The sequence below is a fragment of the Macaca nemestrina genome, chromosome 16 (genome assembly GCF_043159975.1).
Source record: "Macaca nemestrina isolate mMacNem1 chromosome 16, mMacNem.hap1, whole genome shotgun sequence".
In the NCBI taxonomy this organism is placed as follows: domain Eukaryota; kingdom Metazoa; phylum Chordata; class Mammalia; order Primates; family Cercopithecidae; genus Macaca; species Macaca nemestrina.
The window spans coordinates 7,289,551-7,433,729 of record NC_092140.1 but is presented as its reverse complement, the minus strand read 5'-3'; the positions used below and the strand labels follow the sequence as shown (position 1 = coordinate 7,433,729).

The window sequence follows — 144,179 nt, the reverse complement described above, 5'->3', positions numbered from 1 at the left end:
CCTACCAGTCATCCAATCTCTGAGCATAGCACAACCACTCCATTCCAGGAGCTTGTTTGGACAGCTGGGGTGAGCTCATGAGGAAGACACGTCCGTGAGACACTCACCCTCTGTGGAGGAGATGAGTCATGATATGGAAGGGCAGGTGTCGCAAAAAAAACACTGCAAGAACACAGACACGAGAGGGAAGGATTTTTCCAGGGAGTACTAGAAAAGGTTGACAGGGGAGATGAAATCTAAGCTGGACTCTGAAGGATGGGTAGAGGGAAAGGGAAACCAGGAAGAGGGAACAGCATGTGTGAAGCTGTGGGGGAGTAAAGAAGTCTGTGGTCTCTGAGGAGCACTCAGTAAAGACAGGGTCAAACCTCCATCCACACGCTGGCCCCTCTCAAGCCACCATGTCTCACTTCAGTTCAGCAAAGCATACACCTTGCTGCATTTGGCCTTTTGTGTTTAGACAATGTCTGTGACCCCCTGAAATGTGTGCACTGAAAACTACTCCCCAGTGTGGTGGAGTTAGGAGGTGAGACCTTTGGGAGGTGATGAGGGCACGAGGTGAATCCCTCGTGAATGGGGTTAGCGCCGTTATACCAGAGACCTCAGAGAGCTCTCTTGCCCCTTCCACCACACGAGAACATAAAAAGGATGCACTGTCCGTAAACCAGGAAATGACCCTCAACAGCCCCTGAATTTGTGGGTGCCTTGATCTAGGACTTCCCAACCTCCAAACTGTGAGAAATAAATTTCTCTTGTTTCTAAGGCACCCCATTTATGTTATTTTTGTTCCAGCAGCTGATCCGGTTCGGCTGTGTCCCCCGCCCAAATCTCATCTTGAATGCTGGGTCCCATAACCCCCCTGTGTCATGAGAGGGACTCAGTGGAAAGTGACTGGATCATGTGGGCGATTTCCTCCATGCTGTTCTCGTGAGTGAGTTCTCATGAGATCTGATGGCTTTATAAGCATCTAGTATTTGCCCTGCTTGCATTCATTCTCTTTCCTGCCGTCCTGTGGAGAGGCGCCTTCCACCATGACGGTAAGTTTGCTGAGGCCTCCCCAGCTATGCAGAACTTCGAGTCAATTAAACCTCTTTGCTTTATAAATTATCCAGTCTCAAGTATTTCTTCACAGTAGCATGAGAACAGACTAATACAGCAGCCCTAACAAAATGAAGACAGTTTGATCACCACCACTGTCTTTTAGTTTAGTTTTTGTTTTGATAAAACGCTTGCCTATTAGAATTACATACTGAGGTCCCATGGGTGGTGTATGCAGGCCTTAAGCCACAGAGAAAACTTCAATTTTTCTCAGAAAAGACATTTTGCAGGGTTGTAATATGTTATTTATTTTGCTTCCAGATATCAGCGGTGCTCCATGGCTTTCCCACTACTCCTTTATTAAAATCCCATCCCTAACAATTTCACTCCTGCTGGGTGAGTGCCAACACAGGCACTTACCTGGGGTGCCCATTTCGGGTCAGCCTCCTAGGAACTTCTATAATCACAAACGCATAACACAGAGCAGGTGTCTCTTTAGATTACCCAGTATCAGCAAATGCTTTTCTTTTTTTAACTTTAATTTTAGTAAATAAGAGAAGGAAAAAGAACAAATCCATGAAATATAAAAATAATTTCTCAACAGAAAGTATCTTTTCCCTGGAAAATAAACACCAATGGGTTTATTACCAGCCATCCTTCAATTTTGGGTCATTTTGCCACATAAAACATTAAATGATTCCTCCTTTTGAAAACTATTCTTACCATTAACTTAATGTAAAAAAAAAATCTGAAGGATAAAATTAGATTTAGTGATATATAATATTTTTTTTCCCAGTTACTGATAGTTCACATTTAAAAAAAAAATCAAATAAAACTGAAAGTACCCAAACAAGATAATAATGCTCTTAACAGAAAACTAGACTTATGTACAGACATGAAAAGTGATGCAAGGAAGTTGGTAAAGAAGGAGAGAAAGAAGGCAGTTGAAAGTTTCCATTTTGGTTTAAAGTTATTTATAAGATTTATGTGTTCATAAATTAATTATCTTAAACCTGAGGAAACTTATTTAACAGTGGTTATTTCTGGGTGATATGACAGAATTTCACTTTTTTATATTACAGACTTCTATGTTTAAATCTTTGTATATATATTTTAATCTTTTCATAATAAGCACATGCTTCTTTTATAGTTGGAAAAAATCAATAAATAAACAAACACTTTTATCGTCTACCCCTCATAAGTATTGTATGCCTCTCTTATAGGCTGAGACTAGATAAGATTTCTCCAGCACTTTCAAAAGTCATTTCCTAGGCCAGGTGTGGTGGCTCACACCTGTAATCCCAGCACTTTGGGAGGCTGAGGCGGGTGGATCACTTGAGGCCAGGAATTTGAGACCAGCCTGGCTAACATGGTGAAACCCCAACTCTACAAAAAATACAAAAAATAGCCAGATGTGGTGGTGCACACCTGTAGTCCCAGCCACTCGGGAGGTTAAGGCAGAGAATTACTTGAACCCAGGAAGCAGAGATTGCAGTGAGCCGAGATCATGACACTGCACTCCAGCCTTGGTGACAGAGTGAGACCCTGTCTCAAAAAATGAAAATAAAACAAAAATAAGTCATTTTCTTACTAGAAAGGGGCACTTTCCTCTGTCTTGTTCCGATGCTTCCTCCTTCTTAGGTGAAATCTTAATTCCCTTACCCAGCAGTCCCAGTGCTGCTAGACTGAGAGGGGCAGGTGACCCCACAGATGTCCGTGAGCTTTAAAAGTAGCAAAGCACACCCAAACCCAAACCCAAACCTAAGGGATCCTACTAAGCCAGAGCCGGATGGAGGAACTCCGCCTCCTGAAATCAGCCAGGGCCCAGCCTCTGCCTGGAGCAGGTCTCTCACCATAGACACTAACCGGCCAGGCTGCAGGTTTGGCTGCTAAACTTCAATCATTTTTTCCTTAGCTGGGAAAACAAAATAAAATATGTTTCAAGCTTTTCCCTGATAAATAGTTCCTAAACCTTCAGGACCTACTACTATTTGTCTTTCTCAGATTTTTTTTTAAATAAAAATGGTATCTGCTTTATACTGAATTATGTATTTGTTACGAGTTTAACATATAGAATACTCAACGCAGTTTTACAGAACACAGCAGGGCTCTCCTGTGCCTCTCCTGTGCTTTGCATCTGAGTGTGTCTGAGAATCACCAGAGCAACGTCCCTGGTAAAGGACTCGGAGTCTGTCTTCTGAACTCTGCTCTGGTCACAAGGGACACCAGAGCTCTGCGAACAAGCCGCGCTCACCACCTCCTGCTTTTATGCGTGTGGTTCCCTCACCTGGGTTCCTGCTCCTTCTTCCTTCCTCCTCCCTCCAAAGCACCTGAGACCTCACTGAAGGCTCAGTTCAGGCTTCACCTTCTTCGGGACACTCTTCCTGGTCTTCTCCCCAAAAATTCACCACTTTCCCACGACGCTCCCATAGCATCCTACACAGGTTTCTTTTCTTTTTTTCAACTATTCATACCACAGACACTTTTCCTTATGTCTCTCCCTAAATTACAGGTACTATATTCACTTTACCTTTTCCCAACACAGTGCCAGCCACAGTGTTTAATGTGTTCAACAAATGATTACTTGAGTAATTAAGAAACAGGAAAAGGGTTTGCTATGGTTTGAATATTTCTGCCCCCTCCAAGTTTCGTGTTGGGACTCGAACCTCAGTGACAGAGAGTGAACAGGTGAGGCCTTTAGGAGGTGATGAAGTTAAGAGGGCAAAGCCCCAATGAATGGGCTTAGCAGCCTGGTGAAAGAGTAGGAGAGAGCCGACTAGATCTGGCCCTTCTGCCATGTGAGGAACCAGCACAAAGAACCTCACCAGACACCAATGCTGATGCCTTGATCTGGGACTTCCCAGACCCCAGAACTGTAAACAATAATGCCTATTGTTCATAAATTACCCTCTTTCAGGTATTTTGTTAAAGCAGCATAAATGAACTAAGACAATGTTTCACTCTACCCCATCTCTAACCCTAACTCCCGTCCAAACTCAACTCATCCTGTATGTCTCTTAACATGAGTACAGAAAGAAAAGAGCAGGGAGGAAGGAAGGAAGGGAAGAAATGAGGAGAGAGGGAGGGAAAAAGTAAAGGAAGTAAAGTGATCTGCCTGCTTCAGCCTCTCGAAGGTCCAGGATTACAGGCATAAGTCACCACGCCCAGTCCTCTCTGTGCTTTTTTATGTGACCTACATTAAATGATCACTAGAATTTAGTTAGTAGCTTGTACAATGATGTTCCTCACCCCTAACATATTAGCGTCTCATTTTGCAAATATTTGTTGAATAACCATCATTTGCCAAGCAAAATAAGCCAGATAATTTGCTCACTGAGTATTTTCTATCTTACTTCTTGTGTTTTTTATGTATGTCCATTTTTCTGGATTGGAATATAAATTTCTTCAGAGCAGAAGCCTTATTTTTAAAACAATGAGCAAAATATTGGGTAGGCCTTAGCCTCATAGATCCCACAGTTTGATGGGGTTAACTGACATTGATTAGCAGTCACACATATGTATTTATAAGCCATGATCATTGCCATGAATATATATATGTGTGTGTGTGTGTATGTATATATGAATATGTATTGTGCATGTGTGTGTGTATATATATATAGAGAGAGAGAGTCAGAGAGAGAGAGAGAGAGAGAGAGAGAGATGGAGCCTCACTCTTGTTGCCCAGGCTGGAGTGCAATGGCACAATTTCAGCTCACTGCAACCTCTGCCTCCTGAGTTCAAATGATTCTCCTGTCTCAGCCTCCCAAGTAGCTGAGATTACAGGTGCCTGCCACCACACCTGGCTAATTTTTTTGTATTTTTAGTAGAGACAGGGTTTCACCATGTTGGCCAGACTGGTTTCAAACTCCTGACCTCAGGTGATCCGCCTACCTCGGCCTCCCAAAATGCTGAGATTACAGGTGTGAGCCACTGCGCCCAGCCAAATAAATTTTAAAATACACATAAGAGGAGGTATTGACCTGGTCTTGGAGGATTAAGAAGGTTTCCCTGTTGATCAAAAACCATGACAAACATGTTGAGCAATCTAACCTGAAGGATGAAATGGAGTTAGCCAGGCCAGGGGGCTGGGGTGAGAGCTGGGGTTCTGAGCATCTGGAGCAGGAGGAACACCAGGCTACAAAGCTTTTGGGACAGTGGGTTCCCAGACATGGTCCATTGGGTCAGTGTGCCTGAGGAGCAAAAACAAAGGGAGGGAGACGAGGCCAGAGAAGAAGACAGAGGCAGGTGATTGGGAGCCCTTCTGGCCGTACTTAGGAGATAAGGAAGCCACAGAGGGCTCCTGGCATGAGAGTGGCTTGATCAGATGCGAGTGCCGAACAGCTCTCTGGTCACAGAGTAAGGATACAAAGAAGGCAAAATATGTGCAAGGACACCAGGTAGGAGTCCACAGCACCTGTGTAGGCGACAGAGAATGACGGCATGGAACATCACAGTGGCAATGGGGAAGGGAGAACGAAACTGCTGAGGGACTTGTTTAGAAGCTAAAATCATGAGGATTTGATGATAAATTGGATATGGGGAAATGGGGGAGAAGAGCATGAGGGTGGCTGCGACTTCTGGATTGTAGGATGAACAATTCACTATTCACTTGTGTAATACACTGAGATGAGAAGCTGTTTTTTAGACATATTGAATTTGAGGAGTCTTCAAGACAGCCAAGCAGAATGTAAGTGTCCCTCATATTAACACCAGGAATGTAGAAGAGGCAAGTCTTCCATTCCAGCTTTGGAAAACAGACTCTTAGACCAGGAAGGATTTGAGAAGAGAAAAATGCCTTTTTTTTTTTTTTTTTTAAATGCTCCCCACTGGAGCTATTAAAAGGAATAGTAATTAAAAGTATTTAATAACATTAAAAGCAATGGCAAAACCAAAATTACTTTTGCACCAACCTAACGAAGCCCACTTTAGCCTTGCCTCTGTAAAACTTTTCTTTATGGGATATGCTACAGACACCACGAGTGTCAACTGCCAGAGCGAGTTGCCGTGAAGATCCACGATGCTGAAAGCAGCAGAGCTGGTTAAGGCCCCACTATTCAATCCTGTGTTTTTCATTTAATAGCTCATTTATTTGTATATGTGTAAGTACTCTCTTGTTATACTACAGTTTTCAATTTTGCTTCTTATGGTTTTTATGTATGTCCACTTTTCCTGATTGGGATCTAAGTTTCTTAAGGGCAGGAGCCTTCTTTTTCATCCACTTATTCCCCCACAAGACCTAGGAAAATGACCTACTAACAGGCTCTCAGTGAAGATCACTTGAGCCAGTGGCGGTATCATTAGCTAAATTGACTGACCATCCTGGAGAGAGACATGAGAGCAGTTTCTGGACGTTGTTCCTATGCTGAAATCAGCAGGTCTGCATGTGTCCTTTACAACTCTGCAGAGGGAAATGTTTATGCACTGGGTCAGTCTTTTATTCAACCAACAAGCATTACACACCATCGGGAGCAAGACACCAAAGGGGAAGCAAAGGTGCTTTCTCTCCTGGGCGTGGCCTGCGAGCACCAGGGGCCAGCTGGCAGTCACTGGGGCCCCTCTGGGGTGCTGGGTTGGCCTGGCGATTCTCTCTTTCCAAAACAGATATAAGCCACTGACTTAGTCTGTCTGGGCTGCTATAACAAAATGCTATAGACTGGGTGACTCGTAAACAACAGGAGTGTATTTCTCACCATTCTGGAGGCTGGGGTGTCTGAGCTCACCGCACCAGCAGACTCAGTGTCTGCTGAGAGCCTCTTCCTCAGGGACAGCTGTCTTCTCACTCTAAGCGCACAGGGTGGAAGGGGTGAGAGGTCTCTGTTGTGTCACTTTTACAAAGGCACTAATCTCATTCTTGATGACTCCACCCCCAAGACCTGATCCCCTTTCAAAGGCCTCGCCTCCTGATACTGTCACCTTGGGGATGAGGATGGCAACATGTGAATTTGGGGGAACACAAACACACCTGCCACATCCTCTGCTCAGCTAGATGGCTTGCGGAAAGGCATGCATCTCCCCCTACATCACCCATGGTTGCATGATCTGATGTGTTTTCCAAAGCCAGAATGGCTTGGCTCGGCTGCACTCCCAAGTGTGAGCATCAGAGATGTTTCAACTATTTAGAGTAACCACTTCAGAGGAGAGAGCTGGCGTAAAAGTTGAGACAGACGGGAGGTTTCTTGTCCAACATTGCTGGCGAAACAAAGAGAAGCACGCGCCCCTCCCTGTTCCCCAGGGCTCTGAGACACTCCACATCCATTTCATCATTTCTCCGCGACGGCCTCCAGAGCACCCTCGCTGCCATCAGGGCGGTAGGAAGATCCAGATCCCCTGTGGGGCAGGAGGGGGTCTGGGGATAGGGGCTCCATGGGAGGCCATCCTGGGCCCTACTGCCAACTGTCCGGGAGAAATCCCTCCCCAGTAGCTGGGTAGCGCCCTCCAGGTCTACCAGATGCCCAACTGTAGCGCACACTTCCGCCCTGAAATCGGGGCCTGATCCTGCAGAGCCTCTGCTCCCACCAGGACCCTTCCCTGACCGCAGACCCTGAGCACAGGGATGAGTTCCTTTGTGCTCCATTGTCTCAACCCTGCCACAGAGAAGGAGGTTCTGCCCAATGCCAGGAGGCTACTGGGGAAATAACGCGAAGCTCTCCAATTCCTTCCAAGTGTAGAAGCATTTTGTAGTCTCTAATCATTTTAATGGTCGTTAATAGTTTTTAAAAGTCACTTAGGAAGTAGTGGTTTACCAGAATCTCTGAACTTGGGATAATTATGGATTAATTAAGCTATCCTGGCCTAGACACCGGGGCATCAAGGTCAGACACAACTGAAGTGCCAGCTTACTCTGTCAGCTTGCTTTTCAAGGTGTAAGAATTGTGTTGCAATAGACTACAGGACTTGACTTCGCAGTGATGAAACAGCCATGCCTCTCTTTCATCAGCTTAACAATTTTTCTTTCATGCTGGATAGTTGTTAAAATCAAAGTCTGTGCTGGCCCAGGAATGTTTCATTCTTCTCATATGTGTATTGTTATTTTTATACTTTTGATTATTTTCTTAATCTACTTTCCAGGCTTACTTATTTTATCAGCTGAAAGGCTGGAAAATGTCCTTATGACTAAATACTTTGCTGTTTATTATTTTACTTATTTTTTTAGCCAAACCCTATGATAACATTCTAATTTGATAATGTTCCATTAAACACATTAATAGGAGATGGAAAAGTATGACAATTAAGGAATGTTTTAGCAATTTTTAGTAAAATACATCCTCTAACATAGAAACATTATATTTAGCATTTTGGAGCTTCAATTAACCTGTAACAAATGATTTGCATTAATAAGCTGTAGGTATATTTATGTGCACATTTTGAGAAGTATAAACTAGAGGCAATATCATATGAATAATGTCCTGGATTAGTAGTACGAAAATAAAAACTCATGTGTGTAATTCTAACACTCTCGTAACAATTAGCAAATCATTTAGCTTGCCTTCATTTCTCCATAAGATGCATAGTGGAAATTATGTTAATACACTATAATAATGTTACCACGAAGAACTAAGAACAGCAGAAGGTACCCCATAAATCCTGCAAAAAGGAGTGCTCAGTTAGAGCTTAGGACTTAAATACATTTTACATACAAATAAAACCAATTTACCTGCCATTTCTAATTTTTAAGATATAGTTAATAATCAAATTTGATCTCATTATAAGTATATGATGTAATAAATTTCTCCCCAAGAATGAAGACACAAATATTAGAACTTAGGCTATTTTTTTTTTCTTTGTTTTGAGAGGGAGTGTCACTCTGCTGCCCAGGCTGGAGTGCAGTGGCACGATCTCGGCACACTTGCAACCTCCGCCTACCAGGTTCAAGCGATTCTCCTGCCTCAGCCTCCTGAGTAGCTGTGACTATAGGTGTGTGCCACCAAACACGGTTAATTTTTGTATTTTTAGTAGAGATGGGGTTTTACTACGTTGGCCAGACTGGTCTTGAACTCCTGACCCCAAGTGATCTGCCCACTTTGGCCTCCCAAAGTTCTGGGATTACAGACGCGAGCCACCATGCCCAGCCACCTGTTATATTTTTTTATGGCCAAAACTGCAACAAAAAAGAGGAATTCAAAATAATTACTTGCAAGTGATATTTATCTGTTTAAAGAAATCTTAGTATGAAAATAACCATGCTAAGCCCTCTTTAATATTTTGACCCCACTGAAGTCAGAATTCCTTTTGTAAATTCGCACTTCCTTCCCATTTTTGTTAGCAGCTAAAACTTCCGTGGTACTCAAGTTTTACATTTAATTTTTAGAAAGTAGCTATGGAAGCAATCAACATCTGCGCTGGCATCTGAAAATAAATGTTGAGAAAAATGGGGAAAACAATAAGATTAATATTTGCATAATCAGTCTAAATTAACCACAGGTACAAATGTCTAAATTAAAGTAGCAAAAATTTGAAACTAGATGTATGTATGCGTTAGAAAGCTGAACATTTCTGTGTTTCAGGCGTAATTTTTCTAAAGTTTTTTCCAAATAATTAGAAAAGGAAACAAATCCTTATTAACTATACATATACATATATTTAAATTTAGTCACCATCTATTTCTCAGGTGGTATTGTGAAACTGTTATCTTCCACTACAAAAATGTATTGTGAGCAGAGCTTAAAGAAATATTATTGTTTAATATAATACCAACTGTTATAATAATTTCACTTTGCTTTGGGGGTTGGCCTTGCTTCTCTTACTACTTTGCTCAGCGTATTAAAATATACTGAAAAGGGCAAAGCTATGGAAGCAGTAAAAAAGGTCAGTGGTTGCCAGGGGTTAGTGGAGAGGGTGGGCTGAATCAGCAGAGCACAGAGGATTTTTAGGGCAGTGAAACTACTCTGTGTGACACTGCAGGTGTAATGGTGGATATGTGTTACTATGCACTGTCCACGCCCGTATGAAATACACCAAGAGTGAACCCTCATGGAAGCTACGGACTCTGAGTGATGCTGATGTGGCAGTGCAGGTTTACCCACTGCAGTAAACGAACCACTCTGTCGGGGAGGTTGTTAGTAGGGGCTGTGCATGTGCAGGGGGGAGAGGAAATATGGAAAATCTCTGTGCCTCTTGCTCAATTTGACTGTGAACCGACAACTACTCTCTGAGAAGTCTAATTTTAAAAACTTTTTAGAATATTATGTGCATTATATAAGTTAAAATCTTCACAGATCAACCTTTTAGTCTATATTTCTATTTTATGAAGGACTTGAATGCACCTAACAGCCTGAGAACAGCTGGAAATTTGCTTTTCCTCATGTCTTTCTCTGCTGAACATTTCCAAAAAGTTCTCTTTTTTGAAGCCAGACATCTTGATATACTGAATTTTTCCAAGTTCCGTTGTTCCTGCTGACCACACTCTCCTTCTCCATGGACTTGTTTTGCCACGTTCTGCTATGGAAGGGGTTTGCCCTATCCATACCCGATGTGCAGGTTTCTCCTTAACCTATTTTTTTCTCTTACTTCCCTCTCACTGTTTCTACTCACCACCATCTTACATTCACAGGAGAGGGTCAAGCAAAGAGAAACAGGATGCACAAAATGCCTGGAGTGTGCTTAGCATCCACTGAGAGTATATTTGTTGAATGAATGAATGAATGAATGAAAAAACAAAGTAATATTTTATTTAATTTACACCCAGGCTTCAACTTCACAGTTATTCCTGTATGCAGCTTGTAGGTAAGATTATGAATGAAGGAAAAGCAGGCTTCCTGTCTCCAGCCCTCCCGGGTGCTTTTTGGGGTGTAGACACTCACGCCAGTCTCTGCCTCTCTTGCCCCATGGCCTTCCCCTGGCATTTTCGTCTCCTTCTCTGACTTTGCAGACCAGTCATATTGGATGAGGATCACCCTAATAACCTCACCCTGACTTGATCATCTCTGCAAAGACCCTATTTCCAAATGAGGTCACATTCCCAGGTAGTGGGAGTTAGGACTTGAACATATCTATTTGAAGGACACAACTCAACCCATAATACAAACCTTCCAGACTGGAAGTGCCCCGTGCCTCCAAACTACACCTGAACAAGGGTGACAGCAAAAATGGCAGTGGCAGCAGTAGCAATAAAGTACACTTAAACAAAAAAAATGCCCAGTGATGATTTGGAACAGCTTAATGTTTCTTTATTCTAGAAGTGCTCATTCTGAACAAGCTGACAATAAATACTGAGAAAGGAAAAGAAATCTCTACATGTTGACCTTATGAAAGTCAACAAATTACTTTTGTGTAAGTTTTCAATGCCTAACTTCAGCTGGTCGTTGCAGAGGAGATAATGTAATATGATTTCATATACAAATTTTGGAAAATTCTTGGTTTTGCCCAATCATGTGAAACCTTTTGGTGAACTGACAGGGTTTTGCAGGAGCAAGACAGGAGGTGTTTAGGGTGTATACCTGTCATTCTGCACGGTGAGCTGCATGGGCCAGCCTCTAACCTACCTGTGATCGGGGTCAGCTTGGTAAGTTCTTGCTGGTTCCCGGAATGCATGCAGAGCAATGCTCTAATTCCTCACCACTGGACTCACAAGTCCAAGGTTAAGGAGCAAGTTTAGGCAAATAGGTAAGATGGCTTTAAGTATGTCATCCTGCAGGCTTGGAGTAAATGTCATTACCTAGGCTCTCATTCAAAACACAGGCATTCATATTTTATAGCTTTCGATGGCATCGTCATTTATTTGTGGGGTTTGGGGGTGGTTTTTGAGACAAGGTCTTACCCTGTCACCTGGGCTGGAGTGCAGTGGCATGTCACGATCATGGCTTACGGGAGCCTCGAACTCCTGGGCTCAAGCAATTCTCCCACTCAGCCACTTGAGTAGCAGGGATTCCAGGCACACGCCATCATGCCCATCTAATTTTTAATTTTTTGTAGAGATGGGGCCATCCTATAGTTGCCCAGGCTGGTCTCGAACTCCTGGGCGCAAATGATTCTCCCGCTCAGCTTCCCAAAGTGTTGGGATTACAGGCAGAAGCCACTGTTCCCAGCTGGCATATTTATAAGTTGAGAACATAGACAGAAAAAAACAGCATCTGAAAAGGAAGATCTCACCCACCCTCTCTGCTCCGCCCGGCAGTCATGGCACACCTCGTAGATGCCGTTCTCGACGCCTCTGCTGGCCCTCCAGCACTATACTGAAGGTGAAATCTGTCCACCACCAGTTGGCTTTTTAGCCATACAAAAATTTAGGGAGAAAACATTTTCTGTCCTTTTAAAAAAGTATAAACAAAATTCGGCAGGTTTTTTTTTTTTTTTTAAAAAGGTGTGAGTCTTAAAGACTGAGAGCATCATAATTCTAATTTCTAATGAGGCAGTTCAGTCCTGCATCTCCGAGGCCCTCAAGCCCACTCTGAGCCTGGGAGAGGCCATTGCCTGGCTGGTGTTCCATGTGATTAGGGTGGCATGATTGAGGAATGCTGGCCTAAGTTCCATTTTAAAGTTCTAGGATTCTGTGCTGTTGCATGGAGCTTAGGTGATAAATGGAGCCCAAGAGTTGTGTGATAATCAAAGACAGATAAAGGATACACATATGTAAGGTGAAGTGTCAGGGGTGGGGAGTTTTGGGGGGGTAGTAAATACCAGATCACTACTTCAAAGTTGCAATATCTTCTTGTCCCCATGAGCTAATCATAAATGCCAGTAGATTTTAAAGTTTTTTATTTTGTTTTTATTCATTTTCTCTGCTTAAGGAGAGCACAGGCCAATTACTTTGTGAGAGAACAGTAGTTCTCCATCCATTTAATTCATTCATTTATTGATGCATATTTATGGATTGACTAATTACAACAGGCTGCCAAAGCTCGAGGCAGAGAGGAAGAGACAGGAGCAGTGTCGTGGTGTGCACATCCTGCAGGCTTCTACACCTGCAATCCCAGGACTTGGGTAGGCCAAGGCAGGTGGATCACTTGAGTCTAGGAGTTCAAGACTAGCCTGGGCAACACGGCGAGAGCCCGTTTTGACAAAAAATACGATACTTAGTCAGGTGTGGTGGCCTGTGCCTGTAGTCCCAGCTACTCGGGAGGCTGAGGCAAGAGGAGGATCACTTGAGCCCTGGGGAGGTCAAAGCTGCAGTGAGCTGAGATCCAGCCACTACACCGCAGCCTAGGCAACAGAACACTTAATTTTTTTTTTTTTATAAAAGGAAGGAGAAATGTCACTAACCATCGGATTTAGCAACACAAAGGATAGAAAATGTTTGAGAAGTTTTAGTGTGAAGGGACACAAAGACAGCTGAGTCTTATCACAGGAGAACAAAGGAAGAGCCAGGCACCCATGCCCAACCCAGGAGTTTGGTGGGATGCTCTGAAGAAGGTTAGGTCTAAAATCACTGGAAACCTGGAGGGATTTTCATGACCTGTTAAGGACCACACACTTTAGCCTCTAAACAGTGGAGACCCTAGCAAGAATGCTTGCTGTGGATGGATGTTGTCATTAAATTCTATGGTTACCAGAGGTGTATGGAATGGAGCAGCAGTCGAGACAAGAGATGGTGACACCTGGCCGGGCATGGTAGCTCACACCTGTAATCCCAGCATGCTAGGAGGCCGAGGTGAGTGGATCACTTAAGGCCAGGAGTTTGAGACCAGCCTGGCCAACATGGCAAAACCCCATCTCTACTAAAAACACAAAAGTTAGCCAGGCACAGTGGCACGCAGGAAGTGGACACCATGACACTGCTTCTGTCTCTTCCTCTCTGCTTCTAGCCTTGGCCGCCTGTTCTAATTAGCCAATCCATAGCTGTAGTCCCAACTACTCCGGAGGCTGAGGCAGGAGAATCGCTCGCACTCAGGAGGTGGAGGTTGCAGTGAGCTGAGATCGTGCCACTACACTTCAGCCTGGGCAGCAGAGTGAGACTCTGTCTCCAGAAAAAAAACAAGGAAAAACAAAAGGTGATGAGAGCCTGAAGGACACAGAGCTGGAAACATATTTTAGGAAGTAAGATTATCCTGTATTTGCCCTAAGGTAGGAATAAGAGAGAACAAGTCACTAGTTTGAGAGACTGACCAGAAGGAGAGAATACAAAACATAGAGCTAGTTTTGTTCATTTCGCTTTGCTCTTTGTTGGTTGGGTTGGAAAACTGATGAAGTGAATTTTTGCCTTCTTGAATTTGAGGTGTCTGTGCAATGGTTAGATGAAGATGCTTTGCGAGGTGAGATATGGACATCTGAAGTTGTGGAGAGACAGCTTGGCTCAGTCATCGGCTTGCACGCTGTGCGTGGCGCCATGGGATCAATGGCATCATTGAGAAAAGCAGTGCAGCAAGGACACAGCCCCGGAGACTTCCAGAGTCTCAGAGATTCACAGGGAGGTTTTGGATGCTCGAGATGCAAACTGTGTGGATTGAAAGTTTACTTAATGCAGACAGCCCTTGCTGGTTGATAGCAAAGGTAAACATGGGGAAAATTATTTTGGATGTGCCAACAGCTCACATTTCGAACTCTTTTTTTTCCCTCCATACGTGCGCCAACATGTGAAGGAAGCGTCTTTATTATAGTCTTTTTCCCTCTTGTTTTCTTGCTGTGAGTCTTAAGTTACTACCTGCAGGAGTTCCAACAGTAAAGTCAAAGCCAAAAGGTTCAGAAGCCAGCTCTAATGGGTTGATGGGCTGCTAAGAACCATCTATGAGGCTTAGGGAAGTGGATCATCAGGTGACACTCAGTGTGCGTTGCAGAACTAAGAGCAGGCAATGGATTGAAAGCACAAACAGATTTATCAGAGACAGTGTTGCTGACTAACCTCAATATAGAGGGAAAATGTGGATTTTTATTAAAGTGGTGAGTAGCACATAAGCCTTCATTCTTATCCTGCTGCCTCCCTTAGGCTACCTATAAAACCATATTGAGAAACTGTATTTTTCAAAATCATGAGGTGATTTCTTGGCATGACTCCCAGAATTTTCCTGACCCATGTGCTTGGTGAGGGGGCTGGGATAGGGGCATAATTTACATGTTTGGAAGTGTGACGGGCATAAAAGGATTGAAATCGTTTCCTCCCTTGGGCCATGGACAGATACATCTGACAACTCTGGATGTTTTTCCCTTCAGTCCCCAAGAGTAGCTTTGAATTTTGGGGTAAACTCCGTGCAAAGTGAGGATGAAATCCGGGTGACTCTGAGCGATGAAACGAGGGAATGTTGCTTCCCAGCCCTGACCAGGGGTTGAAACTAAAGTTTCAGGCAGTGGGGAAAAAGGGAGGGGTTACGTTCTAGACAATGAATATGAGTGAGTTCACTGATGACACCCAGGTGAAAGACTGAAATCTGTGGCAAAAAAATGAGGCTGACCACTTTAAAAACTTCAGGTGGAGGAGGCAGCACAAAAAAACACGATTACAAAAACATGTGAAACATCTGCTAATCTAATTCTTTGCTTTGTGTGTTTAAGAAAAACTACAGAAAAGCACAGAAAATAACAAAACAAACACCTGTGCAGCTACTACCCAGAATCTACAAATGCCAACATTCTGTTGTATTTAATTCTGTTTAAAGAAAAATGAGAAAACATTTTTAAGAAAGTGAACTACCTTTCTTTTTCCTGTCTCCAGCCTGGCGCTCATAAACCACTATCATGGGAATTTGATGTATGTATTTCCCAACCACGTTACACACACACACACAAATTATCTACTGTGGCTTTTAAAAATGGACTTATATATAATATTGGATTGCACTATATAATTCTGCATCCTGCTGTTTGGGGTTCACAGTACCTTTTTGATGTCTATTCATGGTAATACATGTGTATCCCATTCATTTCAATTATCATGTTCCCATCTCAGCTTTACTGTATGAAGGTACAATATATAGTTACCGCATTTAAACTGTTGTACATCACTTAAATTCCATGATATCAATATATTACAGCTTTTCATTCACTCACAGCACTGCTATGAATACCCTTGCTCATGTTTCTTGCTGCTCACCCCCATGAATGTGTCTAGGATACATGCCTCGAAGTAGAAATGCATATCTGAAATTTTCACATTCACCAGTTTTCTCCCTAAAGATGTTGAACCAATCTATTTTCCCAACATAATACATCAGTGTTTTTTGGAGGTCCCTAACAAGAAGAGAGTTGGCTATTCAGTTGGCCAAGGCTTATGGATACCTGACAATTTAGACCAGCATTTTAATGAATGATGGGAAAGCCTTACAGAGAACAGAAGACTTTGTGGCTGACTGGATTACTGTTGGCCAATACTCTGGTGGCCCTGCAGGGCCCTTCTTGTGGTAACCCTCACTGTGGGACAATTGCACATTTCTGACCCTGCATGCTTTTGCCAGCAACACAGCAATAGAAAGTGATGTGTGTCATTTCTGAACAGAGGTTTTAGGAGCCAGCCTGTGGCTCACCCTATCTGTCTATTTCCTCTACCCACCACTTTTCCAGAAAAAGATAACTTCTGTGATGGAGATCCCAGAGTGAAGGCCACAGGGAGCAGGGATTCGGTCAATCCAGAAGGAACATAAAGTAGGAATGAAACAGGAACTTTTGGCTGGGCACGGTGGCTCACGGCTCTAAACCCAGCACTTTGGGAGGCCAAGGTGGGTGGATCCCTTGGGGTCAGGAGTTCGAGACGAGTCAGGGCGACATAGCGAGACCCCTAGCTCTACTAAATATACAAAAATTAGCTGGGCATGGTGGTGTGCACCGGAAGTTTCAGCTACTTGGGGGGCTGACGTGGGAGGATCACTTGAGCCCAGGAGGCAGAAGTTGCAGTGAGGCAAGATGGAGCTACTGCACTCCAGCCTGGGCGGCAGAGCAAGACTCTGTCTCAAAAATTAAAAAAAAAGAGAAAAACCTTTGTAGTGGAATCCACATAAATGGTGTGGCCATTTGTTGTTGGAGAATTACCTAACCTATCCTGATATAGACACCTCCATACTGGAGAGAGCCAGGAATGGTAGCAGCTGCAGAGAAATTAAAGGAATGACTGAGTACATGCTGTGCGCTAAGGAACATGTTTTTAGGGCTGCACTAGTACTGTTTGAGGGTGAGACTGAAATGCTGTGTTTTATTCATTTACAGCTATGTTATCAGAAATTTAGATGTTTCATAATTCCCTATAATTGCTATATGTAACAGAGGAAAGCAGGAAAAACCCAAACTTTTACATCGAGGGAAATAAAAATAAGTAGTCTGCACACTTGAAAAACTTTTTTTAAAAAAATTTTTTGTCTTAACACCTGGGATTTCAGAGACGTTGAACAGTTCTATCATCCCTGAATCTCACAACATATTTTGTTGTGTTCAATTTTGGTGGGTGGGGAGCAATTAAAAAAAAAAGATTTTATAATTTAGTATTTTACTTACTATCATTTTAAAAAGGTCAAAACACCTGAGGAGCTTTTTAAATATATAGATCCTCCGTCCTGAATGAGCACCTTTAGGGACGAGGTCTAGAAGCTGTATGAATTTGTACATACTGTGATGTGTGGTCAGATTTAGGCATTACTGAATGTTCATATCTATGGGTATGACATTTTCAATTGCATGTTTTTTGGAAAAGAATTGTTTTCTAACTCTGTCATTCTTAATTTTTAGTTTTAAAATATCTTTCATTTATGAAATAGTGAAAATGGTAAATAGCAATAGTAAGGATATTTTAAATCACTTCTTTTAATGCTGTACTTGGCAAAATAAAGAACTGGAAATCCTAAAAAATATAAATATAATAAAATAAAAAATGATCAAGATGTACATCTTGGAAAGTAATGTAATTTTTACTAGGACATTCAAAATGTGAAAAAATTACAAAGTCTATTTTTTCAGAGTTATGAGTTCTGGTTCTATAGAGTGGAAAAAGATAAGCTACAAAGGGCATGAGAACGAAGGCACAGTGTTTTCTGGAACTCCAATCAGGTATCATTAAGCAATAGATACTGTTAGGCCTTTATAATATGCTAGTTCTAGTTTTGTGTAAAGGGAGAGACTCAAAGAAATATAAGCCACAATTTCTGTCTTCCCAGACCTCAAAACACATGGGCCAATTGTATGTAAACATACAGAAAAACATCCAGTGGTACCGATAAAAACCACAGGACTGGGGCAGATGAAGAGAGTTCAAAAGAAGGAGGAGGCCCCAGGCTGCCAGAGACTTCCATTGCCCTTGCCCAAGGTCAAACGACCAGCAAATGGCAGAGCTCAGATTGGACCTTGTGCTCTGGGGACTCAAAAGCACAGCTCTGTAGTTTAGAGATTGCGAACTGGTGGTCCAGGAGTTGGATCCAGCCCACAGACAGGTCTTTGCTGTCATTGTTTAGGTCTGCACAGTTTCATAAACTTGAGGCAGCATTTAATAACTTGGAACATTCATGTGAAAACCCACACGTCTGGCAACTCTAAGCAACCCCTTCCCGCAGGCCAGAGTGCACTGGTGGTTCGCATAGAGGGCGTATGGACTCCCCATCCACCCATTCCTACTGCTCCCATGAGGAATGCATGGGCAGCCACTATACCCCCCCTCAGATCCCCCCTGTCTGCCCCAGTGTCCCCATTCTCTGATCATTCATCATAAAGGTGTTATGCAGATGTGATCTGGCCTGGTCTGGCTCCTGTAAGAAGCTCCCCATCCTCTCCACCTTTTCTTACCCCCCACCAGGAGACAAACTATGGTTTACATCAAAGAGATACCTCTGGGTGCCTAGCATTGAAAGATTTAGTTCCCAAACTGTCAAATGTCACCTACATCGCACCTGGTTCCTGGTTCCATTTCCTCAACCTCCTCTGCTACTGCTGTCTCAGTCTAATCTCTGTTTATACCTTTCCTTGTCATTCCAATTTGATGCATGATCTACCTTCTCTTAGTCTGTGACCTCAGCTCTCCTCCTGCCTCTGGCTTTCATCTCTCTCTTCTCTTTGATAAAACAAACAATCTTCCTGTCCACACCTAGCCTGGTCCACTGGCGCCCTGGACCCATCCTCCCATCGGCCACCCCACAGCCAGAAGCCTCACAGGCAGGAGCTAGCATAGCCCAGTTTGTTGCCAAGTTTATTGCTATTTAAGTATTTTATTTATGTATTGGTTTAGTTTGTCTCTTTTTAATTACTTCTTGAAACAAATATTTAGAAGAAATGCCCAGGTATAATAAAATAGTTAAAATAGGAAAACAGGAAAAGCAAGGTAAGAATCACGAATAATTGTACTAAAAACTAAGGTTAGACCGTAGTTGTTGTTACAATGGCCCTTTCAACAGCTCCGAGCTTCAAGCAACCATGGTGAAAACCACAATGGAAAGAGTGGAGTGACTATGAGTTAATAGAGGTTATATGACCTAATTCTCATATAAAAGAAGCATATCTGTCCATTTGAAGAAGAGAGAACTCTGCTATTAAACTCTACAAAAAAAAAAAAAAAAAGGACTTACTGAGGAAATAATTTTTTACAACAACGAACTATTTCTCTGAGTATCAAAGATAAACAAAGCCGACTTTTCCCTCAAAGGAGAATCTTAAACCAGTAAGAACGGAACATTTTATGAAAGAAAAAGATGCATTCCGCCTTTCAGTTTACAATTACTCTCCGGTACTGTCAACATCGGCTTGGCTGGAATGTCCCCTTCATGGGAATGAACAGGAATCTTGACCCTTTCTGTTGTCTTTGACATGATCTAATTTCACTGAATGCTACTATAACTTGCTAGCTTTAATTACCACTTAGCACCTGAAAATTGATACTTTGAAGGCCACTAAGAAGAGCTTTCTAAGGGCGCTCTAAAGCGACACTATCTTTCTTGACAGGTCCATTGTGTGAAATAGACTCATCATTTCATTACTCCTGGACATCAAATTGTTGGGAGCCGAAGCTCATTCCGCTCTCAGCGTGTCCCAGCCTGACAGCTCCTTTACAATGTTTTTGAAATTCCATTATCTCCAGTAACCTCTCTGACCTGCCCTTTGCGTGGATGGCATCTTCCCTCAGGGGCGGGGGATGGTGGCTACCTTCAACCTTTCCCTTTTAGGGGCTGCTGAAAGCTATTCTTTTAGAAGTCAAATGAGAGTTGGAAGCCAACAAGTCATGCGTGGAGAACTTCTTTTAACTTTCCCTTAAATTATCTTAGTAGACAAACCCAGCTGCCTCAGTAAATGATTCATTGAAAAGGTAGAAATTACAACCAAAGTGTTTTCCTTGACCTGGGAAGTGATCGGAATAGGATCGTAAGTGAAAATGCCAGATTTGCAGTGGACTCAGGCACATGCCAACCTCCTGGCATTGCAACAAATGCCAGGCCTCTCTTGCCAAAGTGAAGCTGGGGGTTCGCATGTCCCTGGTTCACCAATGTGGGCCACAGCCCTTGGCTGATAACATTGTCAGAAGCACCAGCCATTCCAAGGAGACGACTGAGAGCCTTGGGTGATGAGGGCGCCTTTCAATTAGCACTTTGCTCTGCCGAGCCAGCCGGCCAGCGCGCCAGCTGGCAGAGAGCAGATCGTCGGCAACCTCAGCCCGGGCAGCACAGCCAACTCTGTGAAAAAGAGACTGCAGTTAACACTGGCAAGTAACAAAAACAAATTAGAGAGGGGAAGTGGGAGACGGGTGGTGTGGGGGGCCCTGGTGGGGCCAGCCATCCCTAAAACTCCTGCCTCCAAAGACAGGGGACTGTGGCAGGAGCATATGAGAAGTTCAGGAGTTCAGACCTGACCCTTCTATACCAGTTGGAAGCTCACCGTCCTGTGTCTCCATCTTCGCTACGGTTGTCTCAACCTTTCCTGTAAATCTATGTCTGAAATAATCATGTTGACTTTTTTGTAGTTTGGGATAGAAGACAAAATATATTTTAGACTAAAAAGTGTAGGTGAGTTGTTTTTAAAAAAGAAAAAAGCTCTAACAACTATTGACATGATTCTTAGCAGTCTTCCTTTCATGTGTTGCCTGGGAGACACCACCTCGCACTTCGAAAGCTCCCCCTTTCTTTAGAAAACTGCCGCCTGTGTGAATGGCACTTTTGCGGCTTTATTAACGCACAATGGAGGAGGCAGGTCATCCTCACAATTCCATAGAGAGAAACACCAGCTTCTTGCAGGTGTGTGGGCAAGATTCACAGGTGTTTCTGGAAATCTAATCTGGGCACAGGGATTTGTCCTCATCAGCACATGAAAGACGTCGACGCCTTCCTTGAAATCTGCCTGCAAGGAACAGTTCAGCCCTTGCTTGGCACCAGCCATGGTGAGGGCAGGGCCACAACACGAGATTCCCTTGCTGTCGAGAAATTACCTTGATAGCAACTGCTGCTGTTCATAACAGCATGGAAGCCGGCCCCGGCGTTGCACACACAGAGCTGGTGAAAGCCTCCATTACCTCTCCCAGTGACTCCTGCAGACACACGGCACCCGGGGAGAGGGGAGGTGATGGGGTAATAATTGGGAGTGATAAGGAGCTGCTAGGAGGCACGGCGAGGGCTTGTCCTGTGTCGACTCTGACAGCAATCAAAGCCAGGCCTTGGTTCCCCAGCTCTCCATTTTACTAACAGTCTGAAGAATACAAAGCGAAAAGCAAAAGATGCCAAGAGCAGCACTGCTTTTGAAGGTGAAGGCGCACTCTCCAACCTGTTTCTCTCGGTAAGTGAAGATAGGAGCAGCAGAGTCTACGAATGAATAGGGATTTCTCTTCTCTTTTGGAAACCCTGAGCACGCCAAAAATGAATTTCGGTGTGTTGGTTGGTTTGACTTCTAGTTTTGTTTTGATCATTTGAAGGGAAGAGCGGGGAGATCATAGCTGGGCCTTGGGAGATACAGGGAAATTCCGAGGAGAAGGTTCCAGGGGGAAGATGAAGTTCAATTTTGAAAAGTGCCTTTTATACCAGGCCTCCAGAATTACTAGGTGCTTTATTCGGGTCTAAATAAAATATTTTCGACTACAACTGTAGCAATAAAAAGAAACAGAAAATCCCCATGCTGTGTTACCCCTGTTAATGTTACTTATGTTTTTAGATTATTTAATCTCATAAGCATGAGAAAGAAAAAGCGCTGAAATGCAGGGGGCGCCGATTTGGTTTATTCCTTACTCCGTTTTCTGTTTCTTTTTGTTTTTGTTCTGAGTCAGGGTCTGACTCTCACCCAGGCTGCAGTGCAGTGGCACAATCTCAGCTCACTGCAACTTCCGCTTCCCAGGTTCGAATAATTCTCCTACCTCAGCCTACCTAGTAGCTGGGACCACAGGCGCATGCCACAATGCCTGGCTAATTTTTGTGTTTGTAGTAGAGACAAGGTTTCACCATGTTGGTCAGGCTAGTCTGGAACTCCTGACCTCAGGTGATCCTCCCGCCTCAGCCTCCCAGAGTGTGGGGATGGTTTATTCTCTACGCTTTATGCCCAATTTTTTTTATTTGAAGAAACTCAAAAACACTTTTTGCTTTGAATATATCAAAGCGAAAAAGAAAAGAAATAATCAGTGCATTATCTTTACCAGCATCCTAATTCTGTTTCCTAATTCTAGAGAAAATCTTTTTATGGAAAAGTAAAACTTCTAGTTATGGCAGTGCCGGCTGCAGTGTCGCCTCCGTTTCGCCTTGTGCTCTGGCCCCAAATGTTTCACCTCTCCTGGGATTCACAGCCAAGCCAGCCCCTACAAGGTCTCTAAGAGTTAGTGAGGTTCCTTTTCTGCTTTCCATTCCTTCTTGACCTGTATCTCCTGTTTCCTAAGGCCTGTGCTCACCCTCACTGGTTAGGGACAGTAACGTAGCGTGTGGTTAGGTCCATTTGTGGAAACACCCACACAAGTTTTTAAACAGATTAGATCCCATTGGATTTCTGCTGCTCATTCAACCCTGTGTATGTTGCGTCTAAATAACACAAAATAAAACCGTTGAGATATATTGAGTACTCAGCATGTGCCAAGCACCTCGGAGCATGGTCTCATGTGTGCCTCACGACAGCTCTGTGAGCGGTACTCTTATGATCGAAGAGAAAACTGAGGCTCATGGAAGTAAAGGAACTCAGCTCTGGTTACAGCGGGCAGAGGGCAGAGCTAGGATGACAGCAGTCGGCCTGACTCCAGAGCCTCTTTTCTGAACCAAAACAATGCATCCAAGCCATTGTTAATATCACAGCTCTTTTTTTTTTTTTTTTTGGTGGAGTCTTGCTCTGTCACCCAAGCTGGAGTGCAATCGTGCAGCGGCATGATCTCGGCTCACTGCAACCTCCGTCTCCCGGGTTCAAGCAATTCTCCTGCCTCAGCCTCCTGAGTAGCTAGGATTACAGGCGCATGCCACCACGCCCGGCTAATTTTTGTACTTTTAGTAGAGATGGGGTTTCACCTTGTTGACCAGGCTGGTCTTGAACTCCTGACCTCAAGTGATTCACCCGCCTTGGCCTCCCAAAGTGCTGGGATTACAGGCGTGAGCCGCCAGGCCCAGCCAGTATCACAGCTCTGAATTTGAAAATTGGAATGTTTGACTCCCGTAAGTCCATCAGCAACATCAATGAATGCTGCTTTCTAGCGAAACTCCCCTTGTAATCATCCCACTATTCCACAAGATGCAGGGGGCCACACTGTTCTTTCAATAAAGGTATAACATGAATGCCCCTTGGTCACCAACAGAAAATGCAAATGTCCCCACAACACGTTGCGGTTGTGACAAATGCCTTAAAATGTCATTGGTGTGAGTACTATGGACTTCTGAATTGTACTAGACCTTGTTACTTAAAGAGTTAATCAAGAGGCACACGTAGGACTAGATCACAATTACTTCAATATTTTGATAACTGTATTTCAAGATATTTGGTTTCCTTTGATAGCTATTTCAATATAACTGGTTTCCTTGGTGCCCGATGTATTTATGTTATGGATTTAAAAATATTATTGTTAGAAGGGGCCCACAGGCTTCACCAGACTGCTAAAGAGGTTCTTGGCACAGAGATTGTTTAAGAACTTTTATGCTGCCTCTGTTGCATGCAAACATCATGCCTCCTCAGCTGTGAAGCGATTTTCTTTAAAATGGGCATTTCTCCTTCACGAAGGAGAGTTGGTTTCACAGATGAGGCATACCCTTCATGCTGGGAGGGTGCGGCCCGCAGGATCTGGAGGCCCCAGCCGCCTTTCTAATCGGTTTGGTTTCACCCAGGACGGCAGCCCCACCCAGTCTCTGAGTCAGCTGTGCACAAAGCAGTCGGAATTGACAAGGTAAAGAACGCCTGACTCCTCTTTACAAACCCCAGGCTCCATTTAAACTCTGGATTCCGCGTGCGTTTCTCCTTATCTAACTCCGCCCAGTGGGTTCTCAGGCGCTGACTCCCTCATCCTGCAGTTTCAATCCCTGCCTTGACTCACCTTCCTGGGCCTGCCTCTCCCCTCCAGAGTGCCTGTTCCTGCCTGCTCCGTGACTAAGCTGATCTCTCTAGGAATGACCTGTGTGCTGATCAAGCCGACACATCTCTTTGCTTCCCGACGTCCTGATATGGCAGCAAAGGGTGGTAGAATGAAGTCATTCCTGCAGAAAAAGCTGCGAGATGAAATAAAGATGCAGTGGCTGATAGGAAAGCGCTTATGTTCCCAGTGGAGGAAAATGCTAAATCTCAATCAGAGATTGGAAGAAATAACGATGTGGTCTTTTTACTTTTGTTCTTGCTTTTGTGTGTAGTTTTGCTTCTTTTTTTTCTTTTTTTTTAATCTATCTGGGTTTGCAAATCTCTGAATAATATCCACAGAGTCATTGGGGATTCCAGGTTCCAAACCCTGCCATGTGTGATGGTAAAAGTGGCTCACATTTCCCAGGTCCTCCTAAGCTGCGGGTGAAACTCCTAGTTACACTCATGACTGGAATTTCCCTAACCGGTCTACCTCCCTTTTAAGCACCTTTAAATTCCCCCTTAATCAGTGTAAATGTTCTCCAGGAAGGTCTTGCATGTGTTCAACAAATTCCTCTTGACTACAAGGAGGTGGCCACCACATTTCTCCTCTGCTGCTCCAGCTAACTGGGTATTGTCCAGCTTCCGGTTCGCAGGAGTGACCCAGTGTCCTCTGAGGTCCCCACCCTAGGGACATGCCTACCAAGGGCCAAGCCACTGTGGCTGTGGCCTGAAGTTAGCCCCCAGCATGGAAAGCTGGGCCGAGCCACGCTTTTTGAAGGACACAGGCCCGGCTTGTGGTAGCACGCGGAAATGTTTTCTGAATTGAAATCGTGTGCTCGCACCGCACGACGGAGACTGCAGTGAGACTGCTCTTCAATGTGTACCTTTCCTCCATTTCAGTACCTTGCTCAGGCCTCTGATGGCTGCATGTGAGGGCTGAGGGCCAGGCCAGAGGGCGGAGTAGCCAGCAGCTTGTGTGCCCTCGTTCCTTCGTCAGGTCTCCCTGCTGATCCTGGCATCTGGCTGATAAGCCTTGTCTCTGTCTGGTTTTCCCACAGTCCTTTCCCAGGAAACCTCTTAGGAAAGTCTGCATTCACAGCCTCAGGCACTGGGACGCTGGTTTGGGGCGGGCTGACCACCTGGTCCTCCAGCAGCCCTGGGCGGTCATGAATCCTGCGGGGCTGGAGTTGAGGCACAGGCCCAGACCCCATCTCCCCCTCCGGGCTGAGAGAAGCTGCCCCATCCTGGAGTGAGTTTCCTGCGCCTGCTGCTAGAAGTCCAGTCCAACAGAACAGAGCCGGCCAGAGCCTGTGTGAAGGTCTTCACGGCAGAAACGGAACTTGTAGTTTCTCTAAAATAAGTGTTTGCCAATATTATTTTTATTGGCATTTTGTACCCATAATAAATTATTTGGAACTGTTGTCAGTTGTAACTCAGTAAGGATTATTAAGACAAACCCCATGGGAGCTGCTAATTTGCTCTTACGCATTGAAATGGCAATTTTTTATTTTATTTTCTTTGAGACGGAGTCTGGCTCTTGTGGCCCAGGCTGGAGTGCAGTGGTGTGATCTCAGCTCACTGCAACCTCCACCTCCTGGGGACAAGCAATTCTCCTGCCTTAGTCTCCTGAGTAGCTGGGATTACAGGCACCTGCCACCGCACCCGGGTAATGTTTGTATTTTTAGTAGAGACAGGGTTTCACCATGTTGGCCAGGCTGATCTCCAACTGGCGGCCTCAGGAGATCTGTCTGCCTCAGCCTCCCAAAGTGCTGGGATTACGGTGGCTCACGCCTGGCCTGGAATTGCAATTTTGATTCGCTACCCTGAACGGAGAAGTGAGAGGGAGCAAATGCTATCATCCTTGGTTATGACTTTTTTAAAATTAAATAATTGTTAAAAAAAATAAAACTATGTTTACCATTCACTGAATCTGCTGTATGTAAATGCATCAACAATAAGAAATGTAACAAAAGCAAACAATCTTATTTCAGACAGTGCTGTTTTAAGCAGTTTACTTATATACAACCATATAACTGTCATGATGGCACGAGGAGATTGATACTATTAGTTTCCCCATTTTGCAGATGAGGAAACTGAGGCACAGACCTAGAAACTTGAACTCCTTCTGAGGCAAGATTTTAAGAACTATAATCCTATGGATACAAGAATGTCTTCTCGCTTGTTAACTGCGTCAATTGCCTTAACACCCATAGTACACTGAACTCCTTTTGAGGATCTTAAAATTCCGCTGCCAGTGTTATTCGTTCACATTACGGATTTTGACCTATGGGAACTTGAGGAAAGTAGTGAAATAAATGTAATGAGGCAGGTTGTTTTTAAAACTGGAGGAGAACAAAAAAGTATACAAAACATCAGATTACATCACATATGATAATAGTAAATTTTTCATGAGACTTTTGCTTTAGTTGTGTGTGGTGTGTGCGGTGTGTGTGGTGTGTGCGGTGTGTGTGTGTGTGTGCACGTAGGTTCATGCTAGGTAACCGTGTAACGTAGCTGGGTTGCAGTCTAAAGGATTTGACAAACACCGTCCCCTGCCTGTGCATGGTCCAGGGCAGGGCTGTGAGGGTTTGAGCACTTGCTGAGTGAACTGAGCCTCTCTGCGAATGTGAAACTGGTTCCTTATCCTTATCTGAGCTAAGGTATCATACCACTTTGGCTCTGCCGCACAACGACAGCTGTGAGTTTCTTTCATGGTGCGAGGGAAAAATTGCATATTATCTTCATGGCATGAGCTAAGCACAGACCCCGAGAAATGGAGCCCCTCCCTCCGCATGACTCACTTGTGATGCTAATCGCAGAGGAGCCATGGCAAGGATTCCTTGTCCTCCCTCCCTCCGACTGCCCCTCCTGAGGGGACCTGCAGTGGCATTTCTTCTAGGGTAGCGACTTTCACCCACCTGGCAACTTGCTAGAAGCTGGTGGATGTTATTCCAGGAGTGTCAGCCCTAGTGGAGGCCCCCCGCCGCTCCCTGGGTTCTAATTATGGCTATCCTTGCCTACCTCCTCTGAGACGTGAAAACCACTTTGTGATTGACTAAGCCATCTTCATTCTTGTATTTTTCATGCTTCTGACTTAGTAGCCAGCATAGTCACAGCTCATTGCATATTTGTTGAATTTGTGGGGTTTTGCTTTTGAAGTGTGCAAGAATTTTGAGACATAATCTGAATGAACCATTAGAAAAGCAACATTATTAGCTGAACATTGTGGCATGCTCCTGTAATCCCAGCTACTCGGGAGGCTGAGGCAGGAGTATCCTTGAGTCCAGGAGTTTGAGGCTAGCCTGGGCAACATAGTAAGACCCCCATCTCTAAAACCAATGCATAAATAAAGTATTTAACAACTTCTTCAGAGAAACGTACAAAAAGTAAGTACTTGACATATAGCATGTTTTGAGATTCGCTGCATGCATAGATCTATGCTAGGAAAGATAAAGCAATCCTCAAGAAGACAGAACTCCCGGCCTGTTAGGCTGTGTTGTTTCAGCCTGATGTTGTCATCTGACCCTTGTACTCAGAAACTTCTCAGGCTGTCTGGACCCAGCAGCAGCACAGCCTGTCTCCAATCCTAAACCTTTGTGGGAATAGCTTCATGACTGTGAGTCTTTGTTACCTGTTTATCATAAAATTCGGAAATCTGAATCATTGGCAGAAAATGTTTGAGGAAACTGCTGGCTGTTGTTAGGTTGAGAGATATGAAAGAGTTAGAGAGTTCTACTCTCGGCCATGGTTCCACTTACTGTTTCCCGTTCTCTCTAAGAATGTAATGCTGCCACAGGACAAACCTAAGGATGGAGTGACATATTTTTCTTTGCCATTTCACATGTCCTCTCAAACTTTCTACATGTCCTTATTATTGCCTTCATCATAATAACTGCTTACGTTTAATTAGTCAACACATTACCGTGCTCTGAGAATGGGCTGTGCACTGTGAAAATCTTTCGGGTTTATGATCTCCTCTGATTCCTAGGAGCCCTTGTGATGTATGTACTCCTCTCTCCATTTTGCAGCAAGAACATTCAGGACTGCAAAGTTTATGAGATATGCTCAAGGTCACAAACAATTAAATTACAGGTCTGAAATGCAAATCAAGTATCCTCTGCTATTCTAGGTGACCGCCCAAGTCCTGGGGAGGCACCCGTCAGCCCAGGACACAGAAACGACCTCGCCATTCCAGTTTGCATTCTCAGCCTCAGGCACTGGGACTTCAGCATTTTTGTACCATAATATAGCTAATGTTTTGTTGTTTTGTTTGTTTGTTTCTTTGTTTTTTGAGATGGAGTCTCGCTCTGTTGCCCGTGCTGGAATGCAGTGGTGTGACATTGGTTCACTGCAACCTCCACCTCCCAGGTTCAAGCAATTCTCCTCTCTCCACCTCCTGAGTAGCTGGGATTACAAGTGTGCACAACCGTGCCCCTCTAATTTTTTGTGTTTTTAGCAGAGATGGGATTTCACTATGTTGGCCAGGCTGGTCTCAAACTCCTGGCCTCAAGTGATCTGCCTGCCTTGGTCTCCCAAAGTCCTGGTATTACAGGCATGAACCACCGCACCTGGCCACAATACAGCTAATGTTTTAATCTGCCCAGATAACATAATCTCTTGATCCAGTGTTAGAGGAAAATGTTCCAAAAATAGATAGAATCGTGACTTTTGTACAGATATAACAATGAACACATAATAAAGATTTTGCTTAACTCATTAATGAGAAAATGGTAAGATGCAACAACCAGTTTCAAGAAGAATACAAAGGACAGACGCAATTTTGCATCAGGAATAAAAAACGAATGTGCAGAGGAAGGAAACCAGCTTCCTCCCCGGTTGGGGAGACTAGTCCATTGAATGCTTGCGTCTACCAGGCAGAATTTATTTTTCATGTCTTCAGACAACATTTTGCATTGCTGTTGGTTATCTATAAATTATAGAGTCATAGAATAGTTCAAAGGCATGGAAAGCTGGGAGCCAGACAACCCAGAATGGCGTACTCTCCACCAGGTGTCTGCAAATCTGGCCCCCACCTGCTTCTGTGAGTAAATTTTTATTGGAACACTCCCATTTGTTTACTTATGGTCCATGGCTGCCTCCTGTCACTACAACAGAACCAAGTAGTCACAGCCGAGGACCACATGGCACACACGCCTAATATCTTTACTATCTGGCCCTTTTCAGGTGAAGTTTGCCAACTCCTGCTTTATATAATGAATGGCTTTCCACTGAAGCACGCAGTTTTCCTTATACCACCTAAAACACATGGCTTTGTATGCTATGCAAAGCAGGTGGCAAGGATTCTAACAATTTCTTTAAGAGCAATCATTGATTAAGGGAGATATTTAGTGTGTTTTGTTTTGCTGGGGCTGCCATAATGAGGCATCATCAACTGCGTGGTTTAAACAGTGGAAATGTATTTTTTCACAGTACATGAGGCTAGAAGTCTAAGATCAAGGTGTCAGCAGGGTTGGGTTCATCCGAAGACTGTGAGGGAAGAAGCTGTTCCAGGCCTCTCTCGTTGGCCTGTAGACGGCCGCCTTCTCCCCATGCCTTCACACCATCTTTCCTCTATACGTGCCTACGCCCTGACCTCCTGTTCTCATAAGAACATCAGTCATATTGGATTAGGATCCCCTCCAGTGACTTCATTTTCACTGATTACCTTGGTAAAGTCCCTCTCTCCAAATAGTCATTAGAGGTACTGGGGATCGGGACTTGAACACATGAACTTTGGGTGGCACGTGCAGCCCCTCACTTTTGGTGAGAGGGTAATCTGTGTGTCCACTAAAGACACTGTGAAGACGGTCCGATTCTCTTCCACCCCTGAGAATGACGCTACTGACGCTCTGCCAGAAGCAGATTCAGCAACACCCCATTAATTCTGGAACTTCCCGATGGCTACGTGTGAATGCCTCTGCTCTTGCCCTCCTCTGCATTTGGAAAAGTCCTGCTCTCCAGCAGCAACTGGCACATGTAGAATCCTGACACAGGGACGGGAGCCTTCGCAGGGAGACATTCTGTGTATGCTTTCAATATAGCTACCATATATTTTACCAATATACCATATATTTTGTCTTATTGTATAAAGCAGGTATAAACCAGGAAAAACTTGGTCTCCTTTTAGGTCTGAATCAGTAGCATTTTAGTATGGAGTATATATTGGTGCTGACTTAAATAATAAAGGCAGGAAAGTCAGGTGCAAAGAATGTTCTGTCCTTACTCTGGGAAAAAAAATGCAGATGGATTTCCTCTTCCCTTAGAGACATCCAAAGATGCTGTACAATGTGGCTTCCTCTTACCCATGGGAATACCTTCCAAGGCTCCCTGTGGATGCCTGAAACCACAGATAATGCTAAACCCTGTATACACTATGTTTTTTCTGTATGTTCACGCCTATGACAAAGTTTAATGTATAAATTAGGCACAGTAAGAGATTAACAAAATAATAAAATAGAATAATTATAACGATATACTGCCGTAAAAGTTAAGTGAATGTGGTCTCTCTTTCTGAAAATATCTTGTTGTATATTACTCACCCTTCTCCTTGTGATGGTGTGAGAATGATACGATGCCCGTGTGATTAGATGAAATGAGGTGAATGATGCAGGCATTGTGACATGAATAAACAATTCCAGAAATAAGCATGCATATGTTCTAAATGGCGCCGATCTTAGCAGCATGATAGAGGCTGGTGCGGTCTGCATTCAGCCTGGATTGCCATTAGCCACTCAGTAGCTGCCTTGGTTCTCAGATCAAGCATTGAGGTATCACGGTGCTGTGTTCAAGTAACCTTTACTTTAGGTCGTAATGGCCCCAGAGCACAAGTGTAGTGAGGTAGTAGTTTCGGAACTTAGTTGACTGAGGGTAACTGAAACTGAGGAAAACAATAAGGAGGGACCACTGTATACATAATGTAATGTTGACATTAATGTTTGCATGCCTATTAAAAGAAGTGTATTTAAAAAAAGAAATCAGCAACTTGGGATTATTTGTGGTCAAGAATAAAATCTAGGGCCGGGCACGATGGCTCACTCCTGTAATCCCAGCACTTTGGGAGGCCGAGGTAGGTGGATCACCCCAGGTCAGGAGTTCAAGACCAGCCTAACCAATATTATGAAACCACGTCTCCACTAAAAATACAAAAATTAACCCAGTGTGGTGGTGCGCGACTGTAGTCTCAGCTGCTAGGGAGGCTGAGGCAGGAGAATCGCTTGAACCCAGGAGGTGGAGGTTGCAGTGAGCTGAGATGGAGCCATTGCACTCCAGCCTGGGTGACAGAGCAAGACTCCATCTCAAAACAAACAAACAAACAAACAAACAAACAAACAAAAAAACCTATCACAAAGCCAAGTCTTGAGGTCAGCTATTTGAAATACAGAGACACTATTCACAGATCGTTACTGAGTGCCTATTATCTTCTAGTCCGTTTTGCGCATGTTGTTCTCACTAATCTCACGGCAGCTTTCAAGGTGGGTGTTAGTAGACCTCTTTTCACTGATGAAAAAACTGAGGTTCCAGGAGGTGAAGTATCTTCCTCAAGAACTCGTAGCTAACAAGCAGCAGCATGGGGTTCCCATGGAGCCCATCTGCAGTGGAAACGCACCCGCAGCTGTCTTTTGGGAATGTGCGAGGATGACGCTGCATGTTTGAAAGAACCCCCTTCTATATCAGATACGCCACGATTTGGACTCAGCAGGAAGGCCTCCGCTGGCCGATTTTGCATGGTGCGGGATGAAGGAGGAGGTGCAGATGAGCATCATTGCCCTGAGTTGCCTGCCACTGGATTCCTAGCACAGGGGGAGAGATCTCTGGCGGGCCGAGCCTTCTCCTCCTTGCAATATGATCTTTTCTAATGTGTTTTTATAATGCTCTGTGGGGCCTCCTGTAGCTCAGATCCACGGAGCGCAAGCCCTGCGAGCTATTTCCTTGTATGTGGAAATTGGCAAAAAGAAAGGAAAAGAGCCCGAAAGAAAACAAACGGACTCCATTTTCTCTCTTCTTGGTTGTGACCGCTAGCTATTGATTGCCTGTGTTTGCTGAAGTAATTAGAAACCTCACCCAGCTTCTCAATTCCTATAAGAAAAAAATGAGAATGTTCATGATGTGGAAAAAGAGGAAGGAAGAAAAGAAAAACAAATTATGCTTATCCTTACTGTTCTAGGGAACCACAGCCAAAGCCAGGCCTGCATCTGGACAGCAAAGGCATAGTTTGAACGTTGCAGAGAAGCTTTCATTGCCAAGAAAATATTTCTGTATTGACTTGCTATGAGCTGACATTTTATTGGGAAAAACAAGAAAAACAGGGGCATTATCTTCAGAAGGCCTGAGTTAAATAAACCATATGTTTCCTGAGCAAGGCCTTCTAACCTTTAGAAACTGTTCATCAGATTAGACAGTTGAAATTTGGGGGTGGAGGAGCTGGGATACTAAGCAGGGAGACCAGTGGATGTGGTTCATGCCAACACAAACTCTGTAGCTGGGAGATGAGATGAGGGAGGAGGAGCCAGGAGGAACCCAAGGATCTCAGAAGGCCTCAGGACACAGGGCCTGGGCAGTTTGGGAGGAAGAATGAAGCAGAGGCACGTTCAACTCATTCAAAAAGAACCCCACCATTTCTCTAAGGGCTGATCCTTTTGCCCGTCTTTCTGTTCGAAGCCTCCGATTGTTGGCTCCATCTCTATTTTTGGACCATCTGTATTATGTGCGGACAAGCAAGGCCCAGACAGGCACTGATGAGGCGTAGAGGGAGTAGGTGTTGTTTCGTAAAAGGATTCGCTGGAGGATCAGTCAAGTCTTACCCTAGACAGAGTGGGCAACCTCCTATGTAGTATGGTCGATGGGGTTTGAGATTTCAGCTCGAGTTCTAGATCTAAGTTATTGTCCAAGAATAAAAAAAGTAGGTATGTACAAACACACACATCTCCTTATCCTCATCCTGTCTTCATATCTGATCACTAACATTATGTTAGACGGTTTAAGTCCTGTAATTGAAGAGATTGAGCCTTGTTTATTAAAAAGAAAAGAAGAACACCTGGAGCTGTTTTCCACGTTCATACACCAGCAATCTTCTATGCTGGCCGGGAAAAAGATTCTTAGGACTCACCAGCCCTCTGGAATCTGAATCTCTGGCTTCGGGTACAGGAAGTTCTATTTTAAAACAGGGCATCAAAGTTTACAGAACTTCTTTAGTAGGCTGTCATAACTCTCAAAACAATCACTTATTTCCCTAAAATTGTAATTTTAAAAATAAACAGGCCGGGCGCGGTGGCTCAAGCCTGTAATCCCTGCACTTTGGGAGGCCGAGGTGGGCGGATCACGAGGTCAGGAGATTGAGACCATCCTGGCTAACACCGTGAAACCCCATCTCTACTAAAAGATACAAAAAACTAGCGGGGCGTGGTGGCGGGCACCTGTAGTCCCAGCTACTCAGGAGGCTGAGGTAGGAGAATGGTGTGAACCCGGGGGGCAGAGCTTGCAGTGAGCCGAGATCGCGCCACTGCACTCCAGCCTGGGGCACAGAGCAAGACTCCGTCTCAAAAAATAATAATAATAATAAAAAAAAATTTATTATTCTGAAAAGATTATGTTTCTCTTAGAAAACTAAGATTACTACAGTGGGCTGTGATTGCTATTTTCATAGCAGCTCTATCTTAGGTGCTTTTTATGTTTCCTGCAAAGCTTCTGGCACAATTTTAGATAAATGGGGAGACACTTGGGGAGATAGTGAATATTTGGCAAAATAAATGAAGCACGTGCCTTTCCATTTCTCTGTATAACTCTTAACATATCCTCTTACTGGCTCAAAAAGGAGAAAGAAGTAACAAATTATATCAAATTCATGAGAGAATTACTGCCTAAATCTCATTAGGTGAAATTTCTATTTGATCTGGAATACTCGGTTTTGTTTGTGCTAGCAACATAGCTGACTGCAATTACATGGCTTACACTTAGGCGTCTTCTCTATTAGAAGCAAAAATACAAGTCTCTCTACATCATGTTTCCAGGTCCACAGCTCAAGATCACATGCTCTGGTCACACTAGCAGGTATCAAGTCCTGTTTTAGTAGCAAATACACAAATGAAAGAACTCTTATGCATCCACAGCTATGAAACAAAAGAAGTCTAAGCTCTTACAAGGGGGTCTTCAGATTATTTGACATAAATGTATGTATTAGATTTATTTCTAATTTCCACAGCTGGCATATGTAATGTTTCAACAGTTGTTACTTAAAACAGAGATAGTACTTTAAATATAGTAATACACAAACAAATTAAAGGCTCCTTTTAGTACTAATCTGTTTCATCCTATTAGCCTCCTCTAGGTTGTAAAGCATATCACAGAGTAAAAATGTAAACAAACCAGAGAAGAGAAGAAATGGAGTGGGACACAAATTATGTATTTAAACCAGAAGTGAAAGAGGAAGGAAATTGGAAGGCAATCTGGCAGTATCTATCAAAATTTCAAAAGGGTATTTCCTTTCATACAGCAGTCTCGCCACAAGGAATTTAGGTGAAGGATGTATTTGGAAAAGTACCTTGAGATGTCAGGTGTGTGTGAGACTAGCTGGGCTTATGCTGTGGTAACAAATGGTTCCCCAAATCTTCCGGCTTAGCATGTTCGTTTTATTTATTATGCAAACAGCACAGTACCCCAGGTCAGCAGGAGGCTCTACTCCACAAAGTCACTCAGGGACCTAGGCTGACCAAGCTTCTCTCATCTTTGAGCTGTGCCTTCTAGAACTTGTGGTATCTATAGTCACTATAGCAGGAAAGGAGGAACACATGAAGATCCAGCACCTGTTCTTTTATGTCACCACATCATTCTAGCTACAGCCTATTGCCCTCAACCTATGTGCAAGTGAGGCTGGGAGAAATAGTGGAGCACCTCAATTATCTGATGAGCCCTCCTGTCTCTCCACAAACCAAAATATGTTCATGAAGCAGTATGCAGAAGAGCTTAAAAACCATATTTTGCCTGTAGATGATGGACAAAATACACAGGCATATTATGTGACTTTTTTTTTTTTAAAAGCAGATCTGAATGTGCTGATGAGGAATGGTCTCCAAGACATATTACTTACCAAAAATACATGGCATAAACCAGTATTTGTGATGCAATCTCTATACCGATCCTTTAGAAACAGTATTTATATGCAAGTGTGTGCATATATCGTTTTTCTGAACAGATAGGCAAGACTGATTATGTCAGTGCTTACTTTGAGGGATGGAGGAGGGGATGGGAAAGGAAACATAATTTTTAATCAGATAAAGTCATAGTGTTATTTTTATCCACTTTTTTTTTTTTTTTTTTTTTTTTTTGAGGCAGAGTCTCTCTCTGTCGCCCAGGCTGGGGTGCAGTGGTGCAATCTCGGCTCACTACAAGCTCCGCCTCCTGGGTTCCCACCATTCTCTTGCCTCAGCCTTCCAAGTAGCTGGGACTACAGGCGCCCGCCACCACGCCTGGCTAATTTTTTGTATTTTTAGTAGGGACGGAGTTTCACCATGTTAGCCAGGATGGTCTCGATCTCCTGACCTTGTGATCCGCCCGCCTCGGCCTCCCAAAGTGCTGGGATTACAGGCTTGAGCCACTGCACCCGGCCTTTTATCAACATTTTTTTAAAAAGCTAAAAAGATAAATTTAATAGATTAGATAGTAGATTGTATTATGAAATGCTTGTACATTTTCTCAGGAATGATAATGGCATTGTGGTTATACAAGAGGGTTTCATCTTCTGAGATGCTGAAATGTGGGAAGAAAGTATTGTGAGATCTGAAAATTCTTCAGCCAAAGAATGTGTGTACACGGATGTGTCCACATCCGTATACACATATACACACATACTGATGTACACAGAAACACACACACAGAGCGCACACGTAGGTACCAAGTGCTGATTATTGACTCTATATAGAAGATAGCTGGGAGTTCATTGTTCTTTCAACTTTTCTGTGTATCTGAAAATTTCCAAAGTAAAATACTAGGAAAAATAAAAAGAACCAAAGGGAGAAAAAGCACATTACCTGCAAACAGAAAGTGCCACAGGTCTCCAGTCTCCCTACTTTAGGGCTCTGCAGAGTTCGTAGGTAGACATACTTGCATGTCAGATATCAGATATTGATATCCGAAACCAAGAAACATCACAGAACAGGCGGGTGCCGATGGTCTGCAGTAGAAAAGTTTTCCAAAAGGATTTCTGTTTGCTGCTATAAAAAGCTGGGGTGACCTTATAAAGCATTGCCAGACTCTTTAAACTGCCTAACCACTGTCGTAATCATAGTACCTGCTTGGCTGGCCGTGCTGGTTAAAAAATTCTATTGCCATATTTCAAACACTTTTCTGGAATCTGTTCTTAAAGTTAGCGTAATTGAGAATCAAAAACAGTGCACGGGATGAAAAGCCATGTGGCTTTAATCCATGTTCTCGTGGTCCCTGAGGTGGCGGTGACTCAGGGAGAGAGCATGTCCCAGCAGGCCATCTTTAGCAGGTGAGGACTTGGTATGCCACCTTTCCGATGGACAGCTACCTCTCCCCTGTAGTTGACATCCGCAGCACACAAGGCTTTAAGGGCCACACTCGTTGTGTTCCACACAAATGTTAATGCCGCCCACTTTTTCAGCAACTGTTTGCAGTAAAAAAAACCCAGTCCCTGCAGCGTGGCCTCAGTGGGAGGTTCAGAGACCGAACTATCAAGGTATATTTTCCACTGTTTAGCAAAGTACCTGACAGTTTCGGAAATGGAGAATAGTGCTTTCCACCATGCTTAAGGAGACTTTTTTTTTTTTTTTAATAAGTCCACGTGTGACTGCTACACAGAATACGAACTTCTGACACAGGCACTCCTGGAAAATGTTTTTCATCTTTTCCTGACACCCAGCCAACCATGTGGAGGAATAAACTGGTGTAAGTTGAAGTGTAATTCATGCAGTCATTATTTTTATCTGAAATATTTAAGGGAATTGGTAGGAGACCCTTATCTTTTCTCTCCCCTTTTACAAAGAGGGAAGTTAAGAGGCAGGGCCCTGGGTTTATGCAGGAGGAGCCCTGTGTCTGCTGGTCTGAAATGCTTATGCTGCACGTAGCTTGTAGGTCGCTTTGGCAAACACCCCAGATACTCAGACTTCCTTTTTTTTTCATACTGTTTTTGGGTCCAGTACTAACTACTGTCAGCAGACATAAAGTTCTCTGCAATTCTTTCCTCAGAATGAGCTACCAGAAAACTACCAATTATAGCCAAGAAACAGTCTTTCAAACACACATACACGTTGTAATGTGGGCTGGAAACCAATTGGAAACTTTTTGATTTGCCCTTTAAGGCTGGAGGCAGGCACTTGAGGCAAACTCCTAAGATATCTTGAAGAACAGAACAGCGATTCTAAATTTAGCATCCTAACCAGCCAGTCGGCATATATGTAATGAAAGATTTAGAAGAAAAGAAATTGAACTCCCAGTAACAGAAGATATAGGTGGATGAAAAGACAGCTACAAATAGACAAACACCTTCCTAAAACAATGCCCCAGGAATTCAGACCTAGAGCGGCTGTAAGCCTTCTTCCCTTCTCGCCTGCATCCAAGATGCCTAATTGCTATTCATGAGGTTTTAAAATTGCTAACTGGACTGTGAGTTCCCTCATAGGAGGAATCCTGTCCTTTGCGTTATAATCTCTAATATTTAGCACACTGCCTGGTAGAGAGTAAGTGCTAAATAAATGATGTTATACGAGTGGACAAATAAATTAATATGTGTGTGTGTGTGTTCATTATATGAAGCTTCTAGACTTATCAATAAGCAAGAATCTGCTTAGGTGTCTCAGGCCTGTCTAATAAAATGATGCTAGCTGAGGATGACTGAAACCAGTGCTGGCTCTGCCTCTCCCCCATGACTCCCTACTAACCTGTGTGTTCGCTGCTGGAAACAGATGAGATTTTTGGATTTGTTGTGTTTTATGAGCTACACTTCAACATTAGATGCATGTGATTGAGCTAAGTCTTAGGAAGTCTCAATGAGTATCCAAGGGAGTCCACATTACAGATGGTTGGCCTACGTCAAGGACCAGCTATGTGATTTGCCTTGGGTCACATGAAGAAACAGCAGTTCGAGACAGAGGTGCCCCAGATTCCACAGGTTCTATGCTTTCTCAGTATGTAAGGGAATCTAAGGTATACTAAGTTATTCATGTAAAACAAAAAAAGTTGGAGTTATGTGTATAGAAACCTCTCTCACATCTTTTTTTGTCATCTTGAACATCACGCAGGTCACTCAGTTGATGAAGAACTAGGAGATCAAATACTTCTAGATCCACTGGGAGATACAGTAAGCTGTGAGCTCTACCTGGAGCATTTTTTTTCCCACTTGATGAATCCTAGAGCTAGAAATTAATTTCTACTACTTTTTTTCTTCCTTTAATGTTGTGTTAATGAAGGCACTGCACAAAAATGATATAGCTGAAGAGCATTCTCGGAGTGTTCAATGTAAGATTCTAGTTAATTTTAAGCAATTTGCTTTGAGGAAATTTATCTCCCCTACTGTTCTTGGATGTTTTAAGATAAGAGTCATCATGCCTTTTAAAATACCACACACACACACACACACACACACACACACACACACACACACACACACACACACGTAATCTCTTTATTAAGCATGAATGGCACTTAGTTAAGAAATAATAGCTCTGTTATCAACTAAAAGATGTTTTTCAATTCTACAGTTCTCTGTCACAGACTATGGAATTAGAGGTGTAAATAATAAAGGAGGGATAAGGATGTGCTCCAAATACCAGCATGAAAAATATTCAACAGGAAGTTAAATTAATCTCGAGTCTACAAGGAAGACAAAGTTAAGTTGGGCTAAGTTAACTGGTGGAAGGGGACCCCGTGACCACCCGACACGTTGCCTGGTTCGTGGTGGGTCTTTATCAGACATTCACGTAGAAGGGTGTAGCAAATGTGCTCGGACCCTGCCTGCAGTGACCTGAAAATGTTTTTAAATAGAGATCAACGATTCCACTTAACAATTAGAGGGAAGGGCTGGCAACACCAGCTCAATCCGTATGAATACACTGCTGGTTCTGAAGTCTTTTTGGATTTTGATTGTAGGGATGGGTGAAGAGCCGCAGAGCCCTGGGCCCCGGGCAGCGGGTTCTTGTTGGAGGCAGTGGGTAGATGGGCATGCGCAGCTAAAAGACAAGGTGGGGCCGTCTGGGCACCACCTCCGCAGACTTCAGAGCTGTGTCTGCAGCACCCTAGCACACAGAGAAGCTTGCATGGAGATACTTTCGTACAGATGAAAATGGTGATGGCTTTTTGCTGCGAATCCTGCAGAAAGCCAAAAGCGACCTTCGGTGTCTTAGAGTCCATCCCTTTCACTTTACAGGTGAGGCTGCTGAGGCACAGAACATAAAAGGATCTGCTGAAGGTCACAGCATGAGTCAGTAGCAGAAATACAGCTAGAAGCCAGGTGCCTCATTCATCCATTTAACACATTTGTTAACTATCCACAACTGGCCAGAAACTGTGCCGCTATAATTAGTATTATTTTCCTTGTGCAGTATGCCTGTGTACCTGGTGTATACCTGGAGGCTTCTTGAGGGGGTTGGTTGTTTTTAAAAATATGGTTGACTTCATATGAAAATTGTTTTAAAGAGATTCCACTAATCAAGTTATCAAAGTATACACATCTTAAGCTGCATGTATCGTTAGCTTTTGGGACACATCTAAAAATGGGTTAACCTACCTGGTTTGCTGTATTTTATTACAAATAAATGCAGCATTTTAGTACCCCCCTCAAATCACTGATGAATGATTCTCTACCTGGAATAATGAATCAGACTGGGAAATACTCTTTTCCATTAAACACTGAAAATTTGCCTTCAAGTAAGTGTATAGTGTAAATATCACAAACAAAATTCAACAATCCATCCAAAGTAAAAACCAAAGCAGTAGCAAATCCAGGCTAGTGTCCTTGGTACTGCAGTAGCTACTGTGTCTCCTGAGCCACCTGAGACCTATTTGCTACCCAATCAAAAAGTAGAGTAATGGTCCTTTTTTTTTAACCTACATGAGGAAAGTGAGTTTTACTACTCTGGAGTTTTCTTTTCCTTTTGCTAATTCTTCTCTGGGTTGGGTTCAGAGACTGACACTAAGCTGGACAGTAGTTACCCAGGAAGGAATACTTTATTTTTTCTCATTTCCATTGCGAACCTTTATCCCAGGGTTTGAATGGCCATCTGCTTTGCCAAAAAGGGAGTTGATAACAAGAGAGCTGGCTGCTGGCTGAGGGACACCTGCCTGTGCAGAGCAGTAATGTGCTCACAGCAGGCTGGGCTCACCTTTCAGACAGAACAAAGGGCATCTGGTTATACGCCTTCTGCAGGGAGCTTCTGCATGTGGTTCCTTCTTCCCAGGTGAAAAGAACAAGTGGACAAATCTTGTTTCGTAGCTGAGCTTGGCTTACTCAGAAAACGTGGTCTAAAAACAAGGTCCAAACCATGACATTGAGTACTTGGTAATTTATATTGTAATAGGGACCACAAAGTAAAGGTTGAAAATGCATTACTTCACTTTGGTTCTTTTCTTTTGCCCAGACTAATCAGAAATGACCTTGGTACATAGGTTCGAGGGGTCAGCTTGGCCATAAAATTGCATCCATAAACTTGGATCTGCAACTGAAGGCAGATGGGTGCAGCAGGATAAAATCCGGGAATAGATGAAACTATGTTTCTAGCATCCACGAAAACCCTGGGTCTCTGGGGATTTTTGTTGCTGTTGATGAAGGGAGGCATTTATTTAACAAACATTTCTCTAGTACAAGTACTATGCTAAGCTGTGTAGATCCCTGTGTCCAAACCAGCCTTTCATCATCACCTGGGGACTTCTGAAACATACGGCTTCTTCCACTGACTGGGCTGTGGTCTGGGGCCAGTCAGTCAGACCTGGGAACTCTTCTGGCTTACTTCCTGACTCCAGGGGCCTTTCCCTGTCCTCCCTACCTACCATGTCTCACTCCTATGGCGGGGATTAACCAGAGATACTGTAAAGATCTTAGCACTTAGATCTCAAGGGTGGTGAAGTTCTCTGCTATGGGTGCGACTCTTGGCTGTTTAAAAAGCTACCCAGGAAGTATAATGATCAGTCTTAATACCCAAGACTACAAGATGTCTGAAAAATAATCACACCACTCAGCGTACATAGTTACCTTCCCCAGGAAGGTGACCACTTAGTGTGTTTTAAACTCACAGCTGGCCTCTGGCTTGCCTTCAACCAGTATCACAAAATGTGCTTTCATCCATGTTTTTACAAAAACATTTGACTTTTTCCTTCTCCCTAGGATTATTCTGTTAAGAAAAATGAAGCGATAGACAGCTGCTTTGCTTCTGTGGAAACTAGATCAATTTGGAATTAAGTGTAAGATAAGAGTACACTTCCCTCTTTTCCCTGAGACAGCTAACTTTGTAGGTAACTATTCTGACTGTGTGATTCAGGCGCCACTAGAGAGATTTTCTGTTGAGGATTACTAGGATTTTATACAATTTTATATTGTTTTTGAAATGTGAGTTCATGGTTTTATGGGGAATAATGAGCTCACGGCTCTTAGCAAAATTAGTATTTGTGTTATGTGCACATCCCGATTTGAAAAGTGGGCACACAGTCTCCATGGACAGAAGTCTCCGGATTACTGTAATTTTGGGGGAAATAGAGTAAAGGAAGGCAAATTAAAATAACAAACAAAAAAGAAAGAAAAATGAAAAGAAAAGAAGAGAAGTACTTTGAAGGCACTTTTTCCATAGGAAAAAAATATTTTATTTTTTTAAGAACAAATTCAGTTTGAAACAGATGTGGAATGTGACTTCACGGATTTCATTTTCGGGGGCTAACTGCAATGTGAAACTAAAGCAGATTTAAAACCTATGACAGGCTATTAAAATAAAACAAAGAAAGAAAAAAATATTTATAACTCAAGCATAATACTGTGTTACTTACAAATTGGACAACGAAATTTTAAATAAATATTCATGGTACATAATTACGGCACAAATATGCAGCAATTTGGCAACCTTTTATACCATTTTTTCCTCATTACAGTGCAAAGGGGAATGACACTGCCGTTAAACAAGCTGTAGCTAAATACATTGCAAAATTCAGATTTTATACAAAACATCTTGCTTAGACTTTATAAAAAACCAACATTGCTCTATGTACACAATCTGGGTAAGAAAAGCCATTTCTGTCTTGTTTTCATGTGTATTTTTATTAAAAAGGTGAATAAGGCTACTGTAACACCCCAAATCCATAGACAGTAAAATCTGAACCTATTTACAGCATCTTCACTTAAACATGATGGTGCAAATTCCAAAGTCGGGTGACAGGGACGATCATACAAGCAAGGCATTTACAGTAACTTTCCAAAGCTAAACCAACTTCAAATAAAGGGACAGTTGGTAGATTGTCATATTCTGCACCAGACACAAAACAGACGCACAGAACACTTTTCAATTGGTTGCAGGGAACTCTTTTATCAATTCATCTGATTTTTCACAGTTTAGTATAGAACCAAAACGTAGCCAACTGATGATACATAACATTTGATTTCATTAAAATCAGACTATTTCCCATTTTTCCCCTTCTTGCCCCTCTCCCCCATCCTAAAAGTAACTTCTGATGGCTTACAAGAAACTCTTGTACGAATGCACAGAAAGGAGAGGTTGGGGTGATGGAAAGAATTACATATGTACTGTGGCTGGTTACCACGGCAACCTTCCACAGAAATATGATATAGATATATATAATATATATTGTAGATATATATTATACATATATGTACACATGTATACCACACACCCACTCACACATACACACACGCACTTTGGACCAACATCATTTCCAGGTTCAGGAAATAGGGGATCATAATTTCCGTGACAACTCATTTTTGCAGGTACTCACTGGAGGTCTGAGAACCTTCAAATGCTGTCGCTACATTTTTTTCCCTTCCAATTCAGAAAGCAAAGTGTTACCATAGTAACAGGACTATGTTAAAGATGTCTATTTTGCATAGCACATAAAAAGTAGGTTTCCTGTTTACTCTTCTTGTTTCCCAGAAGGGAGGGGGTGCGGGGGAGAACAGGAGCAGGGAGCCAGAGCTAAATTGTCACCTGAAGCCCCCGGTGTGACCTGCTGGATTCTAGAGAACACTTCAGCCCACCAGGCAAGGGAAAACCCAACGCAGAAAATAAATGCCGGAACATCTTGTCATTGTTAAATGTATGATGCAGTCACATCGACTTCCTGGTGTGTGGGGCTTGTACTTCCTAGTCTACGGTTCCGTGAGATGCCTTCGGAGGACTTGGTTATTTTTGTATTTGCTCTCATTATTGTTCTTTTTGGAATGATGTTGTTTTTCCCAGAAGTAACTGTCCAATTTGTTTTTTTAAGCACTGAGCATTGGGACCACTTAATTACCACAAATGAATTTCACATCTTCCGGTGTGTACTGTGTGCAACCTTAAAATATATATTAGTAAAAATCTTTCATTTTATATCCCTTGTGTTCTATAGACCTATTATAAATACACCCTATCTTCCTTCTCCCCCTGGACATCATCATTTATTTCCGTCTTAAGGACCCTAAGAGGTTTGCCGTATGTGCTTCACCTTGACACAGAGCACCTGGCGCTGCAGCCTCCATCAGTACCGGCCCTGCAGCCCTGGCACCCAGACAGCACCGCCATAAACCAAAGTGTCGTAAGGCTCAATCCGGAGGGGAAGGGGGGCCCTGGGGGAAGGGGGATCTGACCTACCTTGTATAGATGAGAATTCTTTAATAACGACAATGATGATGGAATTACAGCCTGTTTGACCTTTGGCTTTTCAACTTTTAGGTCAGATTTGGCTCTCTGCTATTCTCCTAAATGCTTTCCCTGTGTTTAATAAAATGTGATAAGTATAGCAGCTGAGTCTGCTTAAAAAATCATCCAAAGCAGACCGACTCTCCTACAGCTCGGAGCTGTGTATCTTATTGCCAGTACCACAACAGTCCTGCCCGAATATATCATCAGCGGCCTACTTTCTCCCTTCCCTCCAAGCCTGTTCCTTTCCCAACAATACCCGTCTTTGTTCCCCAGAATGAAGAGGGGCTTTTCTTCCTGCACTTCGCTATCTGATAACAGCGAGCGCCTCCCCGTACACTGGAATCCACTGTGTGTGCTGTCGTGTCTCCTACTTGCCTCTTAAATCTCAGCAAAACCAAAGTGCTGTGCTACCTAATTGCTTTTTTCTTTTTTCCTTTCCAACTTTCTGTTTCAGAGGCAGCAGCAGTGAGCTGCAATTGCAGCCAGCCCTTTCCCCAGCCCCATCCGCTTCTACCAACTCCTAGCCTTCCTCGCAGACAGCCTAGCATCTGGCTAAAGGGCACCTTGTTAGCAAACACAATTTCTATGAACGGATTTACCCATGGACTGAAGCTGTTGTTGCCAACGGCTGGAGGAGGGGACTCCAGACACGAGTGTTCCATTAGTGATACAGATGTGGAGTGGAGGTCTCAGGTGAGGTGCTGCAGAGCCCTGGGTAACAGAACGAGTGAGAGACAGTGAGGACTAAACGCTAGAGATCTTTGCAAACCTTAACTAGCCCGAGGTCCGTGTGACAAGTCCGGTATGCACTGCGGGGGGAGACGCACCCCAGGCAGAAGCCGGCCCTTCCAGGCGTGGCGTCCTGGGGCACCTGCCAGGATGCTCACAGCCCTCTCGTCCACAAACCACCGTCTTCTCTTGGCTTCCGCAGAGGCCTGAGTGACCGCAGCACATGGCTTTGGGGAGGAGACGTGGGACGTGGCACAGCAGTCCGAATGGGGCCTTCTGCACAGTCTTCCAGCCTCCAGGGAGCGTGCGTGTTCACCAAGGCCGAGTGCTACAAGACTAGGTAAGCTGTCCAGCGCGACGGGCTCTTCCGAAGAGTGTCCCTCTCCCCCGGTGCTGTGCTTCAGTCAGTTCTCCAGCACGCGGGCTCTCAAACCCTCAAGGGAGGCATCGGGACAGTAGGTGTCCTCTGGGAAAGCACAGGTACCGCCAGGGCCCCTCTCAGACCTTGTAGTATATGTTCGCCGGGCTCTGCGGGGGCATCTCCTGGACGATGTACACCGGGTGCCCGTAGTCCCCGCTGACCTTCTCGTAGTGAGGGCAGAAGACGCTGTCCGCAGTCCTTAGCGGGATGATAATGTCACTGGGCTCCGAGCCGTTGTTGTTGCCGCTGCGCTTGGGCGTGGCCAGCGTGCTGAGCGACAGCGTGGTCGTGTGCTGCGGCGAGTGCTTCCTGTGTCTCCTCCGGTACTTCAGCAAGAGGACCACCAGCGTGATGATGATGACGATGAAGATGATGCATCCTGAAGCAATCCCTGCGAATAAGGCCACTTCGGAACCGAGGATGTTGTTCCCCGAATGTCCGGCGCTGTTGCCGTCTGTGCTAGAACCTGCAGACGCGGGGAGAGAAAAGGTCAGAGATGGTTACTGCTGTCCCGGTGCTGATGGACTGCTTTTATGACCCTTAAAAATGTGACAAATAAGCCAGGCTTATTGCTAACTAGAAGCTGGACTTTGCCTCGCCAATACCCCGTCTACGAGCTCTAGGGGGGACTTTCCTACCCTCCCAAGCCACAGGGTTTCCTTTGTATCATTATCCAGCAAGAGCACAGACTGTCGGTGCCAGCCAGCCCTTGATCTTGCTTCATCTTCTAACCCGTGTTAACCAGCCTGGGGCAGCGGCAGCGAAGAAAAAGGGAAGTGGCCAATTCTCCAGGTCAGCGGTGAGCGCTCATGTGGTATTGCTCTTCCGCCTCCTTTGAGAAAGGGTGTTTCATGCGAACCTTCAAAGGTCCTGCCTTCTAAAGAAGAGCCCGGCCTCCTGGCAGAACAGCTCGGGAACGCGGAAGGAGTGAGGGGGCCTGGGAAAATGTTCGGCTCGTAACTCGTCTGTATTATTTGATTTACACTTAAAATATATTTGGAAGGCAGCAGAAACTCTCACACTGAACAGACTGCCAGCCCAAATGGTAAGCACTAAAAAATTGCCTGGCATCATTATATTATCCATTTATCAGTTTGTCACAAGAATTTGACACATCTTGTCATTGAAAGTTAGAAATAACAACTTCCCTCCTTGACTCTTGGAAAGAGATGGCATATTGCTGCAGATGATAAAGTCGCACAACTACCAACCAAGCACACAGATCCCTAATACAAAACTGCTGATGTCTGCTCAACAGCTGCTCTATCAAACATTCATTAGCATGGCAACAAATACAGAGCTATTTGTTCCAAGACTGTTAAGAAAATGAAGGTCAATGACGGACAATTTTATCTGGTATTCTACGCTTCTGTCAGGGACCTGTTTAATATTTTCTTTTACATGGCAAATGTGAAACAAAATAACGATAACCACCTGAAAAAATACTATTATGCAATATTTAAAAATGTTAGCATTTAAAATTTAGAAGAGGATCAATTAGGCCCTCTGTGGATTAGATATAATTAGAGGAGGGATTAGCACATTAATTACATATACATTAATATCAGCTTTAAGCTGGCATTGACAACCAGCTTGATAAAATGTCAGCCAATGAAACCTCTGGCCTGACACAGTAGTTCTAATAACTGGCACTTACAGCTCATGAATTCTACTCTTTTGAATGTATGACTTTCATTGGAATGAGTTATTTTGTTCTTATTGAGTGTAATTAATAATGACTCACTGACAGCAAAGATTCCTGATCACTGTAACTACCAGCTAATCCTAACTGGTTAGAAGTCCTTAGACTCTGCTCTACCTTTTAAGATACTACTGAGAATGTGGGCCCCTCCATACACACAGATCATGCTGTTATACCTGGATTTGGTTTTACAAAGGGACTTGTTGTCGAACTTCTTCCGTTTGTACCAGCTTCTAGTTCTGGACGTCTTGTTGGATCTTTATTCCTGGTTGATCCAGCAGAACTTGCAGCTACATGAAAAACAAATGATTAATTACGGCACAGACATCTGACAATATCTAGCTTTAGGAGTTGCATATATATTTCAACAGGCATGAATAGCAATGAACATAAGAGTGTTTATGCAAAGTACTGTGAAATACAAGAATATAATTTTTCTTTTAAAACAAAATGGTTATACTAGTTATTTCAGAGGTTTAGATCGTGAGGCCATCTGTGGAAACTATAGGGATTCTTGCATTTGGCAGGCAAAGCATTGCAGATGACATTTCAATTTAACTGAGCAAGTTGATTGACTACTATACCAATTTTTAATTAGAAGAATTATTTCTTTCTGTGCAATAGGTTATCTACACTGGAAAAGTCACAATGAACAAAACTCTTCTGTAGTCAAGATTCAGAAATGAGCAAAACTGCACAAGCTTTTAGTTTTCATTCTGGATATTTTGATTTTGAACCAAAGTGTTCTGCTTTTTAAAAAGAAATATCTATCTATCTATCTATCTATCTATCTATCTATCTATCTATCTGTCTGTCTGTCTGTCTGTCTGTCTATGGCAATAGACATTCTACCTTGCTGACCTCAACTCTTAGAGAGATCTCCAATAAAAGCTTAGTACATTGACTTGAGGAAATCTGCCAGTGGCTCAAAGTGCAGAAGGGTTTGCTTTGAAAACTAAAGAGAAGAGCGAATGAAGGTGGGCGTCAGCAACACTAGCACCACACTAGCTGGGGGCTACACCAGGTCACAGTGGCGTCATGAAGCAGCAGATGGTCTTTACCTTGTCCAACTTTCATGAGGATCTTCATGGCTCTTGTCTGGCACACCCCTCCCTCCTGGTTATCCAGGCCCTCCAAAGACCCATTTGATGTAGCTGATTAAAAATAAAATGGACAAAACAAAAAAATAAAGAAAAATCAGGAAATCAATAAGCCAAGTTTACATGAACATGAAATGTCTGAAAACAATTTGAAAAATAAGAATTCACTCTTAGTCACAAGTTTTCTGAAAGTATGGGGATGCTGAAAGCCAAAAAGAAAAAGAAAAAGAAATAAAGAGAAATGGATATTGGAAACACTGCCGCATGTATGCTATCTGACTCCAAATTTATTTAGGCACTTTCTCCTTCCTTCACAAATGACTGATTTAATGTTAGTCTATAAATAAAAGGGATAGCATCTTTCAAAAAGTCTATGGACTCTTTTGGGGCCAAACTCAGAAGAGCAAAATAGTTAATGCAGCCATTTCCAAACGTGGTAATCATCCCCCCACACCTGCTTCCTCCACTGCAGATTTCCTGCTTCAAGAACAATTAGCTTGACGCTCTGTTTGTCAAGCATCCAAGTTCTGTAAACACTAGACCAGGAGCCTCCCACAACCCTTGTCTTCTTTCTTCAGCCTTATACATGCTTAAGAAGTATACCAGAATTCAGGTCTTCAAAATCTCCCTTTTCCTCCATCATTTTGTAAATCAGAAGAACACACGTGTTATTACTGCCAATGTCAACCTCAGTCAACCTCTTCAACCAAACTACGTGTTGCAGGAAAACTCTGGCTGAATAGAGGGTTCGCACACATGCCCACCACTCATTCTGGGTCCGGTGCAGCCCTAAGAGAAAGTGGGGACTTTTATCAGCCACTTGCTGGTGTTCACCAACTCCACCTCGGCAGTAAGGAGTGGAAGGAAGGACAGAATCATTTTACCATTTTCAGCATTTTCTTTTTCAACAGCCTATGCTCTATTTAAACACATCCTTGTTCTGTCTCTTTAGACCAGCGAGGTCTCTGAATAGCTTTGTAACTCAAGCTGTACAGAGATAGGCTGCCAGGTACTTTAATGAGACACAGGCTTTGAATTACAGTTCAGGTTCCAGGAGAGAAAAGAAGGTGGAGAGCGCTAGACGTTTTCATTCCCCTAAAGTTCAAGGGGCAAGGAGCAAAAGTGTTTCATATACATTTCTGCAATTTAAATCCATTTTCTACCTGATTATCGAAGTCTTGTCTTGTAACATTCTACTTTGCAAGGGACTGAAAAAAGGATTGTTTTTCTGGTAAAAATAAATCCCAAAGACATTCTTCTAGTGGGATCGTTTGTTTTCCAGATAGTGGGTCAGCAAACAAGTTCTGTATGCATTTATAGGAGAAATAGGCATTCCATGGAAATTATATTAACTACAAAACTAAGGCACTTATTTACTTGTCTTCTGGTCTTGAACTACTTTTACTTTCACTGTTTTCCTCAAAACAAAGGCTGCCCCTTCTGTGCAGACATGTCACTGTGCTTCTCTGAGTGCTTGCTTAAACTTTACAGTCTCACAGTCGCATCTCATTCTTCTGTAACTGTGGATAAATTTTTGCTGGGAAACTGAGCAATAATTGCCATAATAATAATGGTCTTGGAAGGGTAGTAAGAAGCAGACGGTATCTGTTTGTAGATACAAACATTGTAGACTATTAAGAAACTGCTCAGCAGACAGCTTGAAAAAAATACCTAAAAATTTTGTACACTTCTGTGAATCTAAAAAAGGTCTTTTTTTCAGTTCTTTTTTTTTCTTTTTAATTATTTAATGTGACTATTAAAAATTTTTTTTATTGTACTTTAAGTTCTAGGGTACATGTGCACAATGTGCAGGTTTGTTACATATGTATACATGTGCCATGCTGGTATGCTGCACCTGTTAACTCATCATTTACATTAGGTGTATCTCCTAATGCTAGCCCTCCCCCGTCCCCCACCCCATGGCAGGCCCTGGTGTGTGATTTTTTTTCAGTTCTTCATTCTGCTCTTTCCCTTTTCCCTCCTCCAAATATGTGCCTAAATTTCAAAGTATCCTTTCCTCCCAAAGGCTTCAAACTGTGAGTTTCTATGAGCAGACCCTATTTCTGGACCATTTCAGAGCAGTGCCATATCTTCAATTAATTGTTGAGAATTTTCCTGTTTGATTTTTCTAACAAATTAGGATGTGTCTGCATATACAGAAAAGTGAAAAGCTGATGTCTGTATTTGGCTGATAGTTTAAAATGTTTGGTTTACTTAATTCAAGTGGAATCCCAATGTTTTTAAATGCACATGCACATAAATGAACCTACATGCAAAAGTGCACTCAAACTCAAACTCAAATGACTTACTTTTTGTTGCTGAAAGTTTCAACACTAAGCTGAAAAATGACATAATGAGATCTGAAGGGCAGTGCACAGAAAGAAAGGGGAGGAATATACATTTATTTATTTTAATCTTAAGGGGAAAAGACAGTCAAAGATTCAGATCCAAAAGAAAAACAATTAAATGAATACCATGAAGAGAAAGACATGCACAGTAGAGCAGAGTTAATTGTAAATAGAATTGAGAACTGCATCTGCACAGGGAGAAACTACTGATGACTTCTACTTCGTCAAACTGCAAGCACAAGAGGTGAACATTATTTGACTTTTTTTCTTTTAATTTCTAGGTCAGTGCCTTTTCTGAATATCAATGCTTTTGTGTGGAGCTCCCTAGGTCTACCCAAAATGCTGTCTTGACAACCACAAATGTAAAATCTCTAGAGTATTAAAATTCAATTGGAATCTATAATTTAACATCCACAGACTATAAGACAGTAGGAGGAAGGCTATGTTGCATAAGAATGAAACCGCTTTGCACCTTTAAGAGTGAAAACTTTTTTATTTCTTGGTTTAAAAAAAAGTGTGGGGGGAAGAGGGAAACTTTCAAGTCTTAGAGTTGGATAAGGAAAAATCTACAGATGCTGCTTTTGTAGGTTCTTCTGAAGCCCCAGGCTACTGCTTGTTTGGGGGAGGGTGCTTGCAGGGTGGTGAGCAGAAGTGGGCTGAACAGTCTGAGCCAGGACAGTTTTTCAGCTATATTCAGGATTTTACTTCTTTTCCTTTTAAGTCAACTTGTGACTTGCAAAGGTTACTGAAAGATATTGAAAAATTCACTACTAACATTAAATTAACATCCCAAATGCTTGGTTGCTTATAAAGGGGCACTGAAAATACTGTTACACGTTCCACCAGGGAAGATTTTTGCCATAAGTTAGAAATGATCTAAGTTGTCATGAATAACCCTGTTTTAATCCAGTTAGTACGTGGGTACTAACTGAAACTCCAGGAGGTAAACTTTACAAGTATAACATAATTCAAAACGACTTCAGTCTATTTTATACTTGATGTAAGTATAACTTCCCATAGTGAAAATCACCTTTCTTCTCCCCTGCTACATCCTCATCACGGAATGTAATTCTTATGCCAAGCTTCCAAACCCCTCTCCTTGAACAGTGACACAGCTTAAAAAAAAGTCTCCTAACCCAATTGTACCTCCTTCCTGGCAGCGAACTCTGAAATAAAACCACAAGATTAATATTCTGATTTCTCCTGCAATAGTCACCAAGAAGCTTTGAAAGGCTTAGTGGCTGATTTTGAAAAACAACAAGAAAATGCTAATGCTTGGAAATAAAAAAAAAAAATCTATTTCCATTTCAGGAGACAATTTTGCAATTATTTTCATTGTTCATTTGAATGTACTAGGAATTTTTAACTTAGAGAAAGAGTGAAAATAAATTGTTAGTTCATTATACTTAAGTTTTTCTTTGTATCTTTCTATCAGCATGATCTAATGCAGCCACAATCATAGTATTGCTAAATAGATGAAATCACATTTAATCATTCAGAGACAGAAAAAGTAACACTGTTACAACTAAGCTTTTAGTGCCCAGATATTTTTCCCCCCTTGGCTCAGTAGACTTTATACATTTAAAAATTACTAGAAAAGTTTCTCTATCCAGTTGGAAAATAGGCTTAATAAAGATACATGGGCATTTTACAGCCTGCTTTTAAAAGCTTTTGCTTCAGCAGTCTAATTGCATGTAGTAAGTATACAGAAGTCACTACATTGTTCCCCCCAGGGCCTAATTTCCAGTGGGCAGAGATTACTGCTCAGCCATAAAAGTTCCCTGTGTTCACGTCGTCTAAAAGTTCCCTGAGTTCACATTGTCTAAAAGTTCCCTGAGTTCACATCGTCTAAGTTCAGGAGCACATCTGAAACCACACAGCCGCCATCTGCGGTTTGCCATCTATTTGCACCTACAGTTCTTAGTCACTGGGAAGAGTATACTGGTTATCTGAGTAGGAAAAAAAAGAGAACCAGTGAGTAACTATAAAGCAGACTCGAAGGGCAAGAATATTTCTGGCTGTGCTGTTCAGCCCATCCCCGCAAAGAGGAAGTAGTACTCCATTTTCACATGTCTTCATCTGATGTTCACTGCTCCGCTCCCAGGAGGCTAAGCTCCAGCCCCACATCTTGGCTGTGTTTAGTCCACCACATTGCTAAGCGTGTGCTAATCAGATGGGCAGTCAAACTTCTGGATTTGTGCCGATACATGGGTCTCACTGGCACAGAGATTCGAAACAGGGGAAGCACAAAAAAATCCTACAGAATAATGGTATCACAGTTCTTACGGAAACAATGAAGCACGAAGAAATATAAACCCTACGGAGGGTATTTCAAATTATTTAAAAATGTACTGTATTTGTATAGGGCCGGGATGGAGTAGAGGGCTGATGGACACTTGAAAGCAAGTACTTGTATCAACTCCATTGAAGAAGTCCACCAGAGAGACATAATAAGCATCCAGGGTCATGAAAACCACAGTCGTAAGAATAAAAATGTTGCCCTTACATACAGCTGTACTGGACACAACTCACTCTCATGTGACCACGAAACAAGCAGCATTTTATGAACATTCTCTGTCAGTATCTATGGGAGCTATTCTTTTCCAGCATGTTCTCACATGCTAGCCTTGCTAATTTGGATTTCTTAGGCTAGTCTTCCTACACATCAGTTTCTGTAAGCTCGACATAGACTTCTGAAGATCGGAAGACTGTTATCTTGGCAAACTGAGGAACTAAAAAAAGCATAATCCAGTAACAACATGGAAAGCAAAGCCGTGACTTTAAAATAAACATAAACACAACAATATACCAAACTACATTACTGTTTTCTTCTACCACAGGGATATCAAATCTGAGTGTCCAAAAAAAAAAAAAAAAAAAAGGTAAGTTGAAAAATAAGAAGGTTGATAAAAAAAAAAAAATTAATGTGAATATACAACCCAGGAAGCTAAGATTTACCTACTTAACACCCTGACATCAATTCAAACTATGTACTCTAGAAACAAGAATTCAATTTCTGAAACTCAAATTAATGTAGTTGAATGCCTTGAGTTTCACAGTTATCTTTTAAGATGCTAACTTAGAAGAAAAGTTCTAAACATGGAAATGATAATGTTCACTGAATGCCAAAAATAAATGACTGTTTCTTTAAAGTTAATTAATAAAATCTTCTGAAACAGAAACATCTATTTAATTTGCCAAAAGGAAAAAGACAATTTTATTCATTTTTTTCTAACTTCTTCCTTTTATGTGTTTTTCACTGTGGCTTTAAAATGAGAAAAATGAGAAATATAATCATGTCTTTCCAAGGGCCTCATTATTTTTGTTTAGCTTAATATATTTAACAAATTCAGCATTACTTCAAATCACATAGCCCTTCATCATGTAATACCAAATTTGCCTTATCTTAGAGCAAAAGTTTTATGTGGTATACTTCCCTAAATGGCCTCACTTGAAGAAAGAAAAACACAGAAGAATTTATTTTCAAAAAGAAAATTATATTTAGCAAAGTTAATTTAAACAAAACAAGCTCTCTACTTGATGAGACCGTTCTCACTGACATTTGATTAACTCTTTCTTTTGCATGCAGGGAGCCACAGCTAAAACACTGTATAAACTATCAGTGATTGTAGGATGTGTGAGGTTCTCACCCGTGAAAACATTGTTCAATATGATAGGAAGAATCACTTGAATTAATACCATATTGCTATGGTTGTGTTTTGAAAATTTAAAGCAGTAAATCATGCATTAAGAAGTAATAACTGGCTTAGCTTCAGCGACTTTTCTATGCAACACAATTAATTAGTTTTCTGCACTAAACAGAATAATTTGGAAAAAGTAGATTCTAAAATTGAGTCACAATTTAGACCTCCCCTCCTGTTTGCCAGCATTGAAATATAACTGAAGATGCTATCAAGTACAAATGGATGCTCTTAAAGAAAATGGTACAGTCTTATTTCCTTACTTTCAAATATTCATGATGAACAATAACAGGATATTCTACCCAGAGCTCAGAAATAAGAGTGTTAAAAATGGAACAACTTTGAAGCAGTTTGGTAAGTTGTTTTTGTTTACATGTGCACTTAAAAGGTTTTGATGACATATATTACTTAATTACTTCTACTTGGGAAGAGAAAGGATACCAGCATACAGAACTGAGTTTGCAGGTGCCATCATGCTATGTGAGGCTTGGACACTGAGGGAGGAGGTCAATCTACTGAGAGTACAGTCACAAAATAAAGCAATAAACACCATATCTAGAACAGGAGAAATTATATCACAGCTTTCGCATAAAGCCTTTTAACCATTAAAAACCGTACGAATGTCAAGTAACACTCAGTGAAGACATTCAGGGCCATAGGTATCTTTGACAATACAGACCTGGAAAGCTACTGGCTACAGACACTCAGAGTGAAAAGGTGGAAGAGCAGAAAGCAGTGATGGCAGGTGCACATGTGTGCATGTCCACGTGTGTGCGTGCAAGCACGTGTACACATAGGGGGTACAGATCAAGAAAACATACCCTCCAGGCTCAGTGATGTACACTGACACTTTTCTGAGAAAGACCAGACAGTACTGGCAATAAACGTCACTTCCCCCAACCCTTGACTTTTTTTTGTTTTGCTAGAGACATGTCTAACCACATAAGATTATTTATGGAGTTGTTTCCCCTCAAAATATTGCTTGGAACACCTTGGTGTCTTGGTTTTTAATAAATTATGTTGAGGAAAAACATCACTTTCTAAGTCTAAGATCTTATTGTTAAAAGTTATGACGATTTACGCAGGTGGAATCTCTCAGTTAAGAAAAAAATTTCAAAATAAAAAACGAAAAAAAAAAGGCTTTTCTTCTAGTATAATTTAAGGGACTGTTTCTTATTGCCACAGTAATTCAGAAAAACTTAACATAGTGGGAACATAAGAGTCAATGGTAAAGAATAAATAACTTCACATAGAAGAGCCAGCCTTAGACACACCTGAACATGTGTCTTGAGCTAGGGAATCTGGGGATGGCCAATGTGGAGAGTCATTCCTTGTCTAGGAGGCACATCTGAGCCCTCAGCCCATCCTGTGGAACATGGGCTGTACAGGGACTCGAGGTCCTAAGTTCTGGATTAAATGAAGGTTGCCAGGTGGAAGTCATTAGTGGGATGGTTTTAAGTGGAAATGCTATAGATAACTACAAGCTGTTTGCAAGCAGTTGCAGTTTTCCTGCCCAGCTCACTGCCACAGGGCCATGTGGATATCCTGTCCAGCTCATTGCCACTGGACTCTCTCTCTCGCCTGGGTACAAGCCCCCAGTAAAACCCCATGTCTTGAAAAAAAAAAAAAAAAAAAGTCAGCTTTAATATGCTTAATATGGGCCAAAATCTACTAAGACAGAGGAATTGTGTTTTAAAAATAGGTGGCCAGATGACCACTTCAATAGTAATGACTAAGCTCACATTTTTAAAGAAAAGAATAATGCAAGAGTTCTAAAGATAAAAACATAATTCCCTATTGTCTATATTAGCTATACTTAAGCATCAGATTTTTTTTTTTTTTGAGACGGAGTCTCACTCTGTCGCCCAGGCTGGAGTGCAGTGGCCGGATCTCAGCTCACTGCAAGCTCCGCCTCCCGGGTTTACGCCATTCTCCTGCCTCAGCCTCCCAAGTAGCTGGGACTACAGGCGCCCGCCACCTCGCCCGGCAAGTTTTTTGTATTCTTTTTAGTAGAGATGGGGTTTCACCGTGTTAGCCAGGATGGTCTCGATCTCCTGACCTCGTGATCCGCCCGTCTCGGCCTCCCAAAGTGCTGGGATTACAGGCTTGAGCCACCGCGCCCGGCCAAGCATCGGATTTTTAAAAATGAAACTTCCCAGAGAAGGGATAGTGATAATATCTAATGAAAATATTTGTGACCACGAAGAAGCATGTGTTTGAGTGAATTATTTCCAGCACATAATCCAGTGCCTACTCTCAGGATTTTGACAGTCTCGACCCTTAAAATTTCCTTGCCAAAATACGAAAAGGTCGAGCTAGGAAAGGGTCAGAGTAAAAAGCTCACGGTGGGGAGGGTGCACATCCCACAACCCTCTAGCTCATTGTACTGTCACTAATTGCATGCAATGATATTAATGACCCAGTAATTGCAAGACGAGTGGCACTGAAGTGGAAAACACCCATCGGAGGCAGAGTTCATCTCTAGGCGGTGGGACTTCACCAGCGACCGAATTAATGTCTGCTGACAGTTTAGAATATAACACTGCCGAGGAGAAAACGCACCACTCTCATGGCATCACAGCTTAGATGGACATGTTGTTTGCTTGGACCATTTCGAGACCAGCAGTAATCCCAATCAGGTGCCCCTGTCTAAATTTGCCCTACACATGAACCTTATTCCGTCCAGGGGACATGTTCTATACTCTAAGAATCCAGAGCAATTTCCCATGTTTGCTTCATCTCCTGTTTAACATCAGGAACAACAAAACGGGCTACTTCACCAATGCAAAAAGCCCCTTGCGAAGAAGAACTGTCACCCAGCCTGGCTCCGCTGTAATGAGATCAATTACCCTCCAGCCTGAGGGTCTGCCAATCCATCGGTCCGTCTATCCAGCCAGCCAGCCAGTCAGCGAAACTGTTGCACTTGTAATTGGCTAAGGCAATTTGAAGTCTCATACCACCTCTACTTGTATGTTTGAGAGATTTTTATTTTTAATAACTATATTATGTAGCAATTTTCTACTGAGGGGCTCAAAGTACTTGCTAACACAAAAACACAAAACAGTATAGACTTACTGAAAAAATGGAATTAAGAGTATGTCTTAAAAAAAAAGAAAATTCATAAGAGCTAACAAATTGCCATCATAACCACCTTTTCCCCATGGCCTTCCTTTCCTAGTAACCTATAGGATTTTTAGTTGAACTTTGGGGGCAGATGATTGCAAGCTGGTTATATGTTACACAATATATGACAAAGCATCAGTACCAAAATGTCTGACACAAGCAGCGAGTCCATCCTTTATAGTTCATGAGCTTCTCTGCTGTTGCTGTGCATGCAACATGTGTGTACATATAGTCCGCTGTCTCTGCATATGTGTTATGTATGCTTGCATACTATCTTTACTATTGCTACATGTGCACTTAGATGTTTGGACCCAGGAGGCACTGCTGTAAACTAAGAATGCTGGCCTAAGGGTCCAGCGACCCTGGATTGAGTTTTGTTTCTGACATTTGATGGCCAACGGAATTGTACTAAGCTACTCACACTCTCTAAGTTTCAGCTTTCTCACAGTGATAAAAATTGCTCTAAGACCTGTGTCTCTAGACTTCAAAGTGAGACAAGAGTATGTGAAGGCCACAACACTTCCCTAAGTGATCAAACACCCAGCCTGAGATTTTTGAAACTTCAGGAACAAATGTGACTCTTAAGAACTCTATATTTGTTTGTCTGTGCGTCTTGGCTATTTTCGTGTTTTATTTTGCTTTAAAGTTTTATCTTCTGGATGAATGTTTAAAGGTTACTAAAAAAGAAGCCTGTCCTCTTTCATACTTGTACTAGGTCTCCAGTATTGTCCAATTATTTATAAATCCCAGTGAATCTTGAAAAAGCCATAAACGCAGGTGCCAAAGATACCAAGATATATTTTATGAAATAATGAAGGCAGTTTTATTCTGAGCCATTCCTAAATAATTCTTGCTGTCATGATGGCTTAGGTGATGTCATGTAATGTGAACAGAGTCTCCATCCACAACAGCTTCTTCTTACACACTGAGCCATATGGGACCGACATTCCCATGGTCATGACTCCATCATACCTGAGAGCCAGAAGTTTCTCAGTGCAATCTCAAGTTAAGCAGAAGCTGAGACTTTAATCCCTAAGTGTAAAGAATTTATCTTTATTCATATTAAATTCAATAAGGAGCCTCACTGAAACACACTGAGAAAACCTTTAATACAGCCAGAAAAGGAGTTCACATGATGTTAAGAAATAACAGAAACAACGCTTCTAATTATCAGACTAATGGACTGATCTACTTTCCCGGCTAGCCTCAGTGATAACGCAACCCTGACACATTTTCTTCTCTGGAAGACGATTTATACCACATTAGGATGCTGCTAAAATTATCAATAAAGATACACTCCTTTCTTTGTATAACAGGGAACTGAGAAAAAGTCCTGGCAAGGCTGGTGACATGGAAATTGGGAAAAATGATTGTATGTATCTGAAGACTCCTCCTCTGTCTGTCTCTTTTGGGTCTTACAAAGGATCTGCTAACAAGCTTGGGCAATTCCACGAACAAAAAGATACATAAATGCATGTTTCTTGGTAAAGGAAGCTCAAGGACAAAAGAGCTTTTATAACACTCAAAGAAGACAGAGAGAAGATCTTATAATTAAGTTATGCAGCATGACTGAAACGTGCAAACTCTCTGGAGTTCCATTTTATGGATGGACGTCAAATCAGCCAAGCTTTTGGGGCCCATCCTCTCCAGCCTGCAGCCGAGCACAGTTCTGCCTCTAGCCTGCAGCCTCATACTTCCTCCCCTGCTCCAAAGTTAACTCTTAGTTATATGCATTTGGTGTCAAGGGTGGAAGTAATAAGCATGTTATATATCCCACTCCATCTGGAGTCCCATCAACCCTGTGAAGCAGGTGCTGTCATTATTCCTACTTTACAGATGAAGAGACTGAGGCAGAGGGGGGTTAAGTTACTTGTCAAAGGGCACTCAGGAACTCGGGGTTTCCAGATCCCAGACTCTCAACCTAAGATGTTGATCTGTTTCTCTTGGAGAGGGGGAGGGTGGTGGTGGTGCTGTATCCCTCAAGAACCCAAATGCACAGTCTCTGGCAACATTCTGATGAATATCCTATTACAAAGATGACAGCTATAGGTTAAAAATAAAAATTTGTTTAAATGCTTGAACTCAGCCATTATGCGCAAGGTATGAAACATAAATCCTCACCCCTCAGTCAGAGGACCCAAATGACAGGCTGATGTTGTTGTATCACCAAATGGGATTACATTTAATGATGGAAATGTGGCTTTTGCTACATTTATAGTACATAAATAATTCATCAAATAAAGCACATAATCGCTTTACACAGCCCACACATCATTCTGTATTCTAAAAGAAATCTATATGTTAAGAGGACATTTGAAAGCTCCCGTAACTATCTTGCTAAAGAACAGTGCATTCAGTACATTTCAGTGCTACTTGCCAAACCTACACCCCAGAAATAAGTAAATCAAAAGCAGAGAAGAAAACAAATATATGCTCAACAACATAAGCAAGACTCTAAAGTTCCTCTGTTTTGATTCTTTAAGAATATTGTTTCATTATATTTGTGCAAGCATTTTACTTTGTGATTTTGCTTAGAAGTGGAGTACATGTCCAAAAAAAAAAGCAAAGCTGTTTGTGGAGCCTTCCAATTTTACATGCTCTTTATTAAAAAAAAAAAAAAAAAAGCTATAGACAACTGAACCAATGAGGGCCCTAAGAAATGGCAGCTTCTCCAGACTCGTTCAGTGTTTCTTAAGGAAGACTTTGCCAAGGCATGGAGAGTGAGGGAGGCCTCCAAGAGGATGCCATGAATGCCACAGGGTGGATCTCACAGAACCACCTTTAATCAAACAGTCCTTAGAAAAGATGACTTATGGACTATGCCACAAGATGTGTCTTAGCTATGGATTTGCAGCAAAATAATGCAAAAGCCACATGAAGCTAAATTGGGAGGTGCTTCTTTAATACCGTTTTCTTTGTCTAACAGCTCTGCCGTAGCTACTGTTCACTTGAAAAGTATGAACACAATGGCATTCATTTTTCATCCATCTCTGACTCACATGATTTTGGTAGTGTGACGAAAACCTCTTTGTGGGTTATTTTGCAAGGTTTTATGTGAAGGTAGAACCACCAGCCCACAGAACCTTCGTGAGGACAGCTGTTGCAAAGGGCCAACACACCAAACCTGCTGACTCATTCAGCTTTGGGTGTCACCTCTGAAAAGAAACTAAACCAGGCACAGAAAGTGCTGCAAAGAAAACTCTATGGATAAAGGCTACAAACACAAGAAGGCTTTCCCAGTAAGAACTGGAGCATTTAGTAAGTCTAAGACACAGCTTCCCTTGAAAATGGGCAATTTCAAAACAGTTATTTCATGAACATTAAAAAAAACTTTAAAGACAATAATAAAAATAACTACAGGTTATATAAATTAGCTACTCTGTTTTTAAGGCAATCAAAGATCTGAACATAATAAAGAAAAGGTCTATAATATCTCCATCTTTGCATCACTTGAAGATTAGGAGATCTCGTTATGCAAATTAGGCCCAGGGCTAATTACTGAAATAGGTCACTTGAAAATGTCAATTCTAAACAGGAATAAACACCCATATACAGATGCTCCTTGACTTAGGTGGGGCTATGTCTTGATACTTGATAAGCACAAGGTAAGCTGAAAAATATCATTAAATCGAAAATACACTTAATACTCCAATAAACCCATCAGAAAGTTGAAAAATTTAAGTGGAACCATTGTAAGTTGGTGACCCTTCGTATATAATTTTGCCACAAGTTAAAAAGCAAATAACCATCTATGAGAAGAATGAATGAGGACGCATATCAGTTTGCCACATCATCTCCTAAGGGGACTTAGTGAATACTTAGTGTTTAAAAATACAGTTCAAATTAAAAATTCATATTCATGTCTGAAAGTCACAAGTATGATGACTATATTTTAAAGCAGGTAGCACCACAAATCAAATGAAATGTTTTTAAAGAATTTACAGAGGATCCTGTCCATTTGAAACCACATTAACAAGTGATCCTATATTGGATTTGTATGCCCAGCCCTAAGATGGCTTGAAACTGGAGGAGACCGCCACCATTAGCCAGAACAATGACAATACTAAAAGTGTTTTTAGAGAAATAAATTAAAGTGCAAAGAAATAAAGTGACTTTCTCATTAAGCTCAGGAAGCAGGACTAGCAAGTAGGACTCTAGGTTCCTGGTTGAATTTTTCGAAATGCTGTTCATGTAGGGGGTACTCCACAGTGCAAGTCAGTCCCTCTGGACTGCTCCTCATTGGTGGAAGAAAGTCAAGCACTCCTCCAAAGCATCAGATCTCTTTTTCCTCTCCATGGAAAGAAACCAGCACACGAAAACATGATATTTATTGTAACACTGCTGGTTGTGAAGGCGCTTACCAACTAGACACTCAGATTTGGGGTTAAACCCATTGTAGCATTTATTAAAGCAACTCAAATGCCAATATTACGTACTGTCTCAAAGTGAACCAACGATTTGAAGTGTTAAAAATATACATGTAAATTTTAATACTTTCCGTCATGCTACCTAGCACTATTTATAAATGTACTGATATAAAAATTACTAACTTCAAACACTTTCCTTCTCAAAAAAGCCAGTACAGAGCTTGACTGTGTGTATGTGTGTGCATTTGTCTGATACGCAAAGTAGTGACTTTTTAAAATCCATTAATTGTTTTGGTGTCTTGGAACTTTTGCAGAAGCAATACAAAGTCAATATTAATTTCTAAAACTATTTTAACATTTGTTCTCGGCATTTCCCATTTCCTTTCTAGGGAAATTTGTAGATCAATGAGCTTTGCTGTAGGGTGGGTGAGAAACTGGCTTCTATATTTTCCCAAGTATCTGAAACGCCTTCCTCTGCCTACGCCATCGTGGAAGTCTTTCAAGTCTGCTGAAAGTCTAAACTGGACTTCCTGGCAAACTTCTGAGCCCTGAGCCCTGAGTCCTTCACCCAGCCCTTATGACGGTCCCCCAAAGCAACATCCAAATAGCCTCTTGTAGTTTCAAAGTTGAGACCCTCAATTCCATATTAAGAAAGATTCATTTATCCCAGGCTACTATATGCTTTTGCATGGTAAATCCTAACTCTAAGGAGAGCTCTGATGGCCAGAGGAGCTCAGTAACTGTGATGAACCTGTTAGTGCGGTATGAAGAGTTTCCAAAACAAGAAAATAATAGATGCTATTAATGTGTAGATTAATATTAGAAAATAAACTGTGCTTCTAAATACAAATCTCTCATGTATTAATTAAAAGCAATTACTAAATGCTCACTACATTAAGCAAAGAGATGTTGGTAAACAATTCTTTATTTGCATATCTTGTATATTATTTCACACTAAAGGTTAAACTCTTAATGTTTACTAAAATTCCACTTGCGCCCAATGGGAACTTAGAATTTGCAAAGCATTCTTCACGAAGTCATAAGCTAAAGGAAGGGGAGAGACTCGGGGTCTGTTGGCATATCAGTGGACTTGGGCTGCATCCACGCCTTAGGGACATGCATTCACTGCCCTAGGGCATCTCATCTTTAGTGTGTCCACTATTCCCGTACCACTACCTTCTTTCTCCCGCCCCACCCAGGGGCATTAACCTCCTTAATAAATGCATCTGATCAGTTTCAGTTCCCTGTAAATGTTATGCTAAACAGTAGTTTTCGCTGAAAAAGTCTTACTTTAAAAGTCTCTACTAAGGCCAGGTGCGGTGGCTCACGCCTGGAATCCCAGCACTTTGGGAGGCTGAGGCAGGAGGATCACGAGGTTAAGAGATCCAGACGATCCTAGCCAACATGGTGAAACCCTGTCTCGACTAAAAATACAAAAATTAGCTGGGCGTGGTGGTGCATGCCTGTAGTCCCAGCTACTCGGGAGGCTGAGGCAGGAGAATCACTTGAACCTGGGAGGTGGAGGTTGCAATGAGCTGAGATCACGCCACTGCACTCCAGCCTGGCGATAGAGAGAGACTCCATCTCAAAAAAAAAAAAAAAAAAAAATCTTCACTAATATAAACACATTGCTAGACTTCCAAAAGCTTAAAGTTTCCATTTATTTTACCTGGTAACTATTTCACATTTTCAAAGATTTCCCTATTATTCTGCATACTTGACTACCCCATCTACCTGTTTCATTTCAGAATGCTTTTATTTTATAATAATTATTCCTCACTAAGTATATACTCTCTTTTGTTGTTGTTGTTACTAATTCTCGGTAAGCTACTCTACGTGTCAAGTTGGCTTTAAAAATAGGTTTTCATTCTGTGCTTTAAAGTGTAGCTCTTGAGCTGGGTGCAGTGCTACACGCCTGTAGTCCCAGCTACTTGGAGGCTGAGGTGGGAGGATCACTTGAGCCCTGGAGTTCAAGGCTACAGTGAGCTGTGATCATGCCACTGCACTCCAGCCTCCGCAACAAAGCTAGACGCCGTCTCTAAAAAAGTAAAATAACAATAAAGTGCAGCTCATAGGTTGAGACGCAAGAGTTTCAGTTCAATCACCAAGATTCTCCTACCTAAAGTTTTAGAGTCCACCTTGGAGCAAATAATAAACCAGTGGCAGACAGCAGTTCCCTAATAAACTGAAGTCTATGGTAACCAAGCCATTGGAAAAGTCAACCCAATTATGAGTGTAATTTTAAACCAAATTAATTAAGAAAAAAGACTTCATTGCTTGAATGATGCAAACAGCTGTCTGAGTCGCCTAGACTTTAACAAAACCTGGGGCCCTGGGAATGACGCTGACGAGAGATCTGCACATAGTAGGCGTGGGCTCGAAATGTGCTCATCAGCTGACTTCACGTCCTCACGAGTTAGCCTCAAATATGACCCAAAGGATACATACCATCTCTTCCTGAAACAGCGTGTCAAATTACATATATCTACGCAAAAAACAGTAATTCACGGAGAAAACCAAGTTTTGTCTTTTTCTTCTGAATCTGGTTTTAATGTGACCTTCGCCTGTCATCCCCATCTTTCTAATTTATGAGCTCCATCTTCTCTAGACTGATAACTTCTTGAGGAAAGCATGCTATTTTACCACCTTTCACTGCTGAATCCCTAGCCCTTAAGCACAGTTTCTGGCACAGAATAAATATGAAATGAATGAGTGAATGAGTGAATGAATGGATGGATGGGTGAAGAGAAAACGCAATGCACAAGATTTACCTATCAAAATCCACCAATGGTCCTTAAAAATGGTTTTTTCAGTAGAGATGCTGAATATATTCATATTACACATTTATTTCAATACTATTAAGAATTCTAGTGTTTTTTTTTTTCTCTCTCTTTGGGTATGTATACTTAATGAATACTGCTAGCACAGGGTCCCAAATTCAATGAAGGTTTGAAAAAAAAAAAGGGGGGGGCACAATTTTTCAGCAAAGATTCTCACCAAATTATTTGCCACAATAATTTTAAGGAGACAAAAAATTGATACAAACCTATATAGCTTATCTTAATTTCTATAAAATAAATGAATAAAATTATACTTACATATAATGTAATAATCTTTGTTCTTCTGAAATTCTAGACCCCAGAGGTTAGGGCTGAATTCTTGAAACTTGATGGTGAATTTGATATCTTGGTCTGGTTTGGCACAGTTGAGGAGAGGGGTATTTTCCTTCTTAATAGTGCATCTGTCTGCTTGGTCTTTATCAACCATATAAACTTTATAATATTCATACTGGCCAACAGTTTTAGAGTCCACTTTGGGGCAAATAATATCCAATTTGTCTCCTATCTGTGGGTATAGTACCAGTCCTTGTCCAGGTAGAAATCTAAAAGCATAAGAAAAAAATGCCAATGAGTTGATAAAAAATTAACAGTACTAATGACAGTTACAAGACAGCCAGGCAATGCTGATAATTCCATACTACATATTTTCAGATTCATGCTTTTATGTATCAAAAGTCTCTTCCTTCAGATCAATATGGGATGAATGTATACTGGAATTAAGCTTTGAAAGGAAAAGGAAAGACAGAAAGAAACCACTTTCCTTACTCTAAGCCACAGGACCAGGCTACCTGCTGACATTTCTTTATCACCCCCTCGCTCGTAATATTTCAGTACTCCTTTGTGTAACCTGACAATAACTTTTCCTCCATGGCGAGTCAGATCATCCCACATGTTTGTTATTTTTTAACCACTGGCAGCTTCAGTTTATTGGGCATGCCACAGACAGATCTCATCAATTGGAGGGAACAGTGGATCCACTAATACTTTGTTGTCCTGTTAGTTTCCATTTGCTGTTGATGTTAATTAACAGACAAGTTTCATCAAGAATGTTTCAAATTACTTATCATAATTAGTCACTGATCAAACAATGGGTTTTTTATTACACTGAACAAAAGAAATGTCTTACAAATGCATAAAAGATAACCAGAAATAATTAGTTGTAGTATTGATTCAGCTGCAAAATGAAGAGTCCTCTACTTGCAAGGACAACAACTACTGTCCCTGCTCTAGAAATCTTTTTTTTTCTTCCCTTGAGACGTATTTGCTCCAATTAATTCTCAGAAGCAAATCTTTAGAACTAAGACTACTGATACAATATTCCCTTAATGCTTATAAGCTAAAAGCCTCCTTCCTCCCTATCCTCTTTCTTGCTAGCCATGCTCCTGAATGATCTTTCTTAATGGGGAGTTTCTCTGAAAATCTGAAACAAGAACTTCCTAATGAACATCCTTCTACAAGTGCTAACACTAACAACACACTTAGAAATCCCAGCTCGTTCGTAAGCAGCCAAGCCTGCAGGCTCATTAAAATATTAAAGCCTGAGAACAAAGAATCGCCTCTGAATCCTTCCAATTCAACCCTTTTCTTTAACCAGAGACACCCACCAGCCATGATGACTACAGGGTCATAATTCACTAAGAGATAAAGCAAGGATGATAGGGCACCCCCAATTTCAAACCCATACCAAGGGAATAGCTTATGATTTATGCTAATGAATGGTATTAATTTTCTGAAAAATGCATGAGTGTGGTTATGAAGCAGCACAAACATAACAGAAATCATATTATGGATTCATATTAAAAACCTGCACTCTTTATTGGCAGGAAAAATGTATGTGGCTGTTACCTCTTTCTTGGGAATGTGTTACTGTACAACTCCCAAAAGAGAAGGATGGTCCCCTTTTTTTTAACTGAGCTCCTTTAGCAAGGACATAGGACATTTATTCATTCAAAAAAAAATCTTTCTGTGAAACAGAATTAAAAATGAATTTTTATAACAATGATATATTTAAAACAACCATGTGTGTACTGTTGAGAATTCTCTAGAACTTTTGACAAATGCAGATCACAGGGAGCCTCTCTGTGGTATCCCCTCAACCTTGTGAATGCCAATGTGTTCTCTCTAGACAATTTAATCATTTTTATGGACAAAACACAATTCAGTTTCTCAAGTAACAGACTCAATCAGAATGTCTGTGGATGAGGCTAATTTCTTTATCTCCCCCAGCCCCTCCAACATACACACAGTAATTCTGATGGGCTGCTGAGGTTAAAAAACTCAGGCAAGATGCTGGGCAGCAGGTACAAACTAAATTCCATAAACATTAAATTGATCATCTTCCTGACACTTCCTTTTTCTCCTGTCTTATTCCTTGACCTTTTTAGGACATCTTTAAGGTTTACAAACACCGGGAGTCAATTCCTGCCTAGGGTTTCTCATACCACTCCAAACATTTTCTATCCTAGATCTGCTCCTTTTGTAGCCTGCACAGACAGCACTATATAAGGGTTAGCTACTATTAGAGGAAGTATTCCTAAATTACAAGCCCCGGGGGCTTCCCAGGCTTCAGAGATCAGGATCCTTACCAAGCCAGATGTACCCATTTCCTCAACCATTCATTCAGCTCTTTTAAGAAAAAGCATTACACCCCCTTCCAAGCTGTACATCTCTGCAAATCTTAAAACTCTCCCACGTTACACCCTATGTCTCAAGTTTGGCTCACTAAGCTCTTTCTTCATTCAAAATGCTCCCAAGATCCTGTTTCCTTCATGAGGATTTTTTTTTCCTACTTAACTAAAGATTCACAGGAGGTTTCCTTCCAGGCCACGCAAGTCACTCCTCTTGACTCTCATCACTCACTGTCTCAGCGACAGCTCTTGCTGGTGCTGATGTGGTGAGGTTGGAAACACGGGATGCAGGGGTTGATGTGGCTTTGGGGATCTTCGTGTTTGAGGCCATATTTTCAGAAGGCATAAGTCACATAAAAATTGAATGAGCCTTTTAATTCATTTTACAAACACTCCAGGCCTTTCTTGATGTAAAGTTTTCGTTCAGGGTGTACTGTCCAACTTTGTGAAAAATCTCTAATGGTCAGTGAAGGCAACCCAGGGGGATGCTTATCAAAATGGAAATGTGGCGGGGAGGCTCACATTTCAATATGCATATGTGATATGCTCGTAAAAAGTAAATCCTGACAAAACTCACTATTCCTGATGATTCCAAACGCATTAATTCACCTTTCGGAACACATTGTGGCAAAACATGAGGCAAGAATTTGATCCTCGGCTCTTCAAAAGAATTATTTCTAGAGCTCATTAAAACAATGATGGCTCCTTTAATTAAATCAATACAAAAGGGCCCAATACTTGAGTGCTTTAGCAGCTTTTACTTCTTAAGCATATACATAAACAGCCATAGCACACAGTCACTTTAATTGATGAGATTATGGCTTCTCAGTGGACAGAGTGCAGTTGAGCTGAGAGCCTGAACTACAGCTCTCCTGGCCATGTGTTGGATATGTGCAGTCTGCATTATTAGACTCTGCCTCCCGGGAACTCTTACACTTCCTAAAGCACCATGGCAGCAGACAACAGTACTGTGAGTATAACAACTCAAGTAACCTATTTTGTGCCAGACGTTGTGAGTGACAGCAAAGTAGAGATCGCTGATCATTTGGAATTTATAGTCTAGCTCCCCGAGGGCAGGCAAGTCCCACATGTGACTAATTCAATATTCAATGCCCAAGGGGCTGACACAGAGTAGATGCTCAATAAAGAATGTATTAGTTGAACAAAAAATAGGAATGAACAAATAGAAGCTAACATTTATACAAACTGAAGTCGAATTAAGTACCACCATTTGCAGGTCACAGACATGATGGGAATTCTGAAGACAGAACCACTGAGTCGGGACAGGATATCCTGAGGAGGAGAGACCGGATTTCCGCAGATGCCCTCCCAGGCACACTGGTGTTTCTGGAGAGCAAGGAGCCCTGCAAATGGAGTTTCTGACCCTTTCTCTCTGAAAAAAGTTGTAAGTATTGGCAGTCTTCTACAATCCCTCTCTACTTAAAATGCAAGGCAATCAGCCACCTCCAGAACCACTAATAATACAAACACAGCTGCTTTGGAGCACTTGCTTTTGGCTCAGCCCCGTCCAAAGCCCCATATATCTCATGTTCTTCATTTCAGCACAACACATGGACCTAACCCACAAAACAGGTGAAGACACACTGGTGCCCAATGAGCATGACAGGAAAAGCCCCCTTTCTCTGCACACTTTTTGGTTTTGACTGCAGCACATTCAACTATAACTCTGGCTTTGGGAAACACATTTTTCCCCCCCGAATCAAGCTGTTCATAGATAAGCCATGAAGTTAAGGGAAATCAAGAGAAAGCCAATACACATGCACATGTGAGCGTCACATGGAGAGCCAGGGAAAGTCCAGCTCCACACCAAGCACACATCAGTGGTTCCTGAAGGGAAGAGGCTCCTTCCAAGGCAGTCATCTGAGACCATGGCTCAGATATGCAACTCTTCCCCAGGAGGCCAGGAACCAAAAGGTGAGGAAGAAACACACCAGCCACGTGGCATTTGTGTTTTACATTTAATATTACATATGGACTCCAGACAATTATGCAAATAGCAGAATATATATGAAAAGCAAATAGGGTGAGTTTCCTAACACTATCATTTTTTTAATGGAAAACAATTGAGTTCCATAGGTTATAATCAGGTCAGTAAACAGAGTTCCTATTTTTGAAGTGATGGGGTTTATATTTGGACTCTGTTACTTTTAGATTGCTTAGACACATTAATAAATCAAACTACATAGCACATCTATCTATGCCCTAAATATTTTGTAATATTCAACAATACACGTCTCCTATGCTAACTCTGAAAGTGTTAAAAAGAATTATGATGATGACAACTGGCTAATTTTAAATTACTAAACTGACTTGACATTATGGATGCCAAATACAGATTTCTTTCTGTGTGTTCAGACAATGGTTCATTTTGTAACCAAAAACAGTAGAAGGAAACTGCCACAGTTACAACCCATACCGCATTGGGGGAGGCTGTTCTCATCAAACTTCGCCCAGACAGAAAGTGGTTAGAGAGTGGTGTCATTTAATAAAGTCTGCTGATTTTAAGCTCAAATAAAAAGCAAAGACCACCAAGAGTGATTCATGTCCCACAGAGGAGAGAGAACTGAGTCAGACCAGTTCCGTCTCTGAGCAAAGTCAGAGCAGCCTCTCTACTGTCTTTCTGGGAGGGGAAGGCTGCCTCTTCCTTTCCATCAAGAGAACCTCCAGGTTCAGGGCTGCTTCCCAGGCCGTGGCGTGTGGCTTGGTGCATTCTCACTGGAGGGCCTCCCTGGGAACCATGGGAAGCTGCTCTAAGGGTGAGGCATACTGAGTGGAAATAGGCAACTCCAACGGTTTTTCCCAGTGAATCAGTCCTAAGCAAGACAATAGATGCCCTGCCTTGGAATCAGATATAGAGACAATATAATGTGGAAAAAACTGGAAACACTCAAGTAGGGCTTCCAAACTTAACATGCCTATGGTGAAATGATCTGATATTGGAATCTACTTTCCCTCTTGGATTACCTATTGAACTTAATCCAAGCTTTTTCAAGTTTTTCAGCAATTTAGACTCTAATACTTCTACATGGATACTTTGGCTAAGTCTAATAATCTCAATTAGACATAAATATTTAGTAATCTAAACTGGATCTCTATAATTTAGACATTTCAACTTCACAGTCATAATTGTAAAAACTTTAAAAAATAGTCATTATGTTGCCAGGCGTGGTGGCTCACGCCTATGATCCCAGCACTTTGGGAGGCTGAGGCGGGTGGATCATGAGGTCAGGAGTTCAAGATCAGCCTGGCCAAGATGGTTAAACCTCATCTCTACCAAAAATACAAAACTTAGCTGGGCATGGTGGCGGGCACCTGTAATCCTAGCTACTCAGAGGCTGAGACAGAGAACTGCTTGAATTCCGGAGGCGGAGGTTGCAGTGAGCCGAGATCACACTACTGTACTCCAGCCTGGGTGACAGAGCAAGACTCCATCTCCAAAAAAAAAAAAAAGTCATTATGCAACACAATATTCTTTAATATTAATAGACTGGAACATAGCATAATTAATGAAGACAGCAGAAAGTTTTAACCTACACTATGAGCACATGCTTGTTTCAAACACGGGCCTAATACACTGAAAACATAAACCAGTCACTTAAGAGTTCAGAGGTCATGTCATGTGATTTTCATTCACAGACCAGACCATGGCACACTGGGATGTCAAGTCTGGACTTTTCTGCTGACCGGTATTGCATTATCAGGTCTCACAGGGTGCCTGGGAAAAGGATGGAGGCAGTGGTCTATTTCTGCACTTTGCCCAATATAATAGGAGGATCCGTGGGAAGCCAGCAGTGGAGAAGTTTATGAAGAGCTGTGTAGTGAACCTGAAATTGCACTCCCTGCTCCCCCTCCCACCCACAGCTACTCCACTTTCCCTGCTTCTTTCTTCCTGTGACCATACTACATGCACCTTAGCACAAACATCTGATGCCTTCTTACAAGTTTTCTCAAGGTTGGCCAAAGAGTGTAGATTAACCGAGAAGAAAACCCATATCGCTGGGGGCCCACCCGATGCTGGTGTAGTCTCTGAAAATACAAGTGAAATGTGTGAACATATACCTGTTGGCTCTCCTGAGGGACGCGACAGATCCACGGAGGGAAACCATGGAAGAAGATGCCAAAGTTTCCAAACAAGGATGAGTTAATATGTTAGTAACTGACACAAGAATACTCAGCTGACACCGAATAAAGAGATCAGAACAAAAAGATACAAACGGCAACTACAAGTTTCTATGTCCAGACAGATAACTAGGCCAGGTAAACCCAAATCGACACAGACATGATGACAGTGCTTGGAAATGCTGTGGGAAAGCTTCTATTTAAAAAGCGTCAGATTCGATCCAGAGCCACTTCTACCTAATATTACACATGTAAAAATCTATTTAAATATTTAATATTTATGTGTAATTATGGCAGTTATCATGCACTTGAGAAACAGGGCCATGCTACTCATGTAACAGGACAAGGGGAGTCCTGACATGGATGCTGGAGCACGCACGTGCACGTGGAATAAATGTGTGGGGGGAGGAGGCCCACACATAAAGCTCTTCTACCTCTGGAGCAAACTGCCAAGTAGGGCGAGATTCGTAAGTCAATTCGCATTACTCTCCACAAAGAATTAATTTTATTTTTCTTTTCATTTAAAAATTATATCATTAGTGTTTATGGTCATTGTAAGCAGATGGCTGATTTCAGTTGAAAATATACACATCAGTAATACATGGTATGTTGTTCTGTTTCTTTTGCTGACTGCACGGAGACAACCATAAACAAATGGTCACACACACCGCCTTTACCTGAGAACACTTTGGGCTACTGAATGGTGGACTTCGAATGATTTTTAGCTTTCTGTGTTTTCTTTGCAATAAATAGTCAGTGCTTTTGTGATAATATTAAAACATAATTTTTTAATGTAGTTTCAGAAAAACTGTACTATCTTTCATAACTGACTTTAAAAATAAGCATTTGAAATATTTAATGCCTATAGACTTAAACTTTTGATGCAATTCCCTAGCAAGCAGATAAATAAAATGATCCTAGTTAAGTTGTGACCTATTTAATACATAAATCTCTGAGTCCACAGAAACTGCAGTAACAAACTTGTTTACTCAAATAAGTGAAAAATAGGGAATATATACAATTTATGCTTAATCATTGAACTGTACAAACATTTCAAAGATTCTAAATCCCAGCTTTACAAAGAGGCTCGGCCTAGCAGCTACCAACCAAAAGTCAGTAATATCACAGGTTTATTTTATTCCCAAGCCAGTGTTCTGTATTAAGTTCACTTCAGATTTACCCCATTTTGGAAAACATGTATTTTCCATAAAAGGCTTTAATTTTTAATTAAACGCCAAAGCCCGCAGTGCAGAAGAGAAGTCAGAGTGCAAACTGGTTCGTCTGCAATTCCGAACGCGGACGAGCAGTCTGCAGTTCTGCTGTAATTGGCTGGTGTTTCCAGTCACCTCCTGACAAAGGATGCACGCTGCTCTGGATAAGCCCAAACCCTTGACCCTTCACCCCACCATGTACTTTGGGCCTGCCATGTCTATATGGAGCTAGAAGAGCATTAACACCAAAGACCAAGGCTCCTTTCCGAAGTGCTCGGTGCACTTGGGGATACGAATACTCCCAAAGAAGGACTTTGCATCATGAGCGTGTGAATTTGATGGCACACTTCATCACCAGGCAGGATCTTCAGTCTTGCATGACTTCCATTTAATGCTAGATTGCTGCAACAGCTTAATAAGATATTCTCTCAATGCTCCAAACATAAGAGTTTTGTTATAAAATGAATAAATAAAGGCAGGGCCTAAGAAAGACACAGGCAGTAATAAGAAATACTCGGAAAATGTTTTTTTCCTTTTTTGTGGATAGCACTTTACTGCCCCCTTTTGCACTTTAACATCAGAACAAGTTTCTACACAGACTTATTCTGAAATCAGAGAAATACTGGGGTGTAGCGATAGGGTGTCAGGTTTATACAGAATTAGGTTACCAGATACCACGGCTTAGAGTAAAAAGTAATTACCTTAAAACTTCCAGCGAGTGCACCACTATCTTCTCAGTGGCTTTAAACCTCCAAGAAATAAGGTAGTAATTGGAGGTTTTAATTGACATTTTCTGCTTTAATTTGAATGTATATGTGTGTTGGAACAATTGCCTGTTTTCACAGGTACCCCTTCTTTCACACTTTCCTAAAACAAATATCATCTGCAACATGAACCTGATTTATTCAAGGAAAAGAAAAGGGGTCTAAGAGCAGGCTATACAATTTGGAACCATTAAAGTGTTATAAATCTGAGAGCAAAGACTAGGTGGGTAGGGGTGGGGGTACAATTCACACCAATGACAAGCAACATCTTTTCAAGAAAAAGAAAGATGAGAAGCACAGAAATTCAAACACACAGTGAGCCGATAGGCACACAAACCAGTTTAGCAACTCTTCAAGGTGAGGTGTGTTTGTGCCTCTTCAGCATGCATACCTTTGAAAAAAAGCAATTAAACTACAGTCTAAAGGAAAGTTTCATTTGTCAAACTTGAATCTGCAATAACAGAGCTAGAGGGTCCCCAGTTCCTGGCCCAAAGACCTCAACCTGCATTTGATAGAGGTGCGTGTGATGCTGTGTATCCTTTTATTTAAACACAATCCATTTTCCTCTGTCAGTCTACAATTAGCATATGAGTCAAAATAATATTAAATTTCATAGGCCACAGTGCTGCACAAAACTGACTCCTTTTGATGTTAATCTTGTTTTTTATTTGTGATATAATGCTCAAAATCCTGGTGGCTAAAGTTAATTTTATTTTAAAATGCTCCAAGACAGTATTCTCACAGTTTAAGCTTTTTTTTTTTCTTCAGTAAAATAATAGAAATATTTATTTAATTTTTATCTGTGCCATGATTTTCACTGTCATAAAAGCCTCCAATTCACAGAGGGACATACCTGTATGTAACAGGCAGAGGCTGAAATATCATCTACTTTTGTATTAATCATCTAGAAGTCTAACTTTAAGTGTGTGATCCCCAAATATCATTGTTGTCTTTTCAAAAGTTAAGAGACTAGTTAATAATCTTGGCCATGAAATTAAAGACAAAACTCAACCACCTATCTCAAAATAAAAATGCAGGTCTTTATTTACCACACACACACACACACACACACACACCCCCCAAAAAAACCAGCCCATGAATTTTGCAGCTAGATAAGAAAAAATATGGAGATCTGAAGAGTAAGGCTGGGATGCTATGTACAGTGGGCAAGTGAGAAGGGGTGTGATCTCACAAATGCCACATTTCATCCTATTGGCTTGACCATGCTGGCTCCATTACTAAAAGGAGGATTTCATAACCCTCAGAGACAAGATGCACTGCAGGCTTCTTTCCCAAGTGTAATTTGTGTGCACCTGTACGGTCTTGTTCCAAACCACGCTTTTAGCAAGAGTCTATAAAGGAAGGTGGAACTCCTGTTATTTATAGGTGAGGCACCAGAAAGAAAAATGGTTTTCATAGAGAAAGAAATTCAAAGGGCATTTCCAGCTGGTTCTCTGTTCAAATCCATTTGCTCATTTACCTGAGTGGGAAAAATCGCGGAGATGAAAGGCTCACGTAAATCATCTAGGGAATGCCTTGGCATTAAAAAAACGCAAAGAAATTGAATTAAGATACAGTGAAAAGCACAACAATATGACAATCTAAAGTTAGGGAAAGCATATCTTTTGTTTTAACCCTCTGCCCATCCCTTTCCTTCCTACCATCACATTTTTTTTTAACTACAAAGAATTTTGCCTATTGACAAAAATGATTCACCCATGTATTATTAAAGGGAAACTTCTCCCTTTTGGTGGGGCCAACAGCCCAGCAAGGGGCTGCCATTCCTGCTCCTCCAGGATTGAGTCTGTCTTGTTTACCATGCGACCCTCCCTCTGACCCCCAACCAGGTACCTCGCATAAACAGGGAGCTCAATAGGTGTCTGTGTAATTAAAGAATGAACAAATTAATAAGGCATAAGATGAGATAACACTCTCCAAGTTCTCTCTTGCTATAAGAGATTCACCTTGCCAGTCAGGCGTAATCAGCCTAGTAACACAGTTTACAAGGCTGTGTGCAATTGCTTTACAAGCAGGCTGCCTCATATATACCTCCTTCCTGGGCTTCAGAGGAGGGTCAGGGCTAGGTCTGCTGTGGGCGTATGACAGGAGACATTTTCCTGCACGTCTCAGGGCTTTGCCACAGCCCGTGGAGTTAGGGAAGAAAAGGAAGAAAAACAAAGCACGCTACAAAACAGCCAGGTCTGTAGTGCTAACATCAAAAGGGGGCAAAATCAGACTCGGTTCCTGACTTCCATACGGATCATCCCCACAACTGTGCAACTCAGGAAAACAGAAACAGCACTCCACTGTAACTTTGTGAACGACCCATTTATTTCCTGCTTAGTCACCACATCCAGCCTGGAATTACCTTGACCAAAACCCAAAAACACCCCAGAAGTTAAATACTATAAGTGATTCAAACAAGCAGCTACTGAGAACGGCATGAAAGTAATTGGACAAGGAGGAGGAAGGAGGATGTGCTGGGGGCCCTGAGTTCTAAAAGGCATGAAGATTTGGTTGCTGGAGACCTCTGGCCGGCGGCTGCGTGGTCTCCAGGTAAGCAGATGCTAAGCATGGTGAAAATGCAAACCAAGGGGCACCACTTGGAGTCAAGAGAACCCCAGGCCCACCAATATTCACCGCCTGGCTTCCTTAAACAAATGGCTCCAAACTTGCAGAACATCAAAAGCCAGATGGGCTGTACTGAATGAATCCACAGGCAAGAAGCCAGAATCCCAGTTTGCTGTAGAAATAAGCCTGGACTTGATTTGAGTCTTCTCAGCTCTGACAAGCTGGAAGCTGGCACAAATCCCAAAATCCAAAATAAAATGGCATTTAATTGTGACTAGACTCTAAAAAAGATGTCATACTATCTCCTTAGCTTGACACACACTCAGCATCTCACCAAATGGATCTCCCCTCAAAAATCTGACCTCTTTTTCTCCCAACAAGGAACAATCGAATGTTTCAATTTTTAAAAGGAAAATGTTACCAGTCAAAGGAATAATACTCAGTATATGCATGACTATTATATATTGTAATAACTCTCCAGTCATCCTTTAAATGGGCTGATCATTATTTTGTTTCCATTGGGTATAATCTTATTATACCCAAGATTTGACATAAACTTATTATATCAAAGATTCAAAGGTTCCATTTAAAACTACATGACTATCATAAGAACGTGACTATAAATCAAAATGGATAATGACAGAATTAAAACAATTATACCACAAACTTTTTGATCCATCATGTATGCACTGTTTTAAGCAAATGCATGCTTAATTTAGTTATATGACAAAGACTACTCCATGCACCAAAATAAGCAGGAGGCAGAGGATTAAAAGAGGGACGCTGGCCCCAGACTAGCTGGGTTTAAATCCACTTATTAGTTCAATATGACTTTGGCTAAGTTAATTAACCAATTTGGCCACAGTCTCCCCATTGGTATTATGGATACAATAAAAGTACTTCCCTCACACAGTTACCATGAAGGTTTTAGGGGTATTTGTCAGGCAGTTAGAACAGCAGCTGGCACATAGTGAGTGCTATACACAAAACGCTGTTAATAAAACAACGTCCACCAGTTAGGCAGTTTTCTAAATATCATGTAAGATCCATGTAAAAAATACAACACTGCCTATCCCTCCAGGTTGAATTAATGTATTCCTTCAACAACCCAACTGTTCACCGTACTCTCTACTAGAATACACAAAATGAATTCAAAGAGCCTCCGCTCAGTCCACAGTTGCACAGTGGCATGAGAAAGTCCAGGGTTAAAAGTGTTTTAAGAAAGCACCAAAAGTAGGAAAGCAGAGGAGAGAGAACTTAATTTAGCAGGACAAAAGAAAAACAAAGGGTGTCTCACGTAGCAGAAAGTCATAAGGAATGAGTAGAAGTTTGGCAGATAAACAAAATAAATTAACATCAAGGAGTTCAAGGTGAAAGTATTATGCTATAGTCTTTATTAACAGAGTATTTTAATTTTTTCCTTGTATGCAAAGGCAAATTGAACCATGGCCAGGCACACAGTACACATTCAACTGACTTTTATTAATAACAACTGGTGTTTTATTGATTGGTTCACTGTGCCAATCACGGAGCTTAGCTCTTTAAATACACTAAATGTTGACCAAAATTGTGTTACTCTTTTATTCAGCACTATTATATTATTGTCCCTATTTTAGAGATGCGACAACTGAGAGACACTAAGGCTACTGCTCCTAAAGCTACACAGCTAATAAATGGCTAAACTGGGATTGGACTCACACAGCCCAACTCTAAAGCATGTGCCCTTAATTAAACTACAATGGCACTTGCCCTACTGTCTTTGCGAAACTGAATAGTCTCACCTATCTATGATCATACTTATTTTGAAAAGCAGTAGGTACTGATAATTCTCACATGAAAAGGTAGCTGAAATCAGTGGTTTAGCTGTTCTTGTGAGGCATCTGTCTTGAGCAATGGCCTGATGTAGGGAATCCTGGGGCATGTTCACAGGTGGACGTGATAGACACACACTGCCCTGGGCTGAAATACTGTTCCTTTGGCTTGCTTACTATTTTCTTTATTTCAGCTGTCTACTGTGACTTTGCTTAGAGATACCCACAGTATTTCAAGACTCAAGCTCCTCCTCCCCTGGGCTGTTTCCAGACCCCTCCAGGGGCAAATGCCATTCCCTTCTTCTGTGTCCCCACCTTGCACCAGGCACCTACCTCTAAATATGCTTGCTCCCACCTGGGTTTCTCTCTACTGGACTTAGACTTTAAATCTCGAGGGTACAGGTCATTCTGCCTTGTATTGTTAGAGCCAAGTAACAGGCCTAACACTGAATAGTTGCTTGTTGAATTAACAACAAATTCTCCACCATCAACGGTTTAGATTCCTGTTGCTCCCCCAACAAGGCAGGGACCACAGATTTCTTCAGAGATTCCCAAACAGCTTTCATGTTGAGTTGTTTTCCCAGAAAGGCTGGTGTAGGGCGACGGTTCTCAGTGTGGCCTTGAGGCAGCAGTTGGCCAGCATCACCTGGGAGCTTGTTAAACATGTCCATCTTCAAGCTCCACCCCAGACCTCAGGAATCAGGAACTCTGGGGATGGGGCCCAGAAGCCCGTGTTTTCTCAAGCCCTGCAGGGGATTCTGGTGCCCTAAAGTTCAAGAGCCAGGGACCTCTGAGCAGTCCCATGGACTCAGGTCCCATCCACGTCTCGTAGCAGAAGGATGACAGTTAAGACAGGGTAAGCTGCCATCAACATAAATCTGGGTTGTCTATCCATTCCACTAAAGCTTACTGAATGCCAATGCTGGACAGAAGTAGGGACTGATGAAATGAAGGAGGTGTGTCCCTGACTTTTAGGACAGGCAGAGTGGTGAAGACTTGCCCATCAATCATGAGGTACCGTGTAAATGGTTTTTTCTAAGTACATCAAAGTACAAAGCGCTACGGATTACGAAGAAAAGACTTAAAGAGATCACTCTTCATCTATGTCAGAAAGAGACAGAACATGTCTAGGAGAAATCATGAACTTTACTGGATAGTCCATTATAATAATGATTCATTTTCCCATAGAAAGGGCGGATTCAAGGCCTATCAGAACTCGCTTTTTAAAAAAAATATAAAATGTACCTCGAATATATTTCTGGTAGATAAGTAAAAGATGACATTTTCTAACTTCTTCTGCAACTAGGTACATTCTCAGCTGGTCTTGAACATGATCTGCCCTGCCCCACTCACTCATTAGACAATTCTGATTCTGGGCAAATATTTTAGGGCCATGGTAAGTCCAGGTAAAGGTGTGGAAAGAGCAATGATTGTAATTCACCAGCTATAACCTTAGGCTGGAAGAGATCAACTGAGAAACACTTCTTGCTCTGAAGGTCGGAAATTCTTTGCCATGCACACAGGTTAGGTGCCCCGCAGGGAGCGTGGATTGGGAACAACAGTAGAATGGGCAGACAATACGGAGTTGCGCCCACCCCACTTAAACACACATACACCCCTGCCAAAAATGCTAAAGCATTACAGGCTTTCCTCAAACACAAACATGTTGACTCTACTGGTTTCAAAAGTCTGGGTAGCACTCATAATTATTCTGGGGTGATATGAGAGTGGTATACACGGAAAACATGGGTGAGGCCGCAGTGGCAATGGGTATGTACGTGGGTAGCAAGTATGGGAAGACAGATACAAATACTGTAATTAAAATTGGATGCAACAGGATTTAAATTGAGAAAATATACTAGTAATATAAACAATTATAATATATAAAAACAATAAAATAATAATATAAATAAATTAATAAAGTATGGCAGAACAGCAGTGGTTCATTCACGGGGCTCTAACTGTATGCCCCCCACAGAGCAGTTTGAACGCTTACCTACTCGGGGGTTAGAGAATGAAAAGAGCACACTATTAATACTCCACTACTACCTACTTTTTCTTCCTATTTTGTTTAGAGAATTACTAAGGGCAGAAACAACTTGTTTAATGGAGCTTTCCCTTGCTATGTTTTCTTATTTGAAATCAGCAAGTATGTATGTACCTACCAGCCACAGAATGTTTTGGACTAGAATTACATATTTGAATTTATACATGAAAGGAAAACATGTTAATAGTCTAGAGCCACTGCTGATCTCTGCTGGAATAACAGAAATAGGTTTGCCTGGCATTCGATGTGCATGGAAAGCATTTTATAACCGGTCACCTACTCTTTTCACTGATTTGCTAGATCTTCCTTCCTTATCTCTAATACTTCTGAAATATCTTCTCACAGGTAGACTGCAAAGCTAAATGTTGGATGAAGGTTAGTAAATAAATGGCAGGGCTTTCTTGAATGATTGCTTTAATCACTTTAACCCTGTTTCTGATAGAAAGCTGGAGGCCAGGGCAATTCAGCTTTTTCTTTTGTCATTTGCCTGCCATAAATATGCACCAGTCTGCGTTTGAAAAGCTGAAGGAGGCGGCAAGCTTGCTGGACATTTATCATGCTCTGTTCCCTGTTAACAAGCAAATACTTTAGTTGAATGGGCCATTAGCAATCATTGTCAAGTGTAGAATGCAAGGTGCTTGGATGTGACCAGCTTGTAAATTAGGGGGTATCCCTTCTCTGATGAAGCTAGACAAATGAAATGGATCTATTAATACAGGTTGCTGAATTAAGTCAGAAAAAGAAGCTAAAGTAACAGGCACTGGATATGGCCAGCCTATATGCAATACTTTAAAAATGTTTTCAGTCTATGAGAGCTACATAGTAGTGGCTATAGTAATTCCCATAGTAATGAGAAAAACAGGCAACAAAGGCAATATATCTACAGCCCCAAACAGATGCTCAAGTCAGTTGAGAATTTGGAGCAAAATCAGTGAAATGGGTCTAAAATATAATATTTACTATTTAATGACCATTTTCGTCAGACACTTAGAGAATCCAAGAGTCTAGAAGGGCCCTATGTTGCTGTTAAAAACAAAAACAAAAACAAAAACACAACAAAAAACAACAGCACTGAATTCCCCTCTGTAAAACACACCAAGACGCACTCCATCAAGAAAGACACTCAGGGTGTTTGCAGCCTTTGGCATTTTCAATGTCTTGAGAGTTCAGACTCTCCCAAAGAAGTGCCAAGACTTTTCTATGATGCCAAATAGGAGGCAATCGAGCAAGTATTTCCTTCTGGCTTGACCCAATTGCGGATGTCACTCTGCATGGAACCCAATCGTGGTTTCAATGACTTATTTTGTTTCATGGCTGAAATGGAGAGTATGGAAGGCAAAAACAAAAGTCTAGCTTATTTACAAGGTTGTTCAGGACAACAACAGCACAGAGATTTTTTTTGTTTTTGACTTTAAAGCTGGGCAGCATTAACATTTTTATAATCCTGTAGTTTACGGTAATGTAGCCTACCCCATTCAACTCAAAGTTTAAGACTCACATTTATGTGTAAAATTACATGTAGGTAGAGCCCACTGCTTCTGGCATCTTGGATTACTATTCATTTGAATGAAAACTTAATTCCCCCCTCCCCTTTTAAAAACTGTATTATATCTTTTTTTCCAGGGTGGGAAAGACAAAACTCCCAGAAGAGCTCTGCGGCTGAGGGAGAGGGACAATGCGTCCTGTTTACCTTTGCTTCTCCCATGCAGCGGGCGAGGGAGCTGGGCCTGAAAAGATGGCTGAAATCAAAAGGTCTCTGTTTTCTTTTCAGATAACCCCAGCCCTACCTATCCCCTCTGGTCTCTGTTCCTTCCCAGCATGTCCCTGCCTGAAGCCCAAATAGATTAAGGCAACGACCGCGAAGTGCAGTTAATCCTACAGAACGGCTGCCGCTGTTAGGCCAGGAGTTAAAAAGGAAAATCTCCCAGGCCCTAACAACTGCAGTGATCTGAAGTTTTAATCAGCCTCGATCTCAATCTATAAAAAAGGCTGTCAATGAAATCTACCTTTGCCATATTATCCACCACCAATGAGCAAGAACTGAGCAGCTTTTCTTTACCGCCTCAGCCATCCCAGACCACAAGTAGAGCTTTCATACTTCCTAATCCCAGTTTCCAAGTCTGTGTGGTTCTCACATAATGCCCAACAGCCTGGAGGCAAGGGCCTTCGTCCCGCACCCTTTTCAGAGACGTGTCATTTCTAACATCAAGCTAATCTATATGTTGCCATGGCTTCACCCTTTATCTGCCTTTACATCTTATGAACTGCATGGATTTACCACATTATTTTTATCTGAAAGACAGAAAATGGTGGTTTTATTGCCATACAATCAGATTACTGCTGCTAGTTTCTCTATGCCTTTTTACCATACTTCAATCAAAAGGGATCAGTTTCTTTATACTCTGCCCTTGATTTACATCACATCTGTAAAGACCTAGTCTGAGTTGTAATCCCCTTATTAACTATGACCAGGGTTGATTTGCCTAAAAATAAAAGCAAATTGTGTCAGACCCTTTCACTTTGTTTTTGATTCGGAACTACAAAATGGATTACTAAAGAAATCTTCAGAGTTCACACGGCCAGTATGGTGCTGAATTTAAAATGGGAGTTAAACAAGTTAAACAGGGGAGGCATGTCGACGGCTTCCACCTTCCATCATGGGAGAAGGGCTGAATTACTTATGTCTTTGTATTCTTTGGCTTTATAGAGACAATGAAGCCACAGGAGTTTTTCCAAGCTGTTCGGAACATGTCCCATTTGCTATCCTTCCTTCTTTGCTGTTCTTATATTCCTCCCCCAGCCTCTTTCTAATTCCCCCCTTAAAAAGAAGGGGGGAGCTCTTCCCTGAAAGAGCTAATTCCTGACTAGAAGCTTATAGTTCTATGGGTTCTGTATATTTTAATCAAAATATTTTAAACAGTTGAGCACTCCTCTTTAAGGCTCTACTCCGCTACACAAAGGGTGAGCTCATAAGCAAATCTATGTAGATGTATATTAAGTGACCTGAAAAACAGGTTCTTTATGTCAGCAGCAAAGGCAGGCAGAGATTAGGCTGATAGGAGGACCAGTTTAATCATCTTCCTTAGAAGAGCACTTCTTTTTTGTCTAATTTGCAATTAAGCATTTTAAGAATGAAGGTTTCATAAAATGTTAAAGAAATACCTTTCCTAAAAATTTCTGTATTAGGGTCTACAATCTGTATTTCCTTTTTCCCTGCCACTCCCATTCCTATGACGCATTACTGCAGTCACGCTGGGATCTAATAGTTTCCCATTAGGTGAACGCACTCTAAAACGTCGCCCGGAGTTTGGTGTCACACTGAAGCTCTCGGGAGCTACCTGGAAGATTTCAGTGGAAGGAAAGACACCAAAGATTTAGTTGCTCCAGTCACTTGTTCATCTGAAGGCAATTATCTCACTGATCCACCAACTGAAGGATGTACCTCAGTAAGTTTACAGACAAGAGGTTTTAATATAAATCTACCAATTGTTCTTCAGCTGACTCTACATGGAGAAACCATTCAAACGCGTAGTTTTTAGCTGGTCTTCAGGTCAATGGCTAATTCACCTGTCCACATACTTTAGCTTAAGTCAGAAGCCTTTGGAAATGTTGGAGTCATTTGCATTTCTTTGCATCAGTAGGACAAGCGTCAACAGCTTATGCTTTGTAAAAGATTTAGAACCGAGTGCTTAACAAATCATCTTAACCTCTAGCTTCTGTTTCTGAGGCTTGAAGCTGTAATTGTTGAGGTTAAGATGTGCAGTCCCTAGACACATGATTCTCAAATAAATTCTCATCTGAAAACAAGGCTACCAAGCATGTTGTGAGGTGTCGTTTTTGCTTGGTCTTTGTGCTCTGCCTGGCTCAGTTGTCCTGTAGAACGACGACAGTCCATTACCTACAGTTTATCATCCTGACAAAATGTGAGGAATGTGGATGTGAAAGCACTAACAATTCCACCCCTGGTGCTTTGAGCTTTTTTCTCTCTATATTAAAACCGACAAGATTAACCCAAACGCAAACTGTGGAGCATAGTTCAAGGGGCTATTCAATCAGTGCTGAATGTGCATTTGTTTACCTACAAAAATAAGAATTTCAGACACAATGGAAGGCAGGCTGGCTTATATATGTTATTGAATGGACTGTTTAAACAGCACTATCCATTGTAGTTTATTTTATCAATCTCTGACAGGTCTGTATTTATTCAGAGCCTGATTGTGGTGAAGCCCATGTATTATACGTTATCTGGATATTAGCCAGCCATTCTTTTGTATCAAGTCATTCTATGTACCAGTATTACATAGAGAAAAAATTACATGGGAAAAGCCACATGCTATGTTAACTAACTAGTATGTAATGCATAGGGAATGGCAACCCCAGACGTAAGGCATGAGTACTCGAAATTCTCAACAAAGTCAGTGTAATGCATTGAAGAACACCATACCAATACAGATTTGCTCACATTAAAATTAAATTAATTTTTGTTTGAAAAAGAGCCTACTACTTTACTTAGGCCAAAATTTTTTCCCTCTTGGAAAAAAAATGTTTCACTGAAGTGTTAGTTAAAAATGGAAGCTAGGCATTACTGTTCTCTGAATTAAAAAAAAAAAACAAAAAACAAAAAACAAACAAAAACTTTAAACAACCAAAATGGCTACAACAGACCCAACTCTACCAGAACATATCAAAGCAATGTGAATAACCTAACAGGGCAGCTACTGTTTCAGCACGCAGGACATCTTTCCATTATTACATACAGTCAGCGGCGGGCCAGCCAACAATGTGATTAAAGTAGTTACGGAGACGCTGAATTTACAAAGGGTTTTCTGGACCCTGTATCCAAACAGCTGCTGCATGCTCCCTGTGTCGACCACCTGCTAAAAAAGCTGACCTCTGAATGAAACAAATCTAATTACTGATGGCGGCTTCATTACAAATGAATTGTTCCACAGTTCATAGGAACTGATGTGAAACTTCAATGCATTTGATTACCTTCCTGCCACATCATATTTACCAACTGAAACTTTCCCCCGGAAATAAATATAAAACTTCCCCAAGGAAAGCGACCCCCTGGCATCAGGGCGTTGTATGCATTCTCAAAAACTCAGAGAGGGCTCTTTCCTATGGCTCCTACAGGAAGAAATCTTTCTGATCTCTGGAGCTAGCATTCAGCTGCAAAGGAGACCTTTTCCAGGGACACATTATCCAGTCATCCAGGCAGGCCGTTATCAGGAGAATTTTAAAAGAAATGCTGCCTGTGGAGGACAAGACAGCAGCAGCAACCTCAGCCGCGCAAACGGCAGGCTTCCCGAAACGCAGGGGCCTCGCAGGTCTGGACATAGCTGGGAAAGACAGACTCACCCTCATCATCAGAATGCGGGGGGGGGGGGGGGGGGGAGGTAAATACCTGTCACCTCCCCCCGGGACCCCCCACCTCAACACATTACAAAAAGAAGTTATTAATGTCGAAACCTTAGGTTGAAATAACTATTGTTCTACCTTTCTTTTTCTCTCAACTAGGTATTTCTAATCCTCCTACCGGATACACACAAACTAATAGTTAATAATAACGCAAAGATAAAGATACACACACACTGAACTAAACGCTGAAGAGGCTAACGGAATTTTTTCAACTAGATTTAAGCAGAAATATTAAATCCTTATAGAAAAAAAAAATCAGCCCTAAAGAGAGCCGGTCAGTGAAAGTGCAGAGTGGCTGGAGCAGGCTGCCTGGGGGAGGGGCGAGGCCCGGCGCTGCGCGATTCCGCATGGAAGAGTGACCTCTGGAGGCACCGGGCGGACAGCTGCGCCGCGGGCTCCCCGCGGCCGCCTCGCCCGCCCGCCCGCCCGCCCGCCTGCCTCCCCCGGACTCCGGGGCCCGCTGCAGCACGAGGTCCTAGCCCGGCTCCTTCCGGCACCACCTGGCGCCTCCCGAGCCGGCATCGATGCAAAGATGCCGCCGCCAGTACTTCATCAGAAAATACAATAATTTACATTAAAAATACAATCCATGCAAGAGCAGACTACATAGAAGGAGACTGAGCTAAGTAACTTCTCCGAATGAGCGGTGTTGAAAGTGCCTTCTAGCATCATACAAACATTTGTTTAAACCGATTTGTAACCGACGTTTTTGCCCTTTCCGTAAAGGGATACTTGGTTAACATGTTAGTGAATTTGAAATTTGACACTTTTAAGAGAACGGACACACTCCTTTAATTAAGACGTGATTTCTAAATCAATCCCCCATTTCTTTTCTCCTAAAACCAGGCCCAACTTGCTCAACTTCAATTAGGTCATTGATTTTACTTCTGATCTCAAACGTTTTCTCCAGAAACCAGCTAATGTCTGCATACTTCTTCTCCAAGTTTCCCGAGACCACAATTCCATGATTCTGTAAAACATGTTTTGGCTGTGATTCGAAATCAGGGGATATACAGTACTGAATGGCCAAATGACTACGAGTTATGACCACACAGATTTAGGGATGGATGGCATTTTCTAAATTCTGAATGCACTCTGGTGGCCCAAACTGAAAGTTACTCTCCACAAGGCCTGGCTCGCTCCCGGCTGTAGCGTCCGATAAGAGCGAGTCTGATCCTAAGGATCCCATTCCTACCAGGGTCCCAAGGGAGAAGGCTTCAGGAGCAGTGTCGACTGGGCAGGGCCCTAAGCTTTTATAGAAAGTGCATTACAATCAGGTCGGCTATCGAGACCGCATACTCCGGGGCTACCGGCTTAAGAACGAAGCGGGAGGCCGAGGCGCGGCGGGCCCTCAGGGAGAAGCCTAAGGCCCGTCTCCCGGGCGCGGAGAAAAGGGCTCGCCGCCCGAGTTCTCCTGCGAAGCAGGCGAGCTCCCCGCGCACCCTCGGGCTGGCGGCGCGGTGCCAAGGTGCACCGGCTCCAGCGCTCTGCGGGCAGCGTAGCGACCCCAGGCTCCCCTCTCCAGCACGCGCTCCGCTGCCCGCGTCCTGCCACCCCGGTCGCCCGCGGGCCCCGGACCCCGCCGCCCGCGCTCCCGGTTAATGCAGCATCTCCGCCTCTCTCCAGAGCCCGCCAGTCCCTGCGCGCCGGCCAGCCTAGACTGTGGCCATGTCCTTCGTCCTCGAAAACAACAGAGGGTCAGGTATCGCCATCTGATACCTTCCCGGACGTGTCACCGGAGCCGATAGGAGCTTTTAGCGCCCGGGAGCGCTCGGGGGAGGAAAGGCGAGGAGACCGTCCCTTCCAGGGGCGCTCGGGTTGGAAAGGCGAGCGAGGAGTCTCCACCTAGTGAAATGGGACGGGGGTTGGGGGTGGGGGACGGGGAACCGAGGTTCCAGAAACAGGCTCCGAGGCCCCGCGGACTGACCCCTCCTCCAGCCTGGACGGCGCGGCGGACCCCGGGGTGAGGACCTAGGGGGATCGCGGACGCCACTTACTTGGAGTTCGAGGAATTCCAATAGATAGGCTCTAAAACTATCGATTTGGAAATCGCAGTTCTGCATAAAACCATCAAAACTCCCCAGCAGTACTTCCACACGGAGTCCCTCCTCACAGCCATGGCGAAGCCACTCCCAGCTCCACGCACTCCGGGCCAAGAAGGGACGGACGGGACGCAGGCTGGGACCCCCAATCCTCCAGGGCAGACTGGCGGGGAAGAGAGCAGGCGCCCGCAAGCAGCTCCGGGGCGCGCTGCGCAGCTCCAGCGGTCGCCGGGCCAGGTGCGCTCGCCCTCCAGGGCCCTCAGGGCGCGGGGCGGGAGCGCACGCGCGGGGCGCGGTGGCGCGGCAGACTTGGGGTTCCGGGGCGCCGCGCCAGACGCAGCTCGGACGGCCGACTCCCGTGTGGCTCCAGGGTGCCGGGCCGGCCGCGGCGAGCGGGTGGGCGCGGGGCGGGTGCGGGCTGGGACACAAAGACCCGGAGCAGAGACTACCGGCGCGAACGACGGGCGCTGCGCCCCGAGCAGGGTCGCCTGTGATTATAGATCCAGTGCAGCGGGCAGCGGCCCGAGTGCGCGGGCGCCGCGTCGGCGCGGTTCCATGTCCCGGAGCACGGAGCGGAGTAGGACGCCTCCGGGCGCGCAGGAGCCTCCTCAGTCCGCGCGGCTCCCGGCCCCCAAGGCAGGCAGGAGGGAGCTCGGTCCCCGCCGCGGACTCCGGACGTGCGCGGGCCTTTGTGTGCGGGGAGGGCGCCGGGACCCGCTGCGTGCGCAGCTCCTCACTTCGGCCGGCGCCGCGGTCCCCGCCGAGGAGAGTCAGCGCGGCCGGCGCGCTGTCAGAGCGCTATAAACGCGGGGCCCCGCCCCGCCGCGCGAAGCCCATTGGCCCGCGGCTCAGGAGCCGTGCGCTGGTTGGGCGACCGGTCCGTCCGTCCGCCATCTCCGCCCGACATTGGGCGCCATGAGGCGGGGCTCGGGCTGACAGGTGAGCCCCGCCCCCGGCTCCCGCGGGCGGCGGTAGCGGAGCAGACGCCAGGCAGGAGAAGCGCTCCGCGCGTGCACAGGGCGCCCCCGGGGCGGCAAGAGGCCTCCTGGGCGCTGTGCAGACGGAAACAGCAACGGCAGAGTAGCGGGCCACCTGTCCCCGCGCCCGGGTGCGCCTTCCCCCTCGGCGGAATCAGTGGGCGCGGCTTTACCTCGCGCGGTGCGGAAGGCAACGGGCTCCGCTCGGCGCCTACCCTCCGCAGATGCGGCGCTGCCCCGCATGCAGGACTTGCACTCCGTGCACACCCTTAGAGCTCCCGGCTTCTGCGCGCTTCTCCCAACGCCTCTCGGCGAGGGCTTCCCACTTGATTTTGGTACCAATCGCCTACAGCTCCTCTTCAGTCAGTGGGGCCGGGAATTGCAAGACGATTCCCGCGACGCGGCGCCGGAATTGGCAGCTCTAATCAGGGCCCGAGCGTCGTCGCCTCCCGCCTTCTCTGCGGGCGTCTCCCTTCCCTCCGGGCGCCCCTGGAGCTTTCCCCGCGTGTCGCCGGCACAGGCACGACCGCAGGGACCGTTTCACTAGACCCTAGGAGACACGCGGGCTTCCCAAAGTGACCAGAGATTTAGAGAGTGTGAGATGGAAAAGTCAAGGCATGTGCTTCTCACACGGCGTCTGCAAGACCCCAGAGCAGAGCTGGCAGGAACAACTCACTACTTTCTCGGTCGAGCGCCGGTGCCGACGCTCGTCCGTGACTTCCACGGAGCCACAGCGCCCACTAGCGGCCAGCTTTGCTTCTCCGCATCTCGAAAGCTCCGCGGTGCTCCGACCGGATCCAGTATCCTGCAGCATCTAATCAAGTCACAGTTCTAAGGAAAGTCTCTTTGTATGTCCAACAGTAGGAAGAACACGGTAGAAATAAGGCACAGCGCAAATGTACGATTCAGTGTGAAAAATTAAAATATACTGTATGCCCACTTTTTTTTTAAATTTAATGTCGTCCACCCCAGGATTTATGTTTCAAACACAAACTGGGCAGTAATTCTACAAATTATGTATTTTTAAAACAAATTATCCACTACGCTAAATTTAAAACAGAAAATGCATATGGTAAAAACCCCTTGTTTTCTTTCACTCTTCTTTGTAACAATTTCTGAAGATTTTTATGGTACGTTGCTTTTAAGTATCTGTTTTTAAACATTAGTCTAAGTTAACGTGTACATCTCAACTGGAGTGGTAAAAGCTTGTGAAGACTAGTTTAAGATCGAAAACACATTAAGGCATAGGAAGTACTGAATACACTTACTCTTCCAAACAGATCTTTGAGAGCAGAAAACTTTCATAATTTATTTTAATTTTAAATAAGCCTTCAAACTGAGAAAATACATATTTTAAAAAGGCTCCACCACGGTATGCCGATTTGAACAGCGGATTCCCAGGAAGCACCAAAAACCCAGGAAGGAGTAGGCACTATGAATCCTAACTTGAAAAGGATGAGAAAGGGCTAGTTTCTAATATGCTAAAATATCATTTAAGGAACTCATTTAAATGGAACATAAAGTTAGCTTAAATGATCTTTTAAAAGAACACTGGTGTACTCAGTACCTTTTGACAAACTTATATTGTGAAATTTAAATTGTGACCTCTTACCTCACTACATCCTCCTCTCCAAGTAAACTAGAGTAAATACAGGAAATTTGCATTGTCTGAAAATACGACAGCTTCCAAAAATAACATTTTCAGTAAATCGGATAGTCTCACATCCAAAGCGTTTTACCTTGGGACAAATGTAAATATACATTTTTAAATCGTTTCCTTTTCAAAACAAAGTGCGTATTTGACTGAAAAGGAATCCTACACACACAAAAATCTATGGTATAAAGTGTGAGAATACACAGCTTAGTTTCAGTCAACAGAGATTCAAATGCAGACGACGTGAAAACCATCAGCAGTAGCAACTCACTTCCAAGATGTCGACATTCTACTATTTAATGGTGATTTTGGTAGTTAAAAGCATCACCTCAAAGCCATTTGTATCTACTATTGTATAACATGCCAGGCAAAAAGTAGGTCATACTGGCATACACAAGACAAAGTAGAATTTCCAAAGCATGCCAAACCAAGAACCAATCACATCAGTGTCATATCTCTTGGTATTTGGACTTCATTTTACAATTAAATTATTAGGAAAACTTGGTAAAGAAAATTTTTTTATTCACCATACTTTGAATCATGATCAATGTATTTCGAGAAATCTATACTTTTAGCAGATGTATTTAAACCCTCATCAAATGAGATTTTATTTCAACAGAGGAAGTTACTTCACTGTGTTCTACAGTTAGCAAGTTTTGAAGGCCGGGCACGGTGGCTCACGCCTGTAAACCCAGCACTTTTGGAGGCCGAGGCGGGCAGATCACGTCGGGAAATCGAGATCATCCTGGCTAACGCGGTGAAACCCCGTCTCTACTGAAAATACAAAAAATTAGCCGGGCATGTGGCGGGCGCCTGTAGTCCCAGCTACTCGGGAGGCTGAGACAGAATGGCGTGAACCCGGGAGGCGGAGCTTGCAATGAGCTGAGTTCGCGCCACAGAACTCCAGCCTGGGCGACAGAGTGGGGCTCGGTCTCAAAAAGTAGTTTTGAAAAGTCAAATAAATAAGGATTTGGGAATTTCAAAGAATACCGTAGTGAGTTATAAAGGTTAACACAAAGCTGAATAAATGTAGAATGAGATGACAAATAATCAGAGCTTAAAAAGAGTGGAATCCCCCACCTCCAACAAAAAATGCATCTAAGTAGTTATGTTCCTACCCCTTTGAATTTCTAGGCATGTTTTTGTCTTTAGAACTTATGGTGGTTTCTTGTATATTCCTTATACAGTATTCCATCATTTCTAGGACGTATTTCAAAAGATGTAACAGAACTTCTACAAAAACAAAAGCTTATCTAACATTACACAAAAATAAATTTGATATGTGTTGACTAAGTGTTGTCCAAGCCATAAATTTTCTTTTTTTCTTTTTTTTTGAGAAGGAGTCTTGCTCTGTCTCCCAGGCTGGAGTGCAGTGGCGCGATCTCAGCTCACTGCAAGCTCCGCCTCCCGGGTTCCCGCCATTCTCCTGGCTCAGCCTCCCGAGTAGCTGGGACTACAGGCGCCTGCCACCACGCCCGGCTAGTTTTTTTTTTTTTTTTTTTTTTTTTTGTATTTTTTAGTAGCGACGGGGTTTCACCGTGTTAGCCAGGATGGTCTCGATCTCCTGACCTCGTGATCCGCCCGTCTCGGCCTCCCAAAGTGCTGGGATTACAGGCTTGAGCCACCGCGCCCGGCCAAGCCATAAATTTTCTACGTAGCTTGTAAGCCTCTCGCAAAATCATACCCTTTGTTTCCTGGCATTGTATGCTGTTTATTTCATACAAGTCACTGACGTTTTCAGCGCTCTTTAGCAAATCACATTTCCCCCTATTTATCCTTGAGGGAAAGATCTGACAGGAGAAAATAACACTCTTTCTTAACATCAACTTTGCTGGCCGGGCGCGGTGGCTCACGCTTGTAATCCCAGCACTTTGGAAGGCCGAGGCGGGTGGATCACGAGGTCAGGAGATGGAGACCATCCTGGCTAACAGGGTGAAACCCCGTTTCTACTAAAAAATACAAACTAGCCGGGTGCAGTGACGGGGGCCATAGTCGCAGCTACTCGGGAGGCTGTGGCAGGAGAATGGCGGAACCCGGGAGGCGGAGCTTGCAGTGAGCTGAGTGAGACCTCGCCACTGCACTCCAGCCTGGGAGACAGAGTGAAACTGTCTCCAAAAAAAAAAAAAAAAAAAAAAAAAAAAAAAAAAAATCAACTTTGCTAAACACCCTTCTCCCATCTGCTTCTGAAATTCAGACTGTTAAAAGACTGAAACATTTTATATTAGAGTCTATTTGTTCAGCAGGAAAAATATTACATTAGGCTCTTGGTCAAAAGAGAATCATTCTTCTCTCTGGGAAGTTTAGAGAAAACTCATACCTTATAGACTATCACATATTCCCTATGGAAGAAAACTACTGTACTTTCCACTAGTATCCTTTTTTTTTTTTTTTTTTTTTTTTTTTTTGAGACGGAGTCTCGCTCTGTCACCCAGGCTGGAGTGTAGTGGCCGGATCTCGGCTCACTGCAAGCTCCGCCTCCCGGGTTTACGCCATTCTCCTGGCTCAGCCTCCTGAGTAGCTGGGACTACAGGCGCCCACCACCTCACCCGGCTATTTTTTTGTATTTTTTAGTAGAGACAGGGTATCCATTTTAATCTGAAGCTCAACCTCTCATTTCTTTTACAGCATTATTAATGTAAAAACAGCATACATGGAAATACGAATGGCTCCAACAAGCATGCACATGTGGCATGAAACTTCATCTCTTTATTTGCAAACCAAGTGTGGAGGACCAAACTCCACTCCTCATTCCAAGCTGGATTAAGAGGTGTGGTGGACATAAACGAAGGATAATGGTTAGCTAGCTGTGCACTCTCTTGATTGCATGATTAATTCTAATATTTAACCTCTCTAAAAAGGATTTTTCAGACTGATTTGATATAAACACACATGAAAATTTTAAAGTTAAATACTCTTATAAGGAAAACTTCTGACAACAATCATTAACAGATCTCCTCTTTTGGGTCCATAAAATCATTTTTTTTTTTTTTCCTCCTCTTTATACTACTTAACAAGTTATTACAGCTACAACAGTACTTAAAACCAACTGCAATAATGTATTATTTTGTTAACTCTTTTTTCTACTTGTCACTTCTTTAATCCAAAGTGAAAAGCTAGAAAATGACAATCATCCAAATGGTAAACAAACCCATTTTATTCTAACCCTAATAAGCCTAGGTTTGGTAATCAACAGTTTTCGCAATCTTAGAAATCACACTCCATTAAAAACATACACTTTTGGCCGGGCGCGATGGCTCACACCTGTAATCCCAGCACTTTGGGAGGTCGAGGTGGGTGGATCACGAGGTCAGGAGATTGAGACCATCCTGGCCAACACAGTGAAACCCCCTCTCTAGTAAAAATACAGAAATTAGCCAGGTGTGCTGGCGGGTGCCTATAATCCCAGCTACTCAGGAGGCTGAGGCAGGAGAATCGCTTGAACCTGGGAGGTGGGAGGTTGCACTGAAACGAGACTGCACCATTGCACTCCAGCCTGGGCAACAGAGCAAGACACCATCTTGGCGGGGCCGGGGGGGGGGGGGGAGCGGAAATAAAACAAAACAAATACACTTTTATAACATTGATGCAAAAACAGTGATGAAACAGCTGGATCACTGGAGTTGTTACTATTCTCTAATGTACTGGCTCTTTAGAGGTAGAGCAAAAAATAAAAAGTATAAAAATAGAACTGTCCCAATATCCTCTGATCAACCACTGGAGGTTCAGAAAAAGATAAATCTTCAAGTATGACATCCAATGAAGTTTTAATTTCTAAACTCAATAATGACTTAGGTATAAAAACACTTATCATTCCATTTGCGGAACACTTACATAGATGTAAAAGCAACCATTCTGATTTGTATTACTTTGTAAAATCAGAAGAAAGTTCCAAGGAAATACTTAATGGAGGAAGAAGCTAGTTATTTCTCTCTCCCACACAAACCCCTTAATTAGGTCTTCTGTATCCCCCACTTCCACTGTTTCCCAGCACTAAATCAGTTACTGTAGAACCAATACTGGATGGGTGGATGGATGGATGGAAGAAAGGATGGATGGATGGATGGATGGACAGATACACAGACATATTAGGTAATACAATCCACTCATCTTAAGCATATCTACAAAGTGAACAGTGTAGTTTATCAGCAAATGCAAATCTTCTAGATTACTGCACATTTTTCCATCATCACGGACAACGTTAAAAGCCAAAACCAACACAAGAGTAAACAAAAAACATTACAGATAACAAAGATAGTGAAAGAATCAAGACCACTGTTAAATGGCAATTCAACAAATCAAAAAAGTAGGGCCTATTGCCTGGGCTTCCACACTGATTCTAGACTTCTAGGTTGAGGCCTTTTTTTTACTTCAGCAGTCCCTTGAAGTCCTCTGATTAATAACACTAGTACTTGTTCACAAGGCTCTCCTGGAAGGGGAGAGCCTCAAAAATTAAGATAGCCTGTCTTCAGTATTTCTCATGGCCATTAATACAACAAAACAGATGAATGGTTTTGGGTGTAAAGATGCAGAAAATTGAGACAACTGAAAACAGACGCACTAACGGATAGAAATAGCTTTTGAGAAATGTCAGTGAAGTGACAGGCTCCTCATTATAAAATGAGGCATTGGAAATGACATGTAAAGTCTAATAAGCCAGGATTCTGTGCTTACTATACTTAGACAATTGAAAAAATACAAACCACTGAAAATTCTTAAGATACTGCTAAATCTAGGACAAGTGGTGATACAAAAAAAAAAAAAAAAAAAAAAAAAAAAAAAGGCTATGGACACATACCAGCACAGTAAATGAATACGGAGATTACTGGGGATAGAAATAGTCTGATTTGCTGCATCTTCATAAGGGTAACTGAAGTAGGTAAAAATCTCATACTACAAACCCCTTCCCCAACTTAAAGCATTAAAGAGTCCTCACACCAAGCTAATTTAAAGGTTTAGTTTATACAATTGATAATTCTGCAAACCACAATATGTCAATAACTACATACTGTAATAAAAATAAACAAAGTCAGTTAATTCTATAATGCATTAAGAATAACCTAAAAAAACAAATTGTGAATAAAGGCATATTTAATAAATTAGGGAACATCTTAACTGCTAACAGACTGGGGGAAATTTTTAAGTTTTCTATGTACATAAAGGCAGTGGGAACAAATGAAAAAAACAAATTACTACATTGTTGCAGCACATTAAAGACTGGATGGTGTGTATTAACAATTACATCCTCTTTCCTATAGCCTGGCAGAGAATAGTTACCAAGCACAGGAACAATTTCAACATCTCATCTGAGTCTCCAACAGCAAGCAGATACTGCAGTATGTCATTAAGCAACTTACTGTCATTTCACACCATATGTGGCAGTAAGAAACTTAAAAAAAAAATTAAAAGGCACGCATAAGCTGATTTCAAATATTTTAAGTCCAGGCCACTCTCTTTAGATACAATGTTTTGAACACTTGTATAGAACAGTTTTTAAATAAACATTTCCAAAAACTTGAATACAGAACTTAGGAACCATGAATCTGCACCAAAAAAAGTTACATTGGAGGAAAAAAAAAAAAAAAAAAAAAAAATCATGAAATAATTAACAGCTAACCTATATTTAGAGATAAAAGTGTTTTTAGGCAACCTATATTCTTTAAGAAAATAAAATGGTTGATTTTAGAGTAGGTAGCATGTTTACTAAAAGTTCTCACTATAGTTCATGCCTATTTAAAATTCTACCTTTAAAGATCTTTAAACTGATTTTATATTGTTCCTTACCACAATTAGACTCATTGAAGAGCTCAAAACTAAAGCAATAGCATTTTTTCTTAGCATGCACACACAAAATAATCTACCATTTAGTCATCTCATTAACTTAGGTTTTCAAATTTTAAGAATAATCAAACTGTCTCAAAAATATTGGGCAACATTTTCTCTACTTGATGACATGTTTATGCATCTCAGGTAGCATTTCAGATCAATATCCTTTTCTTGAATGTTTTATGCCAGTATACTTAAACATATGTAAGAGTAAATGAGGCAGATTCTAGTGTAAAAAATGAAAGCCATCCATAAGATTCCACATGCAAAAACAAAACAAAACAAAAAAACTTCATAAAGTTCGAATGTGTTTGTCCTAAAAATAAACGTGCAAGTACACTACACAATGAAAATGACTTGACCATCTTAGCCTTTTTTTGACAGTATAAAGCTAAGTTCTTTCTGATGGCCCACTCTAAAATGATCTCAGATTCCATAATTTAAAAGCATTTTTCTAGCCTTTATTAAGTATAATTTGTGATAATACTTATATCCTAAAACAGAGGCACAGGTTTGAGAATTTAAATCTTCTGGGTGTTGTCAGTCTTTCTTAAAGGTAACACTGATGCCATTTGCTCTATCAGCATAAAGTTGATATTTGTAAAAATAGCCATTAAATACTAATTCACAAGTATATTAGATGTACATATAAACCCTATGTTAAAAGCATAAACAAGAGGAAATATAGTTCTAAGACTTCTAAATGGTTGACCATCAAAAAGTGAACCACCCTCTTTTAGACTTAACATAACTTTAAAAAAAATTGCTTCAACATATGAATTTAAGACTTTACTTTATTCAGCAAAATCATTTATTTACACAATGGGGAATGCTGGTTTGAGTTTGTCAATGAAATAAAAACAAACTGAACAGAGACCAATACTGAACTGTATATGTACTTTGTATCAGAGTTGACCAACTGTTTCCTTACCTGTATCAGGAACATCAAGAGCAACAGTATCACAAGGACACTGGTTTAACAATACACCACATAGGTCCAGTAATACCCTGGGAATTTCCCAATGCAATCACCAACTTTTTCTTTTTTTATAAATATATAAAAAAACAAAAAGTCAGCAAAACCAGCATTATGATGTAGCAGAGTATAACTCTGAAGTCAGTGGGGTCAGTAAAAGCCTTATCAGACCATCCGTAGTTTTACAATGTGATCTGCTCTTCCTCAGACCACTAATATAGAATCCAAACAGGTGAAAAATATGTCACTCTTTAGAAGACAACAATGATCTGATAAGGATTTGACTTAGTGAAAGGAAAGAGAAAAAAAAAAAAAAAAAAGGGAATTGCAGAGCATAGCCCCTATTAGAACAAGCTAAATTTCCAGATTTTACAAATTAAAAAAACGAAAACAAAAACAAAAACAAAAAACCACTTCAACATGAAGCTACCATACGAAGTTTTTCCATTTTTCTTTGTAAAAAGTTCAGAGTTTGCAATTTAATCCTGGGTTTTTAATGAGAAGGACAGTTTTGGCCTGGACTTCCCCTTGCCCAGGATAATTTTTTGTTCTTCTTTTTGTTGACGTTGCCGTTCTTGTTCTAGTTTCATCCTTTCCTCATGAATCTTTCTTTGTTCTTCAACAATTCTCAACTGTTCTTCGGCCTGAAAGTTAAAAGTAAACATTAATTATAGAAATGTATTAAAAATTATCATATGTACCCCCACAACAGGTGTATCTGTTATGTATCTACAAAAAAAATTTTAATGCAAATGTAAAAAAAAGGGGTAAAAACAAGGACTTTCTATGAATTCTATGCCTTCTCAAAATTTTAGTTATGAGGTGACAACTTACACACAATGGTATGTGTCATAAAATCTGACTAAGGTCATAGAGTTTAAGTGGTAGAGAAAAAAGAATTAAAAGAGAACCCTTTATTAATTATATCTACATTTTCTTTCATTTTTAATGAAAACAAATGAACAAATTATGGAAAAGCACTTATACATTTGGGAAATAGAAATTAATTTCCACAAATCACATGTTGATATCATGACAGATTTTGTTCTATACCTATTTTTATCTCTAACTTCAGTCTACCAGATTAATAGATTGTTACTTATAAACCAAGGCACAGATTTACTCAAAGAGCAGGTTATCTACCAATTACCATATTTATAGTTAGAAGGACATACATACACACAAAAAAAACAAAAACACAGGAAAAAATCTCCACTTGGGGTTTTTGTTTGTGTGGTCAAATCATGCTGAAAAAAAAAGGGACTATATTATAGTATCAGTAGACAACCAAGAAACACCACAGACCCAATTACCTGAAGAAAAATATTAGAAAACCTTCTGACCTAACTATAAAGTACTATCGAACTTCAAAGGGACACTGGTATAACTGATTCCACTCCTGCAGTGCCTTCAACTCCTTCCATGTCAAGCGACTTCTTTCCTGCATTCTTCTACAGATTCCCCTATTTACCGAAGTCAGGCCCTTCTCACGCTTCCTAGATAGATACCATACACACATCTTCAATTCTCAACCAAGCACAATTTTAATCCCCTCCCCAAGGGGGCATTAGGCAATGCATGGAGATGATTCTGGCTGCCACAACTGGGAATGGCTCCTGGCATCCAGCAGGTAGAAGACTGGGACAATGCTACACATCCTATAATGGAGAAGACAGCTCCCACAACCAAGAATGATCTAATCAGTGCCAAAGTTGAGAAAGCATGTTCTAACTCTGGAGTTTTTAGTATCAGTTATCATGATTTATCGTTTTTCCCTTCTTTCTGTGTTCACTGCATCCTTTGAGCTGCCTACCTATTCCCCCCATCCAAAGTCAAACTTTAGATCATTGCTTCCATCTCCATTATTCTACTAAAATTATCTTCTGTATGGTCAAAATCTATTAAATTCAGTGACTTTTCTCTTTATTTAAATAAATTATTTTGTTCACTTAATTCCTTTAAAAATGTTCTCTTTCGATACATTCTCTAATGCCACACACTAAGGTTTTCCACACAATCACTTCTTTTGTCTCCAATGATAATTTTTTTTTTTTTTTAAATAAAGTGTAATGTGACTGGATTATAGGCTTTATGGCAAAGGAAGATGGAAAAGGTAACAGGACTCCGCTATGCAACACAAAATGTTTAAATTTTATCTTAAGTAGCAAAAAGAGAAGAACACAAAGAAGTTTAGACAGCAATGTGGCATAGACTAAAAAGACAAGTGTTGGAACAAATCAACAGCAGTCAAGTAAGGTCAGAGATAACAAAGATCAGAATTACAAGCAGTGAGAGAATCTGGCAAGTGACCAAGGTGGAAAATCCACAGAGAGCTAAAATGCATCTTTAAAACACAGCTCTCTAAAACCATTTTCCTATGCTACATTTATACCTAGCTACTGGACACATCCACCCGGGAGACCTAGGACTTGCTTCAAAATTCAACACGTTTAAGATTTAAATTCTTCCACTTTATCCTTAACATAAATCTGCCCTTTACATTTTCTCTTCTGCCACTCAAATTCTGTAGCTTTGTTTCATCTCTTCCTTCTTCAGTCAAGTTTATTAATTCTTGTTTTATATTCTCTGACTAGAGTTTATTTTCATTTCTTTTGCCAGCATGCCAGTTTAGGGCCACATATCTTTTGTGCATCTAAAATGGCGCCCGTTTCCAGTGTGTCCTTCAACCCATCCTACACGGTACTGCCAGACTCACCTTTCTAGACCATTGCTCGCTCACTCGTGTCCTCAAATTTCCAATGATATCCACTGTCCATGGCATACATCTTAACTTCCTAAAGTATGATGTTTCTCTAAGACTTAAGATTTTCTATAACCTGGCTCCAGCTTTGTTTCTACTCCTCTTCTAAATTCTCCTTTCTATCTTGTTCCCCCGTCTTTTGCTCATGCCATTCTTTCCTTCTATGGAAATCCTACCTGTACATCAGAATCTATTTCAAATAGCCACTCTCTTCCTTAGGCTGTCACTGATATTACAACACAAAGAATTACCTGCTTCCAGACATCATTAGTGAATTCATATGCCAATCACTTTATCCAGTTTTCATAAATCATCACAAATTTGGGATAAGAGCTTAGTGTGTGCAACTGAATCAAGATGTAATAAGGGCTCTTTGCATGCGTGCATGTGCCTAAGAAACATTTTATCAATATAATTACTCAGGTTCACTTTCTTCTAAGGTTCTAACTCAACCCTAGAAAAGCAGACTAGAGTCCTGGAGAGTGAGGGTACACAAAGCAGAACATCACAACTTTAATCCGTAAGAGAAATCTAATGAACATTACAAATATACCATTTTTTACCCTATAAGACAGAAATTCAAAGTGTGACAACACATTGCTGTGGTTTCAATGTCACCCAAGTTCACTGCTAGAATTAATGGGCATTGTTAACAGTATTAAGATGTGGGGCATTTAAGCAGTAATTAGGCCATGAGGGGTTCATCCTCATGAATGGATTAATTCTGTTATCACCCGAATGGGGTGTGGGTTGGTTACTGTGGGAATGGGCTCCTGATAAAAACATTAGTCTGGCTACCACTTTTCTCTCTCTCTAGGGCCTTCTCTGTCTAGCTTGCTCTCTATGTGATGCTTTCCACCATGGGAAGACCTCACAGGATGCCTGTGCCATGTTCTTAGGGTTCCCAGCTTCCAGAACCCTGAGCCAAGTATTTTTATAAATTACCCTGTTACAGCAGCAAAAACTGGACCAACACACATATGCTACCATATAAACAGCACTCTGACACTATCAAAATTACATCTTCATAATACTTTATGCCGCCAAGTACATTTTCTGGAATTTACATTATATACTTGTACAACAATGTGCCAGTTTTACACCCATGCGAAACTGATATATTTACAGGGTTACATATTACAACACAGTTTATAGAAAGAATGGGAAAAACCCCAAATATCCACCAATATGGGGTACATTAGAGAAATTACTAAAGATACATAAAGCAGAATATTGTATAGCTGTTAAAAACAAATAAGAGAGGAAAAAAGGAGGCCCCTATGTTCTGCAATGGAAAAATCTCCAAGTTACACTGTTAAATGAAAAAAATAAGTTCCATGTATACATGCTACCTTTGTGCAATAAAAGGAGAACTAAAATATTATGCATTTGTATCTGCCTGAATATGCGTTTACAGACATTCTGAAAAGATTTTAAAAACTCATAACTGAGTACACCTTTTGGAGATGGGGTTGGGAATGTGGGGATTGGGTTGGGTGGAAAGTAAAGGGACTTCACTGTTTCTCTTCCTAAAAAAATAAAATTTGAACCATGTGATCGTTTTGCCTAATTAAAAACAAGATTTTTAAAGTGAAGCAACTTCCTTCAGAGAAAATACTAATTCTGCACTTTAGATTGGGTAAAGAATCAAGTTTCTTCATTTAGGTCTACAAATACAGAAGGCAAAAGTGTGTATGTACGTACGTACAGAGGAGGTGATTTTCTCTGGGACTACGACTCAACAATGTTAATCACCAGTGCTAGGCATACAGTGCCTACTAGAAGTATTTAATGTAATTATTTAAAAATGAGGTGAATATACTATCTATACACAAACATTGGTATTTTGTTCTACTATGGCTTTAAACTAAGCATAAATCTTAATTACACTTTGACAAAAACAGAAAAGACTATTCAAACACAAACAGTCCTCTCTCATTTTAATACAGCCTCTCAAGTGAAAAAGCTGGTGTCCTGTTCATCCACCATCTGTAAGCGTGGTATGACCTTATACCTTATTTGCTAGGTTATGTTCCTAAATCCTACCCTCTCTCTGCAGTAACTTTTTCTTTTCTGATGACTTTACTTACCAGAGAATACAACCATTGCTCCTCTTCCCGCTTGTTTCACATTTATGCACAAGAAAGCAGTATTTGCATTGGGGGGTTGGGGATGGATATATTTATACAGATGAATAATACTAAGCAACTCACTCACAAGGATTATGTAGTGGAAAGCTTGGAGGCCAAGGAGAAAGCTAACATCCACAATACCAGAACCATTACACTGGGGCAGACTCTCCTAGCCATTATGCCAATAACCCTGTTCAATATCACAAAGGTGGCTTTCAACCTTGTACCCCAAGCTAAAGAGTGACTGGTGAGAAGAAATACACAAAAATAAAATGTTCCATTATAGTTAAAAGGCCTACTTACCCCTCCCAGTAACCTATGCCCTATTTATTTATTTATTTTTTTAGACAGTCTTGTTCTTGTTGCCAAGGCTGGAGTGCAACGGCACGATCTCGGCTCACTGCAACCTCTGCCTCCCGGGTTCAAGTGATTCTCCTGCCTCAGCCTCAGGAGTAGCTGGGACTACAGGCACGTGCCACCACGCCCAGCTAATTTGTTTGTATTTTAGTAGAGACTTTGTTTGTATTTTAGCAGAGACGGAGTTTCATCTTGTTAGCCAGGATGATCTAGATCTCCTGACCTCGTGATCCACCCGCCTTGGACTCCCAAATTGTTAGGATTACAGGCATAAGCCATCGCGCCTGGCCTCTGCCCTACCGTCTTTATCCAGAGGATCTACTGATTTTATAAAGATTACTTTTATAAGCATTCTCCGTCTTAAACTGTCTATAAATTTAATCAAGGTAGTCCTTAGCAACATTCCCTGTAGCAGAGATATTGAAATCTATTCTCCATTTGAAATATACATAACTTTATAAAATTTTAAAAATCCAAACATATATTTGTTATCAAGAGTGATTATAGAAATGGACGAAAAACAGCACAATTAGAAACTATGTCACTCTTCAGAAATGTGATTTCTACATTTTAAACCTTCCAAGATAAATAGCCTGATCCACTCTCCACTCTGCCATTTCTAATTTTAATTCCTTTATTCATCTTCCCTTCCATATAACTTTTTAAATGTATATCCCACTTTAGATAACCAATGAATAAAAATGAAAAAAATATATTTGATACGATTAGTTCTGACACTTAGTAAACTACGTCAGTAAATTTTTCTAAGGTATTCCATGTACGACGTTAAATAACAGAAGGGTGAAACACGAGGATCCCATCCATTCCTGTGACAACATATTTATTCTCATGCTTACCTCCTCAGGGTTTCTAATATGACAAACCATCATTATGGGATATCATTAGCTACCATCTAAATTCATATCACCACCTACTCCCTTTACCCCTTTTTATTCTTAATTCCCCTCTTGTGACATTTATAACAAATCATTTTTGAAACTTCAACCTTAGATAATATCTCCATGGATTCCACGTTACCTGAAGTGAAGACAACTGTTTCAAAAGGAGGAAGTGATTGAGGTTGAGCTTGGTATGCAATATTATGTACAAAAAGCACTGCCTGAGCGCTCTGGAGAGACCACTGCATAATTTTGCCAAGGAAAATCTGATGCCTTCGGGATTTTCTTTATACTTTCTGTTCTAAAATTTGACAAATAAAGGTATTATCTAGATGTGGCTCTTTTCATGTTCTGTATCCTACATTCTCTCTTTTCACCAGTTCTTCTGTCTTAGTCATTCACTATTTTGTGCACTAAGTATTCCTTAAATGCCTGGGGATACCTGGCATGAGTTTATTAGGAATGATTACATCAGGAGGGTCTTTTCTGGTTCCTACAACAGACGTCCCCCCTGCGTCTCCACTTTTTCATACCTCTTCACTCACCAAGTTTATCAGTTCTCTCTTACAGTTTCTAAGAACTGCTACTTTGGTGATTCAAGGCCCCATCTTTTGAATGGCCTTCAGTGACTTCGTGTTTCCAGTTTGTGTCCTACAAACCCATCCTTCACAATGTCAATACACTCACTCATGTCCAGAAATTTATTTTTAAAATTACTGTCTCAAATACATTAACATAAGGTCTTCAACCAGCTTTTTATATTATCATGAAAAAACCTCTCGCTCTCCGAAAATCCTTATCTGACTTATCCGAAACTTCACTTCAAATTAAAATGTTTGACATTTACATTTGGTGGCTTATTTTTCCTAAGTATTGTGCCATTTCAACTTACAGAAATGATCACTCTACTACAAGATACCCTATTCTTTTTCCAACTGTGTTAATTTCCTGTGGCCACTGTGACAAATTGCAACTGGATGAAATCTATTATGGAGGCAAGAAGTCCAAAATCAGTATCACTGGAACAAAAATCAAAGTGTTGGCAGGGATACACTTCCACCACAGAGTCTAGGGGAGAATACGTTCCTTGCCTCTTCCAGCTTCTGGTGGCTGCCAAGGTTTCTTGGTATGTGGACACTTAACTCCAAGGTCAATATCCTCAAATCTCTGTGTTTGTCTTCACATCATTTTTCCTATGTGCGTGGATTCTGTCAGGAGTCTAAACACCTTCCTTCATTATGTCATGTGTCTTTTTCAGTCCCAGTTGGCAGTTTCTGCTGAAACAACATTCTCAGAAACTTTGGAGGTCCCCTACAAGTCACATCATTAAACATGGTTCTCCACAGATATTTCCTGGATAATCTCATCTATTTCTGGCTTTTACTTAGATAGTACGGGAACCTATGAGTTACATGCATAGTTTCTTCAACAAACAAAAGGTTGTCTAGCAATACCCTTGGCCTTCTTTCCAGAGCCAGTTTTTCTAACAGTGAACATCTTTTGCCATCTGAATAGCCTGAGATTTTCTCAACATCAAGTGCTGGTGGTTCTTTCTATACTTATCAGTTCATTCTTCAATTTAGCTCTTCTTGCCACTTTACTATAAACAGGAAGAAACCAGGCTACACCTTCAACACTTCCTTAGAATTCTTCTCAGCTAAATACGAAAAAGTTTTAAGTTCTGCCTCACACACAACTGTAGGACACAATTCACCCAAGCTTTCTATTACTTAGAGAAAGGATCTCTTTCCCTGCAGTTTATAGTATGTTCCTAATTTGCTTCTGAGCCCTAACCAGAAACACCTTTAAAATCCGTATTTTTGCCAACAGTCTTTAAAGGCAATGTATGCATTTTCTATCATGTGACTCAAAACTGGAGCCTCTACCCACTGTCCAATTCCAAAACCACTTCCACATTTTTAGGTAACATATCACCACAAACTGAATAGCTCAACATAAATTTATTCTGGAGGCCAGCAGTCTGACATCAGTATCACTGGGTTGAAAGCAAGGTGTCAGCAGGGTGTCCATTCTCCTTTTGGAGTCTTTAGGGGGGAGTCTGCTCCTTGTCTCTTACAGCTTCTGGTGGCTGCCAGATTCCTTGGCTTCAGCCTACATCACTTCAATCTTCAAAGCCAACATTTTCAAATCTCTCTCTTCTGTCTTTACTTAGCTTTCTTCTCCTGTCTGTGCTATATGCTAAAATTTCCCTCTGCCTCTCTAAGAATACATGTGATGGCATTTAAGGCCCACCAGATAATCCAGAATAAACTCCCCATTGCAGATACTTAATCACATCTGCAAAAGCCCCGCCCTCCTTGTCATATATGGGCACATTCAAATTCCAGGCATTAGAATATAGACTCTTTTTCATGGAGAGAGGACAGAAGGGATTTTTCAGCCTACTATACAAACTCATTTAAAAGAAATCCCTGCTTACATTTTTCAGAGCCATCTCTCCATTGCAAAGCACACTCTGGTTAATTTTAAACTTATGTATGTGGTACACAATTGATATATAAGCAACTTTAAAACATGGCACTATATTTTCCTCTCTCAAACTGCTGAGAAACCAAACTGGTGAAATACAAAGTGGTATATAACACAATGAACTTGGCAACTGAAGAAAACTATTTCATTAGTAAAGAGATCTGTAAATCTAGAATATATAACTTGCATATACTTTAAAACCCCAAACACCCCCGTCTCCCATCAAAAGTAATTTGTCCTTCCTTTGACCAGTATGTTACCTAAAATTTTATTAAAAACTATCAGTCTATTATCATAGTTTAGGTGCTTACACCAGATTCACTAACCAGGCTGCATGGTTTGTATTTTAACATCTTGACAAGGGTATAGTTTGAGGATTTCTTCCTCCTGCTGACACAACCTTCTGGAAGAGTATTTTATTCTATAGCAAAACCTATCCCCAATTTTTAAGTCTGTTTCCCTCTCCAAAAAAGTAAAGTTCACATACATTTCGGAACAGTATCTTGAGATTTTCCAAGGCACATCATAAAAACACCATGGAGAAGACTTCAAAAAAAATTTAAGCACTATTTTTAACAAAAGAAAATTAAAATTTTCCATTGTATTACCAACCCTTCAAATACCTAAAGATAGTTATGTGTCGCCAACACTAACTCAAGAACAAAGAACAATCTGCCAAAAAGCCAAATCAAGTCATATTTGGATGCTTTTACTTTGTAAATAAAGTATGTTTGTTGGTTAATACTTTTTTTTTTGTCTCTGTTGACAAACCAAATATCTTGGTACACAATGTGGAATTGAAAAAAACAGTAACTAGCCATGGAGTAGAGCACTTAACAATGATTTTCATATATGGGTGAGCTCGTGTGGCTAGGCTAACACATTCCTTGTGGCTAGGCTATCACATTCCTTATCAGTCATTACGGGATTCAATCTGTGAACTTTTGTCAAAAGAGGCTACCAACATGGCACAAGTATACATATGTAACAAACCTGCACGTTATCCACATGTACCCTAGAACTTAAAGTATAATAAAAAAAAAAATCAAAAGTATGACTTTAATTTCTTTACTATTATTTGTATGTGATCAAAAAAGTGATATACATTACTTGTAGCATGTAGAAACCGAAGAAAAGTATAAAGTTACACATAAGACTAACAATTAAAGATAACTATTTTTAGCATTTTGGCTTATTTGTGTGTCTCTTAAAATGTGCAAGTATATGTTTCTCAAAATAAAAGGATCATATTGGACATATAAATTTTTTATTTAGCTACCTCCATCCTATTTTGTATTTCCCCTGAATTATCAAATACTTTTTGGCTACAGAAAAATCCATTGTATAATAATAATTAATTAAACAACATGGATACTTCTATTTTAAATAATCTGAGAATATCTTTGTAGGTAAAGAGGTCTCTGTATCATAACCTTGCCCACAGAGGACACTGTGAAAAACAATGGCTTTAGGGGATTTCTATTAAGGAAAAAGAAAAGAGGAGGACATTTCTTTGCTTCTCTACTGAGGTTGAGATACATTTTCAGAAATTTGTTGTAGCTGCTTCTCATCCTACCTGTGCACAAATCTCCTTTTTAATTAGGAAATTAGTCTTTACTGATCTGTAACATCATTGTATTATTTTTTCAGTTAAAATGTTTAAGAAATCTCTTTCCCCACTTCCAGGGTACTTTCATTATCAACTTGTCTTTTCTGTAATCCGCTTGCCACACAAACTTCTTAGCACACATAAGGTTGGATGGCCGCTACTTTACTACAGCTACTTCTTCCAGTATCTCAAGTTTCCACACCCTTGCCTTTGTTTTATTCTACTACCCCAAAGGCCTTTGCCCTGTTTCATTTCCTCACACTCTTGTCTGCCTTCTAATAGAACTTCCATCTATCCATCAGGGCCCAGCTCAAGGGACTACCTCTTCTAGGAAGGTTTCCCAGGCCACCCAGGGCAATTACGTCATTACCTCACACTACCTATACCACTTACCAAATATTTCCATGGTAACAAACTTTTTTTGGAGTTGTCCTTATTTCCAAAATGTGTTAAATTATTTAAAAGCACTTAATGGCTTGTCTACTTTTTCATCAAGTTGCTTTTCTCAATACAGATTTTAGTAGTTACCTTTGATCATCCTTCATCATTCATCATTTTCTAGAGGCCAGAATGTTTCTAATTCTTCTTGCTTTATATGGTATCAAGTACTTTTAATAGGAGTTTGAATATATTTTACATATTTCCCAACAAACATACACAAAGATTAAAGAATAGTGCTCAAAACTGAGAGGAAAGGGAGGGAAAAAAGCAATAAAAGTGTAAGTGGGCCTCAATGTGTACCTCCTTGCCATCTTTACACATTTTTTGTCTCCTCCTACACAAAGAATACCCTACTTTTCCTGCCAGCATATGACTACCAATAGAACCAAATAAAAAACTTTTCTTGGCCAGGCGTGGTAGCTCACACCTGTAATCCCAGCGCTTTGGGAGGACAATGCGGGCGGATTACAAGGTCAAGAGTTCGAGACCAGCCTGGCCAACGTACTGAAACCCCGTCTCTACTAAAAACACAAAAAGCAGCTGGGTGTGGTGGCGGGCACCTGTAGTCTCAGCTACTCAGGAGGCTGAGGCAGGAGAACTGCTTGAATCTGGAAAGGGGAGGTTGCAGTGAGCCGAGACTGTGCCACTGCACTCCAGCCTAGGCAACAGAGGGAGACTCTATCAAAAAAAAAAAAAAAAAAAAAAAACTCCAGTACCAATTTACTATGCTTCCAACTTTATTGAACACTGTAAGCAAACATGTTAAATATGTTCTAATTCTTACTCAACTTTCTCAAATCCAAGCCTCTTTTTCCCTAAGATATGTTTTTTACCTGAAGTTTATCACAAGCATGCCATCAGAATAGTGTCACTCTGGGCCAGGAGTGGTGGCTCACACCTGTAATCCCAGCACTTTGGGAGGCGGAGATGGGTGGATCACCAGAGGTTAGGAGTTCAAGACCAGCATGATCAACATGGTAAAATTCCATCCCTACTAAAATAGAAAAATTAGCTGGGCATGGTGGTGGGTGCCTGTAATCTCAGCTATTCAGGAGGCTGAGGCAGGAGAATAGCTTGAACCCAGGAGGTGGAGGCTGCAATGACCCGAGACCGCGCCACTGCACTTCAGCCTGGGCAACAAGAGCGAAACTCCATCTCAAAAACAAAACGAAATGAGAAGAGTGTCACTCTGATCAAATCTAAATCTGTGCGATCTGGAAAAGTGCTCATGTTAAGCATGGCCCATAGACCACTTACAATCTACAAACTAATCAATCCCCAACAAGGACAAATCAATATAAGTGTTTTAGAAGTTTTTACAGCAATACGACCTCATTTTTCTAGTAATTCATCTTAATTGTATTTTGCAAAATAGAGGTCTGAGTCAAACTGGGATTAAAAAACAAAAACTGAACATTTACTACCATTTGAGAAGCATTACATTATGACTACCAATACTTCTTCCAGTGATCACACACCAAAAGTCATATTTTTATTTTTCATGTGGGCAAACAACAGAGGACTGTAAGAATAATGTAAGGAGGCCAACCATCCCCTAGCTACCACAGGGTCAGAAGGGATCAAGATCTTGGCAGGGCACACCAAGCTTCCAGGCCACCCACATAATGAACCCAGCATAGCTATCCAGTCTAACATGTCCTAAAAGGAGGTCTAGTTCCACCTGCTCAATAATTTTGCTTCAATGATTTAACTGTCAACCATATTTTTTCCTCTTTTCTGAAACATCCACAAAAGAGGAAACCAGAGTGTATTTTACCCTTCAAAGCTCAACCTTCTAACCTCAAATTCAGATTGTACACTTTCCCTCTTCTTCCTAACTGCACTGAGGTTCTCTCCTTACATGGAATCCTGGAATCACTAAAAAAAAAAAAAAAAGTTATCACATACTTATTCATAAGCATGCAGCAATGTAACTTAGAATGACTCATCCATTTCACATTCCTATTGCCTTTTCGACTGTAGCAGATTTTAAGATTTTCTTTGGGAAAGTGGATTATGGCTTTCCAATAGATTCCATTATGGCCTTCACAAATACCAGGTGGTATTTATCAAGAATCCATTGTGCCATGCTCACTAAGTTATGTGGAATATTTCTAGCCTTATCTCTTATCCAGAGGACACTATCTTTAAGATGATGATGCTCTAGAAACAACTGCCCATATTAACTTTTTACATTCTTATTCATCCCCACTTTCAATGGGATCCACCGTTAACTAATTAGACCCACCCGGATATTTTTCTGTGTATTTATAACCACAAAATTTCTTTATACCATGTAACTGGAGCTTACAATTTGCTTCCCCTCACCCCCATCTTTTTATATTACATAATTACCGAAGACTCTGTATTTCTCGTTAAGATTATAAACTAGGAATAGGAAATTACTCTGGTGCACTTACTATCAAATAAATACTATCTACTCCTGGTAACAAGCCAACTAATACAGAGTAAAATGCTGCATATTACGGGTGGTTTAAATATATCCCCAAGCTTTTGTTGTTGTTGCTATTAGTTTTTTAGGCATATGAGAAATGTGAACGAGGTTAGGAAAAATAAAACTGGGGATACAGAACAAAACAATTTCCCCAGAAAACTTGTTTTTTAAAATCTCTGCAAATTTTGGAGTTCTGTCCAGATTGGAAGTAAAAATCGCAATTGTTTCTATTCTTGACTCAAAAAGCCTTTAAAGTTAGTCCAAAGAACCCCCTCAAAAATAAGTCAAATTATAAAGCACAAAAGTCCACAAAATCTGAAAAAAGGAAATAAAGCAAAATACAAAACACTTTTCACATAATGCTTTACACTTACCAGTTTGGCTTGTGCTTCTGCAATTTTTCGGTTATTCTCTTCCAGTATTCGCTCTAGCTCCTCACGTTTTGCACGTTCTTCCTCCTAAAGGGGAGGATATGTTAAGATATTAGAAAAACAAAATGTTTATTTTTATTGATAAATATTTACTAATCTTCCTCTGAACTTTTTTGATATGACTTACAGGGTAGCTTTATAGCTACCTTCTGTCTGACAAATGATAAACTGTGCAGTCACTAAAATTGGTTTCTAGCACTAAATTTAAATCATCCCTCCCAGTCCAAACAGCAACCAACTAAACCCTCCCTAATGATAGTTTCCTGGCAATTATTACTAATACTTTAATATCACACAAATCAACAAGGACAACTACAAAACTGGATAGTATTTACCAAATTAAAAAAATAATATATAAAATATAAATAAAGTGAATATTTGTCTCACCAATTATGTATACCTACGTATTCTTTACCTATACTCCTTTAATCAGCATTAAAAGTTGAATATTTACTGTCTTGTCCAGTGTCCTGCAGAGTGTGCTCCTCGGCTGCCATACGCGCCAGCTTCCTCTTTAAAATGATTTGTACTGTTAGCTTGGCAATACCTGCATCAGCAGCTCAACCATTTATAAAGAAACAACATACAAGGAAGGCTGAGCTGAGGAATGCAGATGTTTATGGTAAGAAGGAACAAAAAATGTAATTCATCATTCCTAAGGCAAACAATTAATAAGAAAAATACATTTACTGTTAGTGAAAAATACAAATGGTAATCCATACTTCATGGAACTACGGGCTTCTTCCATGGGGAAAATGGACTTAACATTCAGATGTTGACAATTTCGGAAGGCAGCTTATATTGTCATCTACAATCTGAACTGAAACTCAGAAATCCAGGGGATGCATGGTCAGGAAATAAAATTCTTCAACTTATTTTTTCTTGGAGAATTTAATGAGATTTTATAATGCAAACTGTATGAAGACTGCTTGATGGCTTGGGCAGTGTTCAGATCACAGCATACATATTCAAATGATTTTAATATTTGGAAAGACTGTCAGAGAGTTGTGTCCGTGTAAAAAAAAATTGTTAATATGAAACAAAAAAGCAAATGAAGAGAAAAAAATCTTACTATGATTAATAACTCGCTACAAGACAGCACCATTACTCCAAAAATATCTTCATTATTAAAAGCACTGATATAAATAAAAATTTCATACATTCAATTTTATAGTCTGTGAAACCCACTATAAATATAAGCATGCATATCTAGTTAAAGACAGGACAAGGGAAAATGCATTTTAAAAGCTAAGCTTACCAGAAAGCAAAGAGATTTAATATGTCAACTTGTCCACAATAATGCCAAGATGAAAAATGACAATGAGTCTTAATTATTTTGAGTCAAATATTTCAGTTCAAGAAAACAACTACAGGATTTCCTACGTCACACACCAACTGGATTCATATTCAGTATGCAAACTATGGTGATAAGACACTCAGGGCTGTAAAGTAATTTGCCTTGAGCGTTTCAGTGACTTTCACCAAGTTTTTGGATCCTGGAGTAATCAGTGCAAACAAGCTATAAAGCTTCAGTAGCAAATTACTGTCTCACAGAAAGACATTTTCAACTTCTGCTCCAGCTGCTGATAAAACAAATCATGTGTTTAGCTTGACTCCAGACAAGGACAACCTGTTCCTTCATAACTCTCTAGAGAAAAAAAGGAGTTGTTAGTAGATACTAAAAAAAGTGGATAAATAATCTGGATATTTTTCCTAAAAAGATTCCTTGAAACACATTAGGAAAATGGAGGGCCTTATGATCGGAATGCTAGAATTAGTCCATTGTGCTGAAGCAGGGTTTAGGGGAGGGAGTGAGGGATAAAAGAAGGAAAAAAAGAAGAGTGAGAAAACCTATTTATCAAAGCAGGTGCTATCACTCAATGTTAGGCCCTGCTCTTTTTAATCTGACTGAAGGCAAAAGCCTCTCACAGTCTAGGTAACAGAGTGATAGAATAGAAGAATATACAACCACAGGTGGATTTTTAACCTTTTCCCTTTACCACTCCCTGTCTCCCCACCGTCCTCCCAAAAAAGAATGTAAGTCCTGCAGCCATGGCAAAAGTTTCAAACACTTCTCAAATAGCCAGTTCCATTAAATCAAAAAGTATCCTTGAATATGTTTTATGAAAGCTTCCAACTTTTAAGTTATCAGTCAGCACTTCTGAATAGGCTAAAAAATTAACTTTCGCAGCAATGTTAAGTTTAGACGAGAAAGGAATTAGATAGTCTGTATTCCATCTCTTTCTGAACTGAGCAGGAGGCAGAACCCAACACTGAAAGTTTTGCCATGGACTGTCTCTACTTTCCAAACGACCGAGCGTTACCTCTCTAGCTTTTTGTGCTGCAAGCTCAGCTTGTCTCTGTCGCTCGAGTTCTTCGAGCAACTGCTTTTCCATGATGCGTTTGGCTTCCTCCACCCTTCGGAGAACTTCTCGTTCAATTTCATCCTTCCTTTTCTCCAGTTCTTCCTCCACCCTTTTTGCCACCAATTCTTCCACTCTTCGTGCTGTTTCTTCCTCGATGAGTTTTTCTTCTATTTCCTGCTGTCGACTAGCAAACAAAGCGAAAAAAACGAGTTAGATATTTATTTTTAAAACTATAAATTTAAACAAAACTAGTTTTAAGTCTATCAAGCCATTGAGCCTGATATTATTCAGTGATTTTTTCAGAATTCATTTTCACGTCACATTTAAGGAAATGACAGATGTTAACACAGAAATTCAAATGAATATAAAATCTTTTTTTCCTTTATCATATTCTAAATACAGGAGAACTGGTATATACAAAAAGCCTAATTCATTAGTTTTAATTTAGGAACGATAAATATGACACAGAAAACTACTTGTTATCGACTTTATAATCAGAGGACAAGTTGTTAAAATATATAGATTTGCTCATTTGCCAATCCCTTCGTCTGGGGCTTACAAAGTAGTAAGCAGAAATTACGTAGCAGGCAACTCAGACTGGCTGAATTCATTCCCCGCTAAGCAAAGAGAGAACACACACAGACTAAAGAGATTCAGACTGCTGGAGTAATAGTGCGTAGTTTTCACTGAAATTATGACCAACTTAAGTTTTGAACTGAAGTTCTTTAGCTTTATAGTTCCTACTGTCTTTTCTTCCTTTTGCTAATTGATTTTCAATTAAAAGCTCCTCTAGAAATACGAAAGTGGGTAAAAATATTATTTTTATTACCAGAAAAAGTTCAATAAAGCATGATACTACAGTTTTAATTACTCCAATCCCATTTTGATATTATAAACCAATTTACTCAAAATAAAATGCTGTGCTGAAATTACTGACATTCATCAAGGCACCACTGTGGAAATTCTGTACATTTTATACCAATGATATTCAGTGATAGCCACTGGTCACGTGTCTGGTCCGAACTGAAATTTAGTGTGAAGAATATAAATGATCTCCTATTTTTATTTGATTGTGTGTTAAAAATTATATTTTGGATAAAAATATACACTATAATTTCATCGATTTCTTAATGTGACTACTAAAAATTTTTATATTGCATATATTGTTCACAGTATTTCTACTTAATAGCACTCTGAGACAATAATTTGTGCTGAATGAATAAATTCTGAGGCTCTTGCAGTAAATCTAAATCCTCAGAGGCCGATTCACGTTCCAACTTTCTCACAACCCTCAAATAAAACCCACAACCTTTATCTTTTGATGACTCAATTGACATACATATATATGACAGTCATTCAATTTACCTGTTTAGTAAAGACTTTATCGTTTTTAAGTGACCTTTAAATACCCCAATCCACTTCAACTTAACTCTATTCTTCAGGATGATTCAATTCTCATCCAAGGGCTCTCATTTTCAACTCCTGTTACTTATTCACAGTGATAACACACTAACACCAATGTGTCTTAAACAATCGGATTCATTTCAGTTTCTACATTTATCCTCTACATTCTTCTGTCAAGGAGACAGTAGGTACTAGAGAAAGTATCTTTAAGGTCCTAGACGTTTGCAACACCCATTCTCAGGACTCTGTTGTTGTTTCTTAAATATTTCCCTTTTCCCTTCCAAAACTAAGTTTTCTTAAAAAAAGGTATGAAAGCCTAAGACTTATCTATGCTCCTTTTCCTTAACTTCCAATTAAATACAGTATTCGAGTGGTTTCAATAAGTCTTCATCTACAGCAGCTCAGTAAGAGAGCAGGTATCTTCCCCAACACTAAAAAAATCAATCACCAAAGGAAACCAGATGGCAACTTCAATAGAAATTAAACCACATTTCAATATAAAATGTTGTTTCTCTACTTCATCCAAAGGGAAAGAGAACTAATCAATGAAATAAGGCTGACAACTGTTGAATCTGGATAATGAGTACACAATAATAGTAATCTACCTTTGTGTATATGTAAATTTCTCATAATAAAGTGTGTACACACACACTTTTGCTAGTTGGTTCTTCTGAAATTAGTAAATGTAGAGAAGCCTAGGAAGAAACTTAATATTTAAAATTTCAAAGCCAGTACGATGTGACTTGTAACTAGCAATACTAAGTGGATCATAGTACTATTTAAAAAAAGGATAATGTAACACAGTTCCAATTAAAACTCCACACAAAGTAGAAAGAAGGCTCTAGGAGTAAAAAGTTGCCAACTTAAGAATTTGACGAAGGTGGAAGAGAACTGATACATACTCAAGGTTATTTTTGGCAGTCAAGCCATCCCTCAGCAGAAGTGCAGTGGCTAACAGGGCCTCATTTCCATAGCTTTGGCCAGTAAGCAGAAAATGAGCCAAATAAATTTACTTACAGCAAAAGCCAAATCAGAATGTTGTCAGTTCCCTGCTTCTATTTCCACTGATGACATCAAACCAGAGGGCCCATATAACAGGCAGTACAGGCAGGCCATGGGCTGCTATGCTGCTAAGGAGTCAAATCTAACTACAGCTCAGCAACTTTATAGCCCACAGGGAGGGGGCAAGTGGAAAGTCCCATGCTCAACTGAAACACTGGAGAATGAGAAATGAATGACCTAGTGCAGTTTCTCACAAAGCTGCTTATCTCCCTTTGTTCCTGGAGGAACTGCAAGGCATCCGAACATGAAAACTAAGCTTTGCAACAGGCAAGGTTCTGGGTTCCACAGCAAAACTGTTTGCCTTCAAGTGTTAGCAAGAACATAACTTCGCTGTTTTTCTTGGTAAAATTAAAAATGCTACTTCAGTAATCAGAAAAAAAATTTTAAATCAAATTTTAGAAACAGTGCTGATGGAAAGCTCAATTTTATGCCCTCGCCATACACTGAATTCAGCAAACCAATGAGCACATATACAACTGAATTAAGCATGAGTTCATCTTTAGTGATGGCAAATTTATCATCATAATCAATGATAAAACCACTATTATGTCTACTCCCATAAGAGGCATTGAACTTTCCTGAGTGGGTCATTAGTGTCTTGCAAAATAGGTATCACCTAACAGCCTATTCACTCCTTAAAACCCTTGCCATAGTTGTCACCCTCATGATGTTCTTTTCTCTAATGTTTTCCTCATGCTTCTCTGCTGAATATCCATTCTCCTGCCAATAATATGCTATACTGATGAAAGCATTAAATCAAGATCTTCCAGGTTTCCAATGGAAATGGTGTAATACTAGGTTCTACTTTATCTGTGCTCTCAGGTATTTTAAAAAGACTAGTCACAATGAACTTTAAAATGCTAACGATTAAAAACAAAACAGTAAGGCTACAGCACCTCATCACTGTTAAGAGTATTACTCCCTACAGAGTAACTGACACCATTATTTTAAAACATCTTTAAAATGTAGGAATTCAATCCTAGGGGCTTACTTCTAGGAATTGCTTAATAATTATTAGCAAACAGCATTTACTTATTACTTAATAAGTAACATATAATATTGTGCCGAAAGCTTTATATACCATATAATCATTTAAATCACATAATTATTCCTATGCATTGGGTATGTATCTCATTTTTACTGTGGCAACTAAGAACAAGGAGCTTAAGTTTCTGGACTCACGCACACTGGATGTTGCTGAGCTGTTTCTCTGAACCTACGTAGATGCCAAAGCTAATGATCTCAAGCAAGCACTATACTACTACTCTATACTGGTTTCTGCAGGACAAATGAGAGAGGCAAAGACAAGCACACAGATTTAACTACCAAAGAAAGAAAGAAAGAAAAAAGTATAGGCCAGGCACAGTGGCTCACACCTGTAATCCCAGTACTTTGGGAGGCTGAGGGAGAAGGATTCTTTGAGCCCAGGAGTTCAGGATCAGCCTGGGAAACATAGTGAAACTCTGTCTCTACAAAAATAATAAATAAATAAATACATATTCTTAACATCAACTAGGTCTTATGCCTTAATGTTCTGTCAGAGCCTTAGCCTCCAAAAATATGCGGCTTCATATACTCAATTTTCTCCTAAAAGCTCTTCTTTGCTCTCACAATAAACTGTCCAAGTATTCTAAGAATCACTCATATAGATCCCAGTTCAGTGTAGACACTCTAATTTAGAAGGCTCTTTACCTGTCATCCAGTTGAACACAGAGGATATCGGAACCTAGACATCCCAGGCTAGAGTAAGTTACTATGCCATGAACATTTTCCTGATTTGCTGCAAGTCATTTTCAGTTGTCTATTTTTCAACAATACAACATGCATGCAGCATCTCAAAAGAGCATTTAAGAAAATGGTGCTACTGGTGTGGGGGAGGGGTGAGAAGAACCACCCTGAATGGCTGGGACACAGGGATGAGAGGAAGATCTTTTGAACTGGATTTTGAACCATGTGAATTGCCTATTCAAAATTGATGGCAAAGGTCTTAAAAAATGTAAAGGCCTACCTTTTAAGCATCAAGATTACAACTTGTAAGATCACTTCTTAAATTCATCAGGCTTGGTCTGGCTCCATGTAAGTAAGTTACATTAAATAACATTACTTACTGGGAACTATTATATGCCAAATATCACCTACTTTAAATACATTATCTCCAATTTTCACAATAAGCAAGAGGTTAGAGGTAGGTGATTTATTCAACAACTCAGAATTTTAAGTGGATAAGGTTTCCAATCTTACCAAAGAATTCCTAATTAGCTAAATCCAGCAGTTGATTCTTATTTTACAGTCTCATTCCATCTATGTAGACCTCTTGAAAGGGCACCTGACATTATGCATTCTTACCATATTCCTTTCCGCTTCCACCATGGGCTTTTCTCCCCTTTCCCAACTGCAAATACAGGCATGTCCTCAGGTTCTTTCAGTCCCTTGAATGAACCGCTCTCCTCTCTCCACACTCTCCGTGGGTCATTCCATATACTCTCAAGGTTTCACTGACATTCAGAGAAGCCCCTCTTAGCTAGGCTTCAGTCTCACATGATCAACTCTGGATAAACTCAGTACAATGTATCCAAAACCAGTGCTCACAGTGGAGGCACCATTCTCTTATTCCCTTTCCCTCTCCCATATTCGCTATTCACAAAGTTTCTGACATTTTTACCAGTACCTGCCACACGGTTGTTACTGAAACATTTGGTAGATGAGTTGCAATAGCCACACTATAAACATGAGAATCAACATTCTTTTTCTGAAGTCCCACATTCCATTTAATATACCCTGAATGTTCCTTAAATCTGTCCCTCTTTTCCATTCCGACAACCATCCTCACTACTCCTGTGTAAACTTCTGTACCCACCTCTTACTTTCCATCCTATACAACAATCAAAACAAAAAAAGGCACCCTGTCATTTACCTGCTTAAAATCCTTCCTGTTTCTACGATGAAATCCAAGCTCTTTAACATGACATAAAACAACCCTAACATGATTCCCAGCCTCTATTTACCTCTCCAGTCACTCCATGACTTAAATGTTTATAGAACTTCGTGTTCTAAGTCAACAGTCACCTGATTATTCCACTTTTGAGACCATTTCCTCTATTTTGGCAGGAGTCGGGGGAGGAGGCTCTTTTCTGTGCTCCACATATGTCCTATACCTTGCCTGTCATTGTCATAGTCTTATCTCCTCCACCCTCACAGGATACTTCCTTTACACAGTTTATATTACTGTCACTAAATTTACTACACTGTATTATTGCCTATTTAATGATCTGTCTTTGAGCTAGATCAAGCTCTTGGAGAAGGGCCAATCATTTTTATATTAACAGCACTTAGCACAGTGCCTGGCACTTATTAAATGCTCAATAAACATCAGTTAAAAGAATAAACTAACCAACAGGATATGTAGACTGAAAACTATTTCCTTCCATTCCCACAGCTCCAATACTTAAGTCTTTCCACTGTTTCTTTTGCATTGCTTCCGAGGCATTAGAATATATTAAGTAACGCCTATTGCACGGCACCCAGGAATTTAGGGTACATGTGGCTGCTGGCCCTGGCCCCTTCTCATTCCTAAATACTATTGGCAGTTTGTGTCTTCTCTCAAACCAGAGAACCATACAGCCTCTATCTGCCATATTTCATTCCTGAATTTCTTCTCTGCTATCCATGTAAAGCCTGCTAAATGCTTCTATTTATTCTTTGCATACCAAGTTTCTTTTCATTTTTCCTACAAATCTTAGCTTTCTAATGGAAGGCAAGTCATTCCTCTATGGAGGACTCCTTTGTTTTCACATGAAGAAATTATCTCAGCAATGTCTCAGGTAACTTTTTATACATCCATCTATTGATAGCTATTTGAGAACTTTACAGCTAAGGGCCTTGTTGCAGACCCAAAAGTTGGATTCTACAAAATCAAGGTTTAATCTGAAATAATTACTTTACCTTTATTTTGATATATATCACTGACAGTTCTAAGTATAGGAAAAATGAGTGTTGCATGTGTTTTAAAGGAATGTTGGAAGCAAAACAGCTCCAGGTACAGCTTCCTCTGTAGTATTAGTGCTCCAGTCCTACCTTTTAGTAACTTTATTTTAGAACAAGCTGTATGTGTGCTGGAAAATCTACCTAACACAAACGCAACTACAGAAAACTACAAACCCTACGGACAATTCAGTACACATAAACTCGCCTCGAGAAAATCATAAATTCAGTAACGTTCTTGCTTCATGAGCACTTTCTAAATATTCACTGAAGAACTGACCAAACTGACCAAGTATGGCTGGTTAAATAGGCAGTTAGTAGGACTGTTCAAATCTACTTTTCAATGTGGTTTTTGGGAACTGAATACCCAGAGCATCAAAGTATGATGATCTTAAAGCAAAACACACAACAAATCCCTAAACTTCAAAACCCAAAAGTTCCTGTAGTTTGGGACTATTTATCCACATCTACTTTCATAGCCAGAAATACTTGAGAGCTGACATTTTCGGAAACACATTGTAACTCTAGTTTTCACTATTCCTCATGTGAGCAACGCCAAAACGAAAGCAACTATTCCAGTGTTTTCTGAAGAAGCACAGTGCAAGGGAAACAACAAAACACGTGTTTGCTAGAGAAATAGAAAGCAAGTTTAAAAAAGGTTAGGCTTTGGGATGGTGATTACACAGGTGAATTCAAATGCCAAAAAAACTCATCGCAGTGTACACTTAAGGTCTGTGCTTTTTTTTTTTTTTTTTTTTTTTTAACGTCTCAAGAAAGGGGTAAGGGTGTAGGCTCAAGGGGAAAAAAGCAATCCAGACACCTTAACAATAGGAATACACTAAAGTGAAAATGCATTTTTCTGGCGGACCACCTAAAGTGTATGATTCTCGGGAGTACTTAAGTTCTGTCCCAAATTTGAGCTTCAATAGAAGAATGCTTCTGGCCAGCTGTGATTCGCATCTCAAAGGTTAATTCCCTTCTCTCTTCTTCTCAAGCCGACCAGCAAACGCTCACCACCCTTCACATCTGCAGGCCAGCTCTCCCGGCCTCACTAGCCGACGCAGCTCTCCGACCTCACTCCGAACTCCATCCCTACTTCCGGGACACCACTCCTCTCACGCGCCAAAATCGCCTTCTCCTATTTAAGCCCTTTCTGCTCAAGCCCTCGAATTTTCCTTCCCGGACAACTCCTGGGTCTGTCCCACCCCAGGCCTTCCAAAAGCCAAGCCTGCTGGCCCCGCCGCCGCCTCTCCGGCCCGTTCCCGCGCCCGGTCCTCAGCCCCGTTCGGTCCCCGCCATTCTCCCAGCCCGCGCCGTCCCGCCCCGGCCCCACGCCCTCGCCCAGGGCCCCGTTCTCCGCACGCCCCGGTCCATCCCTCCGCGGACACTCACATTTTTCGCTGCCGCTCGAACTCCGCTTTCTTCTCCTCCTCCTCTCGCTTCTGCTTCTCGTCCAGGCTGCTGCGCTTGCTCACCGTGCGCCCGAAGATGTCGATGCGGTCGGGCGGGGACGAGGCGCGCTCCCGGTCCCGCTCGCGCCGGGACACGGCCGTGTTGGTGGAGCGCGAGCGGGACCGCGACTCCCGCCGCCGGTTCCGTTTACTTTCCCGAGATTTGGAACGCTTCCGCACGCGCTCCTTGTCCCGGGATCGCGACCGGGACCGGCTGCGCTTCTTGTTGTGCTTGCTGCTCTTAGTGTGCTTGGAGCGGGACGAGCTCCGGCTCCGAGACCGGCCCATCCTTCCGGGCGACGCTCTAACCGCTGGCCTCAGGCCCCTCACGCGGCCAGTTCCCCTCGCCTCCGCCTTCGGACGCGGGCTGGCGGTCCTACAGAGGCCGGAGGAAAGAAAGGTGTCGGCCAACGGACTTTCTGCCTTTTCCCGACGTCTACCGCTGCCAGGAAGGCCGCCTCCACCGAGAAAGCCGCAGCGCAAGGCGCCCCTAAGATGGCAGCTTCGGCTGCACCGGCCGCCCTTCCCACAATGCCCTGCGCGGAACGTGCCGAAGCGTGGGCCCCGCCTTCTGACGATTTTTACCGAAGGCAGGCGAGCGCTTCCGAGTGAACTCGTTTTTTTCCGTCAGTCTTGGCGGAAGCCTGAGACGCAGTAGATGGAGGCTCTCCCTTTCGCCTTGGCGTACTCCGTTTTTTTCCTTCCTGGTAAGGTGCCAACGCCATGTTGAATGAATTAAGCACGTTTTAGTGCGATTTAAGTCCTGCCTCGCAGAAATTGATTGATTGCGTTATCTTCTAGGAGCTGGTCTTGCGGGGCAGCCCTAAAATGTATATTCAAGTGACTTGCACTCAGCACTTGCTGTCTTGAGCTTACTTTCCTCGTTCGTAGAATGGAGATACCACACTTTCTGAAGTGCTTATGAGACTTGCAGGAGGTAAGTATGCAGCAGGTTTTGATGACTGTAGCCTAATGCTTACTTACTATAGGGTTTAATGTGCCTTCTAAATGCTTTAATGTATTAACAAGTGCTTAATTCTTACAATTCTGAATTAAGTACTACTATTATTCCCGTTTCAAAGATAGGACCCTGAGGTCCACAGAGGTTAAATAAGGGTCACACAACTAGTAGGTGACAGAGCAGGGACGTGCACCTAGGTCATACTGTGCAAAGCCCTTGCACATAACCAGCACCTCCTCAACCGTAGCCACGAAAAGCTTCGTCCCTATGTGGTACAACAAACTGTGTCATTGTTGAGCCCTAAAAGGAAAAGGCAACGTTAATATTTGCAGATGACAGGAACCCTTGAAAATCTAGGTGCCTCAATTTTAAAATTGAGTGCAATAATAAAGCTTAACTGAGTAGAAGAATAACCAGAATTATTTGAATAAGCAAAAACGTATTAAAAAATGAAATAATATTTTCTCCACAATGGCAACAGAAACCATAAAAGATTTAGGAATAAACTTCAACAAGTTACACAATCTTTATTATAAACCTTTACTGAAAAGGCAGTAATAAGGCCCTAGTAAATGTAAAACATGCTGTATTCTTAGATGAGTAGTCAGTATCAAAAATATTGTCAATTCTTCCCAAGTCAAATTACAAAATTAGTGCAATTCTCATGAGAGTCCCAAATTCTCTTGGGGATATGTGTTTTAGAACTAATTAATTTTAAGTTTTATGTGGAAGATCACATAATTATCAAGAAAACTTGGAAACAAGAGAAGTGTATTAGTCTGTGTGGACTGCTGTAACAAAATATCATAAACTAGGCAGCTTATAAATAACAAATTTATTTCTCACAGTTCTGAAAGTTGGAAATCCAAGATCCAGGTGCCGGCCGATCTGGTCGCTGGTGAGGACCCAGAGATTTACAGATGACTCACGGAAGGCACCTACTCACAGTGCCCTCACGTGACAGAAGGGGCGAGCTAGCTCTCTGAGCTGTCTTTCAGTGGCACTTCTAGGATCTGAAAGTTTGTGTTCCCTCAAATTCATATGTTGAAACCTAATCACCAGTGCAATAGTATTAAAAGCTGGGGCTTTGGGATATTGATTAGGTCATGAGGGCTCTAACCTCATAACTGGAATTAGTGCCTATCTCAGTCCATTCCCACTGCTATAACAGAATACTTTAGACTGAGTGATTTATAAATAATAGACATTATTTCTCAGAGTTCTGAAGGCTAGGAAGTCCAAGATAAAGGTACCAGCAGATTCAGTGTCTGATAAGGGCTTGCTATCTGCTTCCAAGACAGTGCCTTGTTGCTGGGTCCACAGAAGGGGACGAACACTGTATCCTCACATGAGGGAAGAGATGGGAGGCAAAAGGGCAAAAAAAAAAAAAAAAAAAAAAAAAAAAGGCGGGGGGGGACTAGGACACTCCTGTCAACCTCTTTTATAAGGATACTAATCCTATTCAAGAGGATGGAGCTTCATTTCTTGATCACTTCCAAAATGGCTTCAGCTCTTAATGTTATTATAGTGAATTTTAGCCTCCAACATAGGAATTCTAGAGAGACACATACATTTAAGCCATAGCAATGGCCTTATAAAAGAAGCCCAAGGAAGCTTGTTCACCCCTTCTTTACCATCTGGAGACATAGAAAGAAGGTGTCACTGTGAAGCAGAGAGTGAGGTCTCACCAGACACTGAATCTGCTAGTGCCTTAATCTTGGACTCCCAGCCTCCAGAACTCTGAGGGATCAATTTCTGCTGTTTATAAATGACCCAGTCTGAGGTAGCCTTATAGTAGCCTGAATGGACTAAGATAGGAACTAATCCAATTCATGAGGGCGGAGCCAGCAGCCCCACCTCCTAATACCATCATCTCCCAGCAGACCTACCTCCTAATACCATCACATTGCTGATTAGATTTCAACATCTGGGTTTGGGAGGGGACACAAACATTTAGAGCGTAGCAAATAGTACGGGTTTGCTCTATACAAAATTGAATAAACTGAACGACAAGATTTTAGCACAGTAATAGGAAAACAGTGCAATAGAAGGATAGACCTATTCTTTTACTTCAGATACATTCAAGTAAAATCACATTTAATATAGAATGTATAGAATTACCCCCATTATAATAGAAATATTTCTGTCAATCTAACCATCTGTCTGTACATATCTGTACCTATCTAACCAGTGGGAGTGAGATATGTGGTTTATATATCCATACATGGTATGAATATATGATATGATATATGGATACATCTGGAATTTTAATATGTATGTACATTACATATATATATAATCCAGAATGATGTCTAATGATAAAGATAGTTATTTCCATTGAGTTAGGTGTAAATTTTCTAGAGCTGCCCCTACAAAGTACCACAGACTGATGTCTTAAATGAACAGAAATGTATTCACTTACAGTTCTAGAGTCCAGCAGTCCAAAATCAAATGTCAGCAAAGTTGGTTCCTTTGGAGGCTCTGGAGAAGAATCTGTTCGCTGCCTCTCACTTAGGTCCTGGTGCCTGCTGGCATTCCTTGGCTTTTAGTCCCTGTCTCCATCTTTACTGTATGTCTGTCCTCTTCTTATAAGAGCACTGGAGATTGGATGTAGGTGTATAGGGGATTGTGGAGCTTTTAAAAGAGGATGATATTGATCCTGCTCAGGCTCTGGCTGTGTCTTTTGGCTGCCTCCATTAAAAAAAAAAAAAAAAAAAGGAAAAAATGTGCATGAAAGCCCCTAATTTACCAGAGATTATCTCTGAGGAGGCATTGAAGGAATAAGGAACACACATATTTAATACCTGCATTTTATAGTGTAATTACCAAAATCTTGACATTTCACACTCCCTGAACTCACCTTATTTTCTCATGTCTTTCTTTATTGACTATTTTTTTGCGACCAGAATCCAAATTCTAGGCATCTTGACTGTTTTCTGTCCACGGACACCCTATGGCTTAGCTAACCTCGATAAATATATGCCGAATACACCTTGAAAGAAAAGAATTGCATGGTTTTTTATCCTGAGTATAAGTTTGGCTTCATTTGTTTTGTTTTGTTTTGTTTTCAGACTCTTAAAATTTTTAGTTGCCTCCCTCCTCCATTCCCTTCTCCAATAAAAGTATTTCTTCAGTTCATGTTTGAATAATTAGGATAGCCAAATATAAATAACACATCATTCAGATCCAGATCATTCCAAAGAACAGTCTAAATGTAAAAAATAGGAGATTCATGAATGTATCTTTCCTCCTTAATATGGTTTGGCTGTTTCCCCACCCAAAATCTCATTTTGAATTGTGATCCCCATAAACCCCATGTGTCAAGGGCGAGACCAAGTAGAGGTAATGGAATCACAGGGGTGGTTTTCCCCAATGCTGTTCTCTTGATAGTGAGTGAGTTCTCATGAGATCTGATGGTTTTATACGCAATATTTCCTCCTGGGTTCATTTCTTCTTCCTGCCGCCTTAAAAAGAAGGTGCCTTGCTTTCCCTTCCCCTTGGGCCATGATTGTAAGTTTCCTGAGGCCTTCTCAGCCATGCAGAAATGTGAGTCAATTAAACCTCTTTCCTTTATAAGTAACCCAGTCGTGGGCAGTTCTTTATAGTAGTGTGAAAATGGACTAATATACTCCTAATTCTTAAATTACCGATCCTCAATTGTTTTTGCCAACTTTTCAAAATTTGAGATGTATTTTGCAACATGCCCACGAAGCATCGTAAGTATTGATTGCCTTGTTAATGGAAAATACCATCTTGGTTGCTCAGAGAGTTATGTCTACACTAACAGTGTAGGTGGAGTCCTTGGGCACCGTGGTCCAGTTCTCTATAGTGTTGTTTCTTAGAATCTCACCTACCTAACTTTTCCTGAGCTGTCTGACACCCAGTTTATGCCCATTTCTCCCTATCCCACTGACTCCCAGTCCCCTGGCAGGTTGTCTCCTTGGCAGCACTTTATTTGTAAGTTTTAAAAATGACATATAAGTGTGTTCAATAATTTAAAGGAAAACCTCAATACAATGAAAATAAACTTTAAAAAAAATGTTCATTAATTATTTAATATTCATCTCTCTAGCTAAAACGTGAGCTCCTTTGGTTCAGGGCAGGGGGTGGGTGGAGTGGGCATCCATGTCTAAGATTGGGGTCATCCATCTCAGGCCTAGGACCTAGAAGCACGTGATGGGAGGCGGTCAACAAAACATTCGTAATGAGCAAATCCATATGGAATGTGTTGTCTGGCTTTTCTTAGCAGCCTGGGTTCTTTGAAGAGTTTTAGAGAGAATTCAAAATTACAGAATATTACATAATTTGAAGATGAGTAAACCGCTTTCATCACTGCTCTGGCAATAAAATCTGGAAATCTGGAGAACTCTAGCTTCCAAAAACTTATCTTATGATTCAATTCAGAATGTGTAGTTCTGCACACATCGTACATTTTTTTTTCCTAAGCCAAATGATCAACAATTCATCTAAAACCATTGTCAGGAGGCCCTATGCTATGCAAGGCTAATTGTGAGTATGACTGTATGCAAAAACAAACAAACAAGGAGAAAAAAAGCTTGTCAAAAAGGGAATTCTTTACTCAAGAGGTGGGAAAAAATTACCTCCTGACTAGGGAAAGCACATATTGATGGTTCCAGCAGCAACAAACCTGGAGATCCCTGTCATTTCTGTTCAAGTGCCTGAAAAGGAAGGCAGCAAAAGCTCTTGGTGCTGTGAGCATAGAAGGCTAAGGACATACTTCCCAGCAACTTGCTTGGACTGGATGGTGACTGGAGCTGATTCCTGAGATGGGAGTGTGAGCTTGGCAGGCTCTGACATGGAACCAGGCCAAAGCGAGAGGCCAAATTTACAGTGTCAAATAAACCACGACTTAGGAGAGATTTTCTTCAAAAGTATCATTGGAAGAGGTTGGATGGTGGTGGGGTGTGGGGAGACTGTTGTAATAAATAGAACACTCTACACATGAGATCTGCAGGCATCTCAAGAGTTAGGCAAAAGGCTTTTCTTTTATAGGAGGAATAAACAAGTTGAGAAAGAACTGGATGTGAGGAAGTGGATGAAGGGGTCCCAAGAGTGGATAGTGGGTCAGGGAACATTCTTCTGGAGGCCAGCCTGTTGTTAGGAGTGGATGAAGACTGGCTTAGGCTGATGGTGGGCCAAGGTTCTGGGACCTGGGGAAAGGAGAGAAACTTAACCAAAGTTTAATAAACAAGCATTTTATTTCCATTAATTTCAAGGGAAAAATAGTTAAGCTAATTTATGAGGCAAAGAATAAGAATTTGGAAGGCCCATGTCTGGCCTGTCATAAGTAAATTGGGGCGGGGAGGGGGTAACATGGTTAGGCTTTGTGTCCCCACCCAATTCTCATCTTGAATTGTAATCCCCATAATCCCCACTTGTCAAGGGAGAGACCAGATGGAGGAAATTGAATCATGGAGGTGGTTTCTCCCATGCTGGTCTCGTGATAATGTGTGAATTATCATGAGATCTGATGGTTTTATAAGGGGCTCTTCTCCCTTCGTTCAACACTTCTCCTTCCTGCCACCTTGTGAAGAAGATGCCTTGCTTCCCCTTGGCCTTATGCCAAGATTGTAAGTTCCCTGAGGCCTCCCCAGTCATGCTGAGCTGTGAGTCAATTAAATCTTTCATTTATGTTAGGGTGGTGCAAAAGTAATTGCGTTTTTTTGCCATTGAAAATAATAAATTACCTGGTCTTCAGCAGTTTATAGCAGTATGAAAACAGACTAATACAGGGGGCTTCCATGAATCTAATTTAAGTAATACAAGGAAGAGGGATCTTGAAGTTAAGTCATTTCCTCTAACACAAAGGATGGGAAATTTCTTAGCCTCCTCTGTTTTCTAAGAACACAGGTAAAATTCAACACTGTCAGCAGTAAGGGCTTCTAAGCACAACCTAAGAGTCTTCTTTTATTCCTTCCCCAACTCTCTTCCTTTCTTTAGGTAGAGAAGAGTTCTTGACCTATGTCTTTTTCCTTTCCTCTGAAGAACTTCTTTCAACATTTCTTGCAAGGCAGATTTACTGGTGACAAATTCCCTCAGTTTTTGTTGATTTGAATCTTTATTTCTCCATCATCTTTGAAGGATAATTTTGCAGGATACAAAATTTTACATGGGTTTTTGTTCTTTCAAATCTTTGAATCTTTTACTCCACTCTCTCGCTTGCCTGGAAGTCTGTTGGAATGCCCATCTTTGTTCCTCTCTGGGTGGGTGTCCCCTACCATGCCACCCCCACCCCAGGTTTTTTTCAAGATTTTTCTCTGGGTCTTTGTTTTTCTGTAGACTGAGTATGATATGCTCAGGTGTTGATTTGGGGGTATTTATTGTGCTTGATGTGCTCTGAGATTCTTTAATTTATGGTTTGATTTTTGTTAATAATTTTGGAAAATTCTCAGTCATTATTATAATCTTTAAATATTTCTTCTGCTCCTTCACTTTCTTTGTTCTCCTTTTGGTATTCATTAATGTGTGTTATGCCTTTTATGTCTCACCATTCTTGCATATTCTATTTCATTTAAAATATTTTTTTTCTTCTCCTTGCATTTCAGTTTGGGAAGTTTCTATTTATGTCTCTTCAAGCTCACTGATTCTTTCTTTGGCTGTGTCCAGTCCATTCATGAGCCCATCAGGGTGCATGCTTCATTTTTGTTACGGAATTGGTTTTGGTTTCTTTTAAGATTTCCTTTGCTTCTTTCTTATAATCTTTATCTCTCTGCTTACATTACCCATCTGTTCTAGCATGTTGTCCAATTTTTTCATTAACATTTTAACCACAGTTACTTAGAATTCCTGATATAATGATTTTGAAGTCTCTGCCATATCTGAGTCTGACTCTGATGCTTGCTTTATCTTTTCAGATGGTTTTTTTCCATGCCTTCTGTCATGTCTTGTAATTTCTTGTGAAAAGCCAGACATGATGTACTGGGTTATGGCAACACTCAAGTAGACAGGCCTTTGGTGAGAAGTTTGATGTTTTTCTGGCTAGAAGTGAGGCTGTGCTTACTGTCCCTTGTAGCTGTATGTGTCAGAAGCTTATTTGTCCTCTGTCCTGCTTTTTGGCTCCCCTATTGTCTGTGGGTTCCTTAGGAACTTTTTCTTATGAGTCTGGTCCTTGAAGTTTGATTTTGCTGCAACCCTGCTATTAAACGGGAGCCCTGTTGATGTGGGATAAGGTGTGGGATGGGGAACCAGTTCACGATCCTACGACCAGGTCTCAGTGTTTCAGTGAGACTATGTCCCTGGGCTGTGACCTTCACCAGTGTTTCTCAAATGGTTTTTCTCTTCTCGTGCCAGAGAAGGCAGGCTAGAGGGGGCTACAGTTGGGTCATTTCCTTCGCCCCACATAGGATAAAGCTCTGGCTTGGCGTTTGTGGTGGAGAGTGATCTGGGCATATTTCAAAATGGTTACTTTTCCCTTCTCCCTGGCCACACGTGGGGTATCTTCACCATGAGAACCTGGTGGGGTTCCTGGAGGAACAACAAAGTGTGTCACACAACACTGCTCTCGTGTCCCCAAGAGTTTTTAACTCTCAAGTTAGTCCACCCTCAGCCCCTGGCGATTGGTCAGCGGCACCCTTCAAATGTTCTCACCAGCTGCAGTGGTCTCTGCCTCCAGCGAGCTGATCTGTGCTCTCCCTCTTCACCCATCTCTTCAGTTTTCAGGGTGCCGATTTATCCTCCACTTCAGTTCTGTGATGGATCTAAGAAAAGTTATTGACTTTCAGCTTGTTTTTGTTGTCATTCAGAGAGGGGAAGAGATGACTTCCAAGCATTTTTATTTGGTTGGTTGTTGTTTTTATATTTTAATATGCATATATATTTAAATTCTCATTAGAATTGTACACTAATGATCTCTAAACTCCCCTGGTTTTTTTTTTTCAGTTAACATGACCTTTTACAAAAATTTGTCTGAGCTACCTCCTCTCTCTGAATGGCTTTTTCCCATCTCAGCCTAGCAATCTTTGCTTAAGTAAAAAAAGAAAGCTGAGATATTCAAAAGAGTCCCAAAAGTTAGTGTCTCACCCAGCATGTTGTTTGTTAGTCAGTTTCCTTCTGGAGGAGGAAGTTAGTTTAAACATGGCCTACTTTCCTCCCTTCTCCCTTTTATTGCAGTCCATAGTTATTAAATTAAATGTAAACTCAGCTGTTTTATTGAAGTGCTTTTGTGGTGTTTATGAATAGAAGAGATTAGCATTTATTGGCAAATCATTATGCACCAAGAACTGTGTTAGGTAGCCTCAAGCTGTAACGTGCACAGAATCATCGAGGGATCTGGTAACATGCAAGCTCTGGTTCAGCTGGCTGGGGTGCAGCCTGGGTGTCAGCGTTTCGCAGGAGGATGTGCTCACAGGGCCTGCCCAGGGCCAGTAGTCTCAGTCGGCCCCCACTCACAGGTAAGAACTCTGAGACTGGTGAGGGGAATCACTTTCGCACAGCTTCACAGCCAGTCGGTATTTACACCCAGGGTCTTCAGGCCACATGCAGAGCAGCAGCAGGGGTGCCCCGGATCAATCGTCATCTCCTCCTGCCACCACAGCCATTTATTTAGATTTTTTTGTTTAGGACACTGCTGTGGGTTGAACTGTGTGTCCCTAAAAGGTAGGTTGATGTCTTAACACCCGGTACTTGTGAACATGACCTTATCTGGAAATAGGGTCTTTTCAGATGTAATTGAGTAAAGATGAGGTCATACATGAGTAGGCGGGCCCTTAATCCAACATGACAGGTACCTGTAAGAAGAGGAAAGGAGACATGGACACACACACAGAGGAGAACGCCGCGTAGCAGAGATGGGAGTGGTGTGGCTCCAAGTCATGTCAAGCACTGCCAGCCACTACCAGAGGCCGGAAAGGCCAGGAAGGCGCCTCCCCTGGAAACTTCAGAGACCTCTACCCTCTTGGCACCTCGATTGAAGATTTCTAGCCTCCATCACCATGAGATAAGACATCTCTGTTGTTTTAAGCTTCCAAGATTGAGGTGATTTGTGATAGCAGCCCTAGGAAAGGAATAAAAATACTGGGTACACTGCCCTGGTTTTCCGTGTTGTTGACTATGTCTGCCTGCCCTCTAGACTGTCATCAGGCAAACTCAGTGGCTGCCAAAAGCACATCTGACCCACACAAGCCCTCAGCCCACCTTGGTGTTTACTTGGCTTTCAGCATTAGGAGAAAACATGATGTTTACATTATAAAAGTACATCCGCTGTATTGTACTTTAGAGCAGAGGAACCCTTTGTTTACTTATATTTTCAGATACTTTTTAAGAGATGTTTAAAGCATGGAAAGTATTTTTAGCATTTAAAGTGTTTGTATTTTTAATAAAAATTTCTCCACAGAAAAACTGTTGTATATGTGTGATTAATTGACTGATGTTTGCTTGGGAGCTATACTGCCAAGCAAACGTTTATCATCTTCTGAAAAATCTCATGACATTTAAAAAAGAAAAGCCTCTTGGGGTTGTGTTCTGTTTGTTCCTCAAAGAATCTGTGCGGCAGAAAGTGAAAACGCAGAGCCCGGTTTTATTTCATTTCTCTTTTCAAACCAAATACAGTATTCTGGCTTTAGTTGGCCTTGAGTGAAAGTAAAATAGACTAGGAATGAATTTTTCTTTTCTGCTTCCCATCCAAAAGTCTGTAGTAGAACAAAAATACTGCTCCTGTTTCAACTGCTGGTTAACAAATCACCATAAAACACAGTGGCAAAAAAGTCGTCCATTTTATTATGCTCAAAAATTCTGTGGGTAAGCAGTTCATAGAAGGACATGGTGAGAATGGCTTGTCTGTGTTCCACAATGTCTGGGGGCTGAGCTGAGAAGAGTCAAAGTTGGAATGGGGAGCATGACCCAGTTTGGCAGTTGATGCTGGCTGTTGCCTGAAACTTCACCTGAGGCTATCAGCTGTTTTACCTTCATGTGGCCTCTTCATAAGACCTGGCTTCCTCACAACATGGTGGTCTTGTGGCAGCTCAGTGATCCAAATGCAAGTGACCCAAGAGAATTAGACAGAAGCAGTAGAGGCTTTTATCATAGCTTCAAAAGCTGTGCTATATTCTACTGGTTACCAGTGAAGTCCCTACAATTGGCCCAGGTTTAATGGAAGGAGAACTAGGCTCAACTTCTGGATGGAAAGAATTAAAAGAATGTGCAGGTGTGTTTTAAAATCATCATAATGCTTTTAACAGATACATGTTTCACATAACATACAACGAAAATGGCATCAACTTCTAGTTGGATGATACTGATGGGTTTGTGTTTAATTTTGAATAAGATGTTGCACCTCTCTAGTCCTTACTTTCCTTAACTGCAAAATGAAAGGTCACACTGAGTGGACTCCACAGGTCCTTAGCAGAGCTATGATTTGGTTTTTTCCTGTAATTGTACCAATCAAATCATTAGAGATTCAAGACTGAATTTTATAGCCAACATTTATCTGAGAGGACGTTATTATGCCGCATTTAGCTGTCTAGGGCAGAATGAGGTAGAAACACATCTAATCTTAATATTTCAATTCTAGTTCTTCATATTATTATTCATAACAGATATAGCTACCATGTATTGCCTAGTGCTGAAAGTCATTTCTTTGCCTCATTTGCTCTCCACACCCACAACAATGCTAGCCTTGGTATTTCTTGTAGACATCTTTTGAAGGGTCTGCGTGGGCCCACCCCATTCACTGTAAAGGTGTCCTTCTCAGCCTCCTTTAGGAATTGTCCAAAATCCAATACAATTTTTTTTAAATTTTTTATTTTTTTGAGACAGAGTCTCGCTCTGTCAGCCAGGCTGGAGTGCGGTGGCCCAATCTTGGCTCACTGCAATCTCCTCCTCCTGGATTCAAGTGATTCTTTTTCCTCAGCCTCCCGAGTAACTGGGACTACAGGTGCATGCCACCACACCTGACTAATTTTTGTATTTTTAGTAGAGACAGGGTTTCACCATATTGGCCAGGCTGGTCTTGAACTCCTGAGCTCGTGATCCGCCTGCCTCGGCCTCCCAAAGTGTTGGGATTACAGCTGTGAGCCAGTGCACCAGTCCCCAAGACTATTAATCATCAGAAGCAAAGCTATTGTGTTTATGAAAATAGAAGGCAGTCAGGAGGTGGGCGGAGGTGGAAAATGGAGATGGTATTTCTTTCTGGCTTGGCTAAAGTGAAGTCCCATGGGGAAGAAGTTGCCAGAAAACTCCAATCAGGCATATTGGCACCCATGAATGACTCAGAATGCAGAAGCTCCTGTAACTAGATGAAAAGCACCTCTCAGGTGGCCAATAACAATACCAATTTGCCATGTGGCAGATAGAAAGCTCAGCATTTTCCATGGATCCTTATAAGAAGTGAGAGAGAAATAAGTAACATATTAGTTTTCCTCCATTTGACAGAAGAAAAAAATGAAACTGGTTGGGCTTAAATCATTTGTCTAGGAAGGTCACAGGCTGCTGCTGAATAGCACTGTATTTGAATCCAGGCACTCTAATTCTGAGCCCACACCTGTCTTCTGTGTTCTCTCCATAAACATGTTGAGTTTTGTCAGATTTCCCTGTCATCCACCATTGAAACTTTAGCACCATCTTGATTTATCACTCTTTCCCCCTCTGCTAGGTACCTATTCCTATCCAGGACTGGCTGCATAATTTGCAAAACCCCTTGCAAATGAAAACATCGGGGCATTTTCTTCAAAAAGCAGGAAAAATAGAGTTGTTAAAGATACTAAAATACAAAGCTTTTTCATTTCTTCAGTGGTTTCTTTCTTGAGCTGCAGTGCTAATGTTTGTTTTTGTTGTTCTTGTAATTTAATGTCTGGTTTCCTCCTGAAAAAGGAAAGAGTCCACAGGCAAAGGCAGACCCTCAAAAGCATCCTGCTACCACCCTCACACTCCCTGCCCACCAACTTGGGATTCATGTCCTAGCCGAGAGTGAGGGAACTGAGGCAGGCAGGCACACCTCCTTTCCAAAGGCAATGCAAAATCCATGGCCAATGCATGACCTCCACATTGGGTCAAGCTAACATCTGGGTGGGGGCTCATTCTGTCATTGACCTTAGATGTGGTGCTGCCAGCTTGGGCAGGGGAAGTGGTGAAGGTAGGTTGCATGTGAGCCAAGGCTGCAAGGTCCCCCACTCCACAGCATGCTTCATTTATCATCAAACTGCACATAGAAAACATACTCAAAGATAAGATTAAGAATCTCAAGAGGGGAGTAGTAGAGCATTAAGCTAGGTACTAGCCTTTGTGAGCTCAGGGTGCTGCGTGACTACAGGGTCAACTGGCCCTGGGTCTGGCCCTGGATCTGGCCCTGGTCCTATTCATTCTATCTCCAAAATGATTTTCTCCTTTATCTTTTTCTCTCTGCTGTTAGTCTCCATCCAAGCCCAGGACTTCATTCCTCATTTCTGAAGGTGTCAATGGCATGTAAGTGCCTGCCACTTGAATCCAAGCTTCTCAACCTAACTTTCAGTGGTGTCTATCCTCTGGATGCCTGTATCTGTCCAGACTGCCCCATCCCGTCCAGATTGTCTTCCCCACTGCTCATCAGTACGCACCCTCTGCCGTTCATCCTGGTGCATGGTCTTGTTCTCCATGCATATCCAGCACCAGGTTCTCGCTTACTTCCCCTTGTGCCAGCCCCTGACTCCTCAGGTGCAATGCTTCCCAGCTAAGTTCCACACTGTTTCCCAGCTTCCCCTGCAGGGTTAGGATGCAGCTGCGCACAGCGTCAGTGGCTTGATTATTTACTGTTACTGACTGCTTTGTCTTCCCTCTCTCACTGCCCTCTTCCTCTACCAGGTTTCTCCAGGTCGTGAACAGTTGAATCGGTGTCTTAGGGCTCTATTTTGCTGTAGGCAAAATAAGGATCCGGTGGTTTCAAACCAGATCCAATAGCATCTGGTTTGAGATGAATTTGTCCCAAAACAAATGTTGCTATGGTTTGAACATTTGTCCCCTCCTAAACTCGTGCTGAAATTTAGTCCCCAAAGTGACAGTGTTAAGAGGTAAGGCCTTAAATAGGTTCTACCCTCATGACTGGACTAATCCATTTATAAATTAAGGACTAATGGGTTACTGGATTAATGAGTTCTATGGGTGTGCAACTAGTGGCTTTATAAGAAGGGAAAGAGAGACTTAAGCCAGCATGCTCCATCCTTTCACCATGTCATATCCTGCACTGCCTCAGGACTCTGCAGAGAGTCCCCACCCGCAAAAAGGCCCTCACCAGGATGGCCTTTTGACCTTGGACTTCCCAACCTCCATAACTGTAAGAAATAAATTCCTTTTCTTTATAAATTATCCACTTTCAGATATTCTGTTATAAGCAACAAAACAGGGACTGAGGCAGGTACATCCCTACACTGCAGAAGAGGGATGCGTTGGACAGTCATAATATAGATGCACCTTACAGCTAGTCTGTGGGCTACTAACCCCTGATCATTGCAGCCAGATAAATAAGGCACATCAGATGCATTTTTGCTTTTCATTGTGAATATGCATCAAGAGCATGACTGATGTCCAAATCTGGAAGGAAAAATTTAATAATATGTATATTATGTGGAACTGAGAATACACAAGGCCTCTTAGGACAAGACTCGTTGCAATGCAATTGACTGCCTAACCACCAGCCTCCCTCCACACTTCACTGCCACAAATAACCTACATTGTTCAGGTGTCATGAGGCCATGTGGTTTTGGTCCCTCCTTAGCCCCTGTGGGGGTAAATATTAATGTATTGAAGACAGTCATTGCTGCTCTATTCCCTTTGCCTGTGACTGGTTTAGGAGTGAGCATGTAACACAATTCTGGCCAAAAAGATATTAGGAAAATCCTTCTGGGAGACTTCTGAGAAAGTTTGTCTCATTCTATAAAAGGGGCACTGGAAGGAATGTTCTGATTTGTCTAAACATATGGGATTAAGATGCTTAAAAGTGCTGCAGTTCTCTTGCAACTTCCATAGGATGAGCATGAGGATGAAAGCTAGCATGATGCAGATAGCAGAGAAGAAAGAGAAAGCCTGTGACCTTGATTATGTTGTTGAGCCACTGGCTTAACCACTGGATTGCCAGTTGTGGCCTTGCCCTCCCTCCTGATTTTTTGTTACATAGGATAACAAATTCCCATATTTTATGAAGCATTTTGATTTGGGTCTTTGGTTACTTGTAGACAAAGTCTGGACTCAGACTGGTCAACAATCAATGTTGAGAAACAAACAAACAGCCAAGGTGTTGAAAGGAGGCTGACTTTCCTAGATAAGATAATTAAATGCAATGCATGTCCACACTGAATCAATCAAAGTTTGAACAAGCTACCTGTAAAGGGCACCTTGAGGACAATGAAGGACACTGGGTATTGAATGCTGTTGAGGAATTTTTGTTAATTTTATGTATGACCATGATAATTATGATTATGTAAGAAAATGCCTTAAGACTTTAATGGTATATTTTAAAATGTTTAGGAATAAAATTTCGTGATATGTGTATTACAGACAGTGACAAAAATATAAGCAGCAAATACAGCAAAATGTTAACAATAATTACGTCTAAGCAGAGGTTATATGGGTCGTTACACCACTCTCTTCACTGAGTGTACCTTCACGACTTCTCACAATTAAAAAATGAAAGAAAAACAAAACAACGTTTCTAGATTGTATATCTGATAAAAAATTAATATGGTTTCACAGGGCCCAGCTGTATGGAAAAAGGCAGGGTTCCTTTCAAGAAAAATTACTACAAAGAAACATGAAAATAGCTTTAAACACTCTGGCCATAGGAACAGTGGTACCTGTTGTGGAAATCTAGTTTATTTACTACCCGTTTGCTAAAGGCAGTATTCCTGTTCGAGGGAGAAACTATGACCTCAAAGAGACATACTGTCAGCATAAGCTATAATGCAGCTAAGAAAGGGCAGGCTTACCCCCTTTCCTTTTGGAATGGCCACTGTAAAGATGTGTCCACAATTTCACAGAGGTGGACCTCATAGTCTTCTGTAAAGTAAGTATCCACCAGTGTCTCCAGAGCCACAGTCATCCACAGTGAGCAAAAGATGCTCCTGAGGACTATGGATTGTGGGGGCAGAACCTTGGTTACCAATGATCCAAGATGGCAGCAGGTGACAGGGCTCCTTGGGTATCAGGTAGGTATGGACAGGAGTTGGGAGGACTTCAAAGTCTCTCTTAAAACCAGTGACACTTTTACAGACTGCAAAGTTTCACTTGAAACCAATGACTTGAAACATTATCAGCAAAGTGATGGAGATGTTAGGAGCTCGAATAAAAATGGTGATATGTTTTGGTCGTATCCCTACCTAAATCTCATCTTGAATTGTAGTTCTGATAATCTCCATAATCCCCACATGTCAAGGAAAAACCAACTGGAGGTAACTGAATCATAGGGACCATTTCCCCCGTTCTGTTCTAGTGATAGTGAGTGAGTTCTCACGAGAGCTGATGGTTTTATACATGTTTGACAGTTCCTCCTTCACACCCTCACACCCTCTTCTGTCATCTTGTGAAGAAGGTAGCTGTTTCCCTTTTTGCCATGATTGTAAGTTTCCTGGGGCCTCCCCAGTCACATGGAACTGAGTCAATTAGACCTCCTGTGTTTATAAATTACCTAGTCTTGGGTAGTATCTTTAAAGCAGTGTGAGAACAGACTAATACAGTAAATTGGTACTGCAGAGAGTGGGGTACTGCTATAAAAATACTTGAAAATGTGGAAGTGACTTTGGAACTGGGTAATGGGCAGAGGTTGGAACAGTTTGAAGGTTTCAGAAGAAGACAGGAAGATGTGGGAAAGTTTGGCGCTTCCTAGAGATTTGCTGAATGGTTTCTGCCCAAATGCTGATAGTGATGTGAACAACGAAGTTCAGGCTGAGATGGTCTCGGATGGAGATGATGAACTTATTGGTAACTGGAGTAAAGGTGACTCATGCTATGGTTTAGCAAAAAGACTGACTGAGTTCTTGCCCCTGCCCTAGAGATCTGTGGAACTTCTAAATTGAGAGACATGGTTTAGGGTATCTGGTGGAAAAAATTTCTAAGCAGCAAAACATTCAAGATGTGACCAGTATTATTCTGAAAGTGTTCAGTTTTATGTGTTCACAAAGAGATGGTTTGGAATTAAAGCTTATGTTTAAAAGGGAAGCAGAGCATAAAAGTTTGGAAAAATTGCTGCCTGATGATGCGATAGAAAAGAAACAACCATTTTCTGGGGAGAAATTGAAGCTGACTGCAGAAGTTTGCATAAGTAGTAAGGAGCCGAACACTAATCACCAAGATAATGGGGAAAACATCTCTAGGGCATGTCAGAGATCTTGGTGGCAGCCCCTCCTGTCACAGGCCCAGAGGCCTAGGAAGAAAACTGGTTTCATGGGTTAGGCCCAGGACCTCCCTAATCCCCCAGCCACTTCAGCTGCAGCTGTTGCTAAAAGAGGCCAAGGTACAGCTTGGACCATTGCTTCAGAGGCTGCAAGCCTCTAGCCTTGGCTGTTTCCATGTGGTGTTGGGTTTGCAAGTACATGTAAGTCAAGAATTGAGGTTTGGAAACCTCCGCCTAGATTTCAGAGGATGTATGGAAATGTCTGGGTGTCCAGGCAGAAGTCTGCTGCAGGGGTGGAGCCCTCATGTACAGAAGGGAAATGTGGGGTTGGAGCCTCCACACAGAGTCCCCATTGGGGCACTGCCTAGTGGATTTGTGAGAAGAGGGCCACTGTCATCCAGACCACAGAATGGTAGATTCACTGACAGATTGTACCATGTGCCTGGAAAAGCTGTGGGCACTCAATGCCAGCCCATGAAGGAGCTGCCCAAGGCTGTGGGAGCCTACAATTCCTCCTTCACATACTCACCCCATCTCCTTGTATCAGCGTGCCCTGGATGTGAGACATGGAGTCAAAGGAGATTATTTTGGAACTTTAAGATTTAATGACTGCTCTGCTGGATTTTGGACTAGTGTGGCACCTGTAGCCACCTTATTTTGGTCAATTTCTTCCATTTAAAATGGGAGCATTTATCCAACTCCTATACCACCATTGTATGTTGGAAGTAATGAAACTTGCTTTTGATTTTACAGACTCCTAGATGGAAGGGACTTGACTGGTCTCAGATGAGACTGTAGACTTGGACTTTTGGGTTAATTTTGGAATAAGTTGGGACTCTGGGGGACTGTTGGGAAGGCATGATTGTCTTCTGAAATGTGAGGACATGATTTGGGAGGGGCCAGGGGCAGAATGATATGGTTTGGCTGTCTCCACCCGCTCAAATCTCATCTTGAATTGTAATCCCCATAATCCCGACATGTTATTTGTGGGATGTGGTGGGAAGTGATTGGATCATGGGGGTGGTTCCCCGTATGCTGTTCTCATGATAGTGAGTGAGTTCTCATGAGATCTGATGGTTTTATAAATGTTTGACAATTCCTCCTTCACATACTTACCCCGTCTCCTGCCACATTGTGAAGAAGGTGTCTGCTTCCCCTCCCACCATATGTGTGTAAGTTTCCTGAGGCCTCTCAGCCATGCAGAACTATGAGTCAATTAAACCTCCTTTGTTTATAAATTACCCAGTCTATGGTAGTATTTTTATAGCAGTGTGAGAATGGAATAATACAAATGGGATGTTCTTTATGAATAATAAAGAGTCAGAAGAAAGCAAAAGGTGTGGCCCTTCCTAGAAAAGTGAGAACCCTGATTAAAATAAAATCATCTTAGTGCAGGGAAAAGAACAAGCCTGCTTTTTTAAGGCTGTGAATGCGTTTGTGTGTGTGTGTGTGTGTTGACAAAGATTCTCTCCTTGAGCAAGCAAACTCTAGTCAGGCTTTTCTGAACTCTCTTCTCAACTGGTCCTGAATTTTGGGCTTCTGTGTTTTCTGCATGGTCCAAAATCCTGCTAAGTCAATTTAGCCAGAACCCTTCACCCTCTATATTTGATCACTATCAGTATCTCATCAGGTTCCTCATCCTCCAACGTCTCCCAGGTGATTGATCACTTTAGCCTGCCTTCAGTGAGAATCCTATTAGGTCAGTTTAACCAAAATCCCCCTTCACCCCTAATGTTTCTTCTTATTAATTTGTACCCAGTGACCTCCAGCCTGTTTCTTGGCTGAAAATGTCTACTTTTCCTTACTGTATTGCAAGTTGAACCTGCCCTCTCTCTTCTGCTGCAAAACCCTATTTCAGTGCTCCCTACTCCTATGGCGATGGCCCTGAATAAAATCTGCCTTACTGCACTTTAACAAGGGAATGAGTAATTTTTTTCCTTAAAAATATGGGTATATCATTTTTAAAAACAACACAGAGAATATAGCTTTTGTTCACTTGCAGCTTTAAAAAGTGCACATCTCAGGGGTGAGTTCATTTTACATTTTGCATAAACAGACGTTCAGAGAGAGCTTTTTGGAAACCACCACTGCTAACCACTGGAATAGCTACTATGTCAGACCCCTCATCACTGGATTTAAAAACAAAACAAAATAAAACAAAACCATCCTGCTCTTCCTGGTTCTGTGAAAACTGAGGGAAAAGCATTTGCGGATCTTGATACAGAAGGATGATCAATTACCCTGCAGAAGCTATTTTCTTTCCATTTAACCTGTGAGTGAAGATCTCATTGGCCGGAACAATAACTGTGACTGTTGCAGGGTTTCATTGAGTCAGACTTCAATGATAGTGAAACTGCCTTGGCTACAGTATTTACAGAAGGTGGAGACACGTGTGATAAACAATTTACAGTGACACACCTAATAACAGGAAGAAAGACCAGGGGAGGAAAAGGCACTTTGCTTTGTGAATTGTTCTCAAAGAACTGCTGGGAGCTGGAGGCTTGACTTTCTAGGCCCTTTGTACAGTGATGTGTTTTACAAAAAATAAATGTAGTTGCTAAATGATTGAACTCTCAAAATCAAGCTTTAAGTATCAAGAATGCCTTTTGCTTGATGACTTCTTGGCCATTTATACATTTAACTATATATAGGGTTGCCAGATAAAATATGGGACACACCCAGTCAATTTGAATTGGATTAAATAACAACAATCATTTTTTAGAACAGGCATGCCACAAATACTGCATTGAACATACTCAATGCCTGGGACACACTGATTCTAAAAGCAAAGTGTTGTTTATCTGAAATTCAAATGTAACTGAACAACTTGTATTTTCATTTGCTAAATTTCACAGTGTTAACTGCATATCGTTTTCACGTTTCTTTCTGTCAAGGAAGTTCTTGCTGCACCCTGTGAACTGCTGGAACTCACTGATTGCACTTCATAGACAATCCCCCAAAGCCTGCATTTGCAAAGTTGGCCTTTTCCATTTGGAACACTCCTACCAGCTACCAGTGCTGCCCTCCCCACAGCCTCTCTGGCAACGTATGCTGGAGAACTTGGGGATTTTTGCTAAGTTGATTAGTTAGATATTATGGATCTCAGTGTAGTTTCAGTAACTATTTTTCATATTATGAGTGAGGTTGTGCATTTTTTCATATATTTAAGGGTTATTCACACTGGTTTTTCTATGAGCGGTCTATATCCTTTGCCTGCTTCTTTTTCTAAGTTTCTTGTTTTTCTCATCAACATTGGGGAGCTCTTTTATATTAGGAAATCCATCCTTTGTCTTGAATATAACTGAACATATTTTTCCTCGGTGTTTATATTGAAATCACTGTATCTTTGGACGACTGATACTTGCCTTTTCTTTGTCCTGTGAATCTGTCATATGCTGAGAAATTAATTAAAGTCTCTTTCTACTGCTGGGTTGTGTCTGTTTCACCTTGTGTCTCCTAGAATCTCTTGGTGAATACTGCTGGTGGCGTATTTAGTGCATTAAAAACCACCCTTCATGTCACCTTTAATGGTTTGGGGCCCAGATTCTACTCAGTCTGATCTTTATATTGAGACCACAACTTTCTTCTTGTTTGCATGTGCTTGGTAATGCTTGGCCCATCTTTTAATTTTCAGTGGAATGGAATTGCTTTTGTGGTGCATGTCTCTTGTGCATAGCATAGGGTTGGATTTTGTTTCGTGATCATATCTGAAGATCTTTTCCTTTTAATAGATGAGTTAATCCTATTTTCCCTTAATGATTAACAGAAATGTTTGATATTAGCTCTTTCACATAATATTGTGCTGTATTTCAGTTTTTAGGGTATTTCTAAAAAGTCTTTCATTACATAATCTGCTCTCTTTGCTTTATGTGTAGAGTGTTTGTATTTAAAGTTTGGTTTTATTGGCTACTTTGATAAACATAATATTGCACATACTTTACTCCTTTACTTTTTAAAAATAGCAATGATATTAGAATCTTTCCCCTCCCTTTATTCTATAAGCTGCTTTTAATCAATAGTGCTGTATTTCTCAGTTTTTACATCTGAATAGTGTAATCTGCTTAACACCTCTAGTACTTGATATATCATCTTTAAAGTGCATCATCCACTCCCAGCAACTGGTGTGGATTGACTCTACCTCCTTCTCTCTTCCCCTCCTCAAGTTTGTCAGTTGTGTCATCTCTACATCGTCAGCATATATGACATTTATGTTCTTCTCTTTAACCTTAATTGCCACGTTAGAGTCAGTAATTCTGTTGTGATTTTAGTCAGCTGAAGTTCTTGCTCTGAGAGTTCCTCAAGAGCATGTCTTGGGAGGTCATCAATTTCAAATCGCTGAACCTTTGTATTTGAAGACAGCTTGGTTGGATATAAAATCCTTGAGTCATAGGTTTTCTGTTCTTGCTGTTTGTTTTTTTTAATCTTAGGGTTACTGCTCCATTGTCTTCTGGTTTTGAATATTGCTGTGAAGAAATCAGAAGCCCAACAGAGTCCTTCTTTATTTTTGTGGTCAGATAACTTCACTAGGCTATGTATCTGTGTTGATGATTCTAATCAGTTTCCTGGACATAGTGGGAGACTTTTTTTTCACTTAAATTATGTCTTCCTTTATATGAGGGAAGTTTTTAAATTATTAATATGTTCTATTCTATTATTGTTATTATTGATAATGTTATTATAGGTGGGAAGAGTCTGTGAGTACAGTGTTTTTTTTTTTTTCAGTCTTTCATCTTCTCTTGAATCCTATTAAACTTTTAATTTCCATTTCAATTGCATGTTTTTCTTCATTTCTATCTTCTATCTCTCTTACTGTGTTCTCAACAGTATCGCTTATCCCTTGCTTGCCTTCCTATTTATCTTCATTTCTGTATAATTTTTCCTTTTATTTTTGTTTTGCTTTATTTTGTTTTGTCTTGCCATTTCTTTCTTTGTTTGAGACAGAGTCTCGCTCTGTCTCAAGGTTGGAGTGCAATGGCACAATCTCAGCTCACTGCAACCTCTGATTCCCTGATTCAAGTGATTCTCCTGCCTCAGCCTTCCGAGTAGCTGGGATTATAGGCACGCGCCACTGTGCCCAGCTAATTTTTGTATTTTTAGTAGAGACAGGGTTTTACTATGTTGGCCAGGATGGCCTCGATCTCCTGACCTTGTGATTTGCCTGCCTTGACCTCCCAAAGTGCTGGGATTACAGGCATGAGCCACCGCACCCGGTCTGTCTTGCCATTTCTTACTCGAGTTTTTGTATTTCTCTTATGTGGCCTTACTTCATAGAGGCTTTTTTTTTTTAAAATCAGATTGTCTTTTTAAAGAATGAGAATGCTCATTAGTTACTGATATTTAAACATCTTTGATATATTTTAAGTGAAAAAAGCAACAGACAGAGCTGTATGTCACTAGTTGTGCAAAAAGGAGAAAGAGAACAAAATAGCAATATTTGTTTATATATGCATAAAATAATTCTGGAAGAATTTTCAAGAAATGGTGACATTGTTGCCATCCAGGTGGGAAAAATGTGTTTGGGAGACACTAATAAAGGAGAGATTTTTATTGTATATTCTTTGTAACTTTTGAATTTTGAACCACATGAATGTATTGTCGCTTCAGTTAGTAAAAGTAGTTGAAATTACTTTCACACTAAAAATTTAAGATCACCTGCCTGGAAAAAATGTGCTAAAATACTCAAGACAAACTTTTTAAATAGAGATTAAAAATAACTTTATCAAAATGTCTATTGTTTTATCAGACATTAAAATGTTCCATAGATTTCTAGAGTTAGGTCATTGTGGATTTAGCAAAAGGTTAGAGAGTCAGATGAAGGGATTGTAATAGAAATGGAAGAACTGTCCCTGCCCTAAACAAAGTTCAACCCTTGAATCGGGTCCAGATCTTATCACTTCTTTTCCCTGCCTTTATACCCTCTGATCGCCATGTCTCCTTTATCTTTCACCTGGAGTTTATCAGTGTGCAAACATGCTAAATTAGCTCCCTTTAAAAACGAATGAACAGAAAACCTCCCTGGTTACATATTTTTCCAAGCGGTTCTCCATATACCTATCTCTCTTTTCACTGTTTCTTAGTCTTTTCCCCATTCTCCTTCAACTCCTCTCCCTGCTGGGAGCCCTACTTCTGTGTGACAGCGGCTCTTGTCAGAATGGCTGGTGACCTCCAGCTCACCAAGTCCAGGGGACCATGTGCAGTCCCAGTTTCACTCACCCCTCAGCTACTTCAACAGGGAGTCTCCTTATCGCTTTCTCAAAGCATTTTCTTCTCCTGGTTCCAGCCACTCCCCACTCCGCACTCACTGGTCATTCCTCTGCCTTTCCCCTGGGCCTCCTCTCATCTCTATAGACTCTTTCTCCAAGGAGTTCCTCAAGGCCCTGCACACTACCTGAACACCGGAGACCCCCATCCCACTTTCCAAACTTGTGTTTCCAGCCCTGAACATTCCCCTGAGTCCAGATT

General features: G+C 41.4%; 2 protein-coding genes and 1 long non-coding RNA gene across 5 annotated transcripts; all 3 read right to left on the bottom strand.

The window, feature by feature from the left end:
- Window positions 1-42,141: 42,141 nt before the first annotated feature.
- On the bottom strand, window positions 42,142-87,950 carry LOC105485332 (ephrin B2). Of its 3 annotated transcripts, XM_011747618.3 has the most exons (5): window positions 87,131-87,950; window positions 64,800-65,083; window positions 48,124-48,216; window positions 47,239-47,352; window positions 42,142-45,826 (listed from the first exon to the last, which is right to left on the bottom strand). In XM_011747618.3, exons 1-5 carry the CDS (start codon window positions 87,250-87,252, stop codon window positions 45,438-45,440), a joined length of 1,002 nt encoding a protein of 333 aa, XP_011745920.1. In that variant the 5' UTR covers window positions 87,253-87,950; the 3' UTR covers window positions 42,142-45,437. The 3 variants fall into 3 exon arrangements, with proteins under 3 accessions (XP_011745920.1, XP_070937163.1, XP_070937164.1); XM_071081062.1 differs by lacking the exon at window positions 48,124-48,216; XM_071081063.1 differs by lacking the exons at window positions 42,142-45,826; window positions 47,239-47,352; window positions 48,124-48,216 and adding an exon at window positions 48,223-59,377.
- Window positions 87,951-96,405: 8,455 nt separating this feature from the next.
- Window positions 96,406-120,970, bottom strand: LOC105485326 (arginine and glutamate rich 1). Its single transcript, XM_011747617.2, has 4 exons — window positions 120,386-120,970; window positions 112,505-112,730; window positions 110,124-110,207; window positions 96,406-97,249 (listed from the first exon to the last, which is right to left on the bottom strand). The coding sequence occupies exons 1-4, from the start codon at window positions 120,730-120,732 to the stop codon at window positions 97,085-97,087; spliced, it is 822 nt and encodes a 273-aa protein (XP_011745919.1). The 5' UTR covers window positions 120,733-120,970; the 3' UTR covers window positions 96,406-97,084.
- Window positions 120,971-121,238: 268 nt separating this feature from the next.
- Window positions 121,239-122,356, bottom strand: LOC139359049 (uncharacterized). The gene is made up of 2 exons (XR_011614600.1): window positions 122,252-122,356; window positions 121,239-121,705 (listed from the first exon to the last, which is right to left on the bottom strand). It is a non-coding gene; the product is annotated as an uncharacterized lncRNA (long non-coding RNA).
- Window positions 122,357-144,179: the final 21,823 nt, after the last annotated feature.

Coding starts and splice junctions, on each gene's coding strand:
- LOC105485332 (XM_011747618.3), bottom strand. CDS start 87,252: ATGGCTGTGAGGAGGGACTCCGTGTGGAAGTACTGCTGGGGAGTTTTG. Junction 48,217..64,799: donor CAAAGATTATTACATTATAT/GTAAGTATAATT, acceptor ATTTTTAATCAG/CTACATCAAATGGGTCTTTG. Junction 47,353..48,123: donor CCTCATGAAAGTTGGACAAG/GTAAAGACCATC, acceptor TTTTTCATGTAG/CTGCAAGTTCTGCTGGATCA.
- LOC105485326 (XM_011747617.2), bottom strand. CDS start 120,732: ATGGGCCGGTCTCGGAGCCGGAGCTCGTCCCGCTCCAAGCACACTAAG. Junction 112,731..120,385: donor TTCGAGCGGCAGCGAAAAAT/GTGAGTGTCCGC, acceptor TTTGTTTGCTAG/TCGACAGCAGGAAATAGAAG. Junction 97,250..110,123: donor CAGAAGCACAAGCCAAACTG/GTAAGTGTAAAG, acceptor TTTAACTTTCAG/GCCGAAGAACAGTTGAGAAT.